Source organism: Astyanax mexicanus, unplaced genomic scaffold, assembly GCF_023375975.1.
Source record: "Astyanax mexicanus isolate ESR-SI-001 unplaced genomic scaffold, AstMex3_surface scaffold_36, whole genome shotgun sequence".
Taxonomy (NCBI): Eukaryota; Metazoa; Chordata; class Actinopteri; order Characiformes; family Acestrorhamphidae; genus Astyanax; species Astyanax mexicanus.
In genome coordinates, this window is record NW_026040046.1 from 2708292 (window position 1) to 2852470 (window position 144179).

At 40.2% G+C, this 144179-nt stretch overlaps 2 protein-coding genes across 4 annotated transcripts in view; both read right to left on the reverse strand.

Annotated features, from left to right (window-relative positions):
• Positions 1-15894: 15894 nt before the first annotated feature.
• crtc3 (CREB regulated transcription coactivator 3) lies at positions 15895-115644 on the reverse strand. 3 transcript variants are annotated; one of them, XM_049473271.1, is made up of 15 exons: positions 113925-115644; positions 97525-97635; positions 94649-94777; positions 82233-82294; positions 75252-75314; positions 70775-70878; positions 62602-62640; positions 58123-58208; positions 52095-52144; positions 51727-51944; positions 35851-36116; positions 35343-35564; positions 25736-25819; positions 21840-22032; positions 15895-18991 (listed from the first exon to the last, which is right to left on the reverse strand). In XM_049473271.1, the coding sequence occupies exons 1-15, from the start codon at positions 114054-114056 to the stop codon at positions 18786-18788; spliced, it is 1965 nt and encodes a 654-aa protein (XP_049329228.1). In that variant the 5' UTR covers positions 114057-115644; the 3' UTR covers positions 15895-18785. The 3 variants fall into 3 exon arrangements, with proteins under 3 accessions (XP_049329228.1, XP_049329229.1, XP_049329230.1); XM_049473272.1 differs by lacking the exon at positions 75252-75314; XM_049473273.1 differs by lacking the exon at positions 25736-25819.
• Positions 115645-143753: 28109 nt separating this feature from the next.
• iqgap1 (IQ motif containing GTPase activating protein 1) overlaps positions 143754-144179 on the reverse strand; it is a gene marked incomplete at its 5' end in the record, with an annotated part of 82803 nt that continues 82377 nt past the window's right edge. Inside the window, 1 exon segment of the mRNA XM_049473262.1 lies at positions 143754-144179. This exon segment is cut by the window's right edge and continues 763 nt beyond it.

Sequence of the window (144179 nt, forward strand, 5' to 3'; positions counted from 1 at the left end):
TGGCCCTGGCTGACCTCAGGCCTGCCTGGTCACCTGTTCTGAAGGCTGCATTTCTAGCCTTCAGGAGCTTGTGGACCTCTCCTGTCAGCCATGGTTTCTGATTCGCTTGAACAGTGACGGTCTTGAGGTCGGTTACATCATCAGTGCACTTGGTGATGTAGGCAGAGACAGTTTCTGTGTACTCCTGAATGTCTGTGGAGTTGTTGTGGGTGGCAGCCTCTCTGAACATATTCCAGTCTGTTGTGCTGAAACAGTCCTGAAGTGCCTCTGAGGAACCCTCTGGCCATACTCGTACCTGCTTAAGAACTGGTTTGGTGACTTTAACCAGTGGTCTGTAAGCTGGCATTAGCATAATGGTGAGGTGATCAGAGGCTCCCAGGTGGGGGAGGGGGGAGGCTCGGTAGGCTCCTCTGTGTGTAGTCTAGGCTGTCTTCCTGGAGATCACTCGATCCAAGTTGACAAGACAGTGCCACCAGTCATCAATCCATGCCGAAAAGTGCCATTTGCTCTACAAAAGCCCATCAAATAAGAGTTGGACAGGATAGGAAGGCTGGGAGTGATCGAGAGAATTGAAGAACCAACCAACTGGGTGAGTTCTCTGGTCATTGTGAACAAAAAGAGTGTGTATGGATCCAAGAAATTTGAACTGAGCTATAAAGCGAGAACATATTAAATTACCCACGAGAGAAGAAATTATGTCGAAGTTCGCCAATGCAAAATAGTTTAGCAAATTAGATGCGTCTTCTGGATTTTGACTCAGGGGACAGACACAGTCTGAATATACTGGTATATCTAGGTAACGTCTCTTTGCAGCTCGCAGACGGCCGGTTAAGCCAATCTGTCTGCGGCCTGGTCCCGGCTCTGGATTGTCAGCAGCTTCTAACACTACTCTGCCGACTAACTAAAAGACTATGTGCTATGCTGCATGAAAGTAAGGCTTACTTAGTCTTCAAAGCAACAATATACTAAGACTCCACACAGGGTCGTGTATCAGAGACAGGGAATTAATTGTCGGTGCTCAAGAAACAGGTCACGGTTCTGGAAAGGTTTGTGAAAGGTTTGTGAAATTCTTTCAGACCTGGCTCCCTGCCCTGCTCAGACAAAACACGGCACTATCAAAATTGACCGGGCACACAGAATTCTCTGACCACCAAGAAACAATTGCTCACGAACTGTGGTGATCAAACTCCACAAGTATGGGGACAAGCACAGAATTCTCCTTACAGTGACGGAAAAGAGTCAGCTGGAGTACGAGGAATATAGTATCTTTATCACACAAGATCTCTTTGTAAAAGTGAAGGAGGCTCGAAGTGCATTTAACAAGGTCTGTGCACTGCAAAAAATCTATTGGCAAAAACTAGACAAAATATATGCAAATTAAGACAAATGTATGTATATTAAGCAAAGAAATCTGCCAATGGGGTAAGCTAATTTTTTGTAGTAAAATTTCTTACAAAAAGCAATGACAAAGTCTCAAAATGAGTGAAGTAACACCTTAATCAAGAAAAAAAGTCACTGTTTTTTGTGCTGCTTGATTGTGCTTGTTTTGAGTTCAAATTACTTAAAATAAGGTACAAATTAAGTAAGAATGATAAAGATAATTATCTCTAAAATAAGCAAAATAATCTAACACTTAAAATGCTTAGTAAGACAAAAAGTCTTATCAGAGAAGAAAATAAAAATTATTGCCTTAAATTTAGAAAATATCTTGCTAATATTTAGTTTTTGGCAGTGTGGTCGGCTCATCCAGAAAGAAATTAAATTTGTGATGCACTTTACCGCAACTCTGTGCTTTTGCCACAACAGAGACAAGCATTCATTTACTAATGTGCAAGAAGCTAAGACACTTTTGAACGGGCTGCGATTAGCATCCAAACTTTCAAATTCACCAGTATTCTGTTTAGGTTTAGGTTTAGGACCCTTAACGGATAAAGTGGTTGACAATGAGTGAGTGTATGAGTGACTGATTTTAAGGTCTTAATGTTAAGGGCATTAATCATACCATTAAATGTTGAGCTTCCTAAAAAAAGAGGAATGTCAGATTGCACTCCTACAAGAAACCCACTTAAGTGATATAGAACATGCTAAGTTGCAAAGAAGCTGAGTAGGCTGGGTTTTCTGTTCTTCTTATAATGTTAGCAGCAGAGGAGTAGCCATTCTTCTACACAGGAATTTTCCTTTTACTCTGGACAAAGTGATCAAGGATGACAAGTGATGGTATGTCATGGTCTCAGGATGTCTATACGGGGAAGAGATACTGATTGGCTGTATTTATGCCACCACAGTATTTGTCTCATGCTCTCTTACAGGTGGTGATTTTAATTGTTTAATAAAACCCCAGTATTGACCAACATTGATGTAACATTTCACATAAAACTATAAACTGACTACATTTTGCAAATAATTGGAATTATTTGATGTTTGGAGGACATTAAAAGTCAGAGGAAGAAATTATACCTTTTTCTCACAGTCATATGACATCCTCACGCATTGATAATTTTTTTTTTGCATCACTTAATATTTTGCAATTTTGCATATTTTGTCCTCTGGTAGACACTGGTGCTTAAATCCAGCGTTACTGAGCAACCCTCAACTTATTCATTACCTTACTGAACAATGGAAATTCTTTATTTCTCCCAATAGGACTAATAAAATGAGTTCATCTGTGCTCTGGGAGTATGCAAAAGCTTATATCCGGGGTGTAATTATATCATATACATCTACCCAAAAAAGCCATTAAGAATCAGACCTGACATAATAAAATTATGTTTATTTGTTTTTATATTGTTTTATGTTATATATAGAAATATACAAAAAATATGTATATTTCTATCAGAAATTATATTCATCAGAATGTCATGCTGCAAAAACAATATTGGACATGTTTTAGACAGAGTGGCTCTCCCTACCCTCCACCCTGAGGAACTTTCAGATCTTTGCAGACCCATTTCTGAAGAGGAAGTTCTTAAGACTATGTCCACTCTTAAAGGAGGTAGAGCTCCTGGATACTGTCCAGCATTTTTTTTTAAATGTACAAGCATATAGTAGACAGTATTTGTCTCATGCTCTCTTACAGGTGGTGATTTTAATTGTTTAATAAAAACCCCAGTATTGACCAACTTCCCCCTAGATGTAACATTTCCTGTCTTACAGATATGTTTATTGAATCATTTGAAAAGGGTTTGCTACCATCTCATGCAAGTACTGCTTATCTCTCTTATTTTAAAAAAAGGTGGGCCCCCCGACGTGTGTTTTGCAGAGGTTTGGGTTAAAGGACACTTTCTTAAAATGGATTTAGGTTCTTTATCATTTCTTTCAATGTGTGTTATAACAGATGGACTGCGATCTGATTCTTTTCTCCTAGCTAGGGGTACAAGGCAGGGCTGCCCCTTTTAGCCCATTGTTATTCTCCTTAGCTATAGAGACGCTTGCAAAGTCTATCAGACAACGTGAAAAGGCATAAAGGTTGGCAAGACCTTTAATATATCATTATTTTGGCAAGACAGGTTGGCAAGACATAAAATATCATTATACAAAGGTGACATTTTATTGTTCCTGTCATCCCCAGACATATCAGCGACTGCCGGGCTAAATCAATAATCAATGAAATAAGCTAAATTTCTGGATATAAAAATAATTTGAACAAATCAGAGGCCATGCCGCTGGGTAAGTTTAACATGAAATCATTAGTAAATTTTCCATTCAAATGGGAATATAAATCTCAACAAACCTTAATCAACTTTGGAAAATAAATTTTGCACCCTTATTGGATACTGTGAAAAGAGACCTAGGACAATGGCATAAGAATATATCTAATCAAGATAAATATTCTCCCCGGGCTACCCACTTTAGATGCTGCCATTATGGATGCCTAAATGAACAGCTGCAGACATACAGAGAACTTTAGTCAGTTTCATATGGCATGGCCAAAAACCTAGACAGAAATTTAAAATTCTACAGAGACCAACTGAGACAGGTGGCTTAGCTGTCCCAAATATGTTTTATTTTATAACTGAGTCTGTCATGCTAGGTTCTTTTTGGAAGGGTTTCATGGTTATTTGGAATTAAAAAACCCTGCAGATTCTTGGGCCTGCTCACCATTTACATTGTGGAGTCTTATATGTGACAATATGCATTCTAATGCCATTATAAGAGAAAATCCCATTCTTCTTAACTCTGTTAAAGTGTGGCGGCAGACTATAAAATATTTGAACAGAAGTGGGTCTATAATTTTGCTAACTCCCTTGTCCAGATTTTCCCCCTGGTGTAACATTCCTGCCTTTTGGTTATTGGCATGCCAAGGTAATGCAGGTGATAGAAGATTTGATTCAAAATAATACTTGTAATGTCGTTTCAATTGCAACAAAAGTTTGGCATTTCTAAGCAAGATTACTATGCTTTCTTCACCACTATATTAATTTATCCCGGTTGTACAGTGAGCTGGATACATCTAATTTCATATCCCAGTTTCTACTCCTTTATACTTTCTCAGGGTCAACATAATTTAGTCTTGAATAACATGATCCATAAGAGAGAGACTTGGACAATACATTAAGATTTTATACAGATTACATATAACACCAGTGACACTGAACAAAATTAACCCATGACGTCTTACTGATCTGTGTGAAATGCCACACAAGTTTGGGGACATACTTTTATTATTTTTGGGAGTGCAAATATATTGTAAGATTTGGGAAACATATAACCCAGCAGATTCTTAAAACAAATTTAATTAGAGAATCAGGCTCCTCTTATCTGGCCTCCCTTCTAAAATAGTTTCATTGTCTTCCCTGCAACACCAACTACTGGACATAAGTTGCTACTTTTGGCTACAAATTGTATTCTTAATAACTGGTTGAAAGACAGGCCCCCTTCAGTCACCCAGTGGTATAGAGATATATTTAGGGTACTTCCTCATGAATGGCTAGCCTCATCACTCAAGGATAATGATTAATTTAAATGATCATTTATAGAAAATCTGCCCTGTGAAGTTAATAATACTATTTTAAAAGGTCCTCTTGGCGTAAAATATAATTTATGTCATGGTTATTACAGGCCTATAAAGAGTTCTTGGTATCAAAGATTCAGTGAATGGGAATGACAAAATAAAGATCTTTTTTTTCTTTTCCCTGTCCTTCAGTGGATCCAATTAATTTTTTTAATTGACAATATTTTCTCACTGTTTGTTCTCTTTTGTTCTTTGCACAAAAAAAAACAAGACGTATCCGCAGAACCTCCTTGCTTCTGCACCCTCACTGCATCTATACCCCATACACGAGACGCTCGGCCTGAAACGTCCAAAAACAGATTTTACAACATTCAAAACACAAATGAATCCAAACACTTAGGAATAGTTGAAAACAAGATGTTATTGCATTTTAAACAGTGATAATATGTTTTACTTCTTAAAAACTCATTTCTAAATGAATGAGATGTTTTCAGTTCAAAACAACACTTGACACAGTTCCTCTCTGTAAGGAGTGAGAGAGAAGCTCAAAACTATCCACAAAACTCTTTTCTCAACCTGAAACCTCCAAAGAAGGCATTTACTACATTCAACAAATAAAACAACCCAAACGCATTAGAGATTTTAGACAGTAAAATGTCTTAAAAACCCATTTCTGAACAGAATAGATGTTTTCAGTTCAAAACAACACTTTATGCAGTTTATCTCTCTTAAGAGTAAGAGTGGAGCTCAAAACTAGGCACAAAACGCTTTTTTCCACCTGAAACCTCCAAAGAAAGCCTGTAACTGTGTCCAGGAACCCCAAAAGTGTCTCCTTTTTCCTACCAATCCTCCTTCCCTCCTCCGTGACCCGGAAAACTGATTTCGTGACGCCATCTTGCCGCCTGTCCGAATACCATAGGAGACAAAAGAAGCCGCTTAAAATCCTTCTCTAGGAGGCTTCCAGCGAAGGATACATCAGAGCATCCTACTCCAGAAGACTTCAAATGACATCACTGCATCCACGCCCACAAAGCATGCGACATGGCGAAGGCAACGCACAAATGTAAGTCATAAACCCATTAATTAATTAGGTTTATTATTTAATTAAACAGCCAGTAAAGCACTAATATAATTTATAGTTTAGATAAGCTAACACGCTCTTCCTTTGCCACCTGGCTTTATCTACTGGAACTGAGCTTAAATGTTCTTTATGCAGTTAACACAACTGCCCACAAGTTGCTTTGTATGTTCAGTAAAACTATATTAATGACCCTATTTGTAATATGTTGTTATATTTACATATGATATATACATATTTTTATTATTATTTTTACTTAAGGACTGATGAGGAAACCGAAACCCTCATAAGGCTGAGGTCAGACAGGGCTGCCTTCTTCACTGGCCGGAGAAATGCAGCCAAACATGCCTGGGAATAAGCATGATTTTATTGTAACATCTGAATATTTAGCTGTGTGTAATAGTGTTTCATTGATGCTGTTTAAACTCATATTTTCTCACTTCAGCATATATGCAAAATATTATATTTATTATTATATTTAATATTTATTATTAAATTAATAGTTGTTATTTGTTTTATTACATTTAATGAAATCGTATTTTACTATTAAAATAATTTAATATTTACATATGCAACCTTCATCAATAGGTACATTACATTTTTGTACAGCTGACCTGTTAGATATGACACAGAATCTTAAATAAGCAGCTTTATTATGACTTATGATGCTTGATTTACAGGACAATTCACAGACGTTTGGGCTTAGAGAGTACGGTGTCTCTTGAGCAAATGGGCAAAATGGGTCAACTTAAAAAAAAAAAAAGGTGCATGTCCTGTTCGACAAAAGTATACTGACTGTAGGTATAAGGGCTTGCACCGAGTGTCTTGTGTCACAATATCCTAACCAGAGAAACAAACAATGAACACTATGTTTTGGGAGATGTTCCTTTTCACTGATGCTGGGCAAGTGTGTGCACAGAATAACATGGGATCTTTTTGTACAAACCATTTGTTACATTGTTTAGTGAACAATTGTACATTGTAACACCAAAATTATGTCTCTTAGGAGCTAAGAAATCCCCCTACAGGGACAGGCACTGACCAGGGGGAGACCACAATGGTGCCACTCAGGAGGATCACAAGTGCCCAACTGCCAAGCCCACCAGCTGATGTGGCCTCAACAAGTAAATGCTCAGGCTCCACACTGGAAGTTGACGCTCCCTCCTGTGCCAGCTCTGCCCCTGACTCTGTGAGCCAGCCAGTGCCCTCCACCAGCAGAAGTACCTCCTGTCCCTCTTCAGGAACTCCAGCAGCCAAAAGGAGAAGGCAAAGTTACTCTGCAGAGGTGCTAGAGTTTCTGAAGGAGGCTGCCAGAGAGGAGGCTAGAGCCCAGAGGGAGCAGGCTCAGAATGATACATTTTTGGCTTTATTTGAGAAAATGATTGACAAAATCTAAATTGTGTTTATTTTGTTTCATTTGTAAGTGTGTATATGTATATATATATAGTAAAACCTTACATGATTTTTGGGTTTGTTTGTCTTTTTAAACAATACAGGTGTTTTGGTGCAAACGTGTAAAATGAAGTGAATTCATACTGTGGCCTCATTCTCAGTAGATTCTATATTTGAAGTGAAATAACCTGCACAATGATTGGAAACTTCACTTGTAAACCTCAGTGCAGTTTTCTTGGGATGAGCATCACCCATGTGATGCCCCTTGGTCAGGAGCTTAATGTGTAATTTCTTTAGAATACACATAGATATTATCAGTATGTTGAGTGACTGTGCTTACATTTGAACTAGATCACAAATGTCTGTATGTAGTAATTCCAGAGTTCTCAGAGAATGAGGACACCTCACTATTTATAGAAAATGGCTATTGGACCAACAGCAAATGCCAAGTAAATGATTAATTACCCTAGCCTGTTTAATACCCAAATGGTATAACTTTTCAATCGTTTGGCCACAGTGGCACTTACCATCAACAAAAGGGGTCTCCAACTAAAATGTTTGAAAACCACTGCACTACAAAATGAGGCAGTTGATATTTGCTGATATTTGTGTGTTGTGGCCCTATAGGTAGATTGATGGCACATCATCCTTTTTAGGAAATGCTTAAATACATGTTACTGAATGTACTGCTGCAAATACTAAAGCACAACATACACACCCTGGCTGTAATGAAATTGCATTGCACAGTTGCACCATTTTTCTATTGAAAATGGAACGTTGACAGATAAGATATGGATTGGTTTTCTTGGAAAAAAATGTAATTTATTTGCAGTAAAAAAAATTTAATGTAGTCATGATGTTGTAGGTGGTCTGGCCAAATGACGGAGGTGGACAACTGTGCTGCTAAACAGGCTCGCAGTGGTTGGCCACTGCGCTCATTCTGAACTGGTCTGGGTGGCAGGACATTCACCTGGTCGTTTCTTTCTTCTGGTTCAAGAACATCCCCTGTTGACAGGCAAATGTTATGCAGTATTGCACAGACAGCTACCACATCTGGAGCAAAGAGGTGGCTTACTTCAAGTGCCTTAAGGAAGATACTTCTCCACCTGGCCTTCATCATGCCAATGCATGCCATGCTCGCTCTATGACCTTCTGGGCTCTTGCATGATAGCGATTGAAGCGGTCCTGCATTCTTCCATCTGTTGGCTCACGGAAGGGGGTAATGATGGTATTTGGAGTGCTGATACATGGGTATCCTCCATCCCCCACAATTAAGTGACCTTCAGAGGGATACAGTGCACCTACATACACTGGGCTATTCTTCAGCACCCTAGTATCATGGACAGAGCCTGGATACCCCACGTCAATGTCGATGAACTTTCCTTTACTGTCACATATTGCCTGGAGCTGGATAGAAGCAAACAGCTTGCGGTTAATGTAGTCATGTCCATCCGGACCTGGTGGAACCTTTACTTGTACATGACATCCATCAATAGCACCCACATACTTGGAGAACACAGGAGAGTTGGCTGCTAGAGCAAACCCTGCACCCACAGCTGAGAGTTCCTGTTGTACTGGAAAGCAGATTACTTCCTTCAGTGAGTATCTCAGCACAGAAGCGGTGGGCCAGGCTATGTACAGGTACATCAAATGCCATTGCTACCACCCTGTAGGGCAGTCTATGAACAAGCCAATACACACTGAGGAGCACCCAAACCTCATGTGTCCACCCATGATTTGAGCTCAATGAACTCGATGGATGACCGTGTCCATAGTAGCCCGGGACAAACGGTAGGACTCCCTCAGCTCAGAGACCCCATCAAAATATTGTGACAGGAGTGGCACAGCCCTGTTCATCCTGGCATAGACTACAGGGCTGTGTAACTAGAAAAAAAAGCAAGTATTTAAGTTCGGCAAGGATGGAAATCTATATGTACATTTTGGGCTCTATTAACTTATGGCAACTTTCACTTTGTATTCATTTTGCAGTCTATGCCATTATGGAAGTAATTGGTGCGAATGAAAAAATATCTCTGCAGCTGCAAACAGAGCGATCCAGCGACGACAACGCGCTCTTCTTTTTGCTGCCCGTAGGCGTTGCATGGATAGAGTCCGGCGCAGCAGTAAGGACATTGTCAAAGCTTGCTCCATATTTCATAAAATTAGGTTGTGGACTGGTGATGGGATCTGTTTAGACCACAGTTCACATTCAGCAGAAAAGTTCTTTATGTCACTTCTTATATGCCTATGTGATGTTATTTAAGGGTATTGCTTTCATCTGTTTTACTTAATTGCCTCGTTAAGCGGTCAGGTTATTAACCAAGTTAACATCGTTTTAACAGCTTGTTAAGACTGTTGTAGAACAGGTGTTATTTTATCTGTTAATGCAGAATACTACAAATGCATTGGTAGGCTGTGAGCAAACCTACACAATTATAAAACTTTTTTTTAGTTTAATTCACTATCAACACTGTTAAAAGTTCTGTCATGAATAAAGGTACCAAGGCTTTTGCTGATGTGATATGACTGTCTCTGTGTTATCTAAACCATATCAGTTATAAAATAATTAATTTATTTCCCCAATTACAGTTCCTTCCCTCCATTCCTCTTCTCTCCTCTCCTCTCCTCTATTCCTCCACCTTCTTCCGGGGTAGGAGAGGAGGAGTAGGACAGGAGGAGTAGCAAAAGTTTTTGGACGCAGCCTGTGTGTCAGTAGTGCGTGTACTCGGCCATGCTGCGTGGGCTCTGGGAACAGTAAAACTCAGAGCGAAAACACTCTGTTGTGCTGAGGATTGCTGGCCACTGAGGGGAGCTGTGGCTGCGTTTAAAAGGTGCTGATTTTGGTGGATAACTAGTGTGGAGCGCCCATGAGGCTCTTATGGTTGTCATGGTTGCTGTAAATTATTTCATCTATATCACTGTTTGGCAACTTTTAGACTCTTTGGCCTGGTTTTCTGCGCTACAACTGAACACTCTTGCCCCTTTTAGACTCTTTGGCCTGGTTTTCTGCGCTTTCAATTCAATAATTAACAGAGCAAAGAGCAATGTGCAATAACATTGATTATGAAAGTGACTGATGTGACATAGAAATATAATATAAATATTCATCTGTAACAAATATAGTTCTAAAGAGAATGTGAATATGTGAATACCCAATCACGAGTAAAGTGTACTTGAACGTAAGTGAGATTGGGGAAGTGATAGTGAAAAGAATTAATAATTAAGTGGTTGAATAATGTCCATGTAGTGTGACTGGATTAAACTCAGTCAGCAGCAGCATCCCATCCCCGGTGGGAGGAGTTAAAGAGTCTGATGGCTCTGGGGATGAAGGATTTTCTGAGTCTGTCTGTTGTGCAGCTCTGTGACAGCAGTCTGCCGCTGAACACACTCCTCTGCTTCATGATGGTGGTGTGAAGTGGGTGACTATTATTGTTCATGATAGAAAGCAGTTTATTCAAAGTCCTCCTCTCTGCTATTGTAACCAGAGAGTCCAGCTCCACTCCGACCACTGCCCCGGCCCTCCTGACCAGCTCCTCCAGCCGTGATGCATCTCTCCTCTTCATGTTGCCTCCCAGCACACCACAGCGTAGAAGAGAATGCTGGCCACGATTGATTGGTAGAACATCTGCAGAAGCTTCTTACAGATGTTAAAGGACCGCAGTCTCCTCAAGAAATAGAGCCGGCTCTGTCCCTTCCTGTACAGGGTGTCTGTATTTGTTGATCAGTCCAGTTTGTCGTCCAGCTGCAGACCAAGGTACTTGTAGGTCTTTACTGTCTCCACATCAACCCCCTCGATGGAGACCAGCTGCAAGGGTAGTCCAGACCTACGGAAGTCCACCACCCTCTCCTTGGTCTTGGATATGTTCAAATGCAGTTGGTTCAGTCGGCACCAAGCAACAAAGTCATCCACCTGTCTCCTGTACTCCTCCTCCTGACCACCCTTCACACACCCAACGATGGCAGTGTCATCCGAGAATTTCTGCAGATGGCACATCTTGTAGATGTGTAGAGAGTGAAGAGGAAGGGGGAGAGCACAGTCCCCTGTGGTGCTCCAGTGCTACTGACCACAGTCTCAGATGTACCGTCAGTCAGCCTCACGTACTGTAGTCTGCAGGTGAGGATCCACATTCATCTTCACCAACTTGTCTCTGAGAAGTGGGGGCTGGATGATAACTTGTTAACTTGGTATCTGTGTTGGAATTTTGCAGGAATGTTTAGAGACCTTCTTTAGCTCTACATGTATTTGTGAACAATTTAAACACAGTTTGTGATATTCAGAGTAAATTTCAGTTATTTAACAGATTATAGAAGTGATGCATGTGGATTATGTGTTTAGGTTGGGGCTGAAGCTTAATATTTTCAGTAACTGTAGCTTGTGAGACCAAATTTATTAACTAAATCGTCTTTTAAACGTTGTTTTTTAGGTGGAGCTGGACACACTGTTCACTGTTTACTATACTGTAGGCCAGATGGAAACGTGTGTTTTTGTACTAGACAGAAAAGCAGAAGTTTAAAACTGCTATTGACTTGTTACGATGTTTAAGTAAATAAAAAGTTAAAGAAGTTATGATTTACAGTATTTATTTTAATATGAAATAAATTAGTTGTTAATTTTCATGTGTTTATTTAAAATTTTAATTGAATGTGCGTACAGATTTTAAAGTCCAGAATACATGCAACAAGAACGTTAAAATGCCATATGGGGTGAACATTAAGTGTAATAAATATAGTATGTTTTATTATATAACAGTTAAATAATAAACAATGAAGGTGTAATCGGAATATATTTTTAATTAACAGCCAATATGATTGAAATATTGCAACCACATTTTACCACAAGATCTAAATAATAAAGGTAGTTGTTTATTCATAGCCAATAATATTATAAATACATACACACTACACATATTTTTTTATATTGACATTTAAGTAATATAAATAATCGTTAATTGTTGACTAATATTTTTATTGACATCCATGAGCCTTTTAATCACTAATCACGGAGGACTTTTTTGTGGCATCCAGCAGAGAAATGGAGCTGTGGTGAGGTCTCCCTGTCTCACGATGTAGACTTTTATATAATATAATATAATATAATATAATGTGATATTACATTCTATATAACATTAAATGTTATGTAACAGAATAATAATAATAATCACGGACGACTTTTATTATGACATTCGTCGGAGCCGTGGTGAGAGAGGTCTCGCGCACAAACGCCTATGCGCGGGAAGCCACGCCCAGTAAGCTGTAGTAGTGGAGCTGTGGTGAGAGAGGCTCCCAGTCTTGCGCTGTATACTGTTGGAGGGCTTGTGAATGGGTCTGTAAATCAACAGTGGGCCCACCAACCTTCTGCAGAGGCATCACAGTACCGATAGGGGGAGACAACAGCTCCACTTTTTAACCCCTCACGTTCCAACACAAATTGAATAGACAAGTTTGAATAATTAGCTTATATTTTTGTAATTGTTTAGATGCAGACTGCCAATTTTTTTAATGTTCTTAACTTTTGACCCTATTTTGACGCCATAGATCTTTATCCAAAGAAAAAACATATTTTCACAGTGTGGACAGGAATAGATGCCCCCACTCTGAGTTCCTCTGTACTCAGCGTAAAGAGGAAACAGCACCACCCAGTTCTGCAGCTTGTGAAAAGACACAACATTAACTTGAATCTAGTCATTAAACATGTGCGGCCGGGTACTACAGTATATTTGACATATGGCACATATTTTAGGTATTAATCATTCTCAGTGAAACCCATTCCCAACATCTGTAGTGTTACATTTTCTTTCACTTACATTTAAAATTAAAACGGTTACTGCCTTGCAGTAGACTCCAACTTGGACAAAACATCAGCATGACCAGGAAGAACCGGATTTGAAAATTAATAAATGTAGTTTTGGATACAAAGAAATACTAAAAAACGAGAAAGCACACTGAACACACAGACACGGAAAAGAGTTTTATTGTTTATATCAAAGCACTACATTAACATATTTCACAAACCCAAAGCCTTGTGGTGTAGTATTATTTTATTATCTGAAAAAGTAAGTTTAGAAAGTTTACAAAAAAAGTAGTAACACTAGTGAACAATAATCATTCTTTAAATAATAATATAACTGTACATTTATGAAAGGTGACTAATATGGAAAAAAGCAGAAATAAAAAGACCTAAACTGTGTTCACGAAACAAATGCACAATCACTATTATCTTTAATATATATCAGGATAAAAAAAGTCAAACAAGCCAAAAATAACATTTTTAGCACAGGGTTTGAAATAGGGGTACACAAATAAAATCACAGTACAATCAGAAGGACAGCAATAGATCAAATCCAGAGCGAGTGAGAGAGAGAGAGAGAGAGAGAGAGTGAGAGAGTGAGAGAGAGAGAGAGAGAGTGAGAGTAAGAGAGTGAGAGAGAGAGAGTGAGTTAGAGAGAGTGAGAGAGAGAGAGAGTAAGTGTGAGAGAGAGAGAAAGTGTGAGAGTGAGAGAGAGTAAGTGTGAGAGTGAGAGAGTGAGTAAGCGAGTGAGAGAGAGAGAGTGAGTAAGAAAGTGAGAGAGAGAGTAAGTGTGAGAGAGAGAGAGAGTAAGTGTGAGAGTGAGAGAGAGTAAGTGTGAGAGTGAGAGAGTGAGTAAGCGAGTGAGAGAGAGAGAGTGAGTAAGAAAGTGAGAGAGAGAGTAAGTGTGAGAGTGAGAGAGTGAGTAAGAGAGTGAGAGTAAGAGAGTGAGAGAGTGAGTAAGAGAGTGAGAGAGAGAGAGTGAGTAAGAAAGTGAGAGAGAGAGTAAGTGTGAGAGTGAGAGAGTGAGTAAGAGAGTGTGAGTAAGAAAGTGAGAGAGAGAGTAAGTGTGAGAGTGAGAGAGTAAGAGAGAGAGTGTGAGTAAGAAAGTGAGAGAGAGTAAGTGTGAGAGTGAGAGAGTGAGTAAGAGAGTGTGAGAGAGAGTAAGTGTGAGAGTGAGAGAGTGAGTAAGAGAGTGTGAGAGAGAGTAAGTGTGAGAGTGAGAGAGAGTAAGTGTGAGAGTGAGAGAGTGAGTAAGCGAGTGAGAGAGAGAGAGTGAGTAAGAAAGTGAGAGAGAGAGTAAGTGTGAGAGAGAGAGAGAGTAAGTGTGAGAGTGAGAGAGAGTAAGTGTGAGAGTGAGAGAGTGAGTAAGCGAGTGAGAGAGAGAGAGTGAGTAAGAAGGTGAGAGAGAGAGTAAGTGTGAGAGTGAGAGAGTGAGTAAGAGAGTGAGAGTAAGAGAGTGAGAGAGTGAGTAAGAGAGTGAGAGAGAGAGAGTGAGTAAGAAAGTGAGAGAGAGAGTAAGTGTGAGAGTGAGAGAGTGAGTAAGAGAGTGTGAGTAAGAAAGTGAGAGAGAAAGTGTGAGAGTGAGAGAGTAAGAGAGAGAGTGTGAGTAAGAAAGTGAGAGAGAGTAAGTGTGAGAGTGAGAGAGTGAGTAAGAGAGTGTGAGAGAGAGTAAGTGTGAGAGTGAGTAAGAGAGTGTGAGAGAGAGAGAGAGGTAAGGCAGTGTAAGAAGGGGCTCAGAGGGAACGGCTGGAGCTCTATCACAAACTACTCATGACACACAGCTGCTGATCAGGTCTGGGTGCTCTCCTGAGCATTCAGGTTCTCTCTCTCACACACACACACACACACACACACACACACACACACCTAACATAACAACAAAGTCCAGCATGCACAGGGAGAATAAAGGATGAGAGTCTAAGTAAGTCATAAGCTGTATGAAAACAGAGAGAAGGATGCTATGCTAACAGGATGCTCCATAAGCCCCAGACCTGACATCTGCATCTTCACCCACACAAAAACAAGAGTGCCAATAAATGCTGTTTATACAAGTATAAGCCATTCATTACAATTTAAGAAAAAAAAAACATCTTCCACTGCAGAGTGCTAATCTAATCTCTTTGTTTGCTTTTTTTGCTCACAGTAACCCTTTAAACTCACTCTCGTGCTGCTGCACCACCTCCGCTCGAGTGCGTGGACCACAGTGTGTTGAAAGCATGGTCATGGTATACACCACACAGCTGTTTTAAAAACTAAAGCAAGAACGGAAACTTCAAATTAGTAATCAACCATCAATTCTTTAAAGAAGCATCAGTCCATAAATGTTTTCTTCCATCTCCAAATTAAAACTGTCAAATATATAAAACATAACAAAACAATCTTTTTAGTTGGTCTAGTCTGTGTTTACACTGATCTCCTGGCAGTCTAAATGTGTCAATAAGTCTCCACAATGGCGTGGAAACCTTGCCGCTCGAGTTTTGCACAGGGTACAATGCAGACATGTGTGTTCATTTGAAGCAGAAGCTAAAATCTGCCTTTACTCTGCCTCTCCATTACTCCCATGTCACGGTTTGACTTCATAATTAGGTGATAATCTGAGGAAGAAATTTTGGAGGAGTGCTTTGTGTTCATGTGTTCTATAAATGCCCAGAGGTTCCTTTGCTCTTTTAAAATAAAAACCTAAAGTCATTTTAGAGATTTTACTACTCTCAGCCCAACACACAAATATAAAACTACTGATAGGACTGGATATGCATTTAAGAGCAATATTATTGCACTACAATTTCATGTGAAAATGTTATGGTCATTTGGGTCTAAAAGCAAAGCAAAGCAAAACAAAAACACAAAACACAATTACAAAAATAAAAATGAATTCCAAAGTGCATCCGTTCCAAAGGCATACACAGTGTGCAAAAAAACAGTGACCAGAAACGAATGGCCAACATGGGGACAGAATTTACATCACACATCGAAAATGGTAAGCTTTGTTTCAGCAACCAGTGCAAACACTGAAACCAAGCAATTGGCATTAGCAGTGGCTAATGTATACCATGTCCACTATTTAAACATCTTAATCACAGAGCAAGTTACCACAAAGAACACCCATACAGAAAGCTCAGAGCGAATCAAAACCAATAGAAACAAAAACAAATGACACATATTGCAAGTCAAAATAAAATGTAAATTAAGACACAATCATGATTGTTTCAATAGAGAGAGATAACCAAAAATCCAGAATAAAAACATTAAATAAAGGTTATAAATTAATGTATGAATTTGATTAGGTGAAATAAGTATTTAATTCTCAGGCAAAATGTGACTTAGTACTTGGTGCAAAAAACTTTGTTGGTAAGCACTGAGGTCATATGTTTCTTGTAGTTCGTCACCAGATTGGGCTTCACTCCTCTTTACAGAAAATCTCCAATCCTGAAGTTGTGAGCTCTCTCCACAGATTCTCTATAGGATTATGTACTGGAGACTGGTTAGACCACATTTTTTGTTGCCATGGCCATACATTTGGGTCAATGTCATGCTGGACCCATTTTCAGTGTTCTGGCTGAGGCAAGGAGGTTCTCAGTCATGTGGTTAAGTCTTCCTGTACCCTAAGCTCAGAAAAAGCCCCAACGCAAGATGAAGACCTCTAAGGTTCATGGTGGGGAACTTTAGATTGGCTGTACATAAGCCTTCTTGAGCAGAGGCAATGCAGGATGTCTATTAAAGAGAAACAAGTTATAAATAGTTTTCTTGGTGACTATGCTCCCAGCTCCCATGAGATCATTAACAAACTCCAGTGGAGTTTTTTAAAGGGACAAAACTACTTTGAAACATAACTGGTTTGTGGGGGAGCAGAATTATTGTAGTTTGATAGGGGATCAAATACTTATTTTACTTAATCAAAAAAAAGTTCATTTGTAATTTTTTTTTCATTTTTTTTCTGGATTTTTTAAATATTATGTCAGTTTCTCTGTAAAAACAGAGACACAAAGAGACACAAAGACTGTTGTATCTTTGTAAGAGTGTAAACTTGAAAAAAACAGCAGGGATCAATTAATTGCTTCTCTCTCTCTCTCTCTCTCTCTCTCTATATATATATATATATATATATATAGAGAGAGAGATGTTCATGGAACGACTCCAATTCTGCATAGCATAAGAAAGGATTCCATTCACCTGTATCTAACTGGACCAATAAAGGATACAAATATATTCTTTTAAAATGATACCAAAATTACAAAATATTCAATTTCTTTTTTAAACATTTTAGTCCTTAAACTTTTTGTAAACAGTTTTCCCTTTTATCTGTTTAAAAATACATTCTAGTTAGACTGAAATTATATATTTGTGGCAAATGTATCTCTTATAATCCTTACAATAAAAAACAATATATTCAAAGAAAAGAAATAAATGTTCTGTACAAAAATGACCGATCCCCTGATCTCTCTTTACTGTTCTAAGATATAGGAGAGTTGATCAATTGATGTTAACATTTGACTGAATGGCTTTTAACTTGTCTTATGATTCACCTATTACCAATTACTGCTCTAGAGCGCACATGCCCACACACACACACACACACACACACACACACACACACAGCAGTCTTTCTTTGGTCAGGACATCAGCCAAGCATGTGTTAAAAACTCCATCCTGTTTCAAAAGGACAAAAAAGACGGGAGAGGAGTAGACAAGTGGCAACAGGGTAGATTAGGGAGGAAAGACGGTGCTGGTGCAAACCATGTGGCATATGATCAGCTAAACCTTCTTCTGCTTTCCGGGAACATCCAAAACATGCTGACATTCTTTTGGTTACAGCAAGTTGGAGGAGACCAGAACAGACACATTCCGACAGTGCAGGTATTGTCTAGGATCTGATTGTCACATTTCCTCGTAAGGAATCACAATCGTTTTGATGCAAATTTGCGTAATTTACTAGCCACAGTCAGGAATCACTGCAACACGCAGGGCATCAAGAACTAAGGCATTGAAAATATAACCACAGTGATCCTGGTGGTGCTCCTGAAAGGTCTTTTTGCTACCAAGATAAAATGCATGTTCACCATGCTTTGTTAGTCAATTCACAATTAATTCATAATCAGAGTCTCTGGGATGTTCAGTGATCCCAAGCAGGGTACCAGGCTTGTTCCAGGTGTGGCATATTTACGTAAAGCCGCCAGACTGATTTTCACACATCTCCACCTTCCCTTCTGAGCTCTCTGCTCTGTATTAAAATCATCACTGATTTGAGCGGCAGATGGAGAACACAGAGTGAGAATGACCCTGAGAGATGCCATTTTTGTGCCAGTCTCAGTAACCAGCTCACCAGTCTTTTTCCATTAGGATGTAGTGTCTGTGTGTTGAATGTACACAATTTTTATTAAGAACAGTATGTTTAGCTTCATATCAACAAGTGCATGTCAGAGTTTGTATAAAGCAGGGTAGGGCATTGCTGCTGGAGTTCAAGTGCTTGGGGGAGAAGCTGCTCCAAATGCAACTGTGTGTCTGTGTAACATGAGAGAGAGTGGGAGAGAGATAGAAACACTAGGTGAGTATGAATAGGTGGGTCCGAATGTCCCTCTTCAGAGTCTGTCACTGCGGAAGCTGTCCTCCACTGAGGGGTCTGGCAGAACCATGTCAGGGTCACTGAGCATGCTCAGTCCATCCAAGCTGAGGGGCTCGATGCGAAGCTCGTCCTCCAGGGGGAAAACTCCTTCGGAATCAAAACACTCTGGAACTGCTGATAACACACTGCTGATGTCTTTAGACAGGCTGGGGTTAGAATCATCTGAATGAAGGGAGCAGACAAAATAACATTCATTTATATAAGATTATATTTTGCTTTGATAAACACATACAACACATTAATGCATGTCACTTTTTTGCTGGTGTTTAGACATGCATTTTTATGTGGTAATACCAGATCATTAATAAGCAGGTATAAATGTTGTCGAATTAACTCAAATATGATTTGAAGAGTTTGGATTGCACATCGCCACACAGCCCTGAAACAATCTGATCTGTGTCTCAGTACCTGCAGGCACATAACATTATTAGACGTTATTTTGACGTAATTTTTTATTATCTGACGTATCTGACCAACATTCAACCTGAATTTTAACATTGGTGGCCAGCTGGCGTATTTTAGTCTGGTAACACTTTCAGTGAACAGTGAAGCTCTGCTTTTAGCCACAGTGCACCAGGGATCAGTGAGCTATTTTAGTTTCTAATCACCATCAGAAAGCTTGTGACTTTTTATTCTTTTTTCAATGTTCTTATCTTTTTTTATTTTTAGTTTTGGTTCGTATGATCTTAGTTCATTATTATTCATTTAATCATTCTTATCATTTCATTTTATAATTTACTATTAATATTATTTTTTTATTTTACATCTGAAAGAGCGCTGTTCAATCCATCATCTAAAAATGAAAAAAAGTCATTTTAAAACCTACCAAGACATGGCCATTCACCCAAACTGAAAGATCAAACAAGAAGACTACTGGTCAGAGACCAACCAAGAAGCCAATGGACAACCCTTAGGAGCTGCTGAACTCCACAGCATAGGTGGGATGATCTTTCCACTATAAGTCGTGCACTTCAGACATCTTGCCTTTAATAAAGAATGGCAAGATAAAAAACATTGTTGAAAGAAAGACATAGGAAGTGCTGTTTGCAGTTTGCCACATGCGTGCCACATGTTTGCAATGTAGAGGACAAGGCAAACATGTAGTGCAAAGCTCTATGTGTGGCAGGAAAGTAACACAGCTCATCACTCTGAACACATCCCCACTGTGAAACATGGTGGTGGCAGCGTCATGCTGTGGGACAGCATGATTCAGCAGGGACAGGGAAGCTGTTCAGAGTTGATGGGAAGATGGATGAAGCTAAATACAGTTCAATCCTGAAAAAAAACCTGTTGGAGACTGCAAGCCTTGAGACTGGGAAGGATATTCATCAAGACAATGGCCCTAAACATACAGCCAACCTGGCTGAGTTTGAGCTATTTTGCAAAGAAGAATTGGCAAAAATCTCAGTCCGTAGATACCTAAAGCTGAAAGAGACACACCCCAAAAGACTTGCAGCTGTAACTGCAGTAAAAGGTGTCTCTACTAACTCTACTAAATGACTCCAACACTCTTGCACGATTTTGAAGTATGCAAGCCCAGCAAACTGCATCTGAAAATCTGTCCCATAATTCCCCTGGAACCACGCAACGCTGAGGGATGGCAGGGAGCGGCAGAGGGAGGAGAAGGAGATGTTCATGAGGCGAGAAGCTTCAGGTACCTGAACAGTGTTGTGTGGTTGTGATATCGGCATGTAAATAAGCCTTAATTGAGTTAACTACACTTAGTACCGAACAGCTAACACTGCTCAGTGAAGTTTTTCTGTGAAGTGGCTCAGTGCTGGTTCACACATTAAATTATTTTTTGTCTGCATTGTCAAACACCAGCGTTTATTAATGCACCACAGCCCTGTCTGTTACTGGCAGTGCTGAATGACTGACAGGTATCAGAGAGGCTAGTCCCTCTTTAACATACGGACTGTCACAAAGCACCTTTTATAAATTATAACCAACATCTGCCTGAATTTTAAAATATTTACTTTTATTAACTAACTAGCTAGCTATGGTGTTGTACTGGATTTAAATGTTATATGCAGAGCTAAACTTAATTTGTGGAAATTAAATTAAATTGTGGAAAAGAGGATAGAGGATGAATACAGGGAGATGAATGTCCAGGAAAATGGACAATAAAGAATAAAACTAACAAATAAAATGCAAATAAAATTCAAAGACTTGTCATTCTTGTATTTTGTGGACAAAATATAACGTGTAAAACAAGTGATGGGTTTTTTTTTTAATTGTACATAAGATAACAAAAATAATAATTTTAGGTATTAAGGATAATGTATAAATAATATTTATGCTAAAAGGGGATGCATCCTCTGCTGATAAACATTAAGGGAAATAATGGATTTTTGAGGTGAAAATAGTAAAGCAGGAATTAATAAACATTTTGGTATTTGTGTAACCTGAAACCTTTAGCCTCTAACTTGTCTATAGATCTTTTTGTTGCATAATATATTTTTAATCATACTTCATGTTTTTGTAATACGGAACAAGCTATATTTATATGTATTATTATATAGCTTTTATTTTAGTCAAATATGATTCATTTTAAATGTTATTTAAAGTCTGTGCTGATGAGTTTGGAAATGATGATGGAAATTAGTTTTGCTCAAAGCTCTGTAAACTGTGCTGGTAAAGAGAGGTGAGAAATGGTGGATGCATTGTGTCTAAGGTTCTGCATTCTCGCGTACTGAAAGAGCCCAAATCCTAAGTACTGCTAAGTATGCAATTTTGGACGCAGGCAATGCATCATTTTCATTCCACTTCATAATTATGTGCTACTCTGTTTTGGTCCAACACTTACAATCCGCCACCAAAAAATAAAAATAAATAAAAAAATAAAAAACGCCATTTTAACTCGTAATCTAATAATGAAATTCATCTATTAGCCAATATTTAAAAACAATGGATAAAAATACTAAATAGGTACTAAAAGGGTATTATAAAGAATGGGAATTATTTTTAGTTTTGACGTTTGACGAACAGTTGCTGCTAGCACTTACAGTACCTGTAAGAATGATGTTGGGAACTCCTCCACAGTTAGAGTACAACATGTTGGGCTTCATTGGCAAAGGGTCCTGGAGGTTACCATGACTACCACCCAGGCCCATGAGGGACGACTGGGAGCAGTAAATATTAGAGGACGGGTCAAATCCTCCTGCCACAGAGCTCATGGCATGCTCCAATGTGCTGTATTGGTCCTGCAGGTGGAAAAAAAGATGAAAATACAGGCTATCAGAAAGAGTTAAAATTACCCTCATTACCAACACCAAAACATCAGCACAACAACAGCACCACTGCATCACCATCAACATCGCCACATTATCACCAAAACCTCTGCATCATCATCATCATCATCACCAACACTGCTCAGCATCACTTGTCAAAGGGACGACTGCATCATCAACACCGCTGCTTCATGATCAACACTGCTTCATCATCCTCAGCATCGCTGCATCATCAACACTGCTGCATCATAGGCACTGCTGCATCATCAATATCGCTGCATCATCAACACTGCTGCATCATCATTAGCATTACTGCATCATAGGCACTGCTGCATTATTAACAACGCTGCATTATCAACAATGCTGCATCATCATCAGCATTGCTGCATCATCAACACTGCTGCATCAACACCACTGCATCATCAACACTGCTGCATCATCCTCAGCATCGCTGCATCATAGACACTGCTGCATTATCAACACCACTGCATCATCAACACTGCTGCATCATCCTCAGCATCGCTGCATCATAGACACTGCTGCATCAACACCACTGCATCATCAACACTGCTGCATCATCCTCAGCATCGCTGCATCATAGACACTGCTGCATTATCAACACCACTGCATCATCAACACTGCTGCATCATTATCAACAGCACCTTTGCATAATCAACACCACTTCATCATCATCAGAACTGCTGCATCATCACCAACACTGTTGCATCATCAACACAGCTGCATTACCTTCAGCACTGCTCCATTACCACCAACACCATTGCATCATCCCAAACACCACTGCATACTCAACAACGCTGCATAAACAGAATCATCATCAGAACTGCTGCAGAATCAACACCGATGCATCACCCTCAACACTGCTGCATCATCAACACCGCTGCTTCATCAACCCCACTGCATCATAATCAGCACCGCTGCATCATTACCAAAACCTCTGCATCATCATCACCAATCATCACCAGCATCATCAGAAGCATTGCCGCATCATTGGAACTTCTGCATTATCAATCCCTGCTGCATCATCATTACTGCTGCATCATCATCAGCATCGCTGCATCATAGGCACTGCTGCATTAATAACACCGCTGCATCATCAACACTGCTGCATCATTAACACTGCTGCATTATCACCAGCATTGCTGCATCATAGGCACCGCTGCATCATCAACACCGCTGCATCATGATCAACACTAGGGATGCAACGGTTCTCTGTATTTTATCAAACCATTCGGTTTGGCCTGTTCGGTTCGATACACCCGGATGGACTGCGGTATTTCGGTGCACGCACTGCGTGATTATAACATTCTAACTAGTAATTTTTTTTTAAACAGTTTGATTTGTTACTTAAGGTTATAATAGATTTGAATGTTTCATTATAGTTAGATTTTATTTTGTTTTCACTTTTTCTCCTCCAATTCAGTGGCGATATCGTGGCCCAATAACGGCGGTACGAACCGAACCGTGGCAACACTGTACCGTTGCATCCCTAATTAACACTGCTGCATCATCATCAGCATCGCTGCATCATCTTCACTGCTGTATAATCATCAGCATCGCTGCATCATAGGCACTGCTGCATTATCAACACTGCTGCTTCTTCAACACCACTGCATTATCACCAACACTGCTGCATTATCATCAGCACCACTGCATTATAATCAGCGCCGCTGCATCATCAGCACGGCTCCATCACCACCAAGACCGCTGCATCACCACCAACACTGCTACATCATCACCAAAACCTCTGCATCATCATCAACACCAATACTGCCGCATCATCAGCTGCATTGCTGCATCATAGGTACTGCTGCATTATCAACACCGCTGCATCAATACTGCTGAATTATCTTCAGCATTGCCGCATCTTAGGTAGCTGCATTTTCAACACCGCTGCATCATCAATACTGCTGCATCATAGGCACTGCTACATTATCAAAACCACTGCATCAACACTGCTGCATCATTAACAATGTTGCATCCTGATCAACACTGCTGCATCATTATCAGCAGCACCTTTGCATAATCAACACCACTTTATCATCATCAGCACCGCTGGATCATCGTCAACACTACATCATCACAAACACCACTGCATACTCAACAACACTGCATCAACAACATCATCATCAGCACTGCTGCAGCATCAACACCGCTGCATCACCCTCAACACTGCTGCATCAACAGCGATGCTTTATTAATACTACTGCATCATCACTTCTGCATCATCATGAACACCACTGCATCAACACCGCTTAATCATCATCAACATTGCTGCATTCTCCGCTGCTGCATTGTCATCAACACTGCTGCTGGACTTTCTAATAATGATGCATCAGTGTTGGTGATAATGCAGCAGTACTGATGATGCAGCAGTACTAATGATGCAGCAGCAGTGTTGGTGATGATGCAGCAGTGTTGGTGATGATGCAGCAGTGCTAATGATGATGCAACAGTATTGGTGATGATGCAGCAGTGTTGGTGATGGTGCAGCAGTGTTGTTAATGATGCAGCAGTGCTAATGCTGATGCAGCAGTGCTGATGATGCAGCAGCAGTGCTGATGATGATGCAGCAGCGCTGATGATGATGATGCAGCAGTGTTGGTGATGATGCAGCAGTACTGATGATGATGCAGCAGTGTTGGTGATGATGTTGCAGTGTTGGTGATGATGCAGCAGTACTGATGATGATGCAGCAGTGTTGGTGATGATGCAGCAATGCTGATGATGATGCAGCAGTGTTGGTGATGATACAGCAGTGTTGGTGATCGTGCAGCAGTGTTGGTGATGATGCAGCAGTGTTGGTGATGATGCAGCAATGCTGATGATGATGCAGCAGTGTTGGTGATGATACAGCAGTGTTGGTGATCGTGCAGCAGTGTTGGTGATGATGCAGCAGTGTTGGTGATGATGCAGCAGTGCTAATGCTGCTGCAGTAATACTGATGATGATGCAGCAGTGCTGATGATGATGCAGCAGTGTTGATGATGATGCAGCAGCGCTGATGATGATGATGATGATGATGATGCAGCAGTGTTGGTGATGATGCAGCAGTACTGATGATGCAGCAGTACTGCCGATGATGCAGCAGTGTTGGTGATGATGCAGTAATACTGATGATGATGCAGCAGTGCTGATGATGATGCTGCAGTGTTGGTGATGATGCAGCAGTACTGATGATGATGCAGCAGTGTTGGTGATGATGCAGCAGTACTGATGATAATGCAGCAGTGTTGGTGATGATGCTGCAGTGTTGGTGATGATGCAGCAGTGCTGATGATAATGCAGTAGTGTTGGTGATGATGCAGCAGTACTGATGATGATGCAGCAGTGTTGGTGATGATGCAGCAGTACTGATGATGATGCAGCAGTGTTGGTGATGATGCAGCAGTGCTGATGATAATGCAGCAGTGTTGGTGAAGATGCAGCAGTTTTGGTGATGAGGCAGTTGTGCTGGTGATGAGGCAGCAGTGCTGATGATGCAGCAGTGTTGGTGATGATCCAGTGTTGTTAATGATGATGCAGTTTTGTTGGTGATGATGACTTTAAACATCAGCTGTACTGGTGTGCTGTCACAGGACTGGATAAGTTAAAAATATAGATATAAAGTAATGAAAGTCTAACTTTTACGGTCTGTAAGATATCTATCTGTTCTTACCTGATAGGACAGGCACTTGGACTGGCGACCAGAAAACTGTGGATCCATGAACGGGTCATTGCAAAACACATCAATGTTGTTTGGCTTTGATGAAACAAACAGAGCAGGTTCATTGTCAGACTGTTGTACGTAAATATGTCATATCTTCATCAACATAACAGTGCCTATACTTTGGAATACCTTTACGAACAAGCAAAAACTGATTAGCCATAACACTGATGATGCCAACTCCTCATTTCTATTCCCACTGTAGAGACTGTGAACCCTATCTTACACTATGCGAAAGGCATGTCACAATGCTAATTGCTATCTTACACCCCACCAACAGTCTACTTTCCCATCTTGCGCCTGCATCTTTTTAATAGCAATGGTACTTGTGAATATATGCTAATGAGCATGGTGGTCTGTAAATTAGATGTGTTTAGGTACAGGTAACAGGTAACGCAGGTGCGCCACTGAATGAATACAACCTCCCATATTTTTCACACTGTAAGGCACAACGAATTATAAGGCCCATTACCAATAAACGTCTATTTTCTGGACTACGTAGGAACAGGGTTGTTGCCATGTTCTCCTTCTAAATTCAGTAGGTCTCCCCACTGGGTGTTAAATAAAGTAAACAAAAGAGTAATTCTTAAAAAAAAAACATTTCAGGCGAGTTAAGTAAAACGAGCACTGGATATGAATCAACACAGATTTCTTTTCTGAAAAGTGTTTTTTTGGGTGAGTAAATCCCTTCCGTTTATTTAGTAAGCATAGATTTCCTGACTTCCACTAAAGCTGGAGCATTAGCATTAGCGGCTAAACATAAGCGGTTAGTAACTAATGCCACCCGACAGATCTACACTGAGGAACCCGGAGTATTCCAGTAAACCAGAGCGAACTAGTGGTTTGGCCCATGAAGCTTGTTTTAACATGGTAAATGCACATGCCACAGTCCAATATACTTGCCTCTAAACAGCAAAAGAGGTAGCACTCTGGTTAGCGGCTATTGCTAATGCTAGCCAGGGTTAGCAGCAGGCTACAGGCCGATAAAATTCACCTCTGGACGGCCAAAGAGCTAGCGCTTTGTGCGGCTGGCATATATAAAGCTGTACTTCAGCAGAGTGGCTATACTACTCTTTACAACCTGACTGGTAAAATTATTATTATTTTTTAAAAATAATTTTATATATATATACATATTTTTTTTATTATAATTTTTGTATTATTTAATTTTTCCCATTTTCTCCCCAATTTAGCACGGCCAATTACCCAACCCACTCATTAGAACTCCCCCTAGTGATGCCCCAACACAGCAGGAGGGTGAAAACTAACACAGGCTTCCTCCGATACATGTGAAGTCAGCCACCGCTTCTTTTCGAGCTGCTGCTGATGCAGCATTACCGAGCAGCCAGCACACTTGGAGGACTTGGTTCTGATACATCAGGTCACAGACGCCCTGTGCTGTGGACATCACCCTAGGAGTGATGTGGGGAGAGAGCGCCATCTACCCACCCGGTGGGAGCGAGGCCAATTTTGCTCCCTCTGAGCGCCGGCAGCTTGATGGTAAAGCTGCATCAGCGGTGGTTTAAACCTGCGACCTCCCGCGCATAGTGGCAACGCTTTAGACCGCTGGACCACTCGGCGCCCATCTGACTGGTAAAATTCTAGAAAAATGAAAGGATTTCAGGTGCAATACTGTAGTCAGACTGTCATTGCTATTTTGGCAGTGAACTGTCAACAGGCACGCGTACACACCTGCTTGTACAGTACAGTCCAACTTTTAAATCAACAATAAACAGAATGAATGTTACGTATGAAGTGTTACTTGCAGAGTGTTTATTCATGTTCTCTTTTTCTCTCTTGTTTACTCATACCTTCTGAGCTCCCTCGATTCCTACTATCTAATAGTCTACAGGTGTGCCTGGCTGAGCTGGACTAAAACTCTGTTCTGATTGGTTGGATTGGAGTTGAAGGATGGGATATAATCAAGATGGCTGACTACCTCTGGGCTATGGAGTCAAATTGGGGTCTTTAATGCTGGAGAGAAAATAAAACTATCAAGGAAAAAAATCTCCACGAATTGCAAAAAAAATCTGATACTGCAAACAAAGAAGAGAACATAAATGACCTTTTTCACTTGTAATATTTTTTTTACAATTAATCTTTTGCAACACTACTTTTTCTTTGCGTTTTGCGCTTTGCATTCCTTTTTTCTTTTTGCAATACTTTCCCTCCTTTGAGTTCCTCCATTTTGTTTGCGAGTCTATTTTGACCCCTTTTTGACGTGGGGGCGCGGGGAGAGGAGAGGGGCGTGGCTAATATGGAAAGGCGGCTTATGAAGGATCGCGTCATCAGCTCTCTGCTTTCATATTTAATGCTGCAGGCCGGCCAGACGGCCGGTTCATAAGTTAATGCTAGTAATTAATTTTACATATATCTAATTACTGAATTATATAATATTGTTGTTTTCTGTTGTTAAATTGAGCAAAAGGTTGAATTTGGCTTTTTTTCTCTGCAGCGTGCTTGCTGCAGTTACACGCGGCCACCTATAGATGGTGGATTTTAACAGTGAAAAGACCCATTAAAACATAACGCTTAGCAAACGCTCTCAATAAAAAGGAAAAACACAGACCGTTTAATTTAGACTTCAATATAATATATATATATATACATATATAATAAGATAATAAAACAGAACATAACATAAAAAATAATTTATTAACCTCCCTGTGGAAATTAGACTGTTCCAGGAACTTTTATACAGATACACACAAAACACATGACAGAAAAATAAAAAAGAGACTAGATACACATGTGCAGTGCGCCCATATAAAGTTGTCCTAAAAGCAATACTATATTAATTATTAAAAAGTTAAATGTCAGATGTAAGATACAGTCTCAGATACTCTCACACTAAAGAGCAAATATTACTTTTGATATTTTGTACAGTGACACTGGAAATTGTACATTAATACATATTTTTTTGTTCTGTTTTATTATCTTATTTTATTTATATTACATTGAAGTCTAAATTAAACTTTGAGGTCTTTCTGTGTTTTTCCTTTTTATTCTGAGTGTTTACAGAGTATATGGTTCCATCAAGGAAATAGTAAGTTTCCTGGCCGTGGTACAAATGAAATGTTCTGTGTTTTTCCTTTTTATTGAGAGCGTTTGCGCAGCGTTATGTTTTAATGGGTCTTTTAACTGTTAAAATCCACCATCTATAGGTGGCTGCGTGTAACTGCAGCAAGCACGCTGCAGAGAAAAAAAGCCAAATTCAACCTTTTGCTCAATTGAACAACTGAAAACAACATCATATAATTCAGTAATTAGATATATGTAAAATTAATTAATAGCATTAACTTATGAACTATAAATAGCTGTTGTTCAGCCGGTCGAACTGGCCGGCCTGCAGCATTACATATGAAAGCAGAGGTTCCATCTGATGACGCGATCCTCCATAACCCGCCATATTAGCCACGCCCCTCTCCTCTCCCCACTCCCCTCTCCTCTCCCCACGCCCCTCTCCTCTCCCCACTCCCCTCTCCTCTCCTCACGCCCCTCTCCTCTCCTCACGCCCCTCTCCTCTCCCCACGCCCCTCTCCTCTCCCCACGCCCCTCTCCTCTCCTCACGCCCCTCTCCTCTCCCCACTCCCCTCTCCTCTCCCCACGCCCCTCTCCTCTCCCCACGCCCCTCTCCTCTCCTCACGCCCCTCTCCTCTCCCCACTCCCCTCTCCTCTCCCCACGCCCCTCTCCTCTCCCCACTCCCCTCTCCTCTCCCCACGCCCCTCTCCTCTCCTCACGCCCCTCTCCTCTCCCCACTCCCCTCTCCTCTCCCCACTCCCCTCTCCTCTCCTCACGCCCCTCTCCTCTCCCCACGCCCCTCTCCCCACTCCCCTCTCCTCTCCCCACTCCCCTCTCCTCTCCCCACGCCCCTCTCCTCTCCCCACTCCCCTCTCCTCTCCCCACTCTCCTCTCCTCTCCCCACGCCCCTCTCCTCTCCCCACGCCCCTCTCCCCACTCCCCTCTCCTGTCCCCACTCTCCTCTCCTCTCCCCACGCCCCTCTCCTCTCCTCTCCTCTCCTCTCCCCACTCCCCTCTCCTCGCCCCTCTCCCCACTCTCCTCTCCTCTCCCCACGCCCCTCTCCTGTCCCCACTCCCCTCTCCTCTCCCCACGCCCCTCTCCTCTCCCCACTCCCCTCTCCTCGCCCCTCTCCCCACTCTCCTCTCCTCTCCCCACGCCCCTCTCCTGTCCCCACTCCCCTCTCCTCTCCTCTCCTCTCCCCTCCCCACTCCCCTCTCCTCCCCACTCTCCTCTCCTCTCCCCACACCCCTCTTCTCTCCTCTCCCCACGCCCCTCTCCTCTCCCCACTCCCCTCTCCCCACGCCCCTCTCCTCTCCTCTCCCCTCTCCTCTCCTCTCCCCACTCCCCTCTCCTCCCCACTCCCCTCTCCTCTCCCCACTCCCCTCTCCTCCCCACTCCCCTCTCCTCTCCCCACTCCCCTCTCCTCTCCTCTCCCCTCTCCTCTCCCCTCCCCACTCCCCTCTCCTCCCCACTCTCCTCTCCTCTCCCCACACCCCTGTTCTCTCCTCTCCCCACGCCCCTCTCCTCTCCCCACTCCCCTCTCCCCACGCCCCTCTCCTCTCCTCTCTCCTCTCCTCTCCCCACTCCCCTCTCCTCCCCACTCCCCTCTCCTCTCCCCACGCCCCTCTCCTCTCCTCTCCCCTCTCCTCTCCCCACGCCCCTCTCCTCTCCTCTCCCCTCTCCTCTCCCCACGCCCCTCTCCTCTCCCCACGCCCCTCTCCTCTCCTCTCCCCACTCCCCTCTCCTCTCCCCACGCCCCTCTCCTGTCCCCACTCCCCTCTCCTCTCCTCTCCCCACTCCCCTCTCCTCTCCCCACGCCCCTCTCCTCTCCCCACGCCCCTCTCCCCACTCCCCTCTCCTGTCCCCACTCCCCTCTCCTCTCCTCTCTCCTCTCCCCTCCCCACTCCTCCCCACTCCCCTCTCCTCTCCCCACGCCCCTCTCCTCTCCTCTCCCCACGCCCCTCTCCTCTCCTCTCCCCTCTCCTCTCCCCACGCCCTCTCCTCTCCCCACGCCCCTCTCCTCTCCCCACTCCCCTCTCCTCTCCCCACGCCCTCTCCTCTCCCCACGCCCCTCTCCTCTCCCCTCTCCCCACGCCCTCCCCTCTCCCCACGCCCCTCTCCTCTCCTCTCCCCTCTCCTCTCCTCTCCCCACGCCCCTCTCCTCTCCCCACACCCCTCTCCTCTCCCCACTCCCCTCTCCCCACGCCCCTCTCCTCTCCCCACTCCCCTCTCCCCACGCCCCTCTCCTCTCCCTACGCCCCTCTCCTCTCCTCTCCCCACTCCCCTCTCCTCTCCCCACGCCCCTCTTCCTCTCCTCTCCCCACGCCCCTCTCCTCTCCCCACGCCCCTCTCCTCTCCCCACTCCCCTCTCCTCTCCCCACGCCCCTCTCCTCTCCCCACTCCCGTCTCCTCTCCTCTCCCCACTCCCCTCTCCCCACGCCCCTCTCCTCTCCCCACTCCCCTCTCCCCACGCCCCTCTCCTCTCCTCTCCCCTCTCCTCTCCTCTCCCCACGCCCCTGTCCTCTCCCCACGCCCCTCTCCTCTCCTCTCCCCACGCCCCTCTCCCTCTCCTCTCCCCAGTTTGAAAAGTAATAATACATTTTGTAAGTTTTAATCATTTTTAATTACTAGTTTATCAAAAACACAGTTATGTTTTATATCTGTGACTGTGGCCACTGGCCTAGCAGTTTGGAATCGACCAAGAGAGAGACAAGCACAGGGATTCAATGAACACAAACATATCTTTATACCTCTCTCGAGTTGATGCATTATTATTATTATTATTATTATTATTTTTAATATTATTATTATTATTAGATTGATAGATTACTAAAACTATTCATATAATAATAATAATAATAATAATAATATATTTATTATATTATATATTATATTTATATAAAATATATTTAAATAAGATTTAAGTTATTAAAGTATTATTATTATTATTATTATTATTATTATTATCCATATTTACCCGTATTATGGCCTAACATTTAACTATCTACTAATAATACAATAATATAAAACAGTTAAACAGTAAATCACAAGTATAAGTACTGACTGCACATGCACGAGTACTGCCTGTGCCATGGTGTTTCCACCACTAGAGAAAGGCTGTGCTCCATGCCATGTGGTTATCAGAAAGACTGCTACCCTCTCCCCTCCCCACTCCCACTCCCCTCTCCTCTCCCCTCCCCACTCCCCTCTCCTCCCCACTCCCCTCTCCTCTCCCCACGCCCCTCTCCTCTCCTCTCTCCTCTCCCCACGCCCTCTCCTCTCCCCACGCCCCTCTCCTCTCCCCACTCCCCTCTCCCCACTCCCACTCCCCTCTCCTCTCCCCTCCCCACTCCCCTCTCCTCCCCACTCCCCTCTCCTCTCCCCACGCCCCTCTCCTCTCCTCTCTCCTCTCCCCACGCCCTCTCCTCTCCCCACGCCCCTCTCCTCTCCCCACTCCCCTCTCCCCACGCCCCTCTCCTCTCCCCACTCCCCTCTCCCCACGCCCCTCTCCTCTCCCCACGCCCCTCTCCTCTCCTCTCCCCACTCCCCTCTCCTCTCCCCACGCCCCTCTCCCTCTCCCCACGCCCCTCTCCTCTCCCCACGCCCCTCTTCTCTCCCCACTCCCCTCTCCTCTCCCCACGCCCCTCTCCTCTCCCCACTCCCCTCTCCCCACGCCCCTCTCCTCTCCTCTCCCCTCTCCTCTCCTCTCCCCACGCCCCTCTCCTCTCCCCACGCCCCTCTCCTCTCCTCTCCCCACTCCCCTCCCCACTCCCCTCTCCTCTCTCCTCTCCTCTCCCCACGCCCCTCTCCCTCTCCTCTCCCCACGCCCCTCTCCTCTCCCCAAGCCCCTCTCCTCTCCCCACTCCCCTCTCCTTTCCCCACGCCCCTCTCCTCTCCTCTCCCCACGCCCCTCTCCTCTCCCCACGCCCCTCTCCTCTCCTCTCCCCACGCCCCTCTCCTCTCCCCACTCCCCTCCCCACTCCCCTCTCCTCTCCTCTCCCCACTCCCCTCTCCTTTCCTTCCACCCCTCTCCTCTCCCCACTCCCCTCTCCTCTCCCCACGCCCCTCTCCTCTCCCCACGCCCCTCTCCTTTCCTCCCTCCACGCCCCTCTCCTTTCCTTCCACCCCTCTCCTCTCCCCACTCCCCTCTCCCCACGCCCCTCTCCTCTCCCCACTCCCCTCTCCCCACGCCCCTCTCCTCTCCCCACGCCCCTCTCCTCTCCTCTCCCTACTCCCCTCTCCTCTCCTCTCCCCACGCCCCTCTCCTCTCCCCACGCCCCTCTCCCTCTCCTCTCCCCACGCCCCTCTCCCTCTCCTCTCCCCACGCCCCTCTCCTCTCCTCTCCCCACGCCCCTCTCCCTCTCCTCTCCCCACGCCCCTCTCCTCTCCTCTCCCCTCTCCCTCTCCTCTCCCCACGCCCCTCTCCCTCTCCTCTCCCCACGCCCCTCTCCTCTCCTCTCCCCTCTCCCTCTCCTCTCCCCACGCCCCTCTCCCTCTCCTCTCCCCACGCCCCTCTCCTCTCCTCTCCCCTCTCCCTCTCCTCTCCCCACGCCCCTCTCCCTCTCCTCTCCCCACGCCCCTCTCCCTCTCCTCTCCCCACGCCCCTCTCCCTCTCCTCTCCCCACGCCCCTCTCCTCTCCTCTCCCCTCTCCCTCTCCTCTCCCCACGCCCCTCTCCCTCTCCTCTCCCCACGCCCCTCTCCTCTCCCCACGCCCCTCTCCTCTCCTCTCCCTCTCCTCTCCCCACGCCCCTCTCCTCTCCCCACGCCCCTCTCCTTTCCTCCCTCCACGCCCCTCTCCTCTCCCCACGCCCCTCTCCTTTCCTCCCTCCACGCCCCTCTCCTTTCCTTCCACCCCTCTCCTCTCCCCACTCCCCTCTCCCCACGCCCCTCTCCTCTCCCCACTCCCCACGCCCCTCTCCCTCTCCTCTCCCCACGCCCCTCTCCCTCTCCTCTCCCCACGCCCCTCTCCTCTCCCCACGCCCCTCTCCTCTCCCCACTCCCCTCTCCTCTCCCCACGCCCCTCTCCTTTGCCATCCTTACAATAGTAAAGACACACTGACTCGACCTAAATCAAGTTGCACAGTGCCAGTTGATAGATTGTTTGGCATCAATTCAATGTGAAAAACCGTAAGAAAAGGAACTCTCCTTGCACAAATAAATAAACACCCTTACGCAAGAAAATGTAGCAGTCACTATTTGGGTGGCTATTTAGCTAGGCTAGATGGAAAAACTATGCATACCACCCGTGACAATGTCTTCTAATTAAATTGTTAGCTTGTTATTTACAGCTCAATATTTGGTTAAATTGGTGAAGCTCAGCAGAATGGAACTACACTATATGATGAAATATCTGCTTTATTTTCGATTACCATAGTCTTAAATTGTGCACCATTGCAATAAAAAACAGACGAAATTAGGAATATAATCAGTTTGAAAAGTAATAATACATTTTGTAAGTTTTAATCATTTTTAATTACTAGTTTATCAAAAACACAGTTATGTTTTATATCTGTGACTGTGGCCACTGGCCTAGCAGTTTGGAATCGACCAAGAGAGAGACAAGCACAGGGATTCAATGAACACAAACATATCTTTATACCTCTCTCGAGTTGATGCATTATTATTATTATTATTATTATTATTTTTAATATTATTATTATTATTAGATTGATAGATTACTAAAACTATTCATTTAATAATAATAATAATAATAATAATAATAATAATATATTTATTATATTATATATTATATCTATATAAAATATATTTAAATAAGATTTAAGTTATTAAAGTATTATTATTATTATTATTATTATTATTATTATTTTTAATATTATTATTATTATTAGATTGATAGATTACTAAAACTATTCATTTAATAATAATAATAATAATAATATATTTATTATATTATATATTATATTTATATAAAATATATTTAAATAAGATTTAAGTTATTAAAGTATTATTATTATTATTATTATTATTATTATTATTATTATTATCCATATTTACCCGTATTATGGCCTAACATTTAACTATCTACTAATAATACAATAATATAAAACAGTTAAACAGTAAATCACAAGTATAAGTACTGACTGCACATGCACGAGTACTGCCTGTGCCATGGTGTTTCCACCACTAGAGAAAGGCTGTGCTCCATGCCATGTGGTTATCAGAAAGACTGCTAATTATATGGTGTTCTAAACTCTCCCCTAGGGTTAGAACACCTACAGTAACCAGGCATTCACACTTCCCTTTTGTGCAGTGGTCTACAAATTCCCACCAGAAGCCTGGATTTAAACCCAGCTTTTGAGTTTATCATGGTGCTATATTCCTCCATTTCCTCGTGTCCGAGAGTACATTTTTGACACTGATCTGATGCCACAGGCTCGCCTATAAAGCGCTAAAATAGATCGCTAAAAATGTGTGCCTGGAGAAAGTTCACAGCAAGAGACATAGAGCAACTATCAAGTAAGTCACCACGGTTACAGGGGCTTGAAGAGAGAAAATAGGTAAAAAAGGAACGTACAGCTGCAGAGTTGAAGTCCAGGTGTACATTCTGTAGAGGAGAAACAGGAGGCTGTTGCCCTCCTTGAGGTTGACGCTGTTGCCCCACAGCATGCTGGGAGCCCTGCTGCATGGATGAATGGGACTGGGGAGATTGCTGCTGTAAGGGCTGCTGAGATTGCTGGTAGAGTGGGTAGGGAGGAGGTGGCTCCATTGGTAGGTTGCTGGTGTCCAAAGCAACCCCCTGTAGAATAAGATAATAAGAGAATGAGGAGGCAGAAAAAACAGAGCATTTACAAGTCTGCGTACATGATCTCTCAGAACAGTGTGCCACTGGCCTTTTTCACAAACAAGTGCCTAAATTTCAGCTTAACAGTTTACACAATGCCTGCCAGAAAGTCTGGGAAACCTGTCATCACTTAAACATCACCTAAACACACCTAAAGCTAAGGAGTCGAGATTGAGCCGTTCTAGAGTAACAGTAACAGCAACTGTGCTCCAGGAGAAATGCACACTTCCAGTAACTGTACCTGAGTGATTGGGGAGAGAGAGGGCGACATGGTGGGCGACAGCTGCTTCCCCAAGCTGCGGCGCTGCTCAGACCCAGGAGAAAGAGTTAGAGGGCTTATGGGGGCAGGGCGTCTCCTGGGCGAGGTGGCCATGGCCCCTGGAGGAGGGTTGGAGAGCGAAGAAAGCCGCAGGGACGAGTGGATGGATGGATTACTGAGAGATGAGTGCAGCTGAGAGCTGGTGAGCGATGCCTGGATGGAGGGGTTGCTTAAAGAGGAGGAGAGGCCTAAAAGAAAGAGAGAGTGAGATTAAGAAGGTGTTTAAAACAACTGGAATAAACAAAAAGGCACAACTATGTGTGACTCAGTGAGAGTACACCTCAAATTAAATAAGGTGGGGCACTATAGAAATTAATTAAAAATGCAAAATAAAAGGAAAAAGTTTTTCTTACATTTACTTGAAAGACAGTGAAAAGTGAAAGACAGAATTATTTATACAGAACAAGGACTTTTCTATAGTGTTGTATTTTTTAACAGCGGCAGTGGTAGGTTTACATTCTTTTCACATTCATATTATAAGTGTTATAATGGGAACATTACAAAGTTGTAAATGCTTAACTTGAATCTTTAACAATATTCAAACATAATACCATTTATAACATGCAATGTTGTCATTGGGGGGAAAACATGAGCACACAGAAAATCTGCGTATTCCTGTTCCACCTCAGCTGCTGGCAAAAAGCTAACTTTACCTCTGTCCCTTTAAAACTAAAACCAAATTTAACATTGTGGAGGGGACGTAATGGCGCTGTGCTAATGAAAGGATGTGCGACATACCTGTCAAGTCTCCCCCGTTTTGGCCGGGAAACTACCGTATTTTACTGCTCATTCCCGCCGTCCTCCCGTATTAATTATTTCCCGTAAATTTCCCGTTTTCTATTAACATAAAAAATATTAGGCGCTGTGTGAATGGAAAATCTCTTAACCAATCATGGAGCCGGATCAAGGAGAAAGTCCCGCCTTTCAGGAGAAGCAGCCAATCAGCTTGCTGGTGTTGTGGCAAAAGGAGGAGGGTCAGTGTGGGAATTGTCAGTTGTTAGAATTTGTTGAAATCTCAAGTATTGTGGTGTAATTTATTATTTAGAAGAGGTAGAATATTGTTGAGCTGGAGAGAGAGAAAATGTGGAGAGGACTGATATTTACTGAACTGATCAGGAGTGGACTGATCAAAGAAAGAAGTATTAATTCAAAATTATTAATTGTGTACATTATTACATTGTTACATGGAATAAATTGTTGATGTACTGTTTTGCATACTTTATTAAGGAATGGATTCACTGATGGAATATATCTGGTCCATGTCTATATGTCTATATGTAAAAGCTAATAATACTATTTTTAGGTCACCAACAGTCATTCTGAAGAATTGGTGCACCCCTTGTTCAATTTTAAATCCATTAAATAAAAAATATATGAAGTAAATAATTTTTTTAAGTTTTATGGTTTTATGTAAATATCTAAAAAAGGGTTTTATTTAGGCTGTATCATAAGAATTACATATGTAGGAATGTCCAAAACATTTCAGTGTGAACAAAGGTAGGCCTATCAGATTCTAAAGTAAGGTTCACAGGTGGTTATTTTAGATTTTTTGTAAACCTGTATTAAGATATAAGGGATACTGAACCTTATTTTCCCTTATATACCTTACTTTCCCTTATTTTTAAGTCCAAAACTTGACAGGTATGATGTGCGAGCGTCAAGATCCTGAGGCCACTACCCTATTTTTTCAGCAGTTAGTGACAGATAACACAGGATTCTAACAGTTTCTAAACTTGAATGGACTTTAAATTGAGACAAACCATGTCTTCAACATAAAAGAGTGCTAAAACACAAAGAACGTTGAGGAGTAAGCAGAGCAACTCAGACTCACAAGATGGCAGGCCATGCGACATCTGACACTCAGCTCAACTAACTCGGGAAGTTGCTTAATGCATCACCAAAGTGCTGGACGAAAAGCTGGCAAACTTCACAGAAACCCTGAAAGCTGTGGTGGACAGGGTCAATGATTACACTGAAAAGGTGGGCAAAAGCAGAAAAAAACTCAAGTATCTGTCCGACAACCTAAACGATATTGAGAACAAGTCTAGACAAGACACCATCAGAGTGGTCAAGCTACAGGAAGGTACACAGGCAAGCAATTTGGCTTCTCAGTATGCTCAGTCTAGAGACAAAACATTAAAATTGACCATGCACTTAGGGCCTGTTCTCATCAAACTGCACAAGCCCATGGGTAAGCTTCAGATTTTTGCCGCACATAAGGGTAAACTGCAGCTGACACATTTGGGCAAAAGGAGGATTAATTCATCAAGATTTCAATTCATCAAGAAACTCAACGCAGCTTTAACACGGTCTATGAGGAGCTGACTGTAAGAGACAATCCTGTGCGTGACATATGATGGAGCTAAACTTGCTTTGTAGTCCCCTGCCAAAGTGCAGGCCTTTCTGGTTTGGCACATCAATGACATGGTTGAGCTAAAGGCCATATTAACACAGCAATTGTTTATCACTGCATGCAGAGTTTAAGCTTTTAACTTCGTCCAACTGGCTGCATTTGCACATCATAGTTATCTTTTTTGATCCTAACTTTCAGCTGAAATTGTCATCCTGTTTAAATTGTTTACCACTGTTACTGACAATAAGTTACTATATTGGTCATTGGCCTGTGAGTGAGGTTGAAGAGGTCCCTTTTTGAAGATTTTGTTATTTTTAAAGAACAAGAATGTTGAAAATGCTTTACTTCAGGAACCTATGAAACTTAGACAGGGATGGGTAAGTCAGGTTTTCTGTTCATCCTTTAAACTCAAGGATAAGGCACTGGTGGGTTCATATCTTTTATTTTAATGGCTGTTTAAGGTAAAGGTAAAAGTTTATTTTTTATAATTCCATTATTTTAAAAACTAAATTACATTTGTAATTTATTTTTACAATAAAGCTTATTTATATCCCAAGAGAAGTGCAGTCTTCTACAATAATCCTGACTAACAATTAAGATACTGCAAATATCTTTATACAGTTTTAGTTCTGACATTTTCCTTTTTATTTTTGAATGCGAAATCTGAATGTTAATTAACAATTATATTTAAGAAGCATAGATTACCTATTATTTAAGAAAAAAAGTTTATTAAGAACAGATTTACTAAAGATTAGAACAAGAACAATGTGAACAATGATCACAGGTTTAAACATCGGTAAATTAGGCAAACTTTCCTGTAATGTAATATAATTTAATATGGTTTAAGAATATAAAATACTCTAAACAAACAATCATTAAACCCAAATAGACCAACAACCATTGGCGTAGGACCAATCACAGAGACGGTTCAGGTATTAAGTTCCGCCTCTCAGGAGAAACAGCCAATCGGCTTGCTGTTTTTGCAGCGTGCGGAGGTGTCAGTGTGCTGGTGGGTGAAGCCTCTCCCTCTCTGTGAGATTTAGAAGCGGGACCGGGGTGCAGCTGATTTTAAGATCTGTATATACGACGATTTTTTTTTTCTAAAAGTAAGGTAATGGTGTCTAACCATGTAAACTGTGATGATATGTTTCTGATAGCTGGTTAAAAATACACGTTTCTGAATCAAAACACACAGTTTTAACCCACTGTGATTAATAAACTGCAGCTGTGTTAGTCAGTTAGCTTAACTTTGGAATTAGCTAGATTGGGAGTGAAGGTTAAAGAAAAAAAAAACTATATATATAATGTTCAACTTTCCCTTTACCTGATCAGCTAATCACTATTTAGGGCCCGAGCACCGAAGCACCGATATTATTCCGGACACTTTCACCCATTTTTGAGGCATTTCCGATACTCGAAAACTCACACATTTTGGCACAGGCCTCAAACTCGGCGAAAATTTTAAAGTTCCATAGAGGCTGGACTTTGGCGTGGTTCAGGAGCTCTATAGCGCCCCCAAACGTCGGCAGTGGCTGGGATGAAGTTTGTCCAATGTACACCAACTTTGGTACGCTCATTGACCTCCTCATAAAGAACAAGGATCACTTGGTTTTATTTGACTCCGCCCAACAGGAAGTCGGCCATTTTGACAGGAAGTTGCAAAATAAAAAGTTTCCCGCTGGGTTTCGGAGGGGTTAGGATGTTTGAAAACTCCTAAAATTTTACAGAGCTATTTGGCGTACGCCAAACTTTGACCTTAAGTTGGAATTTCGTAAATTCGTGTTTCATCAGCTCTCTAGCGCCACCTATTTTATATCACATTTATAAAAAGCTCTCAGCCTCTTGATGATTGGCAGATTCAATAAGTCTTTGAAATGATTTAGAAATATTTTGCTTCTTAAGTCTTAGGTAGATTACCTTTTAATTAGCTGTGAATGAACATCAGACATGTTTGATGAAAATTGCCAAAGGATTAGTTGATCGGTAAAATGGTGACGTAATGGCAAGCAATTGATTCACTAGAGACGCAACACTAAACCAAAGTGAAACCATGACACGGTCAGAACACAGATTATTGAAAATTCATGAAACTTGGGAAAAACACAAGAAACATCATTAGACACATTTTCAGTAGTGGTAGGACTGACTCCACCCAACAGGAAGTCGGCCATTTTGAAATATCTGCATTTTACACACATTTTTTGCATATGTTGTCAAACTACTCCTAGGAAATTCGTTGAATTCTCTTGGTATTTGGTAAAAATAAACATTGAACATATGTGATGATAAATTGTGAAGGAATAGTCGATATCTGTAACAAGGACGAAATGGTGGACGGTTGAATTTTTTGAGATTCCACATCAAAACAGGAAGTTGACACCTAGGGAATGCTAGGTGTTTTGATGAGGTTATAACTGAGAAAAGCTCACAAAATTTGATAGGCCTGCTTAACTGAGGCTGTTTTTTGATGTAGATTGAAAATGTCAAATATATACGTGTTTTTAGAGCTCTATAGCGCCACCTATACTTTAAATGAATATTTGATATGTTTAACTGTATAAAAAACTCATTACCACACACAATAATATCACAAAATTACTTTCACCGGTTTCTCGGTTTGGCCCGGAACGATTTGCGCTGTTGTGCGAGGGCCCTACGTCCCCCTGTGACAGAGGGACAACTCGTTATTATTATTATTCCGGACACTTTCGCCCATTTTTGAGGCATTTCTGATACTCGAAAACTCACGCATTGTGGCACAGGCCTCAAGCTCGGTGAAAATTTAAAAGTTCCATAGAGCATGGGCATGGGCGTAGTTCAGGAGGTCCATAGCACCACCAAACGTCGGCAGTAGCCGGGATGAAGTTTGTCCAATGTGCACCAACTTTGGTATGCTCATTGACCTCCTCATAAAGAACAAGGATCACTTGGTTTTATTTGACTCCGCCCAACAGGAAGTCGGCCATTTTGACAGGAAGTTGCAAAATAAAAAGTTTCCCGCTGGGTTTCGGAGGGGTTAAAATGTTTGAAAACTCCTAAAATTTTACAGAGCTATTTGGCTTAGGCCAAACTTTGACCGTAAGTTGGAAATTTGTAAATTCGTGTTTCGTCAGCTCTCTAGCGCCACCTATTTTATATCACATTCATGAAAAGCTCTCAGCCTCTTGATAATTGGCAGATTCAATAAGTCTTTGAAATGATTTAGAAATATTCTGTTGTTTTTCTCATGTGTAGCTAGAGGACTCTATAGCGCCCCCTATTTTGTTTAGGCCATAAAATTAGCTGTAGCTGTCTCAAAATTTCTCCAATATTCTCGATTTTTGGCAACAACATAGAAATTATCATCCCGCACATATTACCTATTGGCTTGTATTAGCTCCGCCCAACAGGAAGTCAGCCATTTTGAAATTTGTGGAAGTTTTACACATTTTTTCACAAACTCATTCAAACTCCTCCTAGATTCTTTGTCAGATTATCTCTAAATTGGGCTTGGATAGGCCCCAGACATACATGGTGATAAATTGCGATGGAATAGTCGATAGCTGAAACGATGACGTAATGAAGGGCAGTTGATTTAATGGAGACACAACACTAAACCAAATAGAAACATTAGCATGGTCAGAATACAGCTGCTTGGAAATTCATGAAACTTGGCAAAAACATAAAAGACATCATTACACACATTTTCAGTGTTGATATGATTGACTCCGCTCAAACGGGAAGTCAGCCATTTTGAAAAACGTGCATTTTACACACATTTTTTGCATACTTTGTCGAACTCCTCCTAGGGAACTTGTCGAATACGCTTGATATTTGTCAGCAATAAACTACTAACACCCCTAATGATAAATTGCAAAGGAATAGTCGATATCTTAAACGTGGACTAAATGGCGGACAGTTGAATTGCTTCAGATGCCCCATTAAAACAGGAAGTAAATACATTCTGGTGCTGGTAGGTGTTTGAGGAGGTTAAAATGGATGAAAACTCACAAAACTTTACAGGCCTGCTTGTTTTACGTGGTCCTTTGATCTGAAATTGAAATTTCATATATACATTTTTCATTGGCTCTATAGCGCCACCTAGGTTTCAATGCATATTTGACATTACGAGGATGGTCAAAAACTCTTGAAAACTGTCAGATTCCATAAGACCTAGAAACACTTTACAAATATTGTAATAAATTTTTTCATGTGTAGCTAGCGGACTCTATAGCGCCCCCTAATTTGTTCGGTAAATAAATTAGCTGTGAATGTGTCAAAATTTGTCTAATCTTCTCAAATTTTGGTAGGAGTGTAGATAGTGTGACCCTGCACATATTTGCATTTAGCTTGTATTAGCTCCGCCCAACAGGAAGTCGGCCATATTGGAATTTGTAATATTTTTACACATTTTTCACAAACTCATTTAAACTGCTCCTAAAGTCTTTGTCAGATTACCTCTTATTTCACTGTAAATGAACAACAGACATATTTGATGAAAACTGCCAAAGGATTAGTTGATCGGTAAAACGGTGACGTAATGGCGGGCAATTGATTCACTAGAGACGCAACACTAAACCAAAGTGAAACCATGACACGGTCAGAAAACAGATGATTGAAAATTAATGAAACTTGGCAAAAACACAAGAGACATCATTAGACACGTTTTCAGCATTGGTAGGACTGACTCTGCCCAACAGGAAGTCGGCCATTTTGAAATATCTGCATTTTGCACATATTTTTTGCGTATATTGTCAAACTACAAACTTTTGTTGAATTCTCTTGGTATTTGGTAAAAATAAACATTGAACATATCTGATGATAAACTGTGAAGGAATAGTCGATATCTCAAACGAGGACGAAATGGCAGATGGTTGAATTTTTGAGATGCCACATCAAAACAGGAGGTCAAAACCTAGGTAATGCCAGGTGTTTTGAGGAGGTTATAACGGAAAAAAGCTCACAAAATTTGACCGGCCTGCTTAACTGAGGCTGTTCTTTGATCTAGAATTAGAATTTCAAATACATATGTTTTAACAGCCATATAGCGCCACCTGTACTTTAAATGGACATTTCACATGTTTAATAGGATAGAAAACTCTTGAAAATTGGCACACTCAATAAGACCTCAAAATTACTTTCACCGGTTTCTCGGTCTGGCCCGGAACGATTTGCGCTGTTGTGCGAGGGCCCTACGTCCCCCTGTGACAGGGGGACAACTCGTTCATTTTCAAACTGTGTTTATTAATTTAGGATTGCAGGACTTACTGTGAGCTCTAATGAACGAAAATTAATTTAGCTAACTAGAAAACTAAAGCAGTTTCTTAACCCTGATCACTGCCCTAAAATAGTGTTTTCTATCAGATCCAACTGATCAGCTAATAAATAATCATTTATTGAGTTTACCTGTTAAAATTTCTTAGCCCTTTATGGATCCTAAATGAATCATGTATATCAGCAGTTTATTAAACACATCATACCACCACTTACTTTATTAATTGCCTTTAAACAGAGAAAGCTGTAGAATATGCAGAACAGTAGGAGTATGCAATAGAATATGTTAAGGGTTGAGAAACACGGAACTAACCTGACTTCTGTTCATATGTAGTTCACAGTAAGACCACATGTCCTGACGTTTATATTAACTTCTGCCAAAAATCTCTATGAAACGTAGTTACATCCTCTCAGTATAAAGAGGTGCTCTCAGTAGAAAAAAATTGAAAGCGCAGGTCCCAAAGTTTTTTTTTTTTTAAAGAGGAGAAAATATAATTTACAACAGAATTGACATACAATACATAATAATAATAATAATAATATTAATAATAATAATATCCAAATCTGTTATATTATTTTAAATATTAGGTGATAACTGCTATGTATATAATTCAGGCATTGCATGCATAATGTTTTATGTAATGTGGAGTAAGATGTTTAGGTTGTAAAGTCCCCTTTTCTTGGATGTAACTAATTATAAACAAAATAAAGAAAAAAATGATCATATGTGATAAAAAATAATTCCACAAATGTTGTTCTAGGAAACTATAGGGTGGACTTTGGTTCATATTCGCAAATGTGTCCCCCCCAATATCAAGCCCGCTCCTACACCCTTGCTAACAACAATAACATAATTTATAATTACCTTTTTTACTCTAATATAGGTAACTATATATTTAATAATATAAAACACTTTCTGAACAAATGATTTTTTTAACTGTATATCCTGAGTGCTAAAGCACAAAAACATATAGAAATATCGCTGCAAATATATTATCACTTTATATATGTCTGTAAATTTGTGGGTTGATAGGTCAAAAGGTTCTTGCTTAGGTTTGAAAAAAGCGATAATTTAGGCTGTGGAGCCTGTAAAAGTCACTGTTGATATTTGGCCATTGTAGAGGAAAAAAATATCTGATTTGGCTCAAAATCAAGATCGTATTGTCTGTTTATATATGTCTTTAAGTTTGTGTATTGATAGGATCAAAGGTTCTTGTCTTGTGTCCATTTAGGTTTGAAAAAAGCGATAATAAACGCTTCAGGCCTGTAAAATCACTGTTGCTATTTGGCCATTGTAGAGGAAAAATGTCCAATTTGGCTCAAAATTGGTAATCGAGATCATTATGTATATGTGTCTAAATTTGTTGGTTGATAGATCAAAGGGTTCTTGACATTTAGCCATGTAATTCATAAAAACCTACTATGGGACCTATGGTGTATACCAGTGGTGGATGCTGGTCTTTCAAGGAGGGGAAGCTCAATTTCGGCCTACATCCTAACATATGTAGTTTTATTTATACGTAAATTCTACTCTCCCTGACATGTTTTTTTGTAAACAAAAGGCATTATTTTTAAGTTTTCACTACACAACAAAAAGTTACCCATTCTTTACATTAAACAATTACATAAAAAAAAGACGCTATGACATGAATAAACACAAATTATCAGTAAAAAAAATACATTACGCAAAATCTTTAAAGTTGGTAAGGCTAGCGTGAAGTGTGTCCGTCTGTGAGTGCTTTGTTACGGTGGAGGGGCTGAGCAGCACCCGCTGGACAGAAACTGCGATAGAAAAGTGTGATAGAAGTCAGAAAGAGTAACAGAAGTCAGTCTCCAAACACAAGCAGCTACAGAAAAGCACCAGAAATAGAAGCTGGATTTGTCACTAGTTGTTTTTAATAAAGAAAATGCCATTTTTACACCAATTTTACACTAAAAGATCGCTGATTCGCTCATTTCGCTGTCAATCAAAAAGGGACTTCGCCTCAGACAGATCATCCAATCATCATGCAGAAGCTGAGCGTCCGGGCCGGCCGAGGCCAGCCCACTGCTCCATAGACCCCCAGAGACGCTGAGCGTCCGATGGGCGGGACAAAGCCCAGCATTTATCCACTTATTTTTTACATTTTAGGGGAAGCTGAGCTTCCCTTGCAGTCTTAGAGCAATTGCCACTGGTGTATACATATCATAATGATTGGTGAATGTTTAGCCTGTTAAAACCCAGCTGAAATGTGATTGGCTAATAGGTCCCAGAATTTTTGATTTATCAGGATGCCATTTTAGTATCACTTGTAGGTTACATATGAGACTCTGCATACCAAATTTGAGCTTTACAGCATGTATGGTTGCAGAGAAATCTACAGGAAAGTTAACATCATAATTATACCGCCCCCTATTGGACTACTCACACGAAACTTTACAGGCAACCTCAGAGTCTACTTCTTAACACATGTGAAGTTTCAGATTTTTTGGAGTATGTGTTCTTGAGTTATAGATTTTTAAATTAAATACGATTTTTGTTTTATTTTATCGGTGTGTGTTCATTTGCATTTTATTATAATTGGCTAACTGGCATGCAAATCTCAAAATTTTAAATATAATTATTGACAATGAGCCTCTCTTGAATTTTGTGCATTTTTTTTTATTTTTCACCTAAAAAAAGTAGTTTTTGAACATTATGCTAATTAGCGCAAAATCTAAGTAAGCGGAGCCTAGTGGTTCTATTGACCTTTTTGATTTGTCATGACCCAAGGAACAAGAAAAAAGTGTTTAAATGCGAAATTTTTTTGTTTATGAGATTTTTACGACAAGGCGTTTCCATGTGCTATAGCGCCCCCTTGAGGCCGATTGAGCTCATTTTGAGCGCTTGAGTAGCGGGAGGGAGTACTACCAGGTGACCAGGTTTCCTGCCTCTAGGCCTTATGGTTTAGGCTGTGTGATCAGATGGCAGAAAAAGAATAAGGCTATGCACTGCACACAGCGCTGCAAGCTAGTGCGAAATGTGGGGAAGTGAAGGAGCGCAGGCCAGAGCTGTGTGATTATAACACTTTAACTTGTGCAACTTAAAAAAAAAAACATAGTTCCACAGTTTGTTACTTTACTACACGCCATAGCTTTATATAAAATAAAAAATAGCATTCAAAAATAGACGCCTACCTCACAGACCATTTTCTTGAGCCTGACCCAGCCTGGGGAAAGTGGTGGGAAATCTCGGATTCAGGTCGGGCTCGGGCACAGAATCTAAACTCTGGGACAGAGCTACACTGAGGAACCCTGAGTGTTCCGGTAAGCCAGGGCACTATCAGCCAGCGGTTTGTACCACGTAGAAACTGAACGGAAACTCCTTTATAACGCTGAACTACAGCTGCTTAAATAACGGAACGGCGGTAGTGAGGTTTTGGCATGGACGATAATCGCTCAATATCGTCACTAGCCTAAATTATCATGATATTCGATAATATCGTTTATCAGCCCAAGGCTAGTAAGAACCACTTTAGAAATTATAGCAACCACCTGGAATATGTAAGCAACTGCCTAGCAACAGTTTGGCAACCACTTTAAAGATGATAGCAACTGCCTACCAACCACTTAGCAACACCTTAGCAACCACTTGGAAAACGTTAGCAACTGCCTAGCAACTACTTTAGAAATGATAGCAACTGCCTTAGCAACCAGATAGCAACAAATTAGCAACCACCTGGAAAACATTAGCAACTGCCTAGCAACCACTTAGCAACCATGTGGAATACGTTAGCAACTGCCTAGCAACAGCTTAGCAACCACTTTAAAAATTATATCAACTGCCTAGCAACCACTTAGCAACCATGTGGAACATGTTAGCAACTGCCTAGCAACCACTTAGCAACCCCTTTAGAAATGATAGCAACTGCCTAGCAACCAGATAGCAACATCTTAGCAACCACCTGGAAAACATTAGCAACCACTTAGCAACCATGTGGAATTTGTTAGCAAATGCCTAGGAACAGCTTAGCAACCACTTTAGAAATGATAGCAACTGCCTAGCAACCAGATAGCAACACCTTAGCAACCACCTGGAAAATATTAGCAACTGCCTAGCAACCACTTTAGAAATGATAGCAACTGCCTAGCAACCAGATAGCAACACCTTAGCAACCACCTGGAAAACATTAGCAACTGCCTAGCAACCACTTTAGATATGATAGCAACTGCCTAGCAACCAGATAGCAACACCTTAGCAACCACCTGGAAAACGTTAGCAACTGCCTAGCAACCACTTTAGATATGATAGCAACTGCCTAGCAACCAGATAGCAACACCTTAGCAACCACCTGGAAAACGTTAGCAACTGCCTAGCAACCACTTAGCAACCATGTGGAATACGTTAGCAACTGCCTAGCAACAGCTTAGCAACCACTTAGCAACCATCTGGAATACGTTAGCAACTGCCTAGCAACTGCTTAACAACCACTTTAGAAATAATAGCAACTGCCAAGCAACCAGTTAGCAACACCTTAGCAATCACCTGGAAAACGTTAGCAACTGCCTAGCAACAGCTTAGCAACCACTTTAGAAATGATAACTTACAGCCGCGGGGTGTGCTTGTGCTTTTTGGAGCGATATATCGTACGGTTTCCTAAAAACTTCGTAAACGTGCGCCCTTTTTCCCATAGACAATGAACTAGGAAAATTTTGAACGGCCGTGAACGGCACAATTTTTGAGATACAAAGACGAAATTCGGATGACCTATAGAACTTACTGTTTTTTTTTTTCGAAAATATGCTTTACAAAACGATATGGAAAAGTTCAAGAAGTATGAATACTTTTGCAAGCCACAGTACCAATCAGTCCATACCTTTTGCAGATTTCGAGCTTTACGAAATGATACGTCGTACGAATTTCGTATAATTGTCGTACAAAGTTTCCTCATAGAAATGAATGGGGGGCCCACCCTTCAATCTCACACACGAGCAGCTCTGCGCACGGAACCCCTTCTCTCCCCTGCTCCTCCAGTACTGTGAGTGTATGGAGGAGCTGCTGTATGGAGCAGCTATCAGTCAAAAGTTTGGACACCCCGGCACCCCAGCCAGGGCTTAGCAACCACCTAATAACTGCTTAGCAACCACCTTAGCAACCACCTGGAGATTGTTAACAACTGTCTAGCAACCACTTAGCTATACCTTAGCAACCACCTGGAATATGTTAGAAACTGCTTAACAACATCTTAGCAACCACCTGGAAAACGTTAGCAACTGCCTAGCAACCACTTAGCAACCATGTGGAATACGTTAGCAAGTGCCTAGCAACAGCCTAGCAACCACTTTAGAAATGATAGCAACTGCCTAGCAACCACTTAGCAACCATGTGGAATAAGTTAGAAACTGCCAAGCAAAAGCTTAGCAGCCACCTTAGAAATGATAGCAAATGCCTAGCAACCAGTTAGCAACACCTTAGCAACCACCTGGAAAACGTTAGCAATTGCCTAGCAACACTTTTAGAAATTATAGCAACTGCCTAGCAACCACTTAACAACATCTTAGCAACCACCTGGAAAATGTTAGGAACTGCCTAGCAACCACTTAGCAACCAGTTAGCAATCATGTGGAAAACGTTAGCAACTGTCTAGCAACCATTTAGCAATCACTTTAGAAATTATAGCAACTGCCTAGCAACCAATTAGCAGCCATGAGGAATACATTAGCAACTGCCTAGTAACAGCTTACCAACCTTTTTAGGAATGATAGCACCTGCCTAGCAACCAGTTAGCAACACCTTAGCAACCACCTGGAATACGTTAGCAACTGCCTTGCAACCACTTAGCAATCACGTAGCAACCATTTGAAATACGTTAGCAACTGCCTAGCAACCACTTAGAAACCACTTTAGAAATGATAGCAACTGCCTAGCAACCAGTTAGCAACACCTTAGCAACCACCTGGAAAAAAATAGCAACTGCCTAGCAACCACTTAGCAACCATGTGAAATATGTTAGCAACTGCCTAGCAACAGCTTAGCAACCACTTATGAAATTATATCAACTGCCTAGCAACCAGTTAGCAACACCTTAGCAACCTGAAAAACGTTAGCAACTGCCTAGCAACCACTTTAGAATTGATAGAAACTGCCTAGCAACCACTCAGCAACACTTTAGAAAACACCTAGAAAATGTTAGCAACTGCCTAACAACCACATAGCAACACCTTAGCAACCACTTGGAAAACATCAGCAACCATTCTTCACATGCTTCAGACAGAAACAGCTTAACAACCATTTTAACGTTTTAAATGTTATTAGCATACTTTTCCAAGCCAACCTAAAGTTCGTTCACAAACTTTCCTTTTCTAGTTTTTATACTGTTAATGCTTTTAGGTTAATACAGTCATACTGTAAAGCCATAATATTTCCTAGCCAACTGTGGTGCTATGCAATAAAACAGATCCTGCTGAATGTGCTCAGTCTAAGCTTGGCTAAGACACTGAGGAATTGTTTGGTAGCTGCTGGACCACTGAGGACAAAGAAACCAGAGCTGTTTATGTGCAGCCTATTCTGTTGGGTCAAAGTTCGCCGTGAATCTGGGATTTAGCCAACGTGCATCCAGGATGGGAGCAGCGGGCCAGTGAGAGCAGTTCCCAGACATGGGTCTGACTGAAAAGTCCAAAGATCAAGAAAGTGTAAGTGAATATAAAAGGGGGACAAACTGCATTCATTTAGCAGACTGTGTAAGAGTAGCCCCAAAACAAAGGATAAAGTGTGGCTGGTGTGGAGTTCTGAATATAGTGATCAGTAGCACAACCCAGTCCTTCTTTTTCAATCATTCATTAAGATCCATCTTCATGCTGTAAATGCATCCTGTTTTCCACTTCAGTCATTTTCCTTTAAAATGATTTATTTTCCACATTACTGGAACTGTCAATATTATACTTCTCTACTTAACAATAGCAACAATTGTCATCATTTAAATTCTCTTTTCATTTAAAGTCTTCCTTTGTCTTCTATCTGAAAACTGCTGCCCTAGCATTTCATGTTGAGTGTAATATAATAATATTCATACAAAAATTAGTGGTTTGATATCTACACTGTGTTCAGTAATTAATCTTCATAGCTCTTCTTCTGGGACTCTTTACAGTTATCATTATATCAACTCCTGGTTTAGTAAATCAGTTTTTAATAATGTTAAATTCCATGAACTGCTGTAGATATTGTAAAAAATAACAGCTTGCATTTTAATTACAAAAAAAAAAGACCAACAGTTTTCTCGTTTGCCCAGACATTCTCCTTCAGGAAATCTTGCAGGTCCTGAAGACAATCTGCTGTAGACAAGCTGTAGATATGTTCTTTTCTGAAATGTGGAGTTACTTTTAGACCAGATATAATGGGACACATTTGATATTGGTGTGGGTCTTTTGTGATAAGTCTTTGCTGCATTCTTAGGGTAATTTTTGCTAACCAGACAGTCCTGGTAAGGTTGGCTCTCACTGTGGTTGGCTGTATTCCCATTATAAACTTTTCCAGAGCGATAGAGCTCAAAATATTTCTCATTTGTTTCTGATTTGCTTTGGATATTAACATGATGTCTAGCTTTTGAGTATCATTTGGTCTACTTCGCTTTGTCAGGCAGGTCTTATTTAAGTGATTTCTTGATTGAGAACAGGCAGTAATCAGGCCTGGGTGTTGCCAGGGAAACTGAACTCATGTGTGATAAACCATAACATGACCATAATATAACATATAGGAGTTACAATAAAAATAGGAGTTACAGAGGTACTAAATTTCTACTTATCAATCTGTCTAACTGTCACTGCCCACATACAAATTGGCATGGATATCAAGCAATCCTTCCAGCAGAGGGCAGTTCAGAGTCAAACAACAAACATGGTAACGGTGTAGGTAATGATAAGGTGCTTACTATAAAAAGATGAAAGTGGCAGTGTAAACAGTGGTGTAAAATCTTTAAAAAAGTTTTGTCTGAAATCTGTTGAATTTATATTATAATGAAAGTGTTTCGCTTGAATAAATGGCCACACTGATTGAGGTTTTCCAGTGGTATTGGTTAGTTTTGTATGTATCTGTAAGCTTTTAGAAAACACGTACAGATCAAATAAATGCAAAAGCCTCTGTTTGTATCAATTTCAATATTTAACGTTATGCAAAACTCAGTCTAATAAGTTTAAAGGATAGTGATGGTTGTACACTACAATATGGACTCACTTACCCTGAGAATTTCCAATGCCTAGGTGCATCATGGCTGCAGGCAGGTTTCCAGTGCTGCTGCCCCCACTCAGATTAGGATATCCCACCTCCTCAGGGTCGAGGGGAGTGGGCAGAGGAGAGGGGAAGTGCAGGTTACTAAGGTCAGGCAGAGAGCCGCCTGTGTTTAACATCCCCTGGTAGTGAGAAAGACCAGCATTCTGCTCTGGAGATGGGAATATACTGTAAATATAGGAGAAACAGGACAACCATGGACACTGCCATTACTAATTACACACAGAAGACGGGCTCCACAGTTACTTAAACAGTTAGTAGTTATGTAAGGCACAGAGAAAATACTGAGCTAAGTTCAAGAAAGCCGTTCAGACATACTTGATTCCAGGCACTTCACAGGATTTGGGCCGTGAAGACAGAGACTGCACCTGCCACAGAGGAACAAATACTTAACGGAAGTCTTACAACTAGACCAGGGGTGTCAAACTAATTTTGACCGAGGGCCACACATTGGCATATTGGCTGTCCTCTGAGGGCCAGATGTAACTTATAAATGTAATAAAATGTAACCAAATGTAATATAAAATGAATGTAATTACTCCTTAATGTTAAATAACTCTCAATATATTATTTATTCAATCAAATATTACAGTTGCATGGAAAAAATGTTTGCTTGTTGCTCTATTAACATAAATCCTTTTAATTTGTCATGTTATGAAATCCAAAAACTCCATCAATCAAGAACCAAACTATTCAAGTGAATAGAAATGACATCAAGTTATATTAACTTTGATCAAAGCGTTTGATACTGAAATAAGGCTTAATAAATATAAAATCAAAAATTGTGAGCTGTTAAGAACATGTGACAGATTTAGAATTTCCTCAGATTTAGCAGTTCCTCATCCAACCACTAGTCGGAGCTGCAGCAGCAGCAGCACAAGCCCGCAGTCTTTACTCAGTCAGAGCTACAGCCCAGCCACGGGCTACAGGGCTCAGCTGAGCCAGTCTGAAGCGTTTTTAAAATTTTTAAGTTCTTCTGTGTATGAAATAAAGATTTTTAACCCCACTAAACGGATAATACAGCTCTCTACAGTTCATCTTTCAGCCCAAGCAGCTAACAGCAGCAGTTTAGAGCAGCGTCACGGAGGCACTGCTCGGATTACATTATAAACAGGTCAGTTAGCGCGCTGCTAACCTCAGGATGTTTATAACTACGGAGTTTAGTGGACACACCACGGCTGCAAGGTTAAACTGTTGAAGGCTACTGGAGACTATTAAAGGCTATTAGAGGTTATTGAAAGGGTTATTGGAGCAGAAATCAGTACAGGCTGGTTAGATAAGTGATTCATGTCCTCGTACTTTGCTGAGGTGAAACTGCGACTAGCGCTGTCACAGTGATGTTTATCAGGTATTGTCTTATAAATATTTACACAGAATTTATACCTCTCCTAAAAAGCGTTTATTTTGGTCAGTAACACTCTTCGTAACACAAAAGGCATACCGGTCATTCGCCTTGAAGCACAGCCGTCCGTCTGCATCAACTTTTCTTTTTCTGGACATTATGGGATAAACATGTCTCAATTCCACCCGCGAAGTTACACCTTCCCTCTGGCAGGGTTTCCACATCAATGACTACACTGCCGTGTAGTGGCAGTAAGCTGTAACTTCGCGGGTAATACAATCGACAAGCATTCTGGGAAATGTACTTTTTGGTCAAAGCACTCTTCTGACCTATTTATTATAGACACTAAGATCTTACAAGCTCTCGCGGGCCTTGTGTTTGACACATGTGAACTAGACCATAACGGCAAATGTAAACATGCCACAAAATTGAGGACTTCACATCTCTAAACATCCTTAACTTACTACAATTAAGATAACACCCTGTGGGGCAGGATAATATTATTGAAATGAATGCATGTTACTGATATGTGATTAGTTCTTTGTTCAATAAACACAATTTTAGACTTTTTTTTTTTAATACAATGACAATTATTCTGAAGTGTTACCTCAGAGGCCCATATCAGCTTAAACACTGGTGCACTCAATGTAAGGTTATGTAAATTATGGGTGTTCTAGCAAGCCCTACTTAGTTGATCCATTTGTAAAGTTATGTTTTTGGTATTTACCATTCCTCTATCCACGGTGTCACATGTGTACTGGGAATACAGCATAGAATACTAATATTACCACCCACAGTGGACAGTGCAGTGAATGGTAATGATTATGACCGTGATTGTGTTGCACCTCCACGCCAGAAAAGATCGCTCTCACCTCAATTTGACTATATGCACACCTGTTTCCTGCTTTAGTCATTAGCCTGTATATTAGGATGCCGTACCTGGACCTTGGTACTAGCTACCATGCATAATTTATACTTAGCTTGGTATATTCTCCTCTCAGCTTAGGTCATTTGGGCATACAATGCACCGATGATCGGTTGCATCGCAGATACTGGTGGCCCCCTTCTTTGGAAGACACAACACTATTTATATAGGACTTTCTCACCACCTGCAGGTTTACTATATCTTATGGAAATCCCTAGACACCCATGGTCACACCTTGGCATTTACTTTATTACTGACTTACCACCATCAAATGGTTAAACTACCATCCAAGTCATAATTAATAGGTTCTCTCAAGGGCGTATTAGCGGGTTTTATATTGGGGGTAGGGTTGCAGCGGTAACCGGTTTCACGGTATACCATGGTATTAAAATGCACGGTTATCATACCGTGTGTGTTTGCTTATTACCGGTAAAACGCAAGCCAGCGGAGAAACTCACCCACGCATGCGCAACTCTGCTCCGCTTCAGCTGCTCAGCACACAGCGGTGAGAACAGCAGAAAGTGCATCAGACTAAACAAATCTCCGTCCGCCTAAAAAAAGGCTAAACTAAAATCAGCAGTGTGGGACTATTTCAGAGACCCGCCGAACGCACCCGAGGATGGTTATCCGATTTATAATCAATGTGGCCGTAAAGTCACAGCTAAAGGTGGACATACGTCAAACCTGTTCTCCCATCTCCAAGAACACCACCCCGCCGTGCAGCTCAAAGTATGTGTTTAGTTTATAATTTTAATCTGAACATAAATAAAACCTCTTTGTAGTCGTGCACAACCCATGCGGTAAGCGCCCGCAAAAGCGCTGAGTTATCCGAAATTTGGGCACGCAGGTACAGGCGTGAAGTGCGTGCTACGATGGATTCACGTGTCCGTGTAAAGGTCCTGGCCGGACTGGATGTGAAAGACGCCATTCATTTACATGCGTTCATTTTCAAATTCTGACGTGCCTGTTTTTCATGTGTTAAAACCAGACTCTGTGTGAAAGCCTTAAAATAGAAATCTCTATTGTGAGGATCATGTCAGAAATAAATCCCCTCTTTCTGCAGCATCTGCTTATATACCAACTTGGCAGTAAAACGGACGTTTACAACAGTTGTTGATCAGACACTGACCCAGGCTCAGTTTATCAGATATTAAATAATTTAAACTTAAATATTGTACTGAATAGTTTAAACACAGGATCTTTACTTCTTAGAGGACATGTAATGTGTGACACGTGTGTGTGTGTATATATATATATATATATATATATATATATATATATATTTTTTTTTTTTTATTATTTTTTTATACACCCTTAATGACCTTAAGAGTAGTGGAAAAACCTGGTTTCCTTCACCTAATGGTATACAGTTTTTTTTTTAAGGAGACATTATCTGTATAGTTGTTCCAGGTTTCTACAATAAATAGTTAATTGAACAAAAACCTTTGTTGTAATTTCTTTAAGGGTCAGTTTAATAATATATGTAACAAACTGTGATACCGTGATAACCGTGATACCGCGGTATTTTCTGAGACGGTTATCATACCGTGAAAATCTCATACCGTTGCAACCCTAGTTTGGGGGCGACACATTTGCTGAGCCAAAGCCCACCCTATAGTATAGTGTCATAGAACAACATTTGTGGAATTACTTTTAATCACAAATAAACCCTTTTTTCTGCATTATGTTTATTATTAGTTACATCCAAGTAAAGGTGACTTTACAACCTAAACATGTTACTCCACATTAAATTTACTGTTGTTAGAAAATAAATATGCGTGCAGTGTCTGAATAATGTACATATGATAAAAACTTGTTACCACCTAATATTTAAAATAATATAACAGACTTGATTATTATTATTACTATGTATTGGCATGTTAATTCTCTATATTTACATTTTCTCTTTTTAAAAAACGTACTAGCATTGAGTCCTGCGCTTTTAATTTTTTTCTACTGAAAGCACTTCTTATGATGGTGTCCTTTTTTGAATAATAACTTTACGTTTCATAGAGATTTTTGGCAGAAGTCAGGTTAGATCAGTGTTTCTCAACCCTGTTCCTGCATATTATACTGCATATCCCCACTGTTATGCATATTCTACAGCTTTCTCTAATATAAAGGCACTTAAAAAAGTAAGTGGTGATATGATGTGTCTAATACACTGCTGGATATAAAATATTTATTTATGCGCCATTTTAGGCCACACAATTTTAGGGGAAAGACCAGGTTTAAAAAACTGCTTTAAACTACCGACAAAGTACTGTACTAAATTCTGGCTATCCTCTACATCCAGCTTCTAGATAACTAGTTGTTTTGTTCATTATAGCTGACAGTAAGTCCTGCAATCCTAAATTAATGAACACAATTTGAAAATGAAATAGTGATTGGCTGATCAGGTACATCAGGGCAAGCTGAACACTACATATAGTTTTTTTTTTTCTTAAACCCTAACACCCTATCTATCTAATTCCTAAATTAAGCTACCTAACTTGACAAGCTGTATTTTATTAAGCATACTGAGGATTTAGTTCAGAGACGCGTCTTTTTAACTCATCACAGTTTACATGTTTAGCTCCGTTACCTTTCTTTTAGAAAAATCTCTGTATATCCAGACTAGTTATAATATCAGCTGCTGCTAAAACTCACAGCGAGGATGAGGGGTTTTCTTGATTGGCTCTTTCTCCTTAGAGGCGGAACTTTCTCCCTGAACCAGCTCCATGTTTAGCGTTTAGAGATACACAGCGGTACAGCTGAGGTGAGCGAAACAATATCATTTTTGGGGGGGACAAATCCACCTGTTTCTAATATCCCCCACGGATCCTACGCCAATGGGTTCTCTTAATCCTGCAGACTGATACTTAGTGTACTACCAATGCCCTGGGAATGGCAGAGCCATTATTTGAAAATGTGTTCTGGTTTATGGCTTTTACTAGAGATTGTGTCAGACAGAGGTCCGCAGTTCACTACGCAGGTTTGATTGGAGCTCCCTTGTTCCCGGGACGGAGTAGGTTCAAAACTCTCTGACTAGCTCATGCACGGGACTCCTTTTCAATGTGTTTTATGGTTCCAACACAGATTTCTGTCTGTAGGCACTGAACTCACAATCTGCCAGATGTGGAAGAGTGGATGCACAGGAGGCAACAGCCCTGGGAGGAAGCTTACATCTGGCATTCAGTGGGCGGTTTATAGGATGAAAACAGGCAGAACGTAGAAGAGGTGATACTTTACAATTCCAAGTCAGGCAGATAGTCTGATTATTTAATTAGGACTTAAAAGTCCTCTAAGAAGTAAAGTCCACATTTTATTGGGCCTTTTAAGATTGTTCAACAGTTCACCCTTTTGTCCTATCAGTTAGAACTGCCTGCTCAATATCTTATTGCTCCCTCCTTTCATGAATTCCTGCTTAAACCTCTGTCTTTCTTTCAGAATTCAGGGTCACTGGCAGAGCCTCCCACTCTACTGGTCTTAGGCATTAGCTCTGTATATAGATTTTTTTTTAGCAATTTAAAGCTTTTATTGTATTTCGTCTGGTCTTTATTTCCTTTTGCTTATGTTTTATTATTCTGATTTTTGGACTTTCCTTAAGTGCTTTGTTTGCATGGATTGGTACTTTTGTTATAGAATCCAGTTTTTGAATCCTTCACAGTGGTCTTGTGTGGCAGTTTTTCATGAGACATTACAAAAGACATGTCAGCTTTTAACCATTCTAAGTTCCCACCCAGTAGCTCAGACTCCAGATCAAACAATGTCAATGAGTGTGAAGGTGCTTCTTGGGTATTACATTACACCAGTCAATCACATATTTTCAAACACACTGCTCAAGACACTGGCAGGAGATAATCAATACTAATCCTATTGCATTTTCTAGGCTAATTCGGGGCAGAGACCAATTATGCACTGTGTAATTTATTTACTATGCAATAATCTACAATATGATTAGTATATATTTTGAGGACAGTTGAAATTTGCTATTTTTTGCATTATGTTCTCCCTCTTGTCTATTTCTAAATATTCTAAACAGAGGATTTATGCATTAATAATTAAAGAAGTCTCATATTCTTATTCAAGTCACTTACCTTTTTGGCTTCCCAGAGCTGCTTGGGCAATGGCCTACTCACACCAATCAGACTCTCCTCATTAGGAATGGTAGGGAATGAGAAGACTGCAGGAAAAAAGAAAAAAGTGAGACCAGGGGCGGTTTTGGAAGTTCATTTGTTCATTTGATTTCATTATTCATTTGATTGAACAGTTACTGTGTATCAAATTTGGGGGGTAAGTTGAGAGCATTTATACATACATATACTCAAAATTATTAATTTGCTTTTTGTCAGACTACAAGAGATGGTATTATGTTTATGTAAACACAACCAGAATTGTGTTTGGTAATAGCAAAAGGAGATTAAATTAAAGCAAAATAAGTTACTAGTTATCTGTAACTTGATTCGGTCAATAATGAAACTATGATACAAAAGGCAATCGGCTCGTTCCACAGCGCTGACGCGAGGCAAACAGCCCCGGAGATCAGCTCGTTCTAGATGTTTCTTTTCTTGCTGCTGCGAAAAAATTGGTGAGCTTTGTTAAGCTTTCTGTGCTGGACTTCCTTTGCTTAATTTTCTTTCTTTCTTGGGCACCCCTGGGATAATACCGTTTGATGGTTGTTCCGAAGCTACCTTAGTCTACCTCGCCTAGCTAAACTTGCATGTACGGTGTCTTTTTGATGTTAAACAAAAAAAGAAATAATGCGTTTCATTTTTTTTCCGCCAACCTTTTGGCCAGTAGGGGCCCCCTGGTCCCTGGGGCCCCAATCAATTGCCTGGTTTGCGTGGTGGTTAAATACGCCCCTGGTGAGACCTGCAGCTGTTTAAATGTTGTTCTGGGTTCCATTGTGACCTCCTGGATGAGTTGTCCATGCCATTTTGGAATAATTTCAGTAAGCTAGTCACTCCTGCGAAGGTTCACCAGTGTTTCATGTTTTCTCCATTTGTGAATAATAGCTCTCACTGTGGTCTGCTGGAGTCCCAAAGCTTTAGAAATGACTTTATAACCTTTTCCAAATGGACTTTGTTTTCTCATCTGTTATTGAATTCCTGGGGGAGTGGGGGAGAGTAGAGCTGGGCGATATGGGAAAAAATCTTATCACGATATAGTTTTCCATATCAGTCGATATCGATATGTATCACGATATAAATCAAATCACTTTGTGTCACACTTAAAGGTTTGTTTTTATTAGTGAGAGAATAAGGGAGTGATGGAAGTTTTATCACAATATTTTTTTCTGTATCTCCATAATTATTAGGGCTGGCCCGAATAGCATTTTTTGAGCTCCGGATATTTGGCAGTAATTGGTAGCGAATATTCCAATATTAGTTTTTAAAAAAAACAAATTAATCATGAACGCGAGCCAGAACCCGAGCTTGAACGTCAGCCTGACTCAGGCGCTGCATGAACTCGGGCTTTTTTCCAATTTTTTCCAATTTTCCATGACTGAAAAAAAAACTTGGGCTATAAGCTCAATATTAAATATTTCGTTTGTTTAGAAATTATTTTATATTCTTAAACCATGTTAAATTATATTAGATTAGTAGGGCTGGCCCGAATAGCGTTTTTTGAGCTCAGAATATTGGGCACTGATTGGCAGCCAATATTGGAATATTTGTTTTTAAAAAGACGGATTAAAAACTGATTAAAGTAAAACAAAAATTGCAACTCGGCCCCTTTAATTCACCACAAAGTTTTCCAAGACCCAGCCGGAAAAAAAAAGATTTCCCACCTTTTCCTCAGCTGGGTCGGGCTCAAAAAATGATTTGTGATAGGCTGTTTTTTGGTTTGTTTGTTTAAGCACTTAGGCTTTTGTACTGCTGCAGTGCAATATTTAGATTTTATATTCTGAAATTCGTTAGGTTTTATTTCTTTTAGCATTTTGAACTTTTTTTCCAATTTCAAATTTATTTTTTTCTGTTCGTTATGTTCTATCGGTCCTTGCGTTTTTTGTAGTTGAAGTTGAATTTAATATTGAAGTTCAATATTTCTAATTTATATTTTGAAATTCGTTAGATTATATTTATTATTGTATTTTGAGCTCACTTTAGTTGGTTATTTTCCAAATTCATATCTATTTTTCTGTTATTATTAAATGTTATTAGCTTATTAGCTTAGCTTGTCATTTAGCATACAGAACTTCTCACGGATTTTTAATGAATGTTGATTTATTAATTTAAAAGCTGTACCTTATTAAAAGTATTTTAAGCCAGACAGACACTGTGTGATTTTTTAATGAGTTTATCTGCACTTTTAAATGGTTTGTCCTGTAGGAAACGCACACGATTTGTATGCTGACACTGTTGTCTGACTGAGGAGCTGCTTTCCGTCAAATGCAGCCTGTAGGCAGGAAAAAATCCAGCCAGAACCGACCATATCATGAGCCAGTTTTAAAGCCAGTAATTTAGTAGAGCATTAAACTACAAATCTGAGATGTACCTGCTGTACTTCTTAATCTCTGCCCCCAAAACGGTCCATTAACTTGCTTGACAGACGCGTCAAATCCCCCGCGAGCACGCGCGGCGCACAGCGCACCGATTAATTCATGCGTTGAGCTTTAAACGCGCAGCTGAGCTGTAATTGGGGAAATATCACAAAAATCACAGTGTGATTTGTTACATTAAAAAAAAGACCATTTTCTTCCGCCTAATCTGAGAGGAAAGCGGTGTTCTCGACCGGCCCGAGTTCATGCAGCGCCTGAGTCAGGCTGGCGTTCAAGCTCGGGTTCGGGCTCGCGTTCAGGCAGATAATCTAAATGATAAATGATTTTGTGTTTTTGCACTTGGGCCATAAGCTCAATATTAAAAAGTTCGTTTGTTTAGAAATTATTTTATATCCTTAAACCATGTTAAATTATATTAGATTAGAGGAAAGTCATTTAGACATCATTCTTAAGGTGTTTTTGTCCTGTTACCGCTCCGCAAAAAAACCTCTTCCTTTAATCCGCGCCCCACATACACATTTTTGCAGCACCTGCCCCGAGGTCCTAATATAAATTGAATTAATTACATTTAGTGCTTAAAATTTACTTAAAATTTATTTAAAACGTGCTGAACAGTGCGGCCGTTTATTCCCAAAGTACAAACACTATGGTTGTTTGCGTGTGTCGGGCCATACTCCACTATTCTTTAGGGTTTTTTGTTGCATGCATGAGAATAACTATTACAATTTTCTTAACTATTTATTAATTTGCTCCAGCGTCTTCTGGATTGATTACACGTTGTGTTTTCGTTGTTTGCCGCGCCACTTAGACGGAAATGGAAATGAATGTTTATCGAATTCTATTGCACAGGCTTATCATCGTCATCGAGGGAAAAATTATCGCGAAACAAATCGATACCGTTATATCGCCCAGCACTAGGGGAGAGTAAAAACAAAATGTTTTGATGTGGCATCTCAAACAATTCAACTGTATGCCATTTTGCCCTTGTTTGAGATATTGACTATTCCTTTGCAATTCATATATATATTTGATGTTCATTGCTGACAAATACCAGGAGAATTCAACAAATTCCTTAGAAGTAAAAATGGTGTGTAAAATACCATTATTAATGTGGAACTACTGAGATGTGCTTGGACTTATGCCAACTTTTATATTCACTACTCAAAAAATGACACTTTGGAAACATATCTCAATGGGAAAAAATCATGCAGAATATCTTTCCTGATATGGACTCGCTAATGTGTTAGGAATTCAAGAATTCCACATGTATGTAAATGAATCACCCTACAGAGGGCTGAATTTAAAGTTCCATTGGAGTGACTCAAAATATTAGTCAGTAGTCAACAGTGTCCAGGTGGATCAATCACAGCTGCTGCTGTCTGCATCACGTGAGCGTAGTTAAAGTTCTGGTGTGATGCATGTCAGGCTACCCCATTGGACTCTGTCTTCTATTAATGTAAGAAATGTGGTCTATTTTTTATATTATTTGGATATAGATGTAGATCTCAAAATAAACCCACCATGTCTATATATATTTGGGCATGTTTTAGTTTGATACTGTTTTGAGATTAATATTTCAAAGCAAAAAATAAATGAATAAAATAAGTAAATACTTTTTTTCTACGCAGAAAAATGGAAGCAGTCATTTTGACTGTTTGTTTAAAAAAAAAAACAATTTGCAAATGAAAATTTAAGGAAAATCTGCAAAAGAAACTGCAGTTTAGCAATTGATTTTCAGCCTTTGACCAAATGTTTTATTTTAATTAGTTTCAGGCAAAATGTCAAACATGATTCAGTTGTAAGTACATTCACAACTCTGTTTCTAGGGTACTTAAGCATCAGAAAGATTTACTTAATTTATTATGTATCTTGATGTATTCATATTGAATACTAATATTTATTCAAATATTTAAATATTCTGTTCTGTTCTATATATTAGCATGAAAACACAACATGCCCAATAGTTTTGTCTTTTCACTCTCACACACACACACACACACACACACACACACACACACACACACACACACACAATCAGACAGACACACACACACACACACACACACACTCTTACCATTGCCGGTACCATCAACCTCTGCTTCATTGATGCTGGCTGAAAAAAAAGAAAGGAAAGCAAAACAAAATAAAGCATGGGTGCACACCAATGCAACAAAACAAGAATAACAAATATATAAGTACAATTTAAAAAATCTTTAAATAGATAGATAGATAGATAGATAGATAGATAGATAGATAGATAGATAGAGAGATTGATAGACAGACAGACAGGCAAACAGGCAAAGCTGAGCCAGTCTGAAGCGTTTTTAACATTTTTAAGTTCTTCTGTGTATGAAATAAAGATTTTTAGGTTAGTTTTTTTTAGGTTAAACTGTTGAAGGCTACTGGAGACTATTAAAGGCTATTAGAGGTTATTGAAAGGGTTATTGGAGCAGAAATCAGTACAGGCTGGTTAGATAAGTGATTCATGTCCTCGTACTTTGCTGAGGTGAAACTGCGACTAGCGCTGTCACAGTGATGTTTATCAGGTATTGTCTTATAAATATTTACACAGAACAGAAACACTCTTCGTAACACAAAAGGCATACCGGTCATTCGCCTTGAAGCACAGCCGTCCGTCTGCATCAACTTTTCTTTTTCTGGACATTATGGGATAAACATGTCTCAATTCCACCCGCGAAGTTACACCTTCCCTCCGGCAAGGTTTCCACATCAATGACTACACTGCCGTGTAGTGGCAGTAGGCCGTAACTTCGCGGGTAATACAATCGACAAGCATTCTGGGAAATGTATTTTTTGGTCAAAGCACTCTTCTGACCTATTTATTATAGACACTATAAAGGACGTGGCCACATAAAAGGACGTGGCGGGCTTTGTGTTTGACACATGTGGATTAGATAGATAGATAGATAGATAGATAGATAGATAGATGGATGGATGGATGGATGGATGGATGGATGGATGGATGGATGGATGGATGGATGGATGGATGGATGGATGGATGGATGGATGGATGGATGGATGGATAGATAGATAGATAGATAGATAGATAGATAGATAGATAGATAGATAGATAGATAGATAGATAGATAGATAGACAGATAACAGATGTTTGATGCCAATGCTCTCATTAGGATTTCTTCTATTTGTAGTCTTCAAAATGCCCTGCGCCTCTCTCTCTCTCACTCTCTCTCTCTCTCTTTCTCTCTCTCTCTCTTCCTCTTTCACAGAGCAGAGCTAAATTCAGCGCGAGGCTTTAAATAACATAAAACTCAGTTCAGTTAAATAAAAATAAGTCAGGACCTGTAAGTTTATCAAATATTGTCAAATATAAAGAATAGGTTGAGGTTTTGGTGAGAACTGTTTTTGTTTTAAATGAGCTTTTTAATGAGTTTATATTTTATATACACTACCGTTCAAAAGTTTGGGGTCACATTGAAACGTCCTTATTTTTGAAGGAAAGGCACTGTACTTTTCAATGAAGATAACTTTAAACTAGTCCTAACTTTAGACAAATACACTCTGTACATTGCTAATGTGGTAAATGACTATTCTAGCTGCAAATGTCTGGTTTTGGTGCAATATCTACATAGGTGTATAGAGGCCCATTTCCAGCAACTATCACTCCAGTGTTCTAATGGTACAATGTGTTTGCTCATTGGCTCAGAAGGCTAATTGATGATTAGAAAACCCTTGTGCAATCATGTTCACACACCTGAAAACAGTCTAGCTCATTACAGAAGCTACAAAACTGACCTTCCTTTGAGCAGATTGAGTTTCTGGAGCATCACATTTGTGTGGTCAATTAAACGCTCAAAATGGCCAGAAAAAGAGAACTTTCATCTGAAACTCGACAGTCTATTCTTGTTCTTAGAAATGAAGGCTATTCCATGCGAGAAATTGCTAAGAAATTGAAGATTTCCTACAACGGTGTGTACTACTCCCTTCAGAGGACAGCACAAACAGGCTCTAACCAGAGTAGAAAAAGAAGTGGGAGGCTGCGTTGCACAACTAAGCAAGAAGATAAGTACATTAGAGTCTCTAGTTTGAGAAACAGACGCCTCACAGGTCCCCAACTGGCATCTTCATGAAATAGTACCCGCAAAACACCAGTGTCAACATCTACAGTGAAGAGGCGGCTGCGGGATTTTGGGCTTCAGGGCAGAGTGGCAAAGAAAAAGCCATATCTGAGACTGGCTAATAAAAGAAAAAGATTAAGATGGGCAAAAGAACACAGACATTGGACAGAGGAAGACTGGAAAAAAGTGTTGTGGACGGATGAATCCAAGTTTGAGGTGTTTGGATCACAAAGAAGAACGTTTGTGAGACGCAGAACAAATGAAAAGATGCTGGAAGAATGCCTGACGCCATCTGTTAAGCATGGTGGAGGTAATGTGATGGTCTGGGGTTGCTTTGGTGCTGGTAAGGTGGGAGATTTGTACAGGGTAAAAGGGATTCTGAATAAGGAAGGCTATCACTCCATTTTGCAACGCCATGCCATACCCAGTGGACAGCGCCTGATCGGAGCCAATTTCGTCCTACAACAGGACAATGACCCTAAACACACCTCCAAATTGTGCAAGAACTATTTACAGCAGAAGCAGGCAGCTGGTATTCTATTGGTAATGGAGTGGCCAGCGCAGTCACCAGATCTGAACCCCATTGAGCTGTTGTGGGAGCAGCTTGACCGTATGGTACGCCAGAAGTGCCCATCCAACCAATCCAACTTGTGGGAGCTGCTTCTAGAAGCGTGGGGTGCAATTTCTCCAGCTTACCTCAACAAATTAACAGCTAGAATGCCAAAGGTGTGCAATGCTGTAATTGCTGCAAATGGAGGATTCTTTGATGAAAGCAAAGTTTGATGTAAAAACAATGTTATTTCAAATACAAATCATTATTTCTAACCTTGTCAATGTCTTGACTCTATTTTCTATTCATTTCACAACGTATGGTGGTGAATAAGTGTGACTTTTCATGGAAAACACAAAATTGTTTGAGTGACCCCAAACTTTTGAACGGTAGTGTATATATTTTTTTATTAATTAAAATTATTTTTATTTTTTTATAATATATTTTTATATATATATATTTTTCCCAACCATGATATCCTTGTTCTTAGTTTATTGATATAAAGGCGTATTTTTCTCTCGCCCTCACGATACCAAAGACACAGGACACGCCCCTAAATCCAGCTGTGCAAAGCGCAATTACCTAGTACGCTATAGATCGTTAAAATAGAGCCCTAAGACTCATTAAGCTCTATGAGCATTTAATAATAATCATTAAGAGAATCAGTGTTAGATTGGTCAAATTAAATTATATTTATTTTAGCAATGAAATCACAAAAACAAACTGTTTTAATCATAACTAAAATCATGATTCATTTTTTAATGCTGCTATTACCTGTATTTTTGGGAGGGAGACTAGAGCATTTGTTTTAGGTTATTATAGCATCTCAGGGTTGTTTTGATGCTTTTTAAATGAGAATATTTTATTGTTCTGATTTACTGAGTTAAATAGAAAGAGGGAAACTACATTTCTGCATAAATAAAAAGTAAATGTACCTTTAGATCTACCTCCACATTTCTAATATTCTTGGAAAAAATACATCAATCCAAATATTACCTGTTACCTCCCTATTCCACTACTGAACCCCTCTCTTACTACTGTCATCCAATTTTCTGTGTCCTCAAAGCTTCTGTGTCTTGAAACACAGATGAGTTCTGATCTGGGTGTTCATTCCACTCACCAGGCACACATTTACATGGCATTGCTCAAAGAACCATTGATGGTGCCTTTATTTTTTCATCTAATCATTGACAACTGATTAGGAACTGTATCATTTTAATCACAGTTGAATCTTGGTTTAAACTTGAAATCTACATCTAGATAAACATGAATTGCTCTGCATAGCAACAAAATAATAAGAATTAATTCTTGTAACTATATTATCTTGGACCAAAAAGTTATGCTAGAATAAAACGCAAGTTGCATTACAAACATAAGTGAATACTAGGTATGGCAGACACTCAAGAGTATAACAACTGCATCCAAAGGAGGAGCCAACAGTGCACATAATGAATATTGTGCTGTAGAGCAGCCTAGAGAAATTAACTCTTTTTATTGTGTTTCTACAAGGGAGCAGTCTAATCCTGTTTCAGCATAATAACAGAGCAATGGTAGAGTCCCATCCCAACTGTCATACATAACTCATAAACTTCCAGGCCACAGATGCTGCACCTTGTCTCCTACAGACTCATACCTGCCCTGGATACTTCACACAACATCCTGCTTATAATGATAATCCATCAGAAAAAAACAGAGATGTAATCCTGCCCGCCCCAACACAGATCTGATAAACCACATCTATGTTCCTACCGCTACATAAACTCTCACACTGAGAGGGGGATTGTAGGATTAGAGTAACATGGGGATGGGTGATGTGGGACTGAGTGAGGTGGAAATGAAGTGGGATTGAGTGAGGTTGGATTGAGTCAGGTGTAATGAAAAAGAAATGTACGATTGACTGAGGTGGGACAAAGTCAGATGATACTGAGTTGGGTGGCATGAAAAGAGGTAGGATTATGTGAGATGGAATTAAATTAAGATTAAGTGAGGTGGGACTGGGTGAGCTAAAATTAAAGCGGAATTAAGGTGGGATTACGTGAATTTGGATGGAGTTAGTTGAGATTAAATTGGGATTAAATGAGGTGGGATTGAGTGAGGTGGAAATAAAATGGGATTAAGTGAGGTGGCACTGATTTAGTTGGCGTTGATTGAGGTGGGATTAAAATAGGATTAAGGGAGAAAAATGAAATTTTAGCAGTTAGTTCAAACACCCTTTAAATGAATGAGGTGGGACTAAAGAGGGATTAAGTGGGGTGGAACTAAGTCAAGTGGGATTGAGTGTCGTGGAATTGACTGAGGTGGAATTGAGTGAGGTGGGGTTAAGGTAGGATTGAGTGAGGTGGAACTGAGTGATGTGGGATTAAGGTGGGATTGAGTGAGGTGGGATTAAGGTGGGATTAAGTGAGGTGAAATTGAGTTATAGGGGATAAAGGTGGAATTGAGTGAGGTGGAATTGATTGACATAGAATTGAGCGAGGTGGAATTGATTGACATGGGAGTGAGTGAGATGGGATTATGATGTGATTGAGTGAGGTGGAATTGAGTGAGGTGGAATTGAGTCAAGTGGGATTAAGGTGGGATTGAGTGAGGTAGAATTGAGTGAGGTGGAATAGATTGAAATTGGATTGAGTGAGGTGGGATTAAGGTGGGATTGAGTGAGGTGGAATTGAGTAAAGTGGAATTAAGTGAGGTGGGATTGAGTAAAGTGGAATTAAGTGAGGTGGGATTGATTGAGGTGGGATTAAGTAAAGTGGGATTGACATGGAATAAAGTGAGGTGGAATGATTGACATAGGTTTGAGTAAAATGGGGTTGAGTGAGGTGGAATTGAGTCAGGTGGAATTGAGTCATGTGGATTTAAGTGAGTTGGGAGTGACTTGGGATTGAGTGAGTTTGAACTGAGTGAGGTGGAATTGAGTGAGGTGGGACTGATCAATATGGAATTGGGAAGTGGGATTGACATGGAATTAAGTGAGGTGGAATAATTGACAAAGGATTGAGTGAGGGGGTATTAAGGTGGGATTGAGTGAGGTGGAATTGAGTGAGGTCGAATTGAGTGAGGTGGCGTTGAGTGAGGTGGAATTAGGTGAGGTGGATTTGAGTGAGGTGGATTTGAGTGAGTTTGAATTTAGTCAGGTGGACCTGATTAAGGTTGGATTGACATGGAGTTGAGTGAGGTGGGATTAAGGTGCAATTAAGTGAGGTGGTATTAAGATGGGATTGAGTGAGGTGGAATTGAGTCAAGTGGGATTAAATAAAGTGGGATTGAAATGGAATTAAGAGAGGTGGAATGATTGACATAGGTTTAAGTGGGATGGGGTTGAGTGAGGTGGAATTGGGTCAAGAGGGATTAAGGTGGAATTAAGTAAAGTGGAATTGAGTGAGGTTGGATTAAGGTGGGATTAAGTCAGGTGGAATTGAGTGAGGTGGGGTTCACACGGAATTAAGTGAGGTGGAACGATTGACATAAGATTGACTGAGGTGGGGTTGAGTGAGGTGAAATTGAGTCAGGTGGAATTAAATCAGGTGGAACTGAGTGAGTTGGGAGTAACTTGGGAGTTGGGAGTGACCTGGGATTGAGTGAGGTGGGACTGATCGATATGGAATTGAGTGAGGTGGGATTGACTGACATGGGGTTGAGTGAGGTGGGATTAAGTTGGGACTGAGTGTGGTGGATTGAGTAAAGTGGGATTGATTCACATGGGATTGAGTGAGGTGGGATTAAGGTGGGATTGAGTGATGTGGGATTAAGGTGGGACTGAGTGAGGTGGAATTGAGTGACCTGGGGTTAAGTGAGGTGGGATTAAGGTGGGATGAGTGAGGTGGAATTGAGTAAGGTGGAATTGAGTAAGGTGGGACTGAGTGAGGTGGAATTGAGTCAGGTGGAATTGAGTAAGGTGGGAGTGAGGTGCAATTGAGTGAGATGAAATTGAGTAACGAGGAATTGAGTGAGGTGGGATGAGGGTGGGACTGAGTGAGGTGGAATTGACTGAGGTGGGATTGATTGACATGGAATTGAGTAAGGTGGAATTGATTGACATGGGATTGAGTGAGGTGGGATTGAGTGTGGTGGATTTGAATTAGGTGGATTGAGTGAGGTGGAACTAAGTAAGGTAATATTGAGTGAGGTGGAATTGTGTGAGGTGGAATTGAGTCAGGAGGAATTGAGTGAGGTGGGATTCATTGACATGGGGTTGAGTAAAGTGGGATTAAGGTGGAATTGAGTTAGGTGGATTTGAGTGATGTGAATTTAAGTAAAGTGGAATTAAGTGAAGTGGGATTAAGGTTGGACTGAGCAAGGTGGAATTGAGTCAGGTGGAATTGAGTGAGGTTGGATTGATTGACATCGGGTTGAGCGAGGTGGGATTAAGGTGGAATTGAGTGAGGTGGGATTAAGGTGGGAATGAGTGAGGTGGAATTGAGTGAGGTGGGATTAAGGTGGGAATGAGTGAGGTGGAATTGTATAAACCTTGATCATCCCAGGGAGCACTGTTCAATTACATACTGCACCAGGAGATTTTAAAGTACGCAAGCTCAGCACACTGCATTCACTAATCTATCCCATAATTCCACTAAAGCCATGTGGGCTGATGGGTGGCAGTGTGCAGTGGAGCGGCGGGGAGAGGGGAGATGTTTATGAGGTGAGGACATTCAGATATCTGAACTGTGTTGTTTGTTTGTGATATCGGGCTGTAAATGTGATATTTATGAGGGTTAGCTTGGGTTAAAGTAGCGAGTTTCTGGTCTGAGAGTTTATTATTAAGAGCTGTGTTAAGTTTGATAACTCTAGGCAACTAACAGTGGGCCACAGCTATAGTGCTCACTAAAATAGGAAGTTTTGCTGTCTACAGCTCCAAACACCAGCGTTTATTGATGCACTACAGCCCTGTGTGTTGCTGGCTGTGATCATAAGCTGACACAGGTTTAATTTGGTACTGATCAGTCTGTATAACTCATCTGAGGTAAAAAGGCTGCTGATATCAGAGAGGCTTGTTCATCTTTACCAGACAGACTGACTGCCATAAAGCACATTTACAAAATATTCAAAATCAAACATTCAAAATCAAAGTTTTATTAACTAGCTAGCTAACAATACATAGTGCTGAACATTGTCTGTTGTAATGAATTTAAATTTCATATGGGTTATAGCAGAGCTAATAGCAGAGGAGAGAAAGAAGAGAGAGGATGAAGAGGAGAAGATTGAGAAAAATGGATAATAAAGGATAAAACTAACAAATAAAATTTAATAAAACCACTTCAAAGACTTGTCATTCTTGTATTTTGTGAAAAATCTCACTCCCAGTTTCCCAAAAATCACTGGTTCTATTGATTAAATTTTGCTTAACATATTCATTTTATTTATTAATAATGCTGATATGTTGACTTTTATGTTTAACATTGTCAGTAAAGATAATGTATAACAAGGATAATATGTGAAAGGTGAATTAGAATGTTGAAAACTTGAACAAAGGGGCAGTTTAACTAAACTAAGATCAGACACATTTAGCTGCTGTAAGGAACAACAGGTGTGTTTACTGCTATAAAATAACTGTCCCCCAGTGACTAGTAAAACTGGTGATGGGTACGACTGGTGGAGCTTACCATTACGCTGTGGGGGCCCTCTACCCATCTGCTGGTTCATACCAAAGGGATCCTGTGGGTTGGGGTTCATGGCACTTGTGTGAAGAGCAGAGTCCGAGTTGGTTCTGTTGAGGGAAGAGGAGAGGGAGGTAGAGAGTGGTGGAGAGACAGAGAATGAGAGAGAGGGAAGGGGGAGAAGGAGAGGGTGAGAAAGAGGTGGAAATGGCATTAGTTACTGGTACTGAGGGTCAACAACAGTGGCCTGTCTCTTTCAGAGTGGACAGCTTAAGCTGAGCATTAACCTGAGCACAGTGGAATTCACACAAGAAGGTAAATCAACCACAACACAAACCCCTCCTTCCAACTCAACACCTCACTGCTCTCCTTAACCACTTACACATCAGTTCTCTCTCAAGGGCTCTTCAGGAAGCTCTCAGCTGAGCACACACTCAGGACAGAGCTCTATAATTAATCATTGCTCAAGAAAAGGTGAAAGCAATGCATCTGTCTTCAAAAACAGCTTGTGACTCAAGAGCCTTACGCATTAGGACAGAATTAAAGCAACAAAGAGCGAAAACATGCTTGGTAGAGATTGGAAGATCGATGTATGTCTGTGATTTAGTCGAGTAAGTAGTTAAGTTAAGCAGTGCTGTGTGTGGATCACTGTTGAAGCTGAATGGTGAAATGTTCCTCGTGCATCCTCTAGCTAGAACAGAGCTGAATAATAGCTGAAATAACTCACTAAAGAAAAATATCTCACTTGTAAAACCACTCTACAGGCTCAGCTCAGCTCAGCTGAACTAAGTCTCAGCTCAGTCAGTTTTCTGCAGTTAATATGTGTAGGACTGACGTGCCTCATGGGGGGAGAAAATAAAGGTTTTAACCCATATAATGCACTCTATTCTGTTTATATTTCAGCCCAAGTAGTGACTAGCAGAGCGATCTAACACTGCTGCAGCTGCAGTCAAAAAGAAATCATGTTAAGATTGTTTTAATGCTGAATAAGCAACGATTTTCTGTTGTTTCCAACCTGAGCTCCACAGTGCAGTTCTGTATGGGGAACCACAGACTGTCCTCAGTCAGAGTAATAGATTATGATTGTTACTAAAACAATAACTAAATTATATCATTTTTAACAGTAAATACAAAGTGTTTTAAGCAGTAAAGTGTTGAGTAAACAAAATGATAAAAAAAAAAATTACACATACATCTGTCCTGAAAACTTGAGTGAGTAAAGTGATTCCGTTTATTTACAGTCAGTTTAGGTTCCCAGTGTTTGCTTAGAGGAGGCAGCAAATAGTAGCAGGTTTGCCTGACATCTCTGTGGCATTAATGTGGCATTCGGCCCCACACAAGACTAGAATCGGCGATCAAGCTGAAAGATGATCAACCCCAAAAACACATGTTGTGCATCTGTAATGCTGGACTTAATATGCGGTTGTGGTGCTTTTGGAAACAAACACAGAGATTCAGTTCTTATATCCATTCAGAACGAATTCTGCTCTGAACACATGCCCTAAATGTATTTTTGTAACCCTTACACAATATTAAAATAACATTATATACAAACTAAAGTGGGACACCTTATTCAACGTAGCTTTCAAAATCAAATATTTAAAACAAATATCCCGAATAAGAAGCCCTTTTACTAGATTATAGAGCATAGCTGCGAGGATCTGGTTGAGTTTACCAAAAGTACTGGATAGAGCTCCATCATTCCAGAGAACACAGCTCCACTGCTACACAGATTCATACCCCTATAGTTCATGCCTGCCATTAACTTTGATGATGCCAACAGGTTGATTTTTATTTGCTCCAAAGAGTCCTATTATGTTGCAATTGTTCTTTACAGGAATTCATTATAAGGAGTGTCCACATACATTTGGAGATACAGTGTATACGAACAGTTTTAAATTATGGTTACACTAGACATTAGACAACTTGACACAAAGCATGAATGTACACTTATCTCACTGAAAGAATAAAATAAAAAATAAAAACTTCTAAAAGATGTCCAGTCTGATCACAGACATGAAACTCTTACCTTTCTAATTGTTTAGATACAGTGTTGTGAACATGTTTGCCCTCTTCATTAGTTCTTATATTTTTTGCATGTTTGTCAGTCTTTCATAGCATTAAACAATTACATATTAGTCAAAGACAACACAGGTAAACACAAAATGCAGCTTTTAAATGAAGGTTTTTATCATTAAGGGAGAAAAATATTCCAAACCTACATGACTTTGTGTAAGAAATATTTGCCTTCCCAGTTAAAACCTAACTGTGGTTTATCACACCTGAGTTTAATTTCTCTAGCCACACCCAGGCCTGATTATTTCCACACCTGTTCTCAATCAAGAAATCCCTTAGAAATGAACCTGCCTGACAAAGCAGACAAAATGTTACTCAAAAGCTAAACATCATGAAAAAAGTAATTGAGATCTATCAGTCCGGAAAAGGTTATAAAGACATTTCAAAAAATTTTGGACTAAAACCACAATGAGAGCTATTATCCATGATCGGTGAAAACATAAAACAACAACCTTCCAAGAAGTGCCGGCTGACAAAATTACCCCAAGAGTGCAGGGACGACTAATTCACAAAAGACCCTCACAACAACATCCAAAGAACCGAAGTCCTCACTTGCCTTAGTTAAGGTCAGAGTTTAATGACTCCATAAAAAAAGTGACTGAGCAAAAACGGGAGAGTGCCAAGACAAAAATCACGGCTCAGCAAAAATAACTAGATTTGTCTCAATTTTGACAGAAAACATGATCCTCAAGATGTTTGAGAATGATGAGACAAAAGCTGAACATTTTGGAGGGTGTGTGTCCCATTACATCTTGCGTAAAAATAACACTGCATGTCACAATAATACACAGTAAAACATGGTGGTGGTAGTGTGATGGTCTGGGGCTGTTTTGCTGCTTCATGGCCTGGAAGACGTTCTGTAATAAATAGAACCAGGAAATCCACTGTCAACCAAAAAGTCCTACAGGAGAATGTCCGACCATCTGTTCGTGACCTCAAGCTGAAACTAACTTGGTTTCTGCAGCAGGACAATTATTTAAAAAAAAACAGGAAATCCACCTCTGAATGTCGGAAGAAAAACAAAATGAAGACTTTGGAGAGGCCTAGTCAGTCCTGACCTGAATCCGATTGAGCTGCTGTGGCATGACCTTAATATACCCTCCAATGTGGTGGAATTTCAACACTTTTACTAAAAAGAGTGATCCAAAATTCCTCCACAGCGCTGTAAAAGACTCATTGCAAGTTACAGCAAATGCTTGATTGCAGTTACTAGGTTTAGGGGGCAAATAATGTTTCACACAGGGCCTAAAAGTTTGGATTTTTTTTCCTTAATAATAATTAAAAAAAATGCATTTTGTGTTTACTTTGTTGTCTTTGGCTAATATTTAAATTTATTTGATGATCTGAAACATTAAGAGTGACAAACATGCAAAAAAATAAGAAATCATAAAGGGGCAAACACTTTCACACCACTGTACATGTACACATTGCAGTATCTGATTATACGCAGGTAAATTTGTGTAGCCATCATCTGCCTCTCGTCTGTGATTGGTGGAAACTGAGCGATGGACGCGCACACTAAGGGCTGACTTTATTATAACTGTGTAATAATCTTCATAAAAAACTCACTTCATTGATAAGGCAAAGATCACAAGCTGGGGCATGAAATAAAAATCGGGCATGAAATAAAACTCTTTTATTAAAACTCCAGACGTGAGTCACATTCAATCTTGCGATAAGATGCAATCAATAGTTAATCAAGTTAATAAGTGTACAGAATTGGAAAATGTATTTCTCTACTGTACTATGGCAACAAAGTAAAAAACATTAAGAAATGTACAAACTAAATCTTAAAAATCTGTTATTAGGTTTGGATATTTACGTTTTCTATTTAACTTACGGTATATGGACATGACATGGCAATAAATTAATTATTTTATAATATAAATAAAATATCCTGAAAGGTCAATTACTAATGATGAAACATTTTTTAAACATCTAATAACTGATCACATTGACCCACAAATCTTTGTCAATTATTAACTATTCAGAAAATACAATCATAGAGCATTTCTAAGTTTATGCTTTACTTTTCAACGAGAAGATTAAAATCCAATAATTTAAGGAAGTGAAAAGGCAGTGCAGATTAGAATCCTTAATTTGGGTTAGTTCAATGCATATCTGACATATTTACTATTTAGTCTAACAAGTGACTAAAACAGTTAAGAAGAGGCAGAGATTAATAACTAATGATTAATGATTAGAAATAAGTGATTAGTGATTATTGATTACTGATAATCATCTCAGTCTCATCAGATGATCATAAACAGGAAATGGTAAAATCAAGAAAATCAAATTAGGAGTGTGTAACTGAACCACAGTGGATTAGAAAGAATGCTAAAGAGAGGGAAAGAAAGGCAGAAATCCAGAGCGGCTGATCTGTGACAGAAAAAGGTCAGAAGGTCACCTGTTGAGCTGTGATATTAATCTAAACCCGGGCCGTTTCTCCTCAGTCCAGGGCTGCTGCTCCCTTTGGAAATGAAACAATCATGTGTTACTCACTGTCACACACACACACACACACACACACACACACACACACAGCAGAGAGCTCACCCTGGCTTGGGTTAGTAGGGGAGATGAGCGACAGAACAGAGAAAGAGAGGGAAGGACAGAAGCTATAGAGAAGAGAACCTGTAGTACTGCAGTCTGTAATAAACAGTATCCTCAGTAGGGATGTGGATGCACACAAACAGAACTACACACATCACAGGCCAGTCCCTCCGGCGGTGTAAGCGGAGGCACACCTTACCCGTTTACTACAGGGACCATCACATCTGGGAACAAAACCAAGAACAAACAGAACTGGTGCAACGTCCACCGCCTCCAATGGGCTGAATATAATCAACAAACCTGAGATACACCACACAGTGATGTGTGACATTTTCTGAATATATTGCAGATAATGAGAGTACATGTCGAATAGGTGTGTGCCATGTCATACACAATAATATTATTTTTTCAGAAGATTAAAAAAATATTATCCTGATAATAGCAGTATATTGAAAGCAGTTTTTAATTATTTGATTTGCCAAAACATGTGAGGCTTAGATTTTGCAATATTTTTATACAATCTATGATTATCACTTAGTATCAGTCAATTACATTAAAACCGCAACTAACAAAAAATAGAATACTGCAACTGTAAAAGACTGTCTGCTTTTCTCGGGTAAATTTCACTAAGCTATGACTTGAGTGGTACTGCTGAAGTTCTGCACTCCTAAGTTAAATGCATTGTTGTTATGTCTGCTGGGATGTTTAAAAGTGTTTAATAAATATATTTTAAAATTATATTTTTGTAATTGTACATTAGGCTATGTAAATGTATAGTGTTGTCAGGTTTCGGCCAAACATTTTTACATCCTTAATTACCAGCATATCTACAGAGCAAATATGGAAAAGACCATGTAATATTTTTAGTATTTTTAGGGATATCCAGGCAAAATGCAATAGTTTACCAAAACAAATCAAAGCAGAAGAGAACTGATGAGGCTGGGTCATCCCAAACTGTCATACACTGGACATCAGCTTTGTTTCACATTACCACGTAAAGCCTTTTTACCCCACCCACTGAACTGTATTAGGGCTTAGCGATACATGCCATATGGAGCACCAAGGCCAAGCAGCCAGCCTTGCCTCTCCGATCTCCACAGAGAAATCTGGGAGTGTAAATTAAAGATGGCACACTCAAAATAAACGAAGAGATTAAAGCTGTAGACATGAAAGGATGAGCAGGAAAATACAGAGCCCAGTTGTTTTTATTTGGTGCCATTTAAGCCCATGCTCGATTGCTTCATTGCTTTTAGACTGATCTGAAAAGCACATGTTCTGAGGCTGGCTTAAACCCCACCTTCCCGCCAAGGAAGCACTGAAATGGCCATTTTAATAGTTACATATTGGGCCACAGTTGAGTATATGAACGGATTAGTGGTCTCTGGAACAGAATGCCTGTACGGGTGCCCTCCCTGGAGGAAGAGTAGTGACCACAGCGAAGGAAGTATGGAGGAGCGTGGGACTAGCAGAGCAGCACTGACCCCAGAAATGACCCAGTCCAGCTGGGCTCCACCGGGACAGCATACAGACCCCATCTAAGCCTCAAAACAAGACCATCATGCCCCACTACTGGCCAGACTCCAGAGGGAATGCTCCTCTCCAGAGAGAACTGAGCCTTCCACGACTACATTCATGTCCTCTTTTTTGGATCTCACATAGAGTCTCATAGAGTTTCGGCTAAAAGTACCAGATTATTTGCACTGAGATCATACCCCTTTTACATAAATATTCCTATCAGACTGGACACAAGGTCATGTATCATTTATTTTCATGTGAGAAAAATCTCCACCAAAAATAGCTAACAGCATAAGAAATATGTAAATAAGCAAAAATAAAAACACTACAGTATTTTGGCATATATGAACATGGATTAGGCATGTGCTGAGTGTTTATTCCCTGAGGCCAATCCAGGTCTTTCTGTCAACATGTACTGTGCATGCGCATTCCCACACCCAAACACAATCCACACCCCACACCACAACAAAGAACAAAAAACACTCCACAATAGTGCTGGGCGATATGGGAAAAATCATAAATCATGATATGGAATTTTTTATATCACGATAACAATGTATATCGTGATATACCACATTTATATAAATAAATTATAAATAAATTAACAAACACGAAAATGAGGGTATTCAATCTCAAAAGTCAATAATAAAAACAGCAAAAAAGTATTACCATGTTATAATTAGGGGTGGGTAATATGGCACAATATTTCATGGTATAACATAGTTCACGATATTCAAAAATGTTGGCAAACAGTTAAAGAATGCTCTAACTTGAGCAGTGCCACACTAAAATAAGGCTGTCCATGCTTGCAGACTCAGTCAGAAACATTGCAATGACCCAGTGTTTCCAGCAGTGTACTGTAACACTTTGAGGAGAGGAGAGGGTTAAAGGATAGTGTGGATTGCATCCAGCATGTCCTAAAGTAATGTATTACAGATGGGGAGAGTGCTGTAAACATTTCCTGCTCCTCTTTCCCTGGGACCGCACATTAGCATCTGCTTTACAATCGAACAGGATTCTTCACCTCCACTGCCCAATCACTGGCCCTAACGCAGCAGCTACAGCTAACCTAAAATCCCACTGCCAACCTCACAGTACCTATGATAAAACCCACAGCCCACCAGAGCCCCTGCAGCACTACATCAACCCAAAACCCACTGAAGTCCCAGGGGAAGCCATTATAAACCTCTCTGCCTACAACTGATGACAGCTGACCTCACTGCCTACTGCTGCACTGTAGCACCGTTGCCACAACGTGCCCCAAAATACAGACACTTCAGGATACTGCTTAAAAACTGCTTCGAAAATCAAACACGGGAACACTTGGGTCTGCTGTGTAGGAATAGAGTTTGAAAAAGCTTGGCTTAGCCTCCAGCAAACTCCAAGCCATGCAGTCCAACACAAGCAAATTTAATTGCTTAGCCTTTAGCTGTCCTCTAACCCCACAGTCCCTCATTGAATATTAATTCAAGCTTTGTCAAAAACACAGAATCACAGCCCAAATTAAAGCCTGCTCTTAAAACTATGCTACAAATATTTTCATAGTTCTCTACAGAATATTAAATGGACTGCAGCTCTGAAGGTTTAGCTCAATGTCTGAAGAAAACTTTCCCAGCTTTCTGCTATTATACCTGCTGAGGTTTGTCATGTGCTACCTGGCACCAGGATGTTAACAGCACATTTAACTTCTAATAGGGCTAATCTAATGGCTTATCAGAGTTGAAGACATTTAGGACATTAAGTGGAAAACCTATTATTAATCTAAAAAAATCAGTTTAAATTATTAAAGCATTAAAAAAGAATAAAAACAAACACTTTAAAACCAACCAACACAAACTGCCCCTAGCAGACACACAGCCCATATCAGTACTGGTTCCGCTTCTGTGGGTCCTGTACAGAGAGAAAGCAAACCAGTATAACACAGTATGTCCTCAGTTGTAAAGAGGAGCAGAAGGCAGTAGCCTGGCAGAGAACAGATCTGGCAGAATTAGTGCTGTTTGGGCTGGGGGAGCACACACACACACACGCACACACAAACATACACACAAACACATTTATTTTGCTGGAGGAATAGCCACACATTCACCCTTTGAGAGAGAGAGAGAGATGGTTAGATTAGAGGGGAAAGCTTCAGTTAGTGCTGGGACTTTACCAGGAGTTCAAAACAGGAGAAAATCACAAACAGAAATAAATCATATACTGAAATATAGTGAAATACTGCACATCATACAAAAATACATTACACTAATTGGACATAATTGAGACATAATTAAGTCACATTCAACTGTGACAAAAAGATATATCCTTCTAAATGAGAAAAAAAAAAGAAATAAAATGACATCAATAAAAAATAAAACATGGAGATCTGGCTACACTTGATGCAATTCCCACAGAATCTTTGTGTTACATAATTTATCATGTAACTCTGCACACTTCCTGTTTTGGTCTTTGATGTAAGACCACATGAAATGAAGCATGCTGTAATGATGAGCTTTAAACTTGCGAGAGATTATGTATTTGGTTGACGTCTGTATGACAGAAAAAAACAGCAAATAAGCTTTTTAGACTTATGCTTCTAAATCATTAAAACAAGGCAAGTATTTTAAAACCAACACAAAGCGAAGCTGTTTTAATTAGACTGCAGCTCCCAGTGTAAGCAGTGGCATGTACTACAGCATATGGTTGTCGCAGCGGTATGGCGACACTCAGGAAACAGAAGGTCGGCTACGCCGGCCAACCTGTTTTTAGGTGTAAACAGTAACAAAGGGCGTGGTCTTACTCAGTTTTACAAGTCGAGCAGAGTCAACATGAAGTTTCGAGCAGTTTGCAGCAGAAAGGCTACTGGAAAGAAACCACACTGGCCAACATTCAAACCATGACTGTACAGATGAGGAGCTGCATTAAGCCCTTTATTGCAGGCTGTAAACACAAGAGGTTAAATCAGCCACTGATTATGATGTAGTGAGACTGAACTCACTAAGAGAGAAAATTATATTAAGGCTGAGCTGATCTGATAGTGATTGTATTAAGTTTTCTTAATCATGCTACACTTTTAGCATCATAATGAAAGTTCATATACTTTTGCCACATTTACATATGTTGGATAATTTTACTAAATCTAATATTTCTGTCTCGTTTGTTTAATGTGGTTCTCCTTATTAAATTTGCAAGCAAGTTTTAGCCAAGCAGCAAAAAAGCTTTAATTAATTAAATTAAATTAAAATTGCCAAACATGACCTAGCACATTCTACATATGTTACTTTTGTGCATGGCCACACTGTGGTGCCAATGCTAAACTAATCTATTATGCATCTCTATATCTCAGGTAATTGCTATGACATGCTTGTTATATGGATGCTATATTATTGTTGCTATAATACAGTTGCTATGATCTTGTTTACATGTTGCTAGGTTTTTCTATAGTATCCCAAATGTAGCTACAGTGAGTCCAAGAAGTATTTGATCCCTTACTGATTTTCTTTGTTTGCCCACTAATAAAGACACTATCCTTCTGCACTTTTAATGGTAGATATATTCTAACATGGAGAGACAGAATATCAAGACAAAAATCCAGAATATAATTTTAAAGAATATATTTTAATTAATTTGTATTTCAATGAGGAAAATAAGTATTTGATCCCTCTTGCCAAACACACTCAATACTTAGTGGCAAAGCCTTTGTTTGCAAGCACAGCGGTGAGACGTTTGTTGTAGTTAACCACAAGTTTAGCACACACACCAGGGGGAATTTTGGCCCACTCTTCTTTGCAGATCCTCTCTAAATCATGAAGGTTGGTGGGCTGTCGCTTGGCAACTCTGACCTTCAGCTCCCTCCATAGATTTTCGATCGGATTGAGGTCTGGCGACTGGCTGGGCCACTCCATGACCTTAATGTGATTTTTCTTGAGCCAATCCTTTGCTGTATGTTTAGGGTCGTTATCATGTTGGAAGACCCAACCACGGCCCATTTTCAGATCCCTGGCAGAGGGGAGGAGGTTGTCCCTCAGGATTGTGCGGTACATGGCTCCATCCATCTTTCCAGTGATGCGGTGAAGTAGCCCTGTACCCTTGGCAGAGAAACACCCCCAAAACATTATGCTTCCACCTCCATGCTTGACGGTGGGCACAGTGTTCTTGGGGTCATAGGCAGCATTTTTCTTCCTCCACACATGGCGGGTGGAGTTGAGGCCAAAAAGTTCAATTTTGGTCTTGTCTGACCACAAAACCTTCTCCCAATAACTTGGTTAATCTTTCAAATGATCATTGGCATACTTGAGGCGCGCCTCCACATGTGCTCTCTTCAGCAGGGGTACCTTTCGGGCACTGCAGGATGTGAATCCATTGTTGCGCAAAGTGTTGCCAATTGTTTCCTTGCAAACTGTGGTCCCAGCTGCCTTCAGGTCATTTGCTAACTCCTGCCGAGTGGTTGCAGGACGATTTCTGACCGTTCTCAGCATCATTGCCACCCCACAAGGCGAAATCTTCTTTGGAGCACCGGGCCGAGGTCTGTTGATTGTCATGTTATACTCTTTAAACTTTCTGATAATTGCACCAATAGTTGTTACTTTCACATCCAACACCTTACTAATCTTTTTGTAGCCCATTCCAGCTTTGTGAAGGTCAACAATTCTGACTCTGAGGTCCTGTGACAGCTCTTTGGTTTTACCCATGTTGGAGACTTGAAATCTGTGTGATCTGTCTGATTCTGTGGACAGGTGTTTTTCACACAAGTGATTAGTGAGAACAGGTGGCTTCAGGTCAGGTAACAAGTTGATTGGGAGTGTCTAACTGGTCTGTAAAAGCCAGAACTGCTAATGAATACTAAGGGATCAAATACTTATTTCACTCCATGAAATACAAATCAATTAATATATATTCCTTAGATTTATTTTCTGGATTTTCTTTTTAATATTCTGTCTCTCCATGTAAGAATACATCTACCATTAAAAGTATAGAATGATCATGTCTTTATTAGTGGGCCAACGAAGAAAATCAGCAAGGGATCAAATACTTCTTGGACTCACTGTACATATTTAAGGTGTTTGTCAAGTTGCTGCTGTGGTACTCCATGTGGTCTGGGTGTTATTATTGTATTTGCATAACTGTAACATTTGAATTATTATTTAAATAATTTTAAATAGGTGCCTGAAACGTTTGCACTGTCCTGTACTGTTGAATACACTATGCATATGCAAAAAACAAACACAACAACCAATGTTACATTTTAAGCAACACCTTGTATAATTCAGTGAATGCTACTCAGCTGAAGGCATTTAGTTCTCACTTGTGTAGAGACCTAAGAGAGACAGGTAGGACTCACCTTCTCCAGCTGTTGTCTGGTGGAGGCGACAGGTACACCGTACCATATGGAGAGCTCTCTGCGTGGTTTAGTTAAGAAAAACTGACACAGTACACTAAAGCATTGTTCAAAAGTATCAACCAACCAAACATCAATCAGTCATAAAAAATAAAAACTTCTCACAGGTGAAGTGGATTGCATTGATTGATGGCCAATACTAATAATTTAAACTGTCCCAAGGGCCAAATAGTGTTCACTAGATGACTGGGTGAGAGCATCACAAGAACATCAGGTAGGGCTTGTGTTGTGTTTACAATGTGCAGTGGCCAGTACCTACCAAAAAATCAGCAAGGAACTAACTCTGAGCTGGTTACAGGGCAATCGGCACCAAAGGCTTACTGACAAAGGACACCCACAGAGGTTGCACTTCATACTTTAAAACGTACAGAACGTTCTCTCTCTCTAAATGATAAAAAATACATGAATATCCTGCTCAATATTTGTATAACACTGACTTATTTTTGTGGTTTTACAGAAATAGGCAAATGTTGTTCTTGTTTGTGAATGTTTGTGTTAGATAATAACAACTGATTCGCTTAACCCTTGTGTGGTGTTCATATTTTTGTTACTCGTTTACTTTGTTACTTGTATTTAATTCAGCAAAATTAAGCAATTTTACATTAAAATGCTTTACACATGCTTGCTTCACCTAAATTGCAAGCAATATAAACAGCTTACATGGTTAACATTTGCCCTTTACCTTTCTTACATTTTTCTTACATAAACATTTTCTCAATGTTTATTAGCCCTTGGCCAAACATACTGTATGTAATATAAATGTGTGTGTGTATGTGGGGGGGGGGTGTACAGTGTGTGTTTATCGAAAATGTGTTTTGATATATGTTTTTCACAAAAAATGAGCCAATGCCAATGAATCTAAGTTAGAAAAATATTTTTTAGTATCATTTGATGAAAAATGAAAACGTTTCCCACAGACCCAAACACCACACAAGGGTTAAGAGCAGCAATTGTGCAACAGTGATTTAACCACAAATGTGAATTAACTTTGAGGATATCTGCACACCAATATCCTTATTGGTGTGCAGAATTATATACTGCACCTTTAAACACAAAATTGTTTGCTGAGAGGCCACAACAAATGTCTATATTCATGTGTACAATATTATCTGTGGCGGCTGAAGAATTCTAGTACAGGGCAGGGGAGTAATCTGGATGTGAAACAAGCTGATCGGGATTGACAAATAGCAAATAACTAAACAAAGAAGTTTCAGTACATCTTAGGTCAGTGCAGCAGTCGAAGAAACAATGTTTACAGTACTGACTCATTGCGGAGCCTGTGCCAAATCTGTTGCCAGAAGGAACAAGAAAAAAGAGACACAGTGCAGGAGAAAGTCCTGGAACATCCTCTGCTCAATATATGCTCTATGCTTAAAGACCACAAACCAGTATAAACTCCCACAGAATCCTGTAGCATCTCCATATACTGAACTAGACAATGACACCACATGACTATCCATGACTAACTTTTCTAACTATTTTTACCACCCAAAACTGCACTGATGAATTTTTCCTTCTGGTGGCTGTCACATCAGTACACTGACACTCAGCTACGCCAGCCAACCTGTTCTCAGGTGTAAACAGTGATGGAGGGCGAATGGAGGGTGATGAATTCTTCCTTCTGTGGTAAACCAGACTGCTTCTTATTCTCCCACTTTCCCAGTTTTGCCACTCGTTCGTTGTGTAATGCTGTTTAGTTTTTAATTCAAGTCCATGTATTTACTATATTTCTATTTTTTTCTGTTAGCTCTGTTTTACTTCCGGTGCCGACGCAAGCGGGAGCCTTCCAGCAGCTCCGTGTATCATTTCACCTTAAGTAACCCGTTTTTCATTCTTTACCTTCTTTGTTCGTCTCTTACTACGTTGTAGTGTGTGTTTCTATGGATATGGATCTGCATAAGGGCTGCAAAAACTTTGTTTATTAGAGGAAATAACTTCTCGCGCTGAGAGTCCCGCAAGAGTTTTCACACATCATCATTGTCTGTGTGTACACGTGCCCCCCCCCAAACCGACACGGAGGCTGCGTGTGACGTCATACATGTGACCATTGCTAGGCTTTAGACACAACACCCGGATGCTTTTGTCACTCTGTCTGGTGATTTCAACCACATCACGCTGGACTCCACACTGAGTTAATTTACCCAATATGTGGACTGTCCCACAAGAAAATAAAGGACAATTCACCTCCTGTGTGCTAACATTAGTGATGCATACATGGTCATCCCTCTGCCCCCACTTGAAAAATCTGACCACAAACTGGTTTTCCTGCAGCCTAGGTACAAGCCCTGTGTGATAAGGGGTCTCAGGAGGCAGAGGAGACACTGACAAACTGCTTTTCATCCACAGACTGTAGTGTGATGTAGGACTCTCAAGGCAAGGAAATTGAGGGGGTAACAGACTGCACAACTGACTATCTGAACTTTGGACACTGTGGCTCCTGTAAAAACTGTTCGCTGCTTCGCCACCAATAAGCCCTGGATTACAAGCGATGTAAAGGACCTCTAAAACAAAACAAAGAGGGCCTTTAAAGACAAGAACCAGAGGGAGCTAAAGAATACTCAGCGGGACCTTCCACATTATAAAGACCATGAAAGACTGCTTCTCACTCTTCTCAGATCCCAGGTACAGCATGCACTGGACCCTCTACAGTTTGCCTAGAAAATTGGTGTTGAGGATGCCATCATCTACTTCCTCCATTGAACCTATTCTTATCTGGATAAGGAGTAGTGCTGTGTCTCCAGTGCTTTTAATACCATCCAGCCCCCACTTCTCAGAGACAAGTTGGTGAAGATGAATGTGGATCCTCACCTGCAGACTACAGTACGTGAGGCTGACTGACGGTACATCTGAGACTGTGGTCAGTAGCACTGGAGCACCACAGGGGACTGTGCTCTCCCCCTTCCTCTTCACTCTCTACACATCTACAAGATGTGCCATCTGCAGAAATTCTCGGATGACACTGCCATCGTTGGGTATGTCAAGGATGGTCAGGAGGAGGAGTACAGGAGACAGGTGGATGACTTCCACTACAGTTGCAGTTGACATCCAAGACTTAAAGGGAAAATATGCATCACGGTTGGAGAGGCTGGTCAGGAGGGCCGGGGCAGTGGTTGGAATGGAGCTGGACTCTCTGGTTACAATAGCAGAGAGGAGGACTTTGGATAAACTGCTTTCTATCATGAACAATGATAGTCACCCACTTCACACCACCATCATGAAGCAGAGGAGTGTGTTCAGTGGCAGACTGCTGTCACAGAGCTGCACAACAGACAGACTCAGAAAATCCTTCATTCCGAACCGAGAGCCATCAGACTCATCAGGATGCTGCTGCTGTTTAACCCAGTTACACTAAATGGACATTATTTAACTACTTAATTCTTTACACTATCACTTCCCCAACCTCACTTAGATTAACGTACACTTACCCATGTTTAGATATTCACATATTCACTTCAGAGAAATATATGTTATATACATATTTCATATACATATTAATAATTCTATGGCACATCAGTCACCATTGGCTTTGCACCTTGCACCCAATATCAGACCTCCCTTCAACTCCCATAATTCACCTGCACCTGCTATGAGACCCTTACTCCAACTCCTATAATTCACCTGCACCCACTGTCAGACCTGACTCCATCTCCCATAATTCACCTGGACCCACTATCAGACCTCAATCCAAAAAAAGGCCAGGAGAAACATTGATTTGAGCATGAAAGAAATGAAAGGTGAAACATAACCAGAGCATAGTGTAGAAATGCAATAGTACAAAATATGGAAACTGATGGGGAGGCGCTGATTTGGAGAGGGAGGCTCCCGTTTTTGGATGCCTCTGATAAGTGTGAGGATTTGGTGGTGTTTGGAGACAAGGTGAGGGGATCCTAAAATAGGTTGGAAAATAAGTTTATGGCAGAAAAACAAACTTTGAGGGTGCAAGAGCGGATGGAAAAATGAATACTGGAAAAGGTGAGGAAAGAAGATACAGTGAGGAGATCTAAGGAAGGAAAGGGAAGGGAATGAAAGATGTGGAAGCGTTTGAAGCATATCCAACCGGTCCAGTAGGTGGACAAGGTGCTGGGAGCTAAGGCGTTGAGAATGAGGTCTTGGGTGATGAAAGAAAGCTGGTTCAGTCTGGGATCAGTGGGAGAGGGTTCAAATAGGGTGGAGTTGGAGTAGGCTGCGGTTCCAAGTGTGGTGCCAAGTTCTTGGATTTCTACAGATGAAAACAAGAAACGCAGCTCAGAGATGCATGCCTGGTTGATTTTAATGCCCCAATTTAAATGCCCCAAAAGAGAGAGGAGTGCACTGTGGGCGTCTGAGAAAGAGTGAACGGATGCTCGTGATGCGATCTAGCTTGTCGTGAGGGAGTGAAGCCTGTAGGGAGGCGGAATCAAGCACGCCCGAGGATCCTGATCACAGAGATGGCATTTTCGATGCTGGCGTAGGGCATAAAGAAGTCAGAGCTGGGGATAAGGCTGTTGGTGAAAGGCACAGATGATCCACGGGGGGTAGAGAGATCAATAACAATGCGCTTCTTCTGTGAATATTTTTGCTGATGCAAAAGATGGGGCTGATGCAAAAGGTGAAAAAGTGGGGTGAGGAGAAAGGTCTGATCATGAAACCCTCTGCTACCTCCTTGTCCAGGAGATGGGAGACCACGTCAGGCTCGGGAATGGCGGAGCGGAGGTTGGAGCAAGAGCTGGAAGAAGAGGGCAAGAAAACCAAACCAGTGGAAAAACCAAATAGAAAGCCATCAGGGAGGTGAGAGACGAAGGCGGGATCGGAATGGCCCGAAAGGCACGAGGCTAGTGCCGGTACCTTGACTGGCAAAAAGAGGAAGCGCAGCAGTCAGCTTTTGCCATGCCTGGTGCTGGGGGCAGTTGGGGTGCGAATAGGCCTGCGCGCAGTAAGAGCAGAAATGCAGAAGCTTGCAGGAGGAGGCAAAACAATCAGCCTCGTTGAAATTATTGTGGATCATGCGGCGGCCGACGAAGCACAGATGCCTGACTCAAGGAGGGGATAATGCAGCGCTGGCCAGGATGGCCAGAGATAAAGCAGGAAGGGTCTGGGCCGGGCAAAGAAGCGGTGCATAATCCACAGGGAAGCAGACGGAGGCGGAGTGGAAATAAACCCTGAAATAAAGCTCCATGTCCAAGGAAACACCAATATGTGGTTCAAAACGGTGTGGGGTGCCATGTGCTGGGAACGGCACAGCAGCTGAAAAAAGTAGATATTTGCTGGCGAAGAGCAGGCTGAATCTGGGGAGGGTTGTAAAGCAGGAAGGTGGGTCAGGAGCGGGTTGCAGTTATCCTGGAGGCTGGAGTGCGGAGGTATCATCAGTGGGGGGGGGACCCATTCTCTCCCCTGCTCTCCAGTACTATGTGTGTATGGAGGAGCTGCTGTATGGAGCAGATACTGATCAAAAGTTTGGACACCCCAGTTTTGGCACCCCAGCCAGTGCTCCAGTACTGTGTGTGTATGGAGGAGCTATTGGATAAACCAGCTGTCGGTCAAAAGTTTGGACACCCCAGTCCAGATAGACTTTGTTTTAAAGACGCATTTCACAGCACCAGTGTGGGAGAATTTTAGCAAGGAGAACCCATCACGCGAATAAGTTAATTTTTTATAAAGGTCTGTAAAAAACTGTTTTCTCAGAACTCACACTGTCCCAGTGTGGTTGTACTTTATTAGTTTTATTTTTTTAGGATATTAAAATATTAGAAGCCCAATGTCTGTTCTTAATAATAAAAAGTTAGTTTCACTGTAAAATGGTGTAATAGTATTATTAAGCTACTATATTATTACTGTGGCACATTGTTTTTAATCTCCTTTGGGAGCCCATGTCAGGTCTGGTGCTGAAAGCACTCCTGTCTCTCCCACATTCAGCGCTGTTGACGATCTCCAGTCTCCCAACTACACTTCCCAGAACACACCACACTCTGACACCACGCACTCATCTGATCACCTGCCACCACCCGGAAGCCCTGAATATTGATTACCCACACTATAAAAACCCCCTTCACATACACTCTGTGCCGAGTAATTAATTGGTTAGCCCTCATTACAAAGCATATTCTTGATATTCCTATTTTGATCTCTGGTTTTGACTCTGGACTGTTTTGCAGTCCACTGCATCTGCGCTTGTCTGAGTATATCTGATCATTAAAGCCCAGAAGCATAAAAAAAACATTTTCTGCAATGGTGCTTTAAAACGACAATATTATCGTTTATTGCAATAACTTCTAGGACAACATATCGTCCTGAAAATGTTGTTATCGTGACAGGACTACTGCCCACACAAACACATACACACAATGGTGACCGCGACCGATCCACTTACCGATCCATATTCCAGGCCTTGAGCTGGACAATTAACCCACCGTAATGTTAATACACTGACTGAGTTTTCACTTTGGAAACGCCATGTGAAAAACGGCATGTGAAAGTGGTGGAAAAAAAAACACTGGTAAGACGGGACATATGCTCAAGAGAGCAGGAACAATTTTCACACACACTTCACCCATACACACATATACCTGTACATTTGTCTGTGTTTATGCTTGTTAATATTTACCCTGATTCACTCAGCTGGTTGTGGATCCATAGTCACCCCTCAGTTACCATATAGGCAGGTGCTGTGGCAAATTCCTGCTAATTCCTGCTAGCCGTGCTGCTGTCGGGTCTCCATGTTCATATATAACGTCTAACAAATCAACCAATCTCCACTGTTCAGTCTATTTATGGATGGACGAGTGGTGAGTAAGATACCCACTGCCACCTGTTCTATTCAAACTATGTTTATTTATCCAAAATAACGCTGCAATTTTCCATACTCGCGCTGATGCTCACTCTCCCCTCTGCCCGGTTCGTTTAGTATTAGGGCCCGGGTAGAAACGCGCGCGTTGCCTTTAGTGGACCTATTTTATTGAAGGTTCCGGGGGGACAAAGAAAGCCAGTTTAAGCAGGAGGGGTGTACGCCAGATTCATTTGGTTGTAGAAGCGGGAATAGGGCTGGTGGGGGAGCTACTAAATATTAAGGGCCTTACTTGGGAGGGCATAAGTGTAGGCTTAGCAGGACGGACAGTTCCCACACAGTCCACTGATACAGTGGAATGCCAGGAGCTTAATTGCAAATGGTCAAGATTTTAAGAAGTTTGTGGTTAGCAGAAGCCTGGTATAATATGTGTCCAGATGACCTGGCTTCGGCCTCATTTAACATATTCTCTGACAGGATATATAATTATTCGCAAATATCGGGTGCAGGGTAAAGGTGGAGGTGTTGCCACTTTTATTAAGGAAGGAATTGGCTTTAAAGTTAGCTATGTTAGCAGTAAATTTGAGTCAGTAATGGTGTAGATTTATTGGGTGTTTATTTATTTAGGCTCATTAATGTATATAACCCTTGCAATAAACTCTCGGTTGAAGTCCTAATTAGAATGGCAGGTTTGGGACTAAATAAGGCATTATGGTGTGGTGATTTTAATGCACACAGTACTTTATGGGTTAGTTCTGCTACTGACAGCAATGGTTTGGCTGTGGAAGAGTTTTTTAATGGAAGAAGGATTGGTATGTCTTAATGATGGTAGGGGTATTAGGCTTAATATTTCTAGGAAAGCCAAATCCGCTATTGACTTAACCCTGGCTTCTTCCAATTTGGCTAGTAAAAGTAACTGGGATGTTTTGCACTATACCACTTTGGGGAGTGACCACTATCCGATTATTTGTGAACTGGGAACAGGTGTCAATGAAAGCAGAAAAGACTGTTTGAAGAGGTGGAAGTTTGATAAAGCTAACTGGAAGAGGTTGCAGGTCTGGTTGATGTCTGGGAATTTAGATGCTTGTAATGAGGACTTGTGTCAGATTTTATATAGGTCTGCTGAGGACTCTATTCCTTTTAAGAAGCATATTGGCAAGAAGGTTATTCCTTGGTGGACATCAACGTGCTCTGAGATGATCAGACAACGAAACAAAGCTCTCTGTGTGATGCGGAAGTCTCTTTTATCTTCTGACCTATTAAAGTGTAAACAAGCTCAAGCTGTTGTTAGTAGGACTGTTAAATCGGCTAAAAAGGATTACTGGAGGACATTCTGTAGCTGTATTGGGACAGATATCCCAGTGAATACCATTTGGAATATGATAAGGAAAATGAGGGGTATTAGAACAACTAGAACTATTCCTGTATTACATGAGGGTAATTTAAAATTCTATAATAAAGAAACCTGGAAAGGACCCATAAGATTTAGCTGGTTACAGACTCATTTCATTGACGTCTCATATAGGCAAAATAATGGAACGCATGTTGACCGATATGATGTCCTTTTTTCTTGAGTGGAGCAATTATTTTTTTTCCTATCAAAGTGGCTTTCGTAAAGGTAAAATGACTATGGACTGGTTTTGTGTTTGGAGTCTGACATTCGGAGACTGATTTTACATAAAGAAGTGGTTGTTGCTGTTGTTTTTTGACATTGAAAAGGCATATGATATGCTGTGGAAGAAAGGACTGCTTATTAAATTATCCAGGCTTGGCATTAATGGGGGAATGTATGTTGGGTGTTGGACTTTTTAATGAATCGGTCCATTCAGGTTAGGGTGGAAACTGTCTTTTCTACCATCTATAATATAGAAAATGGGACTCCACAAGGCAGTGTTTGCAGCCCTATTCTGTTTAATATAATGATACATTACATCTTTTTAGAGCTTGGTCCAGACATGGGGAAGTCTCTATATGCAGATGATGGGGCTTTATGGAAGAGAAGTAAGAATCCGGCCTATGCTACTCGGAAAATGCAGGAGGCTGGATGGATTTAAAGCTGACCTGAAAGCAGCATAGCATTAAAATGTCTGATAAATGTAAGAAAGGGCTGAATGTACTTAAGTGTCTGGCGGGTAGTGACTGGGGAGCTGACCGTTCCTCGCTCTCTCTTGAGCATATATGTCGCTCTTATACGGTCTGTGTTTGACTATGGCTGTATGGCTTATAGATCAGCTGCTGTGACTTACCCGAAAGTGCTTGATGTACTACAGGCTCAGACACTAAGACTATGTTGTGGTGCGATTAGGTTCTCCCCGGTGGCTTCTCTTCAAGTTGAGACAGGAGAAATGCCTCTAAGTTTTGGGCGAATAGCACTGACTGCTGTATACTGGTTTATCCTGCAGGGCACGTTGAGAGTCACCCAACGAAAGCTGTTTTGCATGATTGCAATGACCAGCTGCATGGTTCAGCCAGAAGTTTTGGGTGTGTTAGTTCTCATGAGGCAGAAGACATGGGATTACTGGCCTGTGGTTTTGGTATTTATGTACCTAGACATGTGATTCCACAGTGGCTATTTCCAGTACCTAGTATAGACCTGACACTACTAGATGAAAGGTTTGGTGACCCAGAGAGTCCTTCTGCATGTATGATAGTACATCTGACGATGAGGTATTACAGTTATCTACAAATGTATACTGATGAATCAAAGACCCCTTCTGGGGGAATATTCCAGACTTTCATGTCTTAATTGCTAGAAAACTGTCTAATAACTTATCGGTGTTCACCTCAGAATTGGTCGCCATTCTGCTGGCATTGCAGTGGGCTGAAGAACTCTGCCCCTTGAGAATAGTGATTTGCTCAGATTCTTTATCAGCCCTGCAGAGTATACAGTCTGTCTGGTCTCAGTGTAGACAAGGTCTTGTGCTTGAAGTACATCAAGCCTTTTTTCGTTTGCATATGCAGATGATTTCTCTCCATTTTTATGGGTTCCTGCACATGTAGGTGTTGATGACAATGAGACGGTGGATGTTGCTGCCCGGCAATGCCTGAAACGAACTAGGTGTGACTATGAAATTCCTCTTAGTAAAGCTGAGGCACGGGTGGTCATTAAACTATATGAAAGAAACTTATGGCAGATGTCATGGGAGCAGGAGGACAAGGAAAGGCATTTATCTGCTGTACAGCCAAGGGTTGGTTTGGGTGGCAGTGGGGGGTATGGTCGGAGGCAGGAGACTGTCCTGACTAGGCTCAGGGTGGGTCACACTTTGCTAAATTCTTTTTGTCGTCATTGTCAGGAAAGGGAAACAGTTGAACATATTATTTTTCATTGTGAACAATATAATGAGTATATGGGAATATTTGTCGATATGTTAAAGGGAAAGGGTCACACAGATTCCTCTCTAAAGGGGTTGCTATCATATGGTTCTGGGATGGGCATTGTCCATAAGCTTCTTTTTCATCTTCTTAAAAGTGTTGGTTTATTTAACATAATTTGACACAGTCTAATTCTGTTGTAACTATTTTTTATTTTTTTTCCTTCCTTCCCTCTTCCTCTTCTTCTTCCTCCCTCTTTCTCTCTCTCTATTCATTTTATATGGGTAATAAACATAACTTTCGTCACTTCCAGAAATCACATTCACCCTCCAGTTCAGTAGGTGGTGGTAATGCACCTTTAATTGGTCTGCTAACTGCAATTAAACCCGAAAGAAAAAGAAGAAGAAGTAAGTCAGTTGGAAGTGGGCCAGCTTGGGGGGAGGTTGACCCAAAATAGCTCCAGTAGTGAAGCTAATTAATACTTGATTTTTTAATAGTTTTTTGTTTGTTTGTTATCATTATTGTTATTATTATTATTTTTGGGTTTGTTTGTTTTTTTGCACCAATAAAAACCCCTGCACTGCAGTGACCGTGCCTAATCCAGTTATTTGCACAACCGTCCACTTCAGACATTAATCCACTACGCTACATGTCAAAATAAAAGTCTCCTGCGCAACCAGTGCAAAACTTTAGTTCAGTTGCTAACGTTTTCCAGGTGGTTACTAAGGAGTTGCTAACTGGTTGCTAGGCAGTTGCTATCATTTCTAAAGTGGTTGCTAGGCAGTTGCTAATGTATTCCACATGGTTGCTACGTGGTTGCTAGGCAGTTGCTAACGTAAATTATTCTAGCATTTCTTTGCTGCATAAAAACAAAAAGTTGCCTCTTCTTTTCTCTTTTTATATGTAACACTATATGAAATACACTGTATAAAATTATAATAGCTGGTCTAAAATAATTATATTACAATGTTTTAGGATGTTTTTTTCTTCAGCCGAAATGTCTGCGCAACATTGCACACTCTCCCGGGAGGATTCTCGTGGCTACTGAAAGAACACTCACCACGGAAAAATCTGCACACTGTGCGTGCCTCGCTCTTAAACTGCAGCACACGCAGTTACAGCTACATTTCATTCAAAATATTACCACTTTATTCTCGTAATATTAATTACGACTAGATAAAGGAGTGATAAATCAGTAATTGAACTGGAGAGCAGACGATGATAGAAAGCTCATTACAACAAGACGAGACTTGAGACTCGACTGGGATTCGTGACCAAAGACTTGTGATCATCTCTGATACCAACTGTAAACTCTGGAAACATAGCTAGTTATCCAGTTGCTGTTGGTCCGCTCACGCTAGCTGACATCACCCGATGCTCGTTGTCATGGTTACGAGTACACTAAGCGATACCACACATGCACGTCATGTTTGATCAGATTACTTGTAGCGTGCACATAAACGGAGACTTTACTCAGACTATTGGGGAAAGTGTACATATAAACACCTCAATCAGATTCTAGAATCAGAATGAATTCATTCGGATTGAAGGAAAGCTTTGCATGTAAACGTAGCCAATTATACGAAATTTGTACAATGTATCACTTCGTAAAGCATATTTACGGAAAAATCTCAATAAGGCCATCCGAATTTCGTCTTCATATCTCAAAAATTGTGCCGTACACGGACGTTCAAAATTCTCATTGTCTATGGGAAAAAGGGAGCCCCTTTACAAAGTTTTTTACGAAAACCGTACGATATATCGCAAGCACACACCGTACCATCGTGTGAAGTTTCGTGGTTCTAGCTCGAAAGCTCTAGGAGGAGTAGTTGTTTATAAGACGTGGCGAGAATAATAATACTAAAAAGAAGAAGATTAAAGAGAACAATAAGCTGGCTTTTCCAAGCCAACTTAAATAACGCAGAATAACAGTACACAGTATTGCTGAAGCAATGCGTAACCATAACTATTGTATGTTTGTATATAAAGTGTGTCAAATAAATGACTTTAGAATTGCTCATTAAATGCACTTGTGTATACTCTTCAAAGGGCTGTGTGGTCTGTTTCAGCCTCATTTTGTAATCTTAATCATAGCTAAAAGAGTCCTTTTTCGGTATTTGTGTTGGTATCAGCAGTTTTATATCAGTTTTATATCGGAATCGGATCGGACTGAAAAAAATGGATCATCCCATCACTAATACCCACACACACACACACACACACACACACACACACAAACACACATATAAACACACACATGCAATAACTCTCAGCAGGTAAAGGATATCTGCCGTCCATGTTTGTCGATAGGTCTGCGGTGTGGTGAGTTAATTCGGTTGCGGTCCCGTTGGACTCGTTCCACCAAGCCGTGGTGTCTTGTCCCTCTCACTGAATCGAGAGCAGAGGGAAACGCGCCCTGAACAAAAAAGAGGGATTATGAATGTAAACATACATGTATATAAATTCATGTGGAATAAATAGGAAACATAATTAAATCCTTTATCTTTTGTAACAAACATTTGATCTTTATTTTAACAATATTGTGATGTGTCCCACAATGGCATTTTAGACATTTTACGTTTTGTGCTAAACTGTTGTATGCATGACACAATAATTACGTTACTGATCTGTTGTAGTGCTGGGCAGTATGCTGGTTTATCCGCTATACCGGTTTTAATTTCCTCTGTTGTATGCATTTTTTACATACCGCAATACTGCTAAAGGCACTGCAGAGCGCTGCAAAGAACGGCACCACCAAAAAACCATACTGGTACATACTTCCTACCCAGTTAGCATAACAAGCTAACACACTGGAACTTAGCTCTGTGGAGCCAAATGCTCATCTTGCTCTGTCCTGCCTTGAGAGAAATGAGAACAGGACTTTATCAGAGGAAATCCTGCTGATTTTCCTTACTGTATGAGTGTTTTTTCAGAGTACAATAGAAAAATAACAACAAACTGACAAAGCTTTAACAACTATTCACTTAGAAAAGAGATGTCTTACACTCTCCAGCTGTCTTTCTGCTAATGAGGTCTAATTTCTTTATATAGTGTGTAATTTTGATGGACAACGTAAACCCAATAGTAATCAAAGCCTTAATTTAAAGCCTTAGTGTTTTATATTACTGTATATGTGTCTCTAACAATACAGTCACAAACCTATATTAAAGCCCAGTCATACAAAAATATAAATAATAATAATAATAAAAATACTGTCGTATACAGTGAAACTGTTAGAATCTTAAAAAAACAGTGATATACATTTCTGGTCATACTGCCCAGCACAAATTTGTTGTATGATACATGGACATGACCTCAACCACTTAACGTTTTAATTATTCAATTGTAACTGCAATTATTTCTGGAACAATATATCAACCAAATAATCGTTATCATGACAGGCTACAACCCAAAATCAGCAAGGTAGGGACAGTACAGAAAATGCATATATAATTTGCAATAAATAATGCAACTTAATTTATTATTATTAATATACACCCATTCCTACATTTCAGACCTGCTACAAATTATTAAAATGTGGGACGGGGTAATTTAGATTACCTGATAAGCAGTAGTAATGAGGTTTAAAACAAAGAAATATTGATGTGATTTCAAACAGATGGTTTTAATCAGAATTTGGTATAAAAGTAGTATCCATATATGATATAAAAATGTCCCCCAAAGAAATATTGTAAATTGGGGGACCGCATGGACAAGGGATTACTTTACACACTTTATCAACAACAAGCTCTTCTATACAGAGCTACATTCACTAACGCCACTTACAAATTTGCTGTGCAGAACAGAAGCCTTGCTCACTAGTCCATGCATGTTTCAACAAGACAATGCTAAATGACATGCTGCACACATTACAAAGACATGGTGTGGTAGAAGAGGTTATGGGTACTGGACTGGACAGGCCTGTCTGCAGTCCTAAACTGTCCCCAGTAGAGACTATGTGGAGAATGTTATAACGAAAAAAGCAATAAAAACCATGTACTCTTACACACCTTAAGATGCATTTGCAGGAAAAAAGGAGCCAAAACATCTAAAAGTCTTTATTACTACCTTGATGTTGAGAGAATAAGTAGCAACACAGTGGTAAATTAGGAAAAATATCAAAATAAAACATTTCCAGCCCAACATCCAACCCTATTTAATACTGTCTGCAATCAAATATAATTCAACTGTAATAAATTCCATGAGTTTTTTCTTTTTTTATACTGTCTCTGTTTTGGGTTGGTGGTAGATTGTTGGGGACTTATCTTGTGGTCTGTTTTCAGGCTGAAGTTGCTGGAATGGCCTAGCTGGCCTTTTTGTTCCACTCGTGAATCATTTAGTGGACAGTGGAATAACTGATTTCTATTTGTTTGGGATGTTTTTAAATCCCCTTCAAGATTCAACTGCATCTATAGCCTTCTTTCTAAATGCATAAGGCAGACTGCTTCCACATCCTCTCCATTTAGGTTCTATTAATAACATTTTACAAATATTTATCAAATTGGTTTCTTCCGTTTTATGTTTTTAGTTTTCTTACTTTCATCTCTCAAAGTTGTTTAAACAGAGATCATTTATACATATGCTTTAAATAAATTTAATTTCAATTTATTTAAATTAGATTTTGTTGGGATATCCTAATTTATCCTAATAACTTGACTGTATATACCACACTATAAAATGTTTGTTTAAAGCATGTGAATTTAGACTTATTTTTCCACCCAAGTAATCAACCTACTGGAAGACATGGTTTTACCTACTAGATTGGGTTTCTGAGGACATGCTGAAATCTGTGGATCTGTGCTCAAAAGCTCAAAAGAACCTTTATTCACTGAAACAAGAGCACTTTCACCTGCAGATACACAGCCCTATTCTCCATGGGGGACCTACACAGATGCAGTTGTTCAGCTCTCTGAGCATGCTGTTGTATCAGGTTTAGCACTGGGCTTCACCAGCTCATGATCAAGTAGGCCAGCTGAGGGCTGACTCCAGGAAAAAAATGCAGTCTTTATTTCATTACACAGACAAGACTCACAATTACCATCTCTTAACAATGTTTTTGTAAGTGTAGCAAAGAAAAGGATACTGCTAAAGCTTATCTCTCCTAAAAGACTGCATCAAGCCTGGCTGACTGGGCTCTGATAAGCAGAAGTGCAGTCCATTTACCTGGAAGTCGGTGCTGGCGTTGCCGATCTGGTTGACGTTTGGGAGGGAACCTCCATAGTACTGAACTCGATTCTGAGACAAACGTAGCTGCTGAATCTTCTGAAACTGGACCTTTAAACAAAAGGAACATAGGAACATTTTTCAATATTGTAAAACCCGTAACTAACGTTCAATTTTATTCATTTCTAATAGTTCAGTGCTACTGAAACTGTAAATATTTAATATTATTTCATAAATGAGGATTCAGATTATAATCAATTAACTTTTGGGATGTAGCAGTACGTGCATTTGTACTAAATCGTCATGGTACAGAAGGTCATGTTTCACACGTAGTATTAGAGAATACATGGTGCACGCTATTAGAGAAATTACACTGATCCCACACAGAAACCTTAAACCTTTTTTATTAATGTTGTGGTGGTCTGTAGTACGAATGAATGCACTGTGCCTCGTCTCTGATTGGCTAACAGCACAGTGACGCTTCCTCCATGGCTCTGCAGTGGGTGGTTGCAAGCAGAGGTGGGGAAGGCCATGAATCCAAATTTATGGGTTGACATCAGTCCTTTTGCAGTATGATAACCATCTCAAAAAATATCACAATATTACAGAATAATAGTAATAAAAAAAAGCCATATATCATGTCATATGAGTATGTATGTTGGCCAGACTAAACGATGCTAAAAAAGATCCTGCACTAGAAATGTTAAATATAAAGTTAGTGTCAACATAATAAAGTATAAAATAATTCAACAACTCAATGAAGAAAAATATTCATATGTTATTAACAATAGTATAGCATATGGGTTGTGGTGAAGCGCTTTGGATCTAGTATTCAGATAAGTTTTATTATGAATAACACAAAATTAATGTTCTTATTAAAGATCAATTTATATATGTCTATATATACAGTGGTGTGAAAAGTGTTTGCCCTTCATGTTTTTTTTATTATTTGCATGTTTGTTTCAGATCATCAAACTAATTTAAATATCAGTCAAAAACAACACAAATAAACGCAACATAACTTTTTTTATATGAAGGTTTTTATTATTAAGGGACAAAAAAAAACAAACCTACAGGCCTAATTACTGCCTGTTCTCAATCAAGAAATCATTTTGAATTGAAATTGAAGCAGACCAAAAGATACTCAAAAGCTAGACATCATGCCAAAATCTAAAGAAATTCAGGGACAAAAATGGGAAAATGTAATTGGAAAATGTTAAATTTTTACCATTTCTAAAGTTTTGGGACTCCAGTGAACCAAATTGAGAGCCATTATCCACAAATGACTAAGTGGTGAACCTTCCCAGCAGTGACACTTTCTTGAAAGAGGTGTGTCCCATTACATTTGGTGCAAAAGTATCAGTTCATTCCGTGGTGGTGGTAGAGTGATGGTCTGGGGCTGTTTTGCTGCTTTATGCCTGGTTCACACTACATGATTTTGGAGCCAGTATTTTAGTTGCCAACAGGTTTCTGTTGATCGGAGACAAAACGGGGATCACTCGGCGCTCCCGCTGTCACGTAGTGTAAACTACTGAAAGACGCTCGCAGATCCGTCACTAACTGTTCGCCAAGCGCCCGGCAAATAGGCGACGAAGTCAGGAGCAGCGGCAAAATACAGACAATAGGATCACAGAAAGAGAGAACCACGGGTCCAAAACTCACCAGAGCTGCCCACTCTGCTCCCCCGTTTTATATCATGACATGACTGTTAAAATCTAAGGGCTCTATTTTAACGACCTAAAGCGTACTAGGTAATTACGCTTTGCGCAGCTGGATTTAGGGGCGTGTCCTATGTCTTTGGTATCGTGGGGGCTGCGAAAAATATGCCTTGAGCACCTACAAGGGCGCAAAGGGCGTGTTTTAATTCCCTTAATTATTCATGGGTGTGTTTTGGGCGTAACGTGAAATAAACCAATCCGTTTGTCAGTGCGCAGTATGCTCTGACTTCTGTTCATTCCTATTTTAAGAGCGCACAGAAGACTGTGAAGATACACCAGCAGCTCATTCATAAGGAAAAAGTAATGTCATTTTATTCTTTTTTCTGTTTATTGTTTATGTAAAAACTGGGTTTGCAACACTGAATATTAATCAAGCAATCAACCATTATTTACACTGGAGGGCGACCCTCACTTACAATGGCGCTGAGCATTTACAGTTTAAAAGGTATAAAAAAATATTATTTAAACTGACATTTACTATAGGTGAGCAAAATATATACATAAAAAAGGAAAAATAGGACATGTTCATAAAAAGATATAAAAGAGACATAAAAAGTAAAGAACTGATATCTTATGAAGAAAAAATGAACTAATTTGATCAATAAAATAATATAAATAAATAAAATAATAAAAAATATATATAAAATATAAACTCATAAAAAACTCATTTAAAACAATCATAGGCTTTCTGATAGAATAATAAATGTTTCAGTATCAGTTCAGTTTCAAATCACTAAAACAGCTCACCAAAACCTCCACATTTCCTTTATATTTGACAATATTTGATTAAATTTACAGGTCCTCACTCATCTTAATTTATTTAATAATGTATTTTACTAAAAAAACTAAAAGTATGTCTGTATATTTCAGTTTATCTAAAAAAACAGGTTTTACACTGTAAAGTACTAGCATTAATGATACTGTGAGCTGATTGGTTGGTGAGCTGATCCTGAAGATACAGGTAGAGCATGTTTAAAAAGCGTATAACTGGAGTTCAAAATGATAAAAAATGATGTCTACAGTACAAAAACATTTAATATAGCTCTGTGTTGAGTACAGAAGTACATATTTCAGTATTAGATGATCAGATGATTTATAAATTCTGATTTTGCTCAGTTGCTTCATATGAACCTGTTCATGTTGGACTCACTGCAAGTGGGTATTCTCCTCTATAGAGATACTCTGGCATGACATCACTAGTTTTCATGTGCGTTTAGTTCAGGTGTGTTTTCGTGAAACAAGTTTCTGATGAGCAGCCAGGAGAGTCGCCGATTTCATCTGATCAGTCATGTAGTGTAAAAGTCTCAACAACTGAAGGACTCACAAATACAGCACAACCAGTTGTGTAGTGTAAACAGCACAATGACTGAAGAATTAAAAAGTTGTGTAGTGTGAACCTGGAATTAGGAGCTAAAAAAAATTGCTGTGATAAATGGAACCATGAATTCCGCTATCTACTAAAAAAAACCTAAAGGAGAATTTCCGTCCATTTTTTCACATAGGGACATGGTTTAGATTTATAGTAATAAGACCCTTTATGCATTTTGTGTTTACTTGTGTTGTCGATCTGATATTTTTTAATATATCTTAGTTAGGTGTGTGCCATATCATATTGCATAAAATAATAAAACTACATTTTTATTTAGTTGCACATAACACATCCTAGATCTCAATTAATAAAATATTCTAGTTGAAAATCTTTATTACATAGTGAATGATTTGAGAACAAAACAATATAAAAATGTAAATCAAAATTAGTACCCCATGGAGGTCTGGATTTGGAATCATACTTTATATCAAAGTGAAAAGTCAAATGACAGGCTAATCCAACTTCAGTGAAAATTCCTCAAGACAAGTCAAAATGAGGCTCAGTATTGTGTGTGGCTCCATGTGCCTGTATGACCTCCCTACAACTCCTGGGCATGCTCCTGATGAGGTGGCGGATGTTCTCCTGAAGAATCTCCTCCCAGACCTGGACTAAAGCATCAGTAACTCCTGGACAGTCTGTGGTGCAACGTGGCGTTGGTGGATGGAGTGAGACATGATGTCCCAGATATGCTGGTTTGGATTCAGGTCTGGGGAACGGGAGGGTCAGTCCATAGCATCAATGTGTTCATCCTGCAGGAACTGCTGACACACTTCAGCCACATGAGGTCTAGCATTGCCATGCATCAGAAAAAACCCAGAGCCCACTGCACCAGAATATGGTCTCACAATGGGTCTGAGGATCCATCCCAGTACCTAATGGCAGTCAGGGTACCTCTGGCGAGCACACGGAGGTCTGTCACATGTGCTTAGTGAAGAGCACAGGACGTTCTCTGGCAAATGCCAATCGTTCTGCACGAAGTTGGGCTGTAAGCACAAGCCACACTTGTGGACGTCAGGCCCTTATAGCACCCTCATGGAGTCTGTTTCGGACAGTTTGAGCAGAAACATGAATATTAGTGGCCTGATGGAGGTCATTTTGCAAGGCTCTTGCACTGCTCCTTCTGTTCCTCCTTGCACAAAGCTGCACTACCTGAGCAACTTCTGTGGGTTGTAGACACTGCCTCATGCTACTTCTATGTTGAGAGAACTGACAAAATGCAAAAGTGACCAAAACATCAGCCAGAAAGGATGAGAACAGAGCAGTGTATATATATTTTTTTAACAATGTATATATGGAATAAATCCATATAAATCCGATATATCGTTTAAGCAAAGTCATCGCAATGTGTGCATGCGTAATAGTCACATCGCAGGATGTGTGATGTCACTTAAGGCAACTAAATCTAACATGTCCTGTTGCAATGTTTTGATTCTTGACATAAGAAGATACAGCGCTGTCTCTGTCTCTGTGTGAGTGACAGGCTGCTGCTGGGCAGAGCGAGGTGGAGAGGGAGCACGAGGGCTGGGGGCAGGAGTAAACACCAGGTAACTGCATAGCCTCCATCCACATGATTTGGCACGTGCTTGTAAACATCGAAAGCTGTAAGTGTCGAAAGCTGTGCACCTCAGTACAGCACAGTTTTAACAAAATGGATATGCACTTCTTAACAGTGTAGTATTATTTGAAATTGATCATTATAACACTACACTTGGTATTAGTATCTACTTCCCGGTATTGAAAAACGAAAAAGTCAGTATACACAAAAGGAACAGAAATTCTTAGAAATGGCTAAAGCAATTCAGTTTCAGGCACACAGAGGCCTGGCAAGAGGACAATATAGGTTTTGTTCAGTCAAAGGTAAACATGTAAATGATCAATTCTGATCAGGAATAAGCAAATTGGCATACACTCCTTCCTCGCACTGAGCAAAAGGCCAAAATTTGAATTTCAAAGACTGACCTCATTTAATATTATCAATGGTTGGAGACTGTTTTGTTTTCGTTTAGTGGGTAGCGCTAGCACAATGTGCTGGTCATGGGCAGGTGTTACCTCAAAGCGCTAATTCTGTGTAACCGGGGGACACAGAATTGGAGTTGTCACAGCTTAAAAACAATACCAGCTGTAGTATCACTATTCTTGATACCAAAACGATACTTAGAAAAAGAAAAAAATACAACAATTAAATTGTCAGAACATAAATTACTTTCTGCCAGGCTTGTCATACTTTCTGTCTAACGGCTGAATCAAATTTCTGAACTGTATATACAGTGTATAACAAAAGTGAGCACACCCCTCACATTTCCGCAGATATTTAAGTTTATCTTTTTATGGGACAACACTGACAAAAGGACACTTTGACACATTGAAAAGTAGTCTGTGTGCAGCTTATATAACAGTGTACATGTATTCTTCACTTAAAATAACTCAATTTACAGCCTTGTCTAAACCACCGGCAACAAAAGTGAGTACACCCCTTAGTGAAAGTTCCTGAAGTGTCCAGAACTGCCTTAACTCTCCTGGGCATGGAGTTTACCAGAGCTTCACAGGTTGCCACTGGAATGCTTTTCCACTCATGGAGCTGGTGGATATTCGAGACTTTGCGCTCCTCCACCCCAAAGAACAAAGGATGCCCCAAAGATGTTCTACTGGGTTTAGGTCTGGGAACATGCTTGGCCTTTACCCTCAGCCTCTTTAATAAAGCAGTGGTCGTCTTAGAGCTGTGTTTGGGGTCATTATTATACTGGACCACTGCCCTGTGACCCAGTTTCCAAAGGGAGGGGATCATGCTCTGCTTCAGTATTTTACAGAACATATTGGAGTTCATGTGTCCCTCAATGAAATGTAACTTTCCAACACCTGTTGCACTCATGCAGACCCAGACCATCTTTGTACTCCTCACCTTATTGCAGCGACACATACTTGAGACCATCTGAATCAAACAAATAATCTTGGTGTCATCAGACCATAGGACATGGTTTTAGTAATCCATGTCCTTTGTTGGCATGTCTTTAGCAAACTGTTTGTGGGCCTTCTTGTGTACAGACTTCAGAAAAGGCTACCTTCTGGGGTGACAGCCATACAGACCAATTTGATCTAGTGTGCGGCGTATAGTCTGAGCACTGACAGGCTGACCCTCCACCTTCTCAATGTCTGCAGGAATGCTGACAGCACTGCTGCGCCTGTCTTTCAAATACAGCATTTGGATGTGAAGCTGACCATGTACACTCTTTGCGCTTCTTTGGACGACCAACACAAGGTCGGTTCTAAGTGGATCCTACGCTTTTAAAATGCTGAAAGATCTTGGCCACTGTGCTGCAGCTCAGTTTCTTGTAGCTTTGGCCATCTTCATCTAGTGCAACAATTCATCTTTTAAGATCCTCAGACAGTTCTTTGCCATGAGCAGGGTTCATACACCTTTTACAAGATAAAATTCAAGCACTTTTTAAGCCCTTTGAAGGCCCATTTTAATTTTTTTCCAGCATCTTTCAGCTGTGGTAAATTAATGATAACGATGATATCTCAAAACTGCGATTCCGCGATAATCAATACATCGCAAAACTATTCTCCACACTTTGCATATACATAGCACCCGTATGAACCCTGCATGAGGTGCCATGCTGGATATTTCAGTGTGAGAGAGTGTGAGAGCTGTACTACAAAATTGGACACACCTGCTCCCTATGCACATCTGAGACCTAGTAACACTAACAAGTCACATGACATTTTGGAGGGAAAATGACAAGCAGTGCTCAATTTGGACATTTAGGGGTGTAGTCTCCTAGGGGTGTACTCACTGTTGTTGCCAGTGGTTTGGACATTAATAGCTGTATATTGGGTTAAGAATAAATATTTGTTATATAAGCTACACACAGACTACTTTTCATTCTGTTAAAGTGTAATTTTGTCAGTGTTGTCCCATGAAAAGATAAACCTAAATATCTGCAGAAATGTGAGGGGTGTACTCATTTTTTTTGTGATACACTGTACAGGCATTTGGTTCATGCAGATGTATTGAGCTACAGCTCTTTTAGACTTTCTGATTTTTTGGAGGATTTATCAGAATCAGAATCAGAATTGCCTTTATTGTCACACGGTCACAAGTACCAGCGAAATTAGCCATCAACCCATCCATACAATAACATACAAGGGGAAAACAGGACAGGACAGGAAGACAGGGTAAGCTGCAGCGTGTGCACGCACAGCCATCATTTCTTCAGTTAGAGGGATACAAGGGGAAAGAAGAGGGTAAAAAAACATACCCCTAAAGAGCACAGTGTAGGAACATCAAAAAACCTCAGCACACAGGCACATACAATATACACAAAAGACCAAGCAATGAAGGCGTGGGAAAGGGTACGGGAGGTATTTTCTGTTTCTGTAAAGCACAGATGTAACGGTAGCTTGACTGTATGAACTTGAAGGTATTGGCAGAAGTTCTGAATAAGGAAATTAAATAGTGAGAAACACATTTAGTAATTTTATGTTAATTTGAACACTTGTTGCTCCATTGAGAATGGGGAGGGGGGGGTTTAATTCGGTGCTGGCAGAATACTTTAGGTGAGAACAGCTCAAGCACCCGCACCTTCCCTCACAACACTAATAACAGAATTTAATAGAAACAGAAAAATAGATATGAAATAGGAAAATAACCAACTAAACTAAGCTCAAAATGCTAAAGGAAATATAATCAAACGAATTCTAAGATATCAAAACTAAATAGTGTACACACAGGTACAAAAATAAAATAATATCCAGAACCCCCCCCCCCCCCCCGCCGGTAATACCGTATACCGCCATATAATGAAAAACTTCAATACCGCTCAACCCTAGTTGGGTTCCAGTCTTCTTTAGCAATATAGGTGAAACATTCCCAGACTTCACTCCTCTCGCCTGTTATGCCACAAGTCGTGGACGAGAGCAAACATATTTAATATTAGTTGTCACCATTCTACACGCGGTGCTGCTCTATCACTGCTGGTTTGCATGTGCGTAGCATTGAAAATCATCGGTGGTTCGGTGCGTCATGCAACTCTAAATGGGGTAATATGTGGTTAAAGTAATCATGCAAGTAATAATGTATTCTACATAGGCCTGGACAATAATTCGATATCGGTATTTATCGCGATAAGAAATGTTTCAATAACGGTGATATCATTTTTGTGGTATATCGATATGCATTATTTACAGAATCTGTCACGGACAGGCGTTTTACTGGCGTCAGCTCGCCGCACAGCTGAACACAATCAGCCTCCGTAGCTGGACTATCTCTGTGCGTGATGACGTAATCACATAGGCACGTAGCCAGATAGGCTAGGCTAGGCTAGATTTGGCTAGGCTAGGCTAGGCTCGGGTCCGCTACGCATCTAAAATGTCGGTCAGCCTCTGGTCCGCTCGGTCCGCCTACGGGTCCGCTCGGTCCGCCTCTGGTTCGCTCGGTCCGCCCACGGGTCCGCTCGGTCAGCGGTCAGTTGCGGGTCCTCTTTGTCAGTCGCGGGTCCTCTTGGCTCCCAGCGCGGGACATTTTTGATGCAAAATGAATGCCCCTGCCGCTTCCACAAGTGATTAATTGAAGGAGGGAGGTCTAATTCAGTGGTGAGGATTTGGTTCGACTCTCGAAGGTCTGCTAAACTTCAGTTTGCTGCAAATTGTGCCGGAAAGTGGAGCCGACCAGCAGCGGTAACGTTAAAACATCTAATCTGTTCCACCACCTCAATCAGTTCCACTACATACAATATTTTCCTTATACTGGCTGAATCACTTTTATAGCGTATGTTGTAAGTTATTTAAGTTATTTAAAGTTTATGAATCCTTTAGGTTTGTTTATTTGACGGGGATATCATGTTCCTTTTATGTTCATAAAGAGTTGTATTTTGGCTGAAGCACTTTTGTAGCTTATATTGTAACTAAGTTATTTATAGTTGATAAAGCCTATAGGTTTGTTTATTTGACGGGGAAATCTTGTTGCTTTTATGTGTATAAAGGCTTCTTGTATTCTTTATCCTAGTTGGAACACTTTTGTTTTGATCTGTTAAATTTGTTTACAAAAGACTAAGAAGCTCTGCTTCTATCCTAATTTTAAGTTATTTTTTATTGGTAATAGTTATATTGGCTTATGTTTGACAGGGATGTCATGTTTTTATTTTGCTATATGCAAATAAAATTGAGCATTGATTTATCTTGACTATTGTTTATTTCTTAAGTATTATAATGTTTTCGTGAAAGGAGGTTTCAAAGACTTAAATTAAGTAGACAGTAGTAGGTACTAGGGGTGTGCCATATCATATATCACGATATTATACTCTGAAATATCGTGCCACATCACTCACCCCTAATTATCACATCAGGGTACTAATTTTTTTGCTGTTTTAAGCAAAATAAAAACTCACACATTTCTATTTCCTATTAAATATCTACTAGAGACAGATTATATCTGTAAAGTGTCATTTATTTTACTTTAATACTGGATATATGGAGATATTTGGAGTGCATTATTATTAGTAGTATCATGTAATTCTCAATTATTGACTTCTGTTATAAATCTGCTAAAATTATTGTTTTTTTTTTAAATATCTTAAAGGTGTGCAATATCATATCGTATGCAATAATAAAAAAGTTTTTTGTTTTTTTTTGTCATATCGCCAAGAGTATCGTTATCGCGATAATACCATGAAATATTGTGATATTATTTTAGGGCCATATCGCCCACCCCTAGTAGGTACGTATTTCCATTGCAGGGATTCTTAGCAGTTTTCTGAGGCCTTCTAAGTATGTATATCGATATCGGAATTATATCGTATCGACCGAAATTAAGGAATATATTGTGATATGAATTTTGGCCATATCGTCCAGCACTAATTCTACATCAATTTAGTGGGCAGGAAGTTATAGGCTGTAAGAACACTTTTAACACACTATTTACTAGGGATGCAACGGTTCGGTTCGGCCTGTTCGGTTCGATACACCCCGATGGACCGTGGTATTTCGGTGCCGCACTAACAGAGCGAACGAACGCTCTCCCGCTGTACATGCCCCGCACATGTCCAGGGGGAGGGGCTGCTGAGCACGTGCTGGGGGACTGCGCCGTCACACTGTGAGGATTCACCAGCAGCTCATATAAGTGAAGAGTAATGTTATTTTATTCTCTTTTTTGTTTATGTAACAACTGGGTTTGAAACACTGAATATTAATCAAGCAATTAACCATTATTTACACTGGAGGGGGACCCTCATTTACAATGCTGCTGAGCATTTACAGTTTAATAGGGATTAAAAATATTTGAAAAATATTTGAAATAAAAACAGATATTTACTATAGACAAATAAAATAAATATGTAAAAAAGGAAAAATAGGACATTTTAAAAAGATCATAAAATTTTTTCACATATATAATAAAGAAATTATATCTTATGAAGGAAAAATTAAGTAAAATGATTATTTAAAAAAATCCTAAATTATAAAATAAAAATGAATTGCCTGAGTTCTCTCTTGGTTAAATGGTGTTTATACAGAGTTTTATATTGTGGTTTTGTTGTTTAAGCTACACTTGATCCGACGTTATTTATTAAAACTATTTTTCTTTAAGAAAACAGAGGCAATTCCACCCGCAAAGCCTCCGTTACGCATGCCTGCAGCTTTTTAGAGCACTGGATGAAATTTTAATGAATGAATTAATATATTTTATATTTTAATACATTTGTCCTGGTGATAAGAAACGAACACTAACATATAGCTTTATATTTCTGTCTATTTTAAATGATTTATAAAATTGACGGGCAGCACCAGGGTGATAACCTGCTTCATTTCTCCAGATATAATTAAAAATGAATTTCAGTTAAGTAATAACGAAGTGAAATAAAAAAAAATTATGTTCAGTCAAAGTGCTTTTCTCTTTTATTTTTTATTTCTAAAACTCCAGCATTTGAGTGAGAATAAACATCTGTTAAAATTATCAAACAGCAGAATGCCTATATCTGCTATAAGCTACAGTTATTTAGTCTCTGTACTGAACATACATGTGAATCCTTATAAATCTCAGAAATAAATATAACTAATGCTATCTTATGGTTACTTATAGTTTCCCAGCAGCAAATCTGCGCTCTGAAGGCAGACACTGAAGATTTGAGGGATAGTTAAACAAAACTTTCTCAGCTGCTTGATTATGGCAAGTGAACGCTAAACGGAGAAAGGGTAATTTAGGCGCTGTAAGAGGCGCTGTAAGCTTATAAATCCGCTGTTCCGGACCATTTTGGCTTTAGCGTTGAGTATGATAATCAAGTCAGCAGATAAAGCACAGTGTGATATCAGTTGCCTGTTTTTTTTACTAATGGTAAGAATAAGTGTTCCTTTTTTACAACAGATATTGTGATTTGAATTCATCTGTGCCTTTTTTCTATTTAATATTGGCTCTGCAAGTGTGAGTAGGAGCACCTTGTTGATTTTAAATAGAAAGGTCTAAAAACATACTGCATGTTGGAGTTGGATAATATTGATATATATCGAAACCGAACCGAAAGAACCGAGATACGAACCGAACCGTGTCCAACACCGTTGCATCCCTGTGGTAGTGTGTGATTTGGGACACAACCCGTTTTAGTGGGTGTTGCTATCTTAGCAATAGGTTGATGCATGGTATGCAAATCAACATTTTATTAATCTGTAATACTATTTAAACTATCGAGCCACCCTAGCCCTAATTAAATATATCCCTTTATACAGCCCAGCTTATAAAACTCCAAATTTAAAATCTGTTGAACCACAGGGTCAGCCCCAAAGAAGAGACATTTTTCACTTTTTCACACCACTGTATGATGACTTCATCATAAATGTATTAGTAGTCTGGCCAGAGAAGGATGGGTCTGTGAGTTTTGGTTACTCCCAAGAGAGTTTTTCCTACCACCAGTCCCTTACTGGGGGTTCTGTGCTTAAGGGTTTTGCTGCTTTGCAACAACTTTAATTGTATAAAGCGCTATAAAAATACATTTGACCTAATTTGATACTTTAGTCAGAAGTTTCCTACATTAGTCAAACCTTTGACGGTATTGACATGACACGAAAACCTAAACGATTCATTCAGAATGAAGATTTGTACTGGATTGCCTTTATTTGAGATTTTTTTCATAGGTACTATTTTCGAAACAGCAGCCATATTTTTGAATACTGTGTGTAAACTGAAGACAATTTCACTTTTCACAAGGTAAAATTCAGGCCTTTTTCAAGCACTTTTAACTTTTCAGCTGTGGTAAATTAATAATAACGGTGATATCTCAAAACGGTGATTCAATGATATTCAATACATCGCAAAACTCTTTTCCACACTTTACAGCGACTATGCTACTGAGAAACAAAATACTTATAAATAGCAGGAATTATGGATTTATTGGTGCCAATTTCACACAATTTAAATACCAATGTTCTTCACCGCATGTTTACCCTATTTATTTGATTGAGCAATTACTGTATGTCAAATTTAGGGGTAAGTTGAGAGCATTTATACATACATATACTCAAAATTATTGATTTGCTTTTTGTCACATTGCAAGAAATGGTATTATGTTTACATAAACACAACAAGAATTTTTAAGCACTTTCTCCAAAATGCCAACACTTTCCAGGCCTGGAAAACAGAATGTTGAAATTAAAGTATTTTCCAGGATTTCAAGCACCCATATGAACCCTGAGAAGAGTTGCTCGACAGACCAACACACCATCTAACTCTTCTCAAAAAGCTACAACACAAATTATTTCTACTGCTTAGATCAGAAATTCTCTACCGCTGTGGCAATGTAAGCATTAGGACATTCTGTGAAAATAGTATTTGATGCTAATTAAAAGGTTTATGACTTAAAATAAAAATGTACAAGCAAATAATAAGAGAACTTCTGATGACTAAATGACTGGGTCAAACAGTTTCCAGAACATCAGGCAGGCCTTGTGGGGTGTTCCCGCTATTCAGTGGTCTGTACATACCAAAAGTGCTCCAAGGAAAGGACAAACACTTATGGTCACGGGAAACCAAGGAGGCTCTGTCTACCTTGTGTGAACATGGGTGAACGTCACATTTTGGGTTGTTAGACCACGACAATAAATTTTGCTCTAGAGGGGCCTGGGGTCCTCTTATGAGGCTGTCACCTAGTGGTTTACATTTTGTTCGAAAAATTTAAATGAACAGTAAATACAGTAAATGTTTATGTTTTTTCCTTTATGTCTTCGTGTTAAAGCAGCACTTAAGGAATATTACTCAAAGGGGCATAAATATTGTTTCTACTTTTGTTTTGTGTTCAGGCACAAAATAAATGTTTTGTACATCATAACTAATTGGGACTACATCATGCAAAAATATTGTTCTATGTTTTTACACTAATCAGGTGCCAATTAGCCCAAAAAGCAAAGAGAAATAAAAAATGTATGCCATGCAAGAGTTCAGGTCTTGAGGTTAAAGGAGGAGTTGTGGAGGCCTTGTAGAATTCATGCATTTGTGGGTCACAGCTAATCTTGCAGCAATCTTAGACAGGTGTGTTCATGTCGTGATTTGTTTTAAAATATACATTATATTAAATTTGGTATTTGGATTAATTTAAAGTGTATAAAGGTTGAGGAATAAATGGCAGCAATACTGTAGGACCACAGGCATTTCCTTCAGGACTCCTACAAACAATGAAGCTTGATTGTTCAAAAAGCGTTGAACCTAGACAAACATACACACACTTTTTATGTGCCTTTACACTGAAAGCCAATAAAACATTTTAAAACTATTACAGACCACTAATGATATGAAATATATTTTGCTACGACATGCTTAACAAATAATCCTGTATATTTTGTGACCCTGAAAACACCTCAAATCTACCATATACTCCAATGTTCCTGAAATACCCAAGCATACCCAACAATATTTCACTATCAATATAATACAATATAAATATAAAGAGGCTAAACAGAAAAACAACTGGTTGCCAAGTTATGAAGTAAGGAACAGATCTCACACATAACTAAACAAACCAGAAACATCAGGATATAATCCAGATATTAGTTACCAGGTGTAAATGGGTCTATACTAATTTGGTTTCAGTGAAAATACAGATGTGTGAATAGCAATACTGGTATCGGTATCAAACCTGAAACCATGCTCATGTACTAGAACTCGCCCACACGGCTTCGGTACAAGCATTTGAATCCTAGTACACATGGACAACTTTTGTTTGTGACAGCTTCACTGCACAAATCTGAATTATACATATTCAGTCCCAAATCCACATCACAGGGATGCCAGGAGCAAGAGAATATGAAAGGCAGAGAAGAGAGAGAAAGCGAGAGCAATGCTCTGCAGCTCAGCATGTCCAGCATGACAAAATCCATGAAGTACTTAGTCCACAGTCAATACACTGGTAACAAAGGGAAACTTGCTTTAAAACGCTGCTTGCTTAGTATATAATATCTTAACGTCTTTACTTAATATTGTGTATGATTAAATTCCCAAAGTTTACACTATTTTTGCTTCTTGCATAGGGTTTAATAGCATTTTACATTTGTTTACATTACATCAGTATTTACATGACATTGTTAACTTATTACATTTGTTCCAGCTCATGAAACCATGAAAGCCTGACAAATTGTGATTTCACCTAAAATGGCAAATATCTCCGCTGTCGGTAACAAACCAAACCGTGTGAAAACCGTGTATAAATGGGTAGAGTTGCGATTATTAAAGGTGTATTTTACACCTTCCTCAGTGTAAATTAACGCACCCGGAGTGCAGGGTTGCCTCCTCCAATATGGGGGCCACGCAAACACGCCAGGAGGCAGGGTATGCGGCATCTACGTATAACATATCTATGTAGTCCTGCAGAGAAATCTCCTGCTGCTGTTTCCACTGTATGAGTGTTTTTATCCCAGTAAAATAGAGCAGTAACTACAGCCCTTTTAAATATTATTAATACTGTAGCATGAATGATGATTTGAATGTATTTGTTAACTGGAGAAAGAAGGGAATTTAAGCTTATGTAAATACTGTAATGCCTATAATACCTTCAGGAATAACATACAGCAAATTGATATTAAACTTGTATCTTACTTGTGCAATAGAACTTTTGATAAATATCTATTTGAATACTTAAACATTGAGTATTTTAGGTTTGTTAATAGTGTTTATAGAACTATTTATTAAAATATTTAATTTTGTAAAGGGAGCTGTGTTAAATTTGTTAGTGTATCTATTTTTAATGTCTATTATTTAAATTCTTTAGCAATTTTTCTGATAATAAATTCTGATTTCTTTATATATTGTGTAATTTTGTGGGGCAAAGTAAACCCACTATTAATCAATGCCTATTCATTTAAAGCCTTAGTGTTTTATATTATTTATACTCCTAACAGTACAGCAACTCATAAACAAAAAATAATAATAAAATTAATAATAATAATAATAAAAATACCATGAGTCGTATTTCGGCACAACACTGCTTCTTTTTCCTATTATTTCTTTACAGGCTGAGGACAGCCTGCCTCATCTTTCTGTAATTGGTCTGAAAGATTGAACGATCTAGAAAAGTGCTTTCACACTGCAGATAAACCGGACCATGGTTCAGTTCGTTGTTCGTAGCAGCTTTCACACCTGATCTCTTGGTTTAGACCAAACTAAAAAGTCTGAAAATCTGGACCAAACAAAGCTTATATGCAAATCTTTATATGGTTTCACATCGCCATCATTGCCATTATATCAGTACATCTGAACATAACAGACTTACAAATGAAGGTTTTTACTCTATAATTCATATTAGTTAAATAATCAGAGGAGGAGTGGTTTCCTTGTTTCCACCCCTGGTTGTTCTTGCAGCTTAGAGTGAGTCTTCAACTTGCTCATTGGGGGTTCTGTAAAAAACTTTGGGCAACATTGTTGATGTATTCATAAATATTGTTTACAGTTATTATTATTATTATTATTATTATTATTATTATTATTATTTTTTATTATTATTCTAATTATCAAAACATTCAACAATTGTTAGTCAGCCATTCTCGGGCAGTCTTAAGATGTACAAATTTACAATTATAAACTAGGATCTAAGATCTAAAAGGTTCATCACACCATTTATGTTAAAGCTGTATTTTAGTAATATTTACAACCGTGTAGCTCAAGGTTTGATTATTTCCAATCACTGGTATTACCGCAGACAGTGTAAAGTAATGCCCAAAATCGGAATATCAAAAACCAAAGTATATGCAATTTTGTTTCAGCTTTTAACAAGGATATACCTGATTCAGCGTGCTAAGTTACACTAACTCAGTAAAAACTGTAAACTTTATAGCTGATTTACCCTTGAGACGGTGAGGTCCGTCATTAGCTGCTCGAAGGCCCGCGTCTCCTCGGCCTGTTTCTGGTTGTGTAGCGCGATCTTCTCGCTGAACTTCCGCGGGTTGGAGCCACTCGAGCCCGGGGATCCGGACATGGTGGGCCGTGGAATTGTGTAAATGGACACTTTCGCGGAAAACGCAATTTAGCAACACCCTGTTTGCAGTTTAAACTCAGAAACACTTCAGATGTCCTTTCATTGTCCACATTTTGGCGAGCTTAGGGTGCAAAACACTATTAAAATAAACTGGATGTTGTGAAGGTGCTCTGTCAGTGAGCTGTCAGAACTGGGGGGAAAAGCTAAACCAAGTTTATAATGAACATAATATGGTTATCGGGTCGAAGACGTTTGTGACAATCTAAACCAAATTTAATCATAAGAAATGCGGCTTTATCTTTGATTATTATTAACTGCACATTAATATTTTGTTAAGAAGTTTGAATTGAAGAGCACAGCTTAGGTAACTTAGCTAGATGGCTTAGTTAGCTAGCTAGCTAACTAATGTTACATAGCTACGGTTTAACGATATTTCACTGGTTCTATTGCTAGTAAAGTAGCTATATTCACAGACAGATATCTGGCTAACGCTAGCTTATTTCTTACAACAAGCAGTAAAGTTAATTATATTTATAAGATAGTGTAGCAGCACTGCACTGTTAGCTAAGCTAGCTGCGTTAAGCCGTAACGTTATCCACCTTGGCTAGCTAACAAAGTTACAGCAAGTGGACAAACTATACTCAGCACTCAGTCTCTGAGAATTATAGTTAAAGATTAAAGTCTAATTTAAAAACGGTATGTCTTTAATGCTTCCAGACGTTTTACGTTGTTCGCTGGCTTGTTTACGTTAAGTTGTAATGTTAGCAAGCCAGCTTGTCTATTCAGCTAGCCAAGTTATGTTACAGAAACTGGACCATAAACTCCTACTTGTATCTTAGCGATCAATACAGACTGAAGTATTTTACAAATGTGTGGATTCAGTATCTGTGGTGTTCTCTCTGATATATTCCTATACTGTTTCTTAAGTACAACCTACAGCTTTAACCTACATCCAGGCAGCATTCAGTAACTAATAGCCAGCCATCCTACAGGTTCCATCTCCTTCCTTCTTGCAGATTTTAATTTAAATTACCCTAACACGTAAAGTAATTCAGGGAGTTGAGGTTACTAGAAAAAATACACAGCTCTTGTTAACTCGTTTAGTTTTCGGACTTTCCACTGTTTTAATCCTGCTGTGTCCAACTGGTAAACTTATTCCAGATTTCAACAAGTGGCCACAGCCCACAGAGCCTCAGTATGATCTGCTCCGGGGAGAGGAGGACTCGGGCTCTGCGGCGCTGCTCACTCCTGCGGCGACACTCCGCGATACAGTCCGCACTTACTCTCAGAAAATCGCGGTAACAGTATCATCCACGCCGACCCAAAAAACACAGATAAACTGGAAAATCAGTCAGATCTCTGTCAGAACTGCTGATTTAAAAATGCTGCATATCCGCTCCTCCACACAGCCCTCCGCTGGCCCGTCTTGCTCCAGTAACGTTACTATAATCCGGCTGTTTGCTGTAATGCTGTGAAGACGCTGGATCCTCTTGTAAACACTTATTTGGTTTTACTCCAATTCACTGAGCCGCAGTGAAAACTGAAAACAACAGAGGGAAAAACACACCATCTACTCCAAAACTGCACTCCAGCTGTGTCCACAGGACGGCGATGTAGAGCCCTTAAAGGCGTAGTAACACAGTTATTACTAACTCATTACAGGCTGCGTTCACATGACCAGGCTGAAATAACTTACCTATTTTTAACACTATAAGGGGCACCGTATTATAAGGCTCACTATCATTGAACTAGGACTGGGTGTTATGGATCAAAAACTATATCTCAATATTTGTTTTCTGAATTGCAATATACAATATATATCTTGATATTTTTTTCATCCCATAAGGTAATGTCAAAATAATATTTTTGAGACAAAGCTACATGTTCCAAATTTTATTTTGGTATTTTTATAATGCAGTGCCGTATCCTGTATATTAGAGTAGCCTCAACAACTCAAAGTCATTTCAAATTATAGTAATTTATATATATATATATATATATATATATATATATATATATATATATATATATATATTAATCAATTCCTCAAATTCACTTTTTTTACTTAAAGTAGCCTAAACACAAGGGATATATAACAAAAATACATTGTGCTTTTGGAAAAAGAGCATCTAAAGTGCTTATGAAAAATTAAATAAAAAGTGCAGTTTGAGTTTTCTGTAAATCTGGGCTGAAACGATGTTGGGTTCTATTTCCATACACATGTGAAGGAGCTGATTGGTCAGTTCAGGTTAGAGTGAGTTTGTCTGCTCTAAAGATTAGTGTGTAGTTCAGTGTTGATGCTTCAGAACACGAGACGGCTGCTGTTCAGCTGAAAAGTCGGGTTCTGCAGTGTTTTTATAGAGAACGACGTCTGAATAAGCTTCTTATCTCTCCTCTGTGCGCCACATAGTGTGTTTAGTGAGTGAGGGAGGCGGGGCTAGGGGAGGGGTAGTGTGTTTAGTGAGTGAGGGAGCCGGGGTTAGGGGAGGGGTAGTGTGTTTAGTGAGTGAGGGAGGCGGGGCAAGGGGAGGGGTAGTGTGTTTAGTGAGTGAGGGAGCCGGGGTTAGGGGAGGGGTAGTGTGTTTAGTGAGTGAGGGAGGCGGGGCTAGGGGAGGGGTAGTGTGTTTAGTGAGTGAGGGAGCCGGGGTTAGGGGAGGGGTAGTGTGTTTAGTGAGTGAGGGAGGCGGGGCAAGGGGAGGGGTAGTGTGTTTAGTGAGTGAGGGAGCCGGGGTTAGGGGAGGGGTAGTGTGTTTAGTGAGTGAGGGAGGCGGGGTTAGGGGAGGGGTAGTGTGTTTAGTGAGTGAGGGAGGCGGGGTTAGGGGAGGGGTAGTGTGATTAGTTAGTGAGGGAGGCGGCGCTAGGGGAGGGGTAGTGTGTTTAGTGAGTGAGGGAGGCGGGGCTAGGTGAAGCTGTACACAGACACAGCGGGAGAACTGACGGGGCTCACTGTAACGTCTAGTCTATATCGATATAAACTATATTGTCTCGTCTTATATCGCATATGAAAATATATTTTTTAAATCTTGATATATCACCCAGCCCTACATTGAACGTCTATTTTTCTGGTCTGTTTTCATACATAAGGCGCACTATTATAAGATGCATTTTAAGAGACACTATAAGGAACTTCTAATTCAGCAGGTCTCACCGCTGAGTGGTGGTGGTGGAAGGGGGGTAGCTAATTGAGTTAAATAAAGTTAAGCTAAGTAAACAAAACTGTAATAAAAGACATTCGTTTAAAGTCAAACAAGTGCTGGATGTTAATCAACACAGATTTCTTTCTTGCCTCCTTTTCTCTCCCTCGCTTCGGTTTATTTAGATTAGACTCCCAAATTTCTCCAGTGCTAGGCTGGAGCATTAGCATTAACAGCTAACCACTCCAGCAGTGCTAACCAGGGATAGGAGCAGCCTACAGGCCAATACTGCTCAACTCTGAATGGGGAAATAGCAGCACTATTTCCTATTTCCTAGCACTATTAAAAGGCGCACTGACGATTTTGGGGAAAATGAAAGGAAGTGCGGCTCATAGTGCAAAAAATAAATCAGATTTATTCAAAGGCAGTGTGGACATGTCCATTCATAAATAAATTAAAAACATGTAGGAAAATGTACTTTTACACCTCACACTTGGACAAACAACATAAATAATACTTTTACATAATATTTCTAATTGAATTATTTGTACTTTTACTTAAAGTAAATTCCAAAAGGCATTCACTCATCTGCCTACACACACACATATACATTTAAGTGGCATCCTATTCTTAATCCATAATGTTTAATATGATATTAGCCCACATTTTACAGTTATTTCAGCTTTACCTCCTCTGTGAAGGCTTTCCACCCAGATTTGGTGTGTGTTTATGGGACTTTTTCACCATTCTTCCAGAACCACATAAATGAGCTTACAGTCTCCGCTCTAATTCTTTCTAAAGGTGATCTATCAGGACTGAGGTGAAGTTCTTGCACAACAAACTAACATCCATGTCTTTATGGACCTTGTTTTGCACACTAGTTCACCGTCATGTTGAAACAACTCCTAAAACACCACCACACCATAATCCCCCTCAAACAAACTTTACAATTTGCACAATGCAGTCAGACAAGTACTGGGGTGGGTCTCCCGAAACCGTTCAATCTTAGCGAATAACGAACGAACTAACGAATGATGTGAGTAAAGAACGAGTCAGTTCTGCGAGTGCTTCCCAAAGAGCTTCACAAAGTGAAAATTAACGAATGAGGTTAAAGAAATATCGATTCAGCACTGCCAATATGCAGTATTTATTCAGTATTATGCTCAAAAAACGTAGAACTGTGTTGTTGTCATGGCTGGACAGGACTCAGACACGCGCTGATGCAGATAAAACGTGACTTTATTAAATAAAGTAGCAGACAAAGGGATAGTCAGACAGAAATATATCAACAGGGGCGAACAACAGCAGAAGGGATACAACATACCAGAGTAGAAACAGTCCAGAGGTCAAACACAGGCAGGCAATATCAAAGGGCAGGCAAAAATCAGAGTTGGTGAACAAAGCAAGGTCAAGAAAAACAAGAGATACAAAAATTGGCAAAAGAAACGCGTTGTATGAGGAAAAATACCATCAATACTCGGCGGAGCACAGGTGCAAAATGAGCCCCTTTTATAGGCCATGAGGCCTAGTATTCTGGGGACCGACTTCCTGGTAGAAGCATGTGATGTGTCATGTGATCATGAGTCAGTGTAGTTTCAGTGTGAGGTGCATCCTGGGCAATGGAGTCCGGAGGCTGCAGATTGCAGGTAGAGCTGATTGTGGGAGAGACAGTCCCACCCCCCCCCCCCCCGAGTAGACCGGAGCGGGACGGGAGCGAGGGCGTCCACGGCGACGCCCACCCGATGGACAGGGAGTACCAGCAGAGGTGCCGGACAGGCGTGGGCTGAGAGAACGAGAACCCCTGCACACTGGAGCAGAGCCAGACAAAGATCGCCGGGGGCGACCTCGGGGCCTGGGAGCTGGCTTACCAGGATGGCGAGCGTGAAAGTTTGCCAGGAGAACCGGGTCCAGCACATCCTTGGCAGCCACCCAGCTACGTTCCTCAGGGCCGAAGCCCTCCCAATCGATAAGATACTGCAGCACCCCACCACGCCTGCGAGAGTCCAGCACCTCACGGATCGCGTAGGTCGTAGAATCCTCCCCCTCCACTGATGCACTGAAAAGGAGTGAGACCAGATGTGGTGTTAGTAAGAGAATTCTGGGCAATTTCTGCCCAGATGAGATATTGGGACCAGTCTGAAGGATGAGCATGACAATATAATCTTAGAAATTTGCCAAGTTCCTGGTTTACACGCTCACACTGTCCATTGGAAGTCGGATGGAAGCCAGAGGTTAAGCTCACATTAACACCGAGGTGCTCGAAAAAAGCCCTCCATACTCTGGATGTGAACTGGGGACCTCTATCAGATAGGATGTCTTCAGGTATACCATAGTGTCTGAATATGTGGGAGTAAATAGCCTGTGCTGTCTGAAAAGCAGTAGGTAGAGAGATTAACGGTATAAACTTGACACCTCTAGAAAATCTATCAACAACAGTGAGGATAGTGGTGAAACCGTCTGAAGGAGGCAAATCAGTGACAAAATCTACCGCAATATGTGACCACGGACGTTCAGGTACTGGTAAGGGCATGAGTTTGCCCGCAGGCAGAGACTTAGGTGTTTTACACTGAGCGCATACTGAACAGGAAGAAACTACAGAGTGAATATCAGCCCTCATACTTTCCCACCAATAGCGTGCAGATAGGAGCTGCAAGGTGCGAGTTTCACCAGGATGCCCTGACGACAAGGCGGAATGTGCCCACATGATTAGTTGGTCTCTGAAACGTAACGGGACATACGTTTTATCAGAGGGGCAATCCGCTGGAGGTGGATGACCTGTATTGACCTCAGCTATCTGGTCATCCAACTCCCAGCGGATTACAGCCACAGTGACAGACGGTGGAAGGATGCGTTTAGACCCATCATTACCAGCGACGTTCTCGGAGGTACTAAAAACACGAGACAAAGCGTCAGCTTTAGTGTTGCGATCACCTGGTCTGAAAGAAATTGAAAAATCAAATCGTGAGAAGAAAAGTGACCAGCGAGCCTGACGGGAATTTAGTCTTTTAGCTGTCTTGAGATACTCAAGATTCTTGTGATCGGTGTACACGATAAATGGATGAACTGCCCCCTCCAACCAGTGACGCCACTCCTCAAGTGCCATCTTAACGGCCAACAGCTCCCTATCCCCAATGCCATAGTTACACTCAGCAGAAGATAGTTTGCGTGAAAAGAAAGCTATGGGAAACAACTTGGGAGGAGAACCACTGCGCTGTGACAGCACAGCCCCTACACCTGATTCAGATGCGTCTACTTCAACTACAAAGGGCAGTTCAGGGTTAGGATGTTTCAGGATGGGAGCGGAGCTAAAGGCAGTCTTTAGAGAGTCGAAAGCTTGTTGGGCAGAGGGGGACCACATGAGGGTTTTAGCAGCGTGCTTAGTCAATGCAGTTAACCGGGAAGCTATGGTACTGAAGTTGCGGATGAATCGCCTGTAAAAATTCGCAAAGCCCAAAAACCGTTGGAGGTCTTTAATAGTTTGTGGTACGGGCCAACTTGTGACTTCACTAACTTTTTCATCATTCATGGTGACGCCCGTGGAACTGATAATGTAGCCGAGAAATGCAATTCTCTGTTTATGGAACTCGCATTTCTCAGCTTTAGCAAACAATTGGTGTTCTAAAAGACGTTGGAGGACCAAGCGAACATGTTGGATGTGAGTAGGCATGTCAGGTGAGTATATTAGGATATCGTCTATAAAAATAATTACAAACTTGTCTAGCATGTCCCGAAAAATATCGTTCATGAATGATTGGAACACTGCTGGGGCGTTAGCGAGGCCATAGCTCATCACCAAATACTCGTAGTGCCCTCTAGTAGTAGAGAATGCTGTTTTCCACTCATCCCCCTCCCTTATGCGGATTAGGTTGTAAGCACTGAGTAGATCAAGTTTTGAGAAATAGGACGCGCCCCGAAGTTGCTCAAGAGCGACTGGAATGAGAGGGAGCGGGTAGGCAAACTTTTTGGTAATGTCGTTCAACCCCCGGTAATCTATACATGGTCTCAACCCACCGTCTTTCTTTTTAACAAAAAAGAACCCAGAACCTACTGGTGACTTAGATGGCCTAATGAAACCCTGAGCGAGCGCTTCACTTACATACTCCTCCATAGCTTTCTCTTCGTCACGAGTAAGTGGGTACACTCTGGCTTTAGGTAGTGTGGCACCCTCTACTAGATCTATAGCACAGTCAGAAGGATGGTGCGGAGGCAGCTTAGTGGCATTAGTTTTACTAAATACCTCAGAGAAATCAGAGTATTCTACAGGGATGTTAGCACAAGGGAAAGAATCAGGACTCTCCACAGAGGTGGAGTGTATGGCCAATTGATCTAGGGCGAGACAGTTATTGAAGCAATGGGAGGACCAGGCCACAATCTCTCCCTGACTCCAGGAGATGACAGGATCGTGTGATTTCAACCAGGGAAGTCCAAGGATGAGAGGATGCTCAGTGCGGGGTAGCACAAACAGGGGCAGTTCTTCAGAATGGAGTGCGCTGGCCTGGAGTGTGAGAGGTAGTGTCTGATGACAGATGGGCTTGGATCTGATGGAGTGTCCGTCAACAGCGTGGATAGAGATGGGGCGTTGGAGAGCTCGGATTGGAATGTTGTGTTCTTTAACCAGGTCAGCGCTGATGAAGTTCCCCTCGGAGCCAGAGTCTATTAGGGCTAGAGCAGAAAAGACAACAGATTGGCAAGTAATACTGACTGATAAAGAGAAGCTTTTAGGAGTTAATGCTAGGGAATGATTACGTACCACATTAGCGCGTGGAAGGGTATCCACGCGCTTTCCCCGGGTTGACGCCTTGTAAGAAGATGGACGGAGACCACACTCAGCTTTAACATGACGGGAGCCACCACAGTACAGGCATAAGTGGAGTTGGATCCGACGCTGATGCTCCGCCGTAGTAAGCCTGGTTCTCTGGACTTGCATGGGTTCTGGATCAGGGAGGACTGGAACACTAGGAGTATGAAGACTTGGAGTAGCAGGGCCAGTGGTGCGAGCTGGGGCAGGACAGGGAGCTCCTTGCAGACGACGAGACAACAGCTGGTCTATCCGGATGGCCAGGGAGATGAGCTGGTCTAGAGAGAGTGATTCATCTCTGCAGGAAAGTTCTTTTTGAATAATAGGGTTTAGTCCATTAAAAAAAACACACTGTAAAGCAGGGTTGTTCCAGCCACTACCAGCCGCCAGAGTACGAAACTCTAATGCATAGGCGGCTACCGACCTGTTGCCCTGTGTGGTGGTTAGTAGCTGTTCACCACTAGCATGTCCATATAACGAGTGATCAAAAACTCCACGAAAAGTTGCCAAAAAATCACTATAACTAATGTTAGCTATAGAGTCCCAAACAGCGGTGGCCCACTCCAGGGCTTTCCCAGACAATCGAGAGATCACAAAAGCAATACGGGCCTTATCAGTGGTTTCAGCGGAGTTGCTAAAAAACACAGAACATTGTAACAGAAACCCACTACATTTGTCTGGGTCGCCATCAAACAATTCAGGCTTACAGACAGGAAAAGTGTTAGTGGGTAGAGTTGGGGTATGAGTGGCAGTTACTACTGGGTTAGGAACTACTGGGATTAGCCCACGTAAGCTATCAAGAACCTGGGTTAGCTGCTGTTGTTGGCTACTTTGTTGGCGAGCTAGCTCGCTTATAGCCTGGGTCACATCAGCGAGCGTTTGTTGATGCTGACCAAGTAGCCGGCCCTGGTTAGCTAAACCAGACTTAAGTAGCTCTGCGTCAGCTATCTGATCAGTTGTTGCGGCCGAGTATTCTGTCATGGCTGGACAGGACTCAGACACGCGCTGATGCAGATAAAACGTGACTTTATTAAATAAAGTAGCAGACAAAGGGATAGTCAGACAGAAATATATCAACAGGGGCAAACAACAGCAGAAGGGATACAAAATACCAGAGTAGAAACAGTCCAGAGGTCAAACACAGGCAGGCAATATCAAAGGGCAGGCAAAAATCAGAGTCGGTGAACAAAGCAAGGTAAAAAAAAAACAAGAGATACAAAAATAGGCAAAATAAACACGTTGTATGAGGAAAAATACCATCAATACTCGGCGGAGCACAGGTGCAAAATGAGCCCCTTTTATAGGCCATGAGGCCTAGTATTCTGGGGACCGACTTCCTGGTAGAAGCATGTGATGTGTCATGTGATCATGAGTCAGTGTAGTTTCAGTGTGAGGTGCATCCTGGGCAATGGAGTCCGGAGGCTGCAGATTGCAGGTAGAGCTGATTGTGGGAGAGACAGAAGCGCCTACAGGTGCCAGGTGTGACAGTTGTAATCAACATTATTCATATTCTGAAAATTTAATTACAAAAGAATGTACTTTGGCATTAATAAAATAGACATAAAGATACATATGACTAAATAAATAATCAAAAATCGAATCTATTTTAAAACATTAAACTTTTTTTACTTCTACTTATTATTAATATATATATATATTATATTAATATTATCAATAGTAACAGTAATAAAAATGTTCTATTATTATTTTTTTGTTAATTTTATATTATTATTATTATTATTATTATTATAATAAAATAATACAATAATACATAAACGTATGTTTCTGTATATATATATATATATATATATATATATATATATATATATACAGAAACATACGTTTATGTATTATTGTATTATTTTATAATAATACAATAATACAATAAACATAAATGTATAAAGTATAAAACATATTCTAATATATATATATATATATATATATATTTGTTTTTTTTAGAATATATATATATATAGACGAACGGCAACAATGTTGGTTAGAAGCACCTGATTATGAAATATTATTAAATATTATTTGCACATTCACCGATACCCTTTACAATACGTGTAGGTGTGATTAAAGACACCGCAGGTGTCGCCTGCACCGGATCTACAATAACAGGGATTTTCGCAAAAGCGTGGAAAAATAGATTGTGTTGTGCTGTAATTAACAGTCTGGTGGGAATTGTGTATAGTTGTGTGTATTCCACAGTAACAGCCTGATTACAGAATCCAAGGACTTGGAGACTTTGCAGCTTTGCTTAAACCGTGAGCATCATCTGCAGGAATTGACTGATTGACTGATTAGACTACAAGCCACAGACAAAGTTGGCATTATAATATAATATAATATAATCAACCATGCAAATAATATTTTTTTTCCTCAAAATTGGATGTCCCTGGTGTTTAAGGTGCTGAACTACAAGCCGAATTCCCTAAAGTAATTCTTTCTGAATAACGATTGGGTGAGGGCACTCGTTAATCTGCGATCGAGTTTACGTAGTACTTTAGTTACGCACGGGTTTGGGAAACACTCTTTAATTAACGATCTATCTTAAGTACAAGTTAACGAAGTTCTTAGCATTACGAAGCTTTCGGGAAACCCACCCCTGTTCTCCTAGCAACCACCAAACAAAGACTCATCCATCGAATTGCCAGACTGAGAGGCCAGATTTATTATTTCAGAGAACACATCTACACTGTTCTAGAATCCAGTGGCAGAATGGCTTTGCAAAGTGCTTGGTAATGTAAGGCATGGATAGAGCTTCTCAACATGAAATTCTTATAATTGGTAATGAAGCTTAGAGAACAAAAGCTTTAAAATGAATAGGGAAGTACGACTCCACAATCGAAAGATCAAATTAGAAATCTTGTAATTTTAGACATTAACTTTTATATCTCACGTTGACGTCACGAAAACAGCTTTTTTATTTACAATATGTAGCACAAGTTAGACTCTTCTCAAACTGCAAGATGCTGAGTAACTGATCCATGCTTTTGCTTTTTTTCATGATTAGACCACTGTAATGCATTATTCACTGGACTGCTCAAAACCACAATTGACAGACTACAGCTTGTTCAGAATGCTGCAGCCAAAGTCCTAAAACAAGAGAACATCTATTACCTGTTTTAGCTTCAATTTACTGGCTGCTGAGTCATTCAGGATTGATTTTAAAATTATTTTACTGGTTTATAAATCTCTTAATATGATAAAGCACAAAAAGACTGGTGCTGTGGAGCATGCCTATAAACTGGACTCTTCTCCTTGTTGATAGAAAGCCCCATCACAATCAGGGCATCACAAAAACATCTATGAGGGACATTGCAGTCCAGACACAGCTTCTGGGCCTAAGAAACATGAATGAAATTCTGGAAATATATCCATGAAGTAATAAGGGAAGCTCCAGCATTAAGGAGCTGGCATTTTTCTAATCAACTGGTTAGAAAACACAGGCTGCGGATTAAAATGGATTTTAAAATCCCCCAAAAACCCTGAACATTATCACATTCCCTCGTTCCAGTCTGAGGCTCCTCAGGCAAATAGTGAGCAGAAGACTCAGAACCTACACTCTCCATACTCCTCTGCAGGGTAAGAGCTGCCAGTGAATAGTGTGTCTGTTGCAATGGGTTACTCTTGCCTTTCTCCCCATGAAAGAAACATGATCGTTGATCATCCAAAGGTAGCTTACTGCCCCATACCCTACGTTGCTGGCATCAGAAAAATGGTGCAACTGAAAAGTCAGTTAGTGTCCAAAGTCATTAGGTTTGATGCAGCATGAGACACTAAACTCTTTTATTTTGGAAAGAACCCAGTTACTCCACTGTGTGGATATTGGCTCTTCATACAAAAGTATAGAAAGTCTATATCTGATTTGGACATGGCCATAAGTGTAATGGGTTCTAGTCTGAACCTGTGCAAGACTCCAATTAGTGAGTTGGTAAGATAAGGACCTTGCAAAAGCTTAGAGTTTAGGGACACACCTTAATCATTTGTACAAACACAAACCTGAGCACATTTTTTTGGGTGGTATACTCTGTGATGGTGAATGTACCAGGTTCTTCCATCAGCCCTTTCCAACTCTTCCTTTGGGACCATGTTACGTCCCTTTAGTTTTGGAGATCTGTTTTTTTTTTCTGTTCTCAGGTCTGCTGCTTTGGTGATTGGCTGCTCTGTTGGCGATTAGCTGTTTGTTGCTCCACCCATGCTCGCATTCTATTGGCTGGATCTATTGGCGGGAGATTTGAAAAGCCTCTTTGTCTGAGAGTCCAGGGAGCTGCTCCTTTTTCCTTGTCTGAGCCGACATGTGCTGCTCCAGTGAAGGCCCACCAGCACAGACCAAACCTGTTTGTATTGTTTTGTTTGTTTGTTTATTGTAATGTTAAGTTTTCAGGATTCGTAGGGGTGACCTGCCCTTTTTGTTAAAACCTTTTGCCTCTGTTTTTTTGAAGAGAGTAGACAGGGTAGTTTGCTTGTATTTTTATTTTTTTTTTGTTTTCAGGGTAAGTTAAATGTTTTCTTTCTGTTTAGATGATTTTGTTTGTTGTTTTGGCCTGGGGTCACCCTGAAGATATTGAATCCTGTCTTTTTTGTCTCTTAAGTTTTGAAGCTGGAAAATGGTCAAATGTGTCATTTAAGAGCAAAATAAAATTTTACTTAATTATTTTGAGTTGTTTTTGCTTGGTCTGATGCTGAGTGGGCACTCACTTGAAACTCTTATTGCGTCCTATCCCTAGGGGACGTAATAAATGGGGGCTCGTGCGTCGCTTTTTCTGGTGTAATGTGGGTCCCTTGCTGGTAAGTGAATTTTTATTTTTTCTGATTGGCAGTTTTTTCTTGTGGTGGGAGAAGTTTAAGTATGTTAGTGGTGCAATATGGATTTTAGTATTGAGGCATTTCGTCAGAATCCTTCTTTGGCGGCTTTGTGTAGTTGCCGTAGGTCTGATTTATTGTTGATTGCAGATTTTTATCAGCTACTAAACAGGCAATAATGGAAGTAGTACAGGAGGGGCTAGTTTCTGCTGGGGTTTTGCCTTCTGAAGTTGTTGGTTCAGAGCCAGTGTTAGATACAGCCAGTCTTGATTCATCTAAACTTTCTGGTCAAGCTCCTGTTTTACATCCTCTTATTGGCTTAGGTAATGAAGATCTTAAGTTAGCTATTAGATTAAAAGAGCTTGATTTGCAAGTTAAACGCCAGGAGCATGAAACTCAGCTCCTGCGTGTTAGGCAGTATAAACTGGAGAGTGGAGATACACATGGAGCTGGAGTTACCCCTCCTGCTTCCCGTGCAGTTTTGTCTCCACGTATGCCACCCTCTGTAGTCTCAGCTAATGCTTCTGTTGCCTCACCTGTGTTACCTTCAGTAGAAATTTCAAGTTTTGATATTAGTAAGCAGATTCGGTTGGGTCCCACATTCAGAGAATCTGAAGTGGACTCGTATTTTGGTGCCTTTGAGCGTATAGCTAGTGCTTTGAGTTGGCCAAAGGAGGTTTGGCCACTTTTGTTGCAGTGCAGACTGACTGGGAGAGCTCAAGATGTCTGTTCTGCATTGTCTCTTGAGGATAGTTTGAATTATGATGTGTTAAAGGGTGCTATTTTGAGGGCATATGAGTTAGTGCCTGAGGCTTACCGTCAGAGATTTCGTTCGCATTATAAAACTGCCAATCAGACGTTTACAGAGTTTGCTCGTGAAAAAGCAAACCTTTTTGATAAATGGATTCAGTCCAGCAAGGTGACAAATTTTGAGCAGCTTCGTGAACTTGTTTTATTGGAGGATTTAAAAAATTCGTTGCCGAGTAGAATTGTAGTTCATTTGAATGAACAGAAAGTTTCCTCTGTAGCACAGGCTGCAGTCTGTAGTGATGAATTTGTTTTGACGCATAGGTCTGAAAGTCGGGAATGTTTTTATTGTCATGAGATTGGTCATCTCATTGCCGCTTGTCCATTGTTAAAAGAGAGAGAGCGTTTTTCTAAAGAACATACTCCAAAAGCAGTTGGTTTTGTTCAGGTTACTTGTGATTCTATTGCAGATAGACAGGCCATTGATTCAGTGTATGAGCCTTTTATTTTAAAAGGTTCAGTGTCATTGACTGGGCAGGAGGGAGACCAAGTCCCAGTAAGAATTTTGCGGGACACGGGTGCTGCTCAGTCATTTGTTCGTAAGGGCGTTTTGCCATTATCTCATGAAACATTTTGTGGTGCTGATGAGTTGGTTCGAGGTATTGAGTTGGGTGTAGTAAAAGTACCGCTTCATAATTTGCACATTCGGTCCAGGTTGGTGACTGGGTTTGGTAAAATTGCTGTTCGTCCTAAGTTACCCGTAGAGGGGATTGACTTCATTCTGGGTAATGATCTGGCTGGTGGAAAAGTGTTGCCTTTTCCTGAGGTCATTTGTGACCCTATATCTGAATCTCAAGATCAGAGAGAGAAGGTTGCAGATTTAGCTTTAGAATTTCCATCAGTTTTCTCTGCTTGCGTTGTAACACGAGCACAATCACGAAAGCTTGCTGATGTGATTGATCTTTCTGATAGCTTTCTTTCCCATGATACTAGCGCTGGTAATCAACAGATGTTTGATGCAAAAACTGACTCTTGTGATTTCTCTGTAGGTCTCGATGGGTCAGTTACTGAACCTCAACTGCTGTCCACTGTCAGCACTGTTAAGGAGGAGCCACCGTTGTTTTCCCATGCTGAATTTGACCTGTCACTGTCAGTTGACAGGGCGCAGATCATCACTGAACAACAGAGTGATTCCTCTCTGTCTCGTTGCAAAGCTGCTGTGGTAAATGAGAGAGGTTTGTCCAAGAAACCAGTTGCCTATTTTTTTGATGGGGAGTTGTTAATGCGTAAATGGTCGCCAACAGCACTGAGTAAATTAGAGTGGGGATCAGTTTACCAGCTAGTTGTTCCTCAAAAGTTTCGCAGGCAGGTTCTAAGTCTGGCTCATGATCATAGTTTTGCTGGCCATTTGGGTGTAACTAAAACTTACAACCGTATTTTATGTCATTTTTTTTGGCCAGGCTTAAAGTCTGATGTAGCAAAATACTGCAGATCGTGTCATAAATGCCAGCTTATAGGAAAGCCAAATCAGGTTATTCCTCCAGCACCTCTGTGGCCCATTCCTGTAATGGGTGAGCCTTTTGGCATGTAATTTTGGATTGTGTAGGCCCGTTGCCGCTGCTTTTGTTTGCTGTTCGTGAGACTCCTCAGGAGTCTTTAGGTTTTAGTGCTGCTGACTTGGTGTTTGCACACACTGTTCGAGGCCCACTAAAGTTGTTGCAAGAGAAGTGGATGTCCGATGGAGATAATGCCACTTCACATGGTAACTTGTTGGATTATGTGAGCTCGTTTCGCGAGCGATTACATCATGCTTGTGAGTTGGCTCGTGCTTCGCTGTCCTCTGCTCAGACAAAAATGAAGATTCTTTTTGATAAACGAGCTGTTTTCCGTTCTTTTAAGCCAGGTGATAGAGTGCTTTCTTTGTTGCCTGTTTCTGGTTCAGCATTAGAAGCCCGTTTTTCTGGACCATATGAGATTAGGAGTAGACTCAGTGAGACTGACTATGTCATCAGCACCCCTGACAGAAAGCGCAAAACTAGAGTATGCCACATAAATATGCTTAAGCCCTATGTTAGTAGGGATGAAGGCATCCAGGAGCCAAAACCCATCACCCCTGTTACTACTGTCTCTGTTTTGCCATCTGGAGATGTTTCAGAAGTTGATGAGGATGGTTTAGGTATGTGTAGTATTCCTGTGGCAGGTGTGTGTTTGCAAAATTCTGAGATTTTTGCAGATTTGGATTTGTTTTTGTTTCATTTATCTAAAGGTTTTTGTAAAGATATTGTTGAGTTAATTCAGTCTTATTCTGTTTTATTTTCTGATGTTCTTTCACACACTCATGTTTTGTCTCATGACATTGATGTAGGGCAAAACGTTCCTATAAAGCAGCACCCATATCGTGTCAATCCTGGTAAACGACAGCAAATGCAGAGAGAGGTTGATTATCTCCTTGATCATGGTTTGGCTGTTCAGAGTTGTAGTGCATGGAGTTCTCCTTGTCTCCTTGTGCCAAAGACAGATGGCACAGTTCGTTTCTGCAACGATTATCGAAAAGTCAATGCTGTTACCAAGCCTTTGACTCCTCGTGCAGCTGAAGTTTCTGCTTTTGTCACCCCTGACAGTTTTCTGCAGTACACGGTAATGTCCTTTGGGCTTCGAAATGCTCCAGCTACGTTCCAACGGCTCATGAGTCAGGTGCTGATGGGGGTTTCTGATTGTGAAGTATACCTGGATGATATTGTCCTTCATTCATCCTGCTGGGAGGATCATTTGAAGACACTTCGTATTGTGTTTGAAAGACTGCGTAAAGCCTCTCTGACCCTAAACCTGGCGAAGTGTGAGTTTGGTAAGGCTACGGTTACTTACCTAGGGAAGCAGGTTGGTCAGGGGCAGGTTCGTCCCGTTGCTGCAAAGGTGCAGGCCATTTGGGATTTCCCTGTGCCATGCACAAAGCGGGAACTTAAAAAGTTCCTTGGTGTAGTAGGGTATTACCGTGGTTTTTGTAGAAATTTTTCTGATGTTTTATCTCTGACAAATTTACTTCGGTCCTCCTGTGAATTTGTGTGGTCCATGTCCTGTCAAATTGCATTCGATTCTGTAAAAATGTTGCTCTGTAATGCTCCTGTGCTTTGTGCTCCAGATTTTTCACGTCCTTTCAAGTTGGAAGTGGATGCCTGTGCGACCGGAGCTGGGGCTGTCCTTCTACAAGAGGATTTGTGTGGTATTGACCATCCAGTCTGCTACTATTCGAAAAAGTTTCTAAAATATCAGCTCAATTATAGCACTATTGAAAAGGAAGCTCTGGCCTTACTACTGGCATTACAGCATTTTGAGGTGTACGTTGGGTCTAGTCCACTGCCACTTGTTGTGTACACCGACCATAATCCGTTGATTTTCCTTTCTCGGATGAGAAATTCAAATCAATGCATTATGAGATGGGCGTTAATTATTCAGGAGTTTAACCTTGAAATTTGCTATAAAAAGGGATCTGAAAATGTTTTGGCAGATGCTCTTTCTCGAGCTTCATAAGTTAGAATCACATGGTATGTTGATTTTGGTGGTGGGGGTGTTACGTCCCTTTAGTTTTGGAGATCTGTTTTTTTTTCTGTTCTCAGGTCTGCTGCTTTGGTGATTGGCTGCTCTGTTGGCGATTAGCTGTTTGTTGCTCCACCCATGCTCGCATTCTATTGGCTGGATCTATTGGCGGGAGATTTGAAAAGCCTCTTTGTCTGAGAGTCCAGGGAGCTGCTCCTTTTTCCTTGTCTGAGCCGATATGTGCTGCTCCAGTGAAGGCCCACCAGCACAGACCAAACTTGTTTGTATTGTTTTGTTTGTTTGTTTATTGTAATGTTAAGTTTTCAGGATTCGTAGGGGTGACCTGCCCTTTTTGTTAAAACCTTTTGCCTCTGTTTTTTTGAAGAGAGTAGACAGGGTAGTTTGCTTGTATTTTAATTTTTTTTTTGTTTTCAGGGTAAGTTAAATGTTTTCTTTCTGTTTAGATGATTTTGTTTGTTGTTTTGGCCTGGGGTCACCCTGAAGATATTGAATCCTGTCTTTTTTGTCTCTTAAGTTTTGAAGCTGGAAAATGGTCAAATGTGTCATTTAAGAGCAAAATAAAATTTTACTTAATTATTTTGAGTTGTTTTTGCTTGGTCTGATGCTGAGTGGGCACTCACTTGAAACTCTTATTGCGTCCTATCCCTAGGGGACGTAATAGACCACTTTTGCATATCGTTTATGTATAACCTCAATGAGAAACAATGTGTACTCCTCACAGAATGACTAATTTCTCTTTAACTTTCTTTTCAGGCTCAAAAGAAGTTGCATGGTCAAAGACTGTTGATTTTTGGGCCTTGTACATCATCCGCCCTGAAGGGCAAGTTAATGGTATAATGCCAATCTGTTAATAAAATGGACTTATTTGCAATTTTGAGAAAACTTTTTATCTTCAGTTGACAATTCATGCTTTTTTCTCAGATACTGTTTAATTGAAGTCATATTTGTATAACTTAAATAGCAATGTTTCAGGATTTGCTACAGAGATTCTGTATACAGTAGCAGACTGACAACCATGATCACAACCTCTTAATGGCCCATTGATGACCCATTACAATATGGACTTAACGGAATGGGACCCCTTATCTTGACCTGTTTATAATTGCCCAGGGTCCTATAATCTTTGTAGCATTAGTTCCTATGAGAAGCTCAACATTCCTATCTATTCCAGGAATATTGACCTTTTTTAAGTATAGCATCTATCAAGATTCTACTTTGTGGGTATATTGTCTGCTGGCATATACTTTTGTGTAAAAACTAGAGCTGTCAACATTAAAATGTATGCATGCTCTTCATTTGGAATCAGTAACGCATTACAATTTTACAAAAATTAACAAAGCCAGTTTGACCCCAACTTCTGCTGTAATCTACCCCGGCCCCACCCAATGCGCAGATTTTTTTTCCGGCTCAGTGAGTGAAAAGCTCCAGCATGGACACAATGACCAAAGGTGTGCTAAACGGCAAGTTTCATTTTAATAAAGCTTCCAGGTGGAACTTTAGATAAAACGGTTTGTGCCCATATTGCAGTGATAAACTTTTTTATCATCGAAGCTCAACAAGTCTGAAGTACCATCTACGGGCAAAGCATATTATATATATATATATAATATGCAACCAGAACTACCTCTATGTAACAGCACACTTAGTTAATGAAAAATGGCAACTGAACTCATTCGCATTAGGCGTGATAAAAATGAAGCATGCGCTAACCAGTTTCGGGAAGTTGCCAGTGAGTGAAATATAACAGAAAAGGTAGGAACAGATAGTGCTCGCAAAATGGTCGCAGCAGCAAGGAGTCTGCCATACCGTGGGTGAAAAAAGGAGACGCTCATTCAGGATGTACCCACGCTCTGGAATTCAACTTTCAAAATGATAAAGAGGGTCCAACACAACAAGGAACATGACAGGCTGGAAAAATTGGAAATGCTGCTAGAACAATGCAAGTAAGCTGATTTCTCTATCCTCTTCAATTTTATTTCTAATTAATACAATTAATATGAGTCTGTTTTAAAGAATTCTAGATCTGTTTGCTACATGAGTGTAATATAGGTTAGCTCACTTTACAGTCACTTTACAGACCTAGAACCTGTATCACAACCTACCAGCGAGGAAATGGAACCAGAGCAACTAAGGAAGAAAATGGCCCTCATATTGATGGGGTCAGAGTCAGAGTCTGATAATTAGGCACTGTCCACAGACAAATCTCTAGAGAGGTACAGTGTCAGCATAGAGGAATGTCCACAGTGGTGGTTCACACACAAAGGTTCCCATGGCATGCTGGCCTCTATTGCACAGAGGTACTTGGCTACACCTGCCTCAGCAGTGCCATGTTAGAGACTGTTATCTTTGGCAGGCCACATTGTGCAGAAGAAGAGATCAGTTTTGTAATCTGAAAATGTCAACAAGCTAGTCTGCCTGAGCAACTGGTTAAGAGAAAAGTAGACTTTATGAACTGGTTAAGTAGACTGGTTCTTAACCAACAACTGTAAGAAGGGACTGTTCACTTTGTCTTTTCAAAGACACTGACATTCTGTTTCTTTAATAGGCATCCTCACTGTAGCACTCTTTAGGGGGGTTGATTTGCAAACAAGCTGTTTACATTCACTTAGCAGCCATTACCCTGTTCTTTGGCAAATTATGTTTGTAGTACATAAAAAAGTTTCCACTATCCAATTTGTCATGCATTTTTTATTCGAGAGCCCCACATTGGTTTTATATATTTATAAATATATACTTTCCCACAGGTGAACCGAGTTTGTTATGCAAAGTTCAATTAGCGTTAACGTAGTCCACTCAAAGAGTCCTGGCGGCTCTTCTGTAGATGAGTATGAGGTTAGAAATGAGCAAAGACAAGGTGAGATCGTTGTTCAAGTATTCAAGGGCGAGCTCCCATCTCCGACCCCCCCTTACATTGGTATATTAGTTTGAGAGAGAGAGAGAGAGAGAGAGAGAGAGAGAGAGCTGCTGACTGGTGAAATTGCTGCCTAAATGCAAGTTGTTTACCTTAAGTTTGAAGTAAATTAGCCCTTTGGTTCAGTGCGTGTACTGTCTAACACAGCGGAGCTGAAAGTAAAACTCTAGCAATCCACCTAGCAATATTTCTGCTGCATATATCAACATGTAAATAGCCTACCAATATCACTGTAGGCACAAGTGCACACTAGTAATATTATTAAGCAATAAAGCAATTTATTATTTCTGTATTTTTGTCTGGTAAAAAGCCTCAGCATTGCAATGCTGTACTATGCTTAAAAGCTATTGTCAATGCTCAATAAATTCATGATGTTACTAAAGCCAATGAATAATCATGTTAAATAACTGTGATCTCAATATAAAATTAAATTATGATTAGGATTATGATTTTTGCCATATATTTTTGCCAGACAGGGAGAGAGAGAGAGAGAGATGTAGGTGGTGAGAACATAGAAAAACAAGTAGCTATTCCTCTCCCATGCTTGTAGATGTGTTTAAGGGTTGTGAGGAGGCTGGGGAGAAATGCAGAGTTGTTGTTGTCAGAGGACCCAGGACTGTGGCCAGAAAAGCTAAATGCTCAGCAGAGAGAGTCTCTAGTTTGCAGACTGGCTAGTGAACATTAGACCTATTGCAGGCTCTACTAATAAAATGACATAGCCTTTGATGTAAAAAAACAAAAAACAGTCACAACTGTTTTTCACATTTAAACAATATATTTCTGTTCTTTTCTACTGTACATTCTCATTACAAAAGTAATGTAGCTTATTTGATTCGATTCTGGATGTACAGTTGTCTCCTGTTCTCCTGTTTTTAGATCAAAATTTGCATGAGTGTCATGGATCAAACCGACAAACCAGATGTAGCCTAATGTTTTAGGAATTTGAGCACAAGTAGGCCAAATGCATCAATACATCAATCTGATCTGATTCTAGATTAAAACCTTATTTATGCTTTTTATTTTAAATAAAAACCTATTTTCTTCCTTTTTTGCTTACGTTCCTCGTGTACTGGCATGGATAGGGGCCCACTGACATTGAAAGTGTAAAGGGCCCAGAATTTGCGGGATGACCACGCCCAGGGAGAGCAGCAACAGCGCTGAACTGTCTGTCTTACCGTGGACACACAAACATCAAGGTCCCTATCTTACACCCTGCTCTAGAGATGTAGCGTGGCACATTGCCATCGTACACCCCGTCAACAGTTTATTCTATGCCTTGTGCACACGTCCTCAAAATGGCGTTGGAACACAGATGGGCGTGGTGGTCTGGAAATGACGTGTGTTCAGGTAAATTTCTGGCATCTTTCTATCTTGGCGGCGGAAAAAAGCTTTGCGTGATTGATCACCCTGCGCTCCAAAATACCCCATACCATCACTTCCTTACCACAGAAAAATAAACCTCACCCACAGCCTTCAGCAATCAACTATAAAAATAAAATGTACTTAAAAATCTGCACAGTAACTATAATCAGTTATAACGATTTATATTTATGTTTAGTACACAGACTTAATAACTGTAGCTTAATATAGCAGACAGGCATTCTGCTGTTTAAGAATTTCAACAGATGCTTGTTCTCAATTGCTAGAGATTTAGAAATACAAAAATAAAAGAGAAAATCACTTTGACTGAACATACATTTATTTCATTTCACTTTGCTATTATTTAACTGAAATTCACTTTTATTATAATTTTTTTATATCTGAAAAATAAAGCACATTGTCACTGTCTGGTGCTGCTTGTCAATTATATAATAATAACTTAAAACATTTGAAATACACAGGAATTTAAAGCTATATGTTAGCGTTTGTTTCTTATCACCAGAGCAAATTTAATAACATTTTAATTATATTAATTAATTAATTAATTAACTAAAATCTTTTCCAGCGCTCTAAAATGCCACAGGCACGCAAAGTGGAGCTTGACAGCGCGCACAGCATTGCGTAGAAGTACCTCTGTTTTCTTAAAAAAACTTTTAAAGAAATAATGTTGGATCAGTAGCTGGTTGGATGGAGAGCATCTGTAAACAGCAATTTTCATCTCTTGCCAACAGAAGCTCACAAAAGCTCACAGAAGCTCACAGAAGCTCACAGAAGTGGGATTTAGGTCAGGACTTTGTGGACCATTCTAACACGTGAATATTCTCTGATTTAAATCATTCCACTGTAGCTCTGACTGTATGTGACTGTACAGTCATTGTCTTGAATTTCCTTCCCAGGCTCAAGTCTTTTGCAGCCTCCACCAGGTTTTCTTCTGGGAGTGCCCTGTATTTAGCCCCATCCATCTTTTCATCATCTCTGACCGACTTCACTGTCCCTGCTGAAGATCAGCATGATGCTGCCACCACCATGTTTCACAATGGTGTGTACTTCAAGTTCAAGCACTTTGTATTTAGGCCAAAAAGTTTTGGTCTCATCTGACCACAGAAGTGTTTGCTGTACAAACAGCACTTTGTATGTCTTCCTTGCAAAAATGGCTTTATTCTTGCCACTCTTCCATAAAGGCCAGACGTATAGCTGTCTTGTGGACAGATTCTTCCACCTGAGCTGTGGATTTCTGCAGCCCCTCCAGAGTGACCATGGTCCTCTAGGCTGCTTCTCTGATCAGTGCTCTCCTTGCTCGATCTGTCAGTTTGGGTGAATGGCCATGTGATGCTGTTTTTTTCACTAATGTTCTCTAACAAACCACTGAGGACGATACAGAACAGCTGTATTTATACTGAGACTGAATCACACACAACTGGACTCTATTAACTTATTCAGCAACTTCTGAAGGCAATTGACTGCACTGGATTTTATTTAGGGAGTTCAGAGTAAAGGGGCTGAATATTTTTGCACATTACACCTTGCAGTTTTTTATTTTATAAAAATTTTGAAAACATGCATAATTTTCATTTTACTTCACAATTATGTGCTACTTTGTGTTGCTTTAAAATCTCTATTAAATACATTTAAGTTTGTGAAACAGTTCAAGAGGTATGAATCGTTTTGCCAGCAACTGTAGTTAGAATAGTTAGGTGTTTCTCACTTGTTCCTCCAGTGTTTGTGTGATTAGTGGCGCTGTGGCCGAGTCAGACTGGCAGCTAGACATGTTAGTCTGCTAGTTTGTACTGTTTTATAGTTTGTTTTGGGGGTTTAGGGGGTTATGCTGCCACCTGAAGACTGCTGTTCTGAATTTTTATGTAGAATTGATGGTTGACCACTATTCATAACAATAATAATACAGTTATAGTTGTAAATCTCAAATGTATCTCTTGGAATGTGAGGGGGATAAATATTCCAGTAAAAAGATGTAGAGTTTTTAGACATTTAAAGAATCTTTCAGCGGACATCAGTTTTTTTTGCAAGAGACACATCTAAAAAATGATTCTAGTCTTAATCTACGTTCGCAATGGACAGGTCAATTATTTCATTCCGTATTTCAGCCAAAGCCAGGGATACAGCTATTTTATTATGGAAGTGAATCCCAGAATTCAAACATTGCTCCACGGTCTGCTGTAAAGAGGCAGGTTCATATTGGTAAAGGGTGAGTTATATTCTATGTCCTTTACTTTTCTGAATATATATGGCCCAAATCAAGATTTTTGGCCTGGTACCAGGTCTAACTGCAACAAATCTAATTATAGGAGGAGATTTTTATTTAGTATTGGATCCAGAAATGGACAGATTTATGTTGAGTATATATTTCATTAAGAATATGATATTAGTGATATCTGGAGATCTAAATCCTGAGGGGAGGGAGTATTTTTTTCATTCACCTGTACATAATGTTTGTAGTAGGATTGATTATTGGCCAAATCCTTAGCCCCTGGATTTATACCTGGCAGGGATTCATCATTTAATCTTAGGCATCTTTTCAATATTATTTACTCCTTACAAACAATGATCTTGTGGCCATATCCCTCGATGCTAAAAAAGCATTTGAGCGTATAGAGTGGACTTATTTATTTTAGGTTTTAATAAATTTAGTCTGGGGAAAACTTTATCTCATGGATTAAACTTCTTTATTCTAATCTGGTTGCTAAAATAATGACCAATAAAACTCTCTCTACAGAATTCAGTGGCAGGGATGCTCCCTAAGCCCTCTCTGTTTGCACTGGCAACTGAACCACTTGCTCAGACTATTAGATCACATCCGAATATCTATGGGTATAATACAGTGTTCACGACAAATACATTCGCCTTGTATGCAAATGACATACTCTTATATATTTCTCGTTTTAAAAGTTTCCAAATATATTGGACTTATTTGGGGTCATTTTCTGAATATAAAATCAACTGAAAAATTTAATTAATGAATATTAATTGGGTGGATATTACACAGTCCTTACTATTCAGAATATTCCAGACGGATTTTATTTACACGGGAATAACGGTGACAAAAGATTATTCCTCCCTTTTTGAGCTGAATCTGCTTCCAGTACTGGATAAGTTAGCAAAGAAATGACAATTTTGGTGTGCCCACCCAATCACAATTATTGGCAGGGTAATTAAGATGTTTTTTTTAGCTTTACATTTTTCAGAGATTACCAATGATATTATCAATATTCCTTCCCAAATCATTTTTCAAAAAATGGAATTCCATTTTGGACTTTTGGACTTTGGATTTTTTTTTTTATATTTTAATATTTTCTATATTGTTATTTAGTCATGTCAACTCTTGTTTTTGTAAATGCTCGGCTACATTAAAAATGATGGTTGCCCTCAATGTATTTCCGAGTCAAAATAAAGGTTGATTGATTGATTGATGAAGTGCCATGAATTGAACTTCTGGAAATGTAAAAGAGAGAGAGAATCAGAAATAGAGTTTGATAGATCTGGGATGTGAACAGCCTTAATGATAAATTGGTGCTTTATGGAGTGCTAAATGAGGCGACGGACAAATGGTAAGATTGTTAGGGATTTGGAAAGGCGTGTATTGATTATGTGGACTGAGGCGAGATTGTCTAAATGAAGTAAAATGGATTTTCCTGACCATTCATGTCCCCAAAGGAGAGCAGCAATGATAATTGGATAAATTTCCCAAAGTGCAGAGGAATCATGCAGGCTTGAGGCGGAGTAGAGGAACTGGTAGGTGGAGGATGAGAGAGATAAAAGAATGACTCTGGGGAATGATTTAAGTAGTGTAATTGAAGTGGCCGAGGAGAGAAAGAAGTTGTTGTTTGGTGCAGGTGAAAAATTGGGAATACTGGAGATGATGGAAGTGAAGCGGTTAAGCTTGTCTCTGGGAAGTGAGGCTTAAAAGGTGGTGAAGCCCAGGAACTCTAGAGAAGTGTTTAAAATCTTTAAAATCTTAGCATTCCTCATTGTGTTATTAAGGACATATAAATAGTATTATATTTTAGTCTTGACATTACAAACTTTACATTTTCTTCATACTCCACCCTGACTGTTTTTAGCTGCTCCACCCTCGACAGTTTTAAAAGCATAAATCAAATTCTCATCTTTTTCAAACTTATTAAATTTTTAGAATAATTATTCCCTGTGACTGGAATAAAGCCTTTATAACCACCATTAACAAAGGGCAAAATTATTGTATATTACTTTATATGAAAATTGCACGTTCTCCTGTGCTTTATTTGTACCTACGTTTAAGTACGAGTATGACCCTATAAGTATTTAGTATATATATTTGTAGAGAACAGTTACACCATAAGTGTTGGAAAGGTACAAGTTAAGTTTGAGAAAGTTACCTAGTTGTTACACTTGTTCCTGGTTGTACTTATTTATACCTACAGTTAAAGTACCTGTATGACCCAGTAAGTATTTTGAATGTACTGGTTTATCCAGAGAAGTTACACCGTTAGTAAAATGAACTTACCCTCCAAAACGCGGGCTGTATTATAAAGCGTTACCAAACTTTATAAAGTTGAAGTGTATGTTGTCTAGAATTTTACATACTCATTTTTTTTAATGTATTTTTAATTTTATACATAATTAAAAAGGGTTAAACCCTCATGTTTTTGTTCCAACTGCAATATTCCATTACAATGCAGAGATTCCTGATTGTAAAAATCAATAAAAAAGATGTTAAAAAAAAGAAAGTGATAGTCAAAGCTGCTAGACCTTGTGTAGGGGGTGATAAAGGAGAATCTATGACTGAGAAGGGACGGATCGTGAAGCCGCGTGAGATTTCTGTGTCTAAGAGGAAAGTAACCAGGTCAGGCTCGGTCAGTGCGGTGTTGCAGGAGGTTGTGGCAGGTAAGAGAAGAGCTTGGTTACAAGACTAGGGAAGAATCCAAAGAGGAAACGATCAAGGAGGCGGCAAACAAGGAGGTGTGAGGAAAGGTCAGCAGCAAGAGCAGGTACATTGACAGGGGTAGAGAGGAATTTTAGCAGTCAGCTCTGCAATAAAGTTCCAGGTCTGGAGCCCCCCAGAAAGGAGAGGTTCCACTGCTGGAGACGAGCTACAGCACGAGCTGAGAAAAGGCGCTGATAATCATCTAGTTTCTTGCGATGTGAAGAAAAAACAGAACAGATGACGTCCCTGAAGATAGAGTAGGTGAAAGCGAATTCAGTTGTGGAGAGGTTTTTAGATGTAGGGGGGTTAAGGTTGCACAAGGTGAGTGAGACGCCGCCGGTTGCGATGATGAGAGGAATAAATGAACTAGTGGGGAGTAGCAGTGAGGAGAGATCTGCACCTTGGAGAATACCGTTTTGTAGAGAAGAGGAGACCAGAGGGGGGTTTAATGTGTGCAGGAGGGGCTGCTGGAGGTGCTGTATACAGGGTGAATGAAGGGATGGTTGCTCCGGTTTGAGGTGGGGCAAGAGTTGCTTAGGAGGGGTTGGGGAGAGTAAACTTTCATCATGAGAGGTAGTTAGTTAAAGCTGGTTTATATAGGGAGGTTAGTTGATAAGAAGTGGAGTTAGAGTGTGGTCCTCCTTTCAGACTTTTGTTATTGCATAATTCCAATTAAGACCTGGGTGTATTATGGTATCCAACAGTTCAGGGATCTTTTCATACACTGATTCTTGGTTTCCTTTCAGCAGTTGTGCGATAAATATAGTCTACATAGCTCAATTTTTTTTCTCAATACTTACAAGTTAGGGATATGTTACTAAACATGTGTCTCTGTTCAGGATAATCCCTCTAGATGCTATAGAACAGGGGTGCACAACATATGGCCCACTAAAGTAAAAGCTGATGCAATTTTAATAAATAATACTGTCACTTTAGATTTATTGGAGGTTTGCTGACTTTGCGGAACATTTACTTTCCAAACTTGACTCATTCTTACCATGGAGCGAGCTATCAGCTGTAACAACCGACAGAGCTTCCTCCATGATTGGTGAGACGAATGGTCATAGGGTATCTGTGTACTAGAAGATCTAAAGCAGGTATTCAATGCAAGATTTGTGCAGTTCAGAAGGAACAGGCTACACTCCGGCTACTTGCTGATCCATTCTCTGTAGATACTGAAACTGTACCTGGTGAATTACAACTTGAATTAATTGAACTGAAGTGCTCTACTGCAATGAGAAGTAAGCACAGGGAGATGCCTCTCCTAGAGTTTTATTAATCCTGGACAGAAAACGGTTTCCAAATATTTTTGCTAATGCACAGAAGTGGATCTTCATATTTGGAAGCTCTGTGAACAGATGTTTTCCTTGATGAAGCTGAATAAATCTCTCCTGCGGACAAGACTAACTGATACAAACCTGCAGGCGGTGCTCAGACTTGCGACCACCTCACTGGAGCCTGACATTATTCAGCTTGTGTCAGAATGGTGCTACAATATCTCCCACTGACTCAGCCATTTCTTGTAAGTAGCTGATATTATGCAATAGTAACTAAATGTATTACGAATTTGTGTGGATACATCTGTAAAAATGTGTGGCCCTGTGGTATAATGTAATGTAAAATTGGCCCTTGGTTAAGAAGTTGTGCACCCCTGCTATAGAATCTTTGTGGAAACAACAAAGACTCTGATCTCAAGATTTTCAGTTCATATAGAACGCTTCGCAGTCAGCATGTTCAAGTGGGCCCCACTTACCTGGGTTTATCGGGTTAAGCTGGGCTTGGGCTCAAAATTGGCAAATATGTGGGCACCATTTGGTCTTCCCATTCAAAGTGTGTAGTTTTATGTGGGACAGTCCACTTGGGTCTCCAGTGGGTAATTGCATGGGCTATGTTTGGGCTCTGCTGGGGTAACCCATGAAACTAGCTTTTAACTAACTGGGTTTCACACACTGGTTTTTGTAGATCGGTGACAAAAATCGGGGCTTCTATATTTCTGAAAGACACGCTGAGCCGTCGCCGTGTGATTACTGATGCCCAACAAATATCTAGCATGTTTAATATCTGACCTTCTTAATATCTCTACACTTCTTCTGCATATCCAGATCCGTTTATGAAGTGTGGGTGAGTCCTCTACACAACACTACAGTCATGGAGTGTGAACTGCACAATGACCTGACCACTCAAACAGTCGTGTAGTGTGAACATGGCCCTGTGTGAAAAAGTGTTTGCCCTCTTAGTTAAAATGTAATTGTGGTTTATCACAGTTAAGTTCATTTCTCTAGCCACACCCAGACCTGATTACTGCCTATTCCTAATCAAGAAATCACTAAAATAATACTTGACTGACAAAGTGAAGTAGACCAAAAGATACTCAAAAGCTAGACATTCCAAAAAAAGTAAGTAATCGAGATCTATCAGTCTGGTATAAAGGTTCTAAAGACATTTCTAAAATGTTGGGACTCCAACAAAGTGCCAAGATGAAAATCACTGCTGAGCAAAAAGAGCATTAAAAACATTGAAGCTCAATTTCGCCAGAAAACATCTTGATGATGCTGATGACTTTTGAAAAAAGACTTGACTGTATACTGATGAGACAGAAGTTGAACTTGTTGGAAGGTGTGTGTCTCATTACATCCAGCATAAAAGTAACACTGCATTCCAGAAAACATTATACCAACAGTAAAACATGGTGGTGGTAGTGTGATGATCTGCAGCTGTTTTGCTGTGATAAATGGAACCATGAATTCCGCAGTAAACCAAAAAATCCCTGAAGAAGAATATCCGGCCATCTGTTCGTGACCTCAAGATAAAACAAGCTTGGGTTCTGCAGCAGGACAATGATCCAAAACACACCAGCCAGTCCTTCACCTCTGAATGGCTAAAGAAGGTGAAGGGCGCTGAGGGCGGCCCAACCAGCTATTAGGTCTGGGGTCCAAAAACATTTTCACACAGGGCTATGTTGATTTGGATTTTTTTTCTTCCTTAATGATAAAAACTGCATTTTATGTTTACCTGTGTTGTCTTTGACAAATACTGAAATTAGTTTGATGATCTGAAACATTTAAGTGTGACAAACATCCAAAAAATAAGAAATCATGAAAGGGCAAACACTTATTCACACCACTGTAGGTTGACCTTGCAGTTAATCTCTGTGGAAATTGTTCTGGGCTCTTTGGTTTCGTATTCTGCGTCTCTTTAGTTTGTTATAATTTTCCTCTAGCTGCTACAAATTCTCATAGAACTCCTAAAATTTGAATCATAAAACAGCTTTATCTGTTTTAAACATCCTAACCCCTTCTCAAGATTACGGCTTGGAGTCTCTACAATAAACCAATGTTTTAAAATTTTACAAATAATTATTGCAATTCCAATTTTAAATAAGCCATATAATAGAAAGCACAATGAATCATAAATATACAATGAACAAAAAGACTGTAGAAAAAGCTGTAAATAATGTATTTCTCTTTATTTGTTAATGTTAAATGATACTTTTTGTTTTGTTTATCATTTTGTTGGTCCTGGTTCCTTTAACACCAGATATCTGAAAAAAAGGCAGCATAATGGAAGGTACAAAATTAAAACATTACAAATTTGAGTGGGCTAATATTGAAGTAAATTATTCCATGTTCGAGTTCTGTCAAAGTGACAACGTACAGTAAATGCATGCATACAGAAAAATATGTTCAGTGACAAAAAAGTTCAGTATAATCAGATTCAACTATTTACTACAGAGACTAGAAATCTACAATCCTGTGAACAACACAAGTTACAAACAGCTATAGCAACACTACCCTTCCAGTGCAGTAAACACTAAGTCATAAAGCAGGAACATAAGAGTCTTCTTAAGATGATATGATTATTTATTTGACTT

Coding starts and splice junctions, on each gene's coding strand:
- crtc3 (XM_049473271.1), bottom strand. CDS start 114,056: ATGTCCGGATCCCCGGGCTCGAGTGGCTCCAACCCGCGGAAGTTCAGC. Junction 97,636..113,924: donor CGGACCTCACCGTCTCAAGG/GTAAATCAGCTA, acceptor TTTTGTTTAAAG/GTCCAGTTTCAGAAGATTCA. Junction 51,945..52,094: donor TGTGAAGTGCCTGGAATCAA/GTATGTCTGAAC, acceptor CTATATTTACAG/TATATTCCCATCTCCAGAGC.